Genomic DNA, 127,692 nt, shown 5'->3' with positions numbered 1-127,692 from the left:
AGCTCCTGCAATAACCTGCTTGTCTCCCCCTGGAACTTCTATTATTTGAATAACAACACATCCACTTCCAGCATCCAGATCTCCTAATGCTTTTTAGATTTTCCATCGTTCATTTTTCCCTGATGCCTTCTGTGAATGTTCTTTAATCCAGTCTTCTAGCTCTAATTTGGGATTGGGGCTGGCTTCCTACAGCTTCCCCAAAAGCAGAGCCTGAGATCAAGGTGCTTGTCTTATGAAGTGATATCAGGAAGGTGAAGTGGTGCAGTAAGTAGAATGGGATAGGGAAAAGGTCAGTGTAATCTGGGTTAATTGAGCTGGTTCCTACTGTGGGCAACTGCGGCTCAATCACCCTGGAGACCCTCTGAGAAACCGTGTGGAACATGCCTCAGAATTTTCCCACTGAAGGGATGACTAGCTGGGGCATTTCTCTACTAGCTTCCATCCCCTACCGATTCTGCTTGTTAAGTGATTGCTTCTGGGGTGTCAGCTTTCCCATACTTCCTAGCTGCTCCTGCACAGGGTGTGATGTCCTCCTGATGCAAAAAAGGGAAGCAGTTGTAGCATGCCTTCAAGTGGGTGTAGAAGCTTCAGGCACAGACCTGTCCATCACAGCAGCACTGAACTCAGGTGACCAAGAGGATGAGGTGAGGGACTGCAAGCGTTTGCCCAACCCCAGTGGCCAGGTCGGCGAGTCTACAAGGTTGCTTCTCCTCAAGGAGACCCTGACCACAGGGAAACTTTTTTTTTATTTTAATTGCAGTGTAGTTAACATACAATGTTATATTCGTTTTAGGTGTACAATATAATGATTCAGCAATTCCATAAACTATTCAGTGCACGTCACAACAAGGGTACCCTGAGTCCCCTTCCCCTAGTTCACCTATCTCCCCCTCCTCCTCTCTAGTAACCTTCAGTTTGTTCTCCATAGTTAAGAGTCTGGGTTTTTTTGCTGGTGTTGTTGCTCTTGTTTTGGCTTGGCTCTTCCCGCCCCTCCCCCCACTTGTTTGTTTATTTTGTTTCTTACATTCCATATATGAGTGAAATCCTATGGTATTTGTCTCTCTGTGACTGACTGATTTCATTTATCGTGGTACTCTCTAGCTCCATCCATTTCATTACAAATGACAAGATTTCATCCTTTTCTATGGCTGAATAATATCCATGGTGCGTATATGTCACATCTTCTCTTTTTTCCTTGAATTCTAGTGTAGTTAAAGTGTTATATTAGCTTCAGGTGTACAATAGAGCGATTCAAAACTTCCATATATTACTCAGTGTCCATCAAGATAATACTTCTAATCCCTTCCATCTATTTCACCCATCCCCCCACCCACCTTTCCTCTGGGAACCATCAGTTTGTTCTCTATAGTTAAGAGTCTGTTTTTGGGGGCGCCTGGGTGACTCAGTCATTAGCATCTGCCTTCGGCTCAGGGCGTGATCCCAGGGTCCTGGGATCGAGCCCTGCATCTGGCTCCCTAATCTGCTGGGAGCCTGCTTCTTCCTCTCCCACTCCCCCTGCATGTGTTCCCTCTCTCACTGGCTGTCTCTCTCTCTGTCGAATAAATAAATAAAATCTTTAAAAAAAGAAAGTGTCTGTTTTTGGTTTGTTTCTGTTTTTTCCCCTTTGTTCACTGTTTTGTTTCTTAAATTCCACGTAAGAGTAAAATCATATGGTATTTGTCTTTCTCTGACTCATTTCACTTAGTGTTGTACACTCTAGGTCCATCCATGTTATTGCAAATGGCAAGATTTCATTCTCTTTCATGGCTGAATAATATTCCATTATTCTTTATCCATTCATCTGTCCATGGACACTTGGGCTGCCTCCACAGTTTGGATATTGTAAACAATGCTACAATAAACATAGGGGTGCAAAAATCCCTTCAGATTAGTGTTTTTGTATTTTGGAGGTAAATACCCAGTAGTGCTATTTTTAATATTCTGAGGAGCCTCCATACTATTTTCCAGACTGGCTGCATCAGGTTGCATTCCCACCAAGAGTGCATGAAGGTTCCTTTTCTCCACATCCTTGCCAACACCTGTTTCTTTTTTTTAATTTAAATTCAATTAGCTACCATATAGCACATCATTGTTATATGCAACTGATGAATTACTGAACTCAACACTTGTTTCTTGAACTTTTGATTTTAGCCTTCTGACAGGAGTAGGGTGAGATCTCATTGTAGTTTTGATTTGCGTTTCCCTGATGGTGAGTGAGGTTGGGCATCTTTTCATGTGTCTGTGGGCCATCTGGATGTCTTCTGACCATTTTTAAATTGGATTATTTGGTTTTGGGATGTTGAGTTGTATCAATTCTTTATATATTTTAGATACTCACCCTTTATCAGATATGTCATTTGCAAATATCTTCTTCCATTCAGTAGGTTGTCTTTTAGTTCTGTTGGTTCTTTCCTTTGCAGAAGCTTTTTGTTTTGATGTAGTTCCAATAGTTTGTTTTTGCTTTTCTTTCCCTTGCTTCAGGAGACATATCTAGAAAGATGTTGTTCTGTCCGATGTCAGAGAAATTACTGCCTGTGCTCTCTTCTAGGATTTTTATGGCTTCAGGTCTTACATTTAGGTCCTTAATCCATTCTGAGTTTATTTTTGTGTCTGGTGCAAGACAGGGGTCCAGTTTCCTTCTTTAGCATGTGGCTGTCCAGTTTTCCCACCACCATTTGTAGAAGAGAATTTTTACCAGGGAGCCTCTTTATGCTTCAGCATCAGGTATCATCCCTCTTCAGCCGCAAGAGTGTGGAGAGAAGAGGGTCCCGCCAGGGTCCCTCTCCTGCTCTTTGCTCCGGTGTGGCACCTTGATGCTTGCAACTGATTCCTGTCATGTTGCCCTACAACCTCTCTTCTTCTCATCGGCAGTGATGTGCCCAGGGCAATGAGGTGAAGAGAAGACAGCACAAAATGAAAGTCTTTCCCCCACCAGAGGGTCCTGCTAGACCACTCTTTCTCTTCAAACCAACCTGTGGTCAGTTCTGAAGGTTCCGCCCCTTTAACAGTTCTCCATGTGTCCTCCTCTCCATTCTCCTGGCTATTTTGTTCCACGGCATAGAGATCCGGACCTCATTTGTGGACACACCCCTAGTGTGGAGTGAACCTGGGGTTGTTTTCTTCCCCTTGGTAGCCCCTCAGGCCATCTCCATGCAGAAGCACGTGGGGTGGCCTCTGCTAGTAGGTGTCTACATGAGGCATTTCAACCTTCATAAAAGGATGTCACTTTTATCCCCACCTTCAATATCTGGTTTTAAAGCAAATGTGTCTGCACTTAACTGCCAAGAAAGACTATTTGTACACCAGAAACATCAAGCAATTATAACCTAGGACTCACTACCAGTCAATAAATTTAAAAATCTCTACTGAGGGGCACCTGGGTGGCTTAGTTGGTTGTGTTTGCCTTTGGCTCATGAGGGTCCTGGGATTGAGTCCTGCATCAGGCTCCCACCTCTGCAGGGAGCCTGCTTCTCCCTCACCCTCTGCCTGCTGCTCCCCCTGCTTGTGCTCTCTCTCCTTCTGCCACATAAATAAATAAATAAAATCTTTAAAAAATAAAATAAAAATCTCTACTGAAAAAAATGAAACGTAGACTATTTTACAGAATATATCATATTTTTTACCCTTGACTCAAGCCAAGCCATCAGATCTGCATACTTGGATTGCGTCATCTTCATCTCTTCTTTCACATTAACTGCGTTAGACATACTCTTTTACGTAGCTGTGTGATTCCCCTGGACACTATTGTAGACGATTATTAGAGACAACATTAGGTCTCTCGTTTCTGTATTTACCCTTAGGATGCTATTAAGGACACTGATCATCACATTGCAAACTTCTTATTGATGACAATCCACCAGAGAATTTTCTCTTGGTTCTGCTCACTCAAGAGGTTCTTGTTACTTGTGAACAACAAATTCGCTACCAACACACTGTTTTAACTTAACGTATGAATTGTGAACTCGTGTTTCCCTCTTTGCAATGGTTAGTAGAAAGCTCAAAGTCAAACTCTCAATGCAGGTCAAGCAAATGTACAGAACTTTTCTAAATAAATTTGTGAACTACCTTATCTTTTTTTTTTTTTTTGCCCTTGTTTTTATCTTCACATTGACTTTGCTTTTATTTACTGCATTTATTTGGTTTTCATCTTTTATGTATTTTTGGAATCCACCTGAAGTTATTTTGAAAATAAGATGGGTTTGATTAGCAATAAGAATAATAAAAACAGCTATGGAGTTTGAGGTCTAAGTGCCTGGAGCTCTGAAGAGAGTTTTGGCTGGTTCACCACTTCAAGGATCACCAGCATCCAGGAGCGGGTATGGTCACGGTCGTGGAGGAGAGGCCCTGCACGAGGCTGAGTGGTGAGAAAGAAGCCAAGGAGTCCTGGGGACATCTCTGATGACACATGGAGGAAGAAAACTCAGCAAAGGAGAGGAAAGTGAAGCCTGAAGCAAGGCTGAGGGAAAGCCCAAGAGACAATGGTCCACACAGCAGAAAAATATAGGTTCTTCTCTTTTAAAATATTAAATAAACCCATCATATTTCTATTTTACCTTCTTCTCATAAAAGTAACATGAAGTATTTCACTGGTTTTTTTTTTAAGATTTTTATTTATTTATTTGAGAGAGGGGGGCAGAGAGAGACCATGAGCAGGGGGAAGGGCAGAGGGAGAAGCAGACTCCCCACTGAGCAGGGAGCCCAATGCGGGGCTCAATCCCAGGACCTGGAGATCATGACCTGAGCTGAAGGCAGATGCTTAGCAGACTGAGCCACCCAGGCGCCCTTATTTCACTGTGGAAAATATTAATTGAGCATAGCTTACCCAGCATGATAATCTTCTATGATTTTTCTTTTTTTAAAAAAAATATTTTATTTATTTACTACAGAGGGAGAGAGAGCTAGAGTGTGTGCATGTGTGCTTAACCAGGGAGAGGGGCAGAGGAGGAGAGAGAGGGAGAGAGAATCTCAAGAATCCCACTGAATGTGGAGCCCAAGGTCGGCTTGATCTCATGACCCTGAGATCATGACCTGAGCCCAAACCAAGAGCTGGATGCTTAACAGACTGAGCCACCCAGGTGCCCCTTCTATGATTTGTTTTTTTCTTAATCAGCATAAGGCTAGCTATGGAGAGACAAACCTTTTTGTTTCTACCTAAAGTTCACTCCCCATGTTCCCAGTGGCCTTGACAGACACCTGCCAGCCTGGTCTACTGCCAGGTTAAGAAGCCTTCCAATACTTTCAGGCTGAGAGCATGCCGACCACAGGTGGATCTCCCAGGGAGCAGAAGAGCAGGGCCCAGGAAGCAATGGTGGTAGAAAGTGACATCAGCATCGCAGAGAGGCAGAAATGGATTTCTGCAGAGACACCTGGACTCATAATTTAGGCTGCTGTCATTTCCTACCCACTTGGCAATCAGCACCGAAGATGCTTATGAGCTTTCTTTTGTGCTGCCAGGAGAAAAGAATGGCTCACTGTGCCAATGGGCAATGATTTCATATTGCTCTGGAAAGAGTAGAGACCGCAGCTGGAGTAGGAGCTTTAGAGGTGGATTCAAAGTGTCTCATCCCCCCCAGCATCCAGGAAGAGACTTCAAAGAACCTGCGGAAACATTAATTGAGCAACTTCTTAGAGAAATCAGCCTCAGTGAATCACAACTCGTCGGTCTTCCTATCTAAATGTTTTGCAGTATATATACACATACTTGAGGTTGTTGGCGTGGGAACTGTGTATCAGATGTTCATGAGTGGGGGTGCCTGGGCGGCACAGTTGGTTGAGTGCCTGACTCTTGGTTTTGGCTGGGATCGTGACCTCAGGGTCATAGGATTCAGCCCACGTGAGGCTCCATACTTGGCTTAGGTGTCTTTCTCCCTCTCCCTCTGCCCCGCCCCTCCCCCTGCTCACGCTCTCTGTCAAATAAATAAAATATTTTTTTAAAGGATTGAACTTTACAAGGCATATTCAAAGACATGACCCATTTTGATCCTCACAGTCACACTATCAGCCAGATAGCCACACTATCTCAGAAGAAACTGAGGCTCAGAAGAATTGAGTGTCCAGGATTCAGGCAGCTGGTTGGTGACAGAGCTGGGGCCCAAAATGAGGTCCAACTATGTAAGTCCTGAGCTTTATTATAGAACTTTTTTTCTCAGAGAGAGATCCAGAACCCTGGAACAATATGTTAGTTGCTTAAGTACCATTCTACATGCCATGAGCCTTAGTCCTTCCCTTCAGGAACAATCTATATAGTTCACCAGTTCAGAACAGCCTTCCTCCTCTCCCAGCATGTTGCTTTTATCTTGCTGTTCCCACTTTTCTCTAATTGGTTTTTATTATCTCCCTTACGAAATTAAAAACATCTTGCAGTCCCTTTGAACCCCTTCCATGACTCAGGAGAGCTCTGTGGCTTGGCACATAGGGTGGAGACAGGGAAGAGTCAGGCAGAAACAATGCCACCACCAAAAAGTGCCCAAGACCCCATTAATTGGAGTTATTCTCTAGACCCGATGGGGACAAACAGATGGTTGCATTTGTGTTATATTTGCTCCCTTAACTTCTCTACAATGTTGATGGTATGGAAATAACCCAGGAAGACCTGAAAACCGGGGGCTTTGGCTGTGTGACTTAGCAGTAATAAGATCTGTGGGGTTTCTCCTTCATTGATAAAAGCAGCCAATGAGACGAAATGCGGGGACTAATAGTCATCTCTTTGACAAAAACTTTACCACTGCTTTTGACTCACGAGTAGGGATGACCCTAAATTTCTGGATATCACAGATGGAAACATGGAGAAAATCATATGAACCAAGAGTATATTCTTGTAGGGAGAATCTTTCAGCCTGAATCTGAAGAATAATGTCGTTTCCTTCTTCATTAGCTCCCTCAGATAGGAGAATAAGCTCATCGTTGGATTCCCAGTGCTTAGAGCAGTGTTTGAATATAGCATGTGCTCAATAAATATCAGCCAAATTAATGAGCAAATGAAATTAATTTTTCCAAGAAAGCCAAGATTTTTAATCTCATAATTCAGAACCCTAACCAGTATTCTAAAATTTTGTACATACCACCCTTCAACCACAGTTTTACCAGGACCTAAGGTTTCTTTAGTGTATCCCATTCTTCCTAAAATTTGAGGCGGTGTTAGCAGAAAGATAATAATTTGAAACATAAGGAAAAGCCTGAAGAAGCCATCATCAGCGATATGAACAGACAGTGCAGAGAAAGAGTGAAAATTACCCTGAACCGTGCAAGAATATGTTCAACATCACTCACAGTAAGATAAACGTAAATTAAAACTCACAGAAATATTTCCAACCTGTAAGATCTGCAAGAATCCAAAATTTGGACCATACGCTCTGTTGGTGGGTCTGTGGTGAAACCTGCACCTGGATACATTGTTGGTGGGTGTGAAAAGAGCCCAACAGTCCTGATGCAAGGGAAATTGGCAATATTTAGCAACATTATATATATAATATATATGTTATATATATATTATATATAATTATATAAGAAATATATATTATATATATATTATATATATAGTGATATACAAGGATCTAGGTTCAAGACACTATCCTGAAGACACACTAACAGAAATACGACAGGATGTATGCCCAAGGTGCGGTTAGTGCACTGTCTGTAATAATAAGACTAACAACCTGAATCAATAGGAAAACAGTTAAATAAAAAGTGCTTCAGCTGCACGATGAAATATAATACAGTGTAAAAAGGAATGAGGAGTATGGACGTCCTACAATGCAGTGATCTCTAGGGTATGTTGTTACGTGGAAAGGGCATCGTGAAGAAGAACAGTACAGTGTGCTACCGTTTATTTTAGAAAAGGAAGATTTGCATGTATCTGTAGGCTGATACAGATACAGACATACATCTATACACATGCAGGGATTTGCTCATGCAATAAAAACCACTAAAGGAATAGTACTAAATTTAAACATGGTTATATAGAGGGGTAGAGGGAGGAACTTCTTTAAATAGTATGAAGATTTGTCTTTAGAAGCATTAATATTTCACAAAATTATGAAACAAAATTAAATAAAAACCCCTAAGAAGCAAAAATAAAATACAAGTGATAATATCTGCATATCCAGTTAATAGCATAGTTGCACAGAGATGAACTATTTTGCGTGACTTTAAAATAGTGATTTGACCATATATTCCCACTGGGATCACCCAAAGGACAAAAATAACAGCAAAAACAAAAACAAAACCTTAAACTGTTCTCAATAATTATAGTGTTGCTGGTAGATTTAGTGCTGCTATTTTGAGTTTGTTGTACTGGAAAAGTAAAGAAAACCAATTATTTGTTTTCATTAAGAAGCAGGTATTTCTGGTGTGGTTGAAAGGCCATAGAGATACAGGATTAGTGAGGTAAGTAAAAGCCTGGGGACCTGCACTTTGTTTGGAGTATACAATGAAATCATGATGTATTTGATCTTAAAAATACAGATTCTCGGGGCGCCTGGGTGGCTCAGTTGTTAAGCATCTGCCTTCGGCTCAGGGCGTGATCCCGGCGTTCTGGGATCGAGCCCCATATCAGGCTCCTCCGCTGGGAGCCTGCTTCTTCCTCTCCCACTCTCCCTGCTTGTGTTCCCTCTCTCCCTGGCTGTCTCTCTCTCTGTCAAATGAATAAATAAAATCTTAAAAAAAAAAAAATACAGATTCTCCAGTTATCTGCTGAAAAGGCCCAGACACAGTTTCTGACTATATTCAGCGGTCCCCAAGACCAACTCCAGGTTCACTGATTCTCTAAAATAATTTACAGAACTCAGTAAAGCTGTTATATTCACAGTTACAGTTTATTCAACAAAAGATTATAGAGTGAAATCAGCCACGGAAAAAGGCACATAGGGTAGAGACCCGGAGAGACCAGAAACAAGCTTGCATGTGTCCCTTCCCGGTGAAATCATACACACAGCACTTGATTTTCCCAGCAATGATGTGTACCAGCATGCACAAATATTGCAACCACAGAATCTTACTCAGGTCTTGTTAGGATTTACATTAGGGCTTCAGTTGTGTAGGCATGACCCTCCTGAGATCAACTGACACTACGTGGCCCAAGGACCCCCACCCCCATAAATCATATTGTTAGCGTAGACTACCTGGTGTGGCCCAGGGTCCTAGATAAACACTCTTATCAGGTGGGATAGCCCAGAGGCTTAGAGGTTATCTCCCAGGAGCTGGTCAAGGGCCAAACCTTCCTTTGAAATGTGCAGGGTTTAGATAATCCAGGCCTGCTGAGTTAATCTTTAGGGCACACTGACCTAGTAGGAGTGAGGCACTGCTAGTATTCAGATTGTGGTTTTTAAATACTACTTCTCACAAAAGAAAACAGGGCTCTTTGGAGCTTAATTCAGGTCTGGGGCAGGAAATAATGTACAAGGCAAGCCTAGAACATATTGTCATACCAGAGAGTAAGGAAGTTATCAAGGACCATTGGAATTGTGTCAGTAGGATTCAGAGATCATTTTTTCATTGGCCGAAGAGGATGATTTGAGCAACAATAAAGATAATTACTATAGTATATTAAAACACATAAAAATACGTGTATCTATTATTCATAATGGTATTAAAATAACAACTCATTGATCACTTTTGGAAGATGCTAGGAGCAGCACAAATCATTAATTTGAAAACAGGTAAATGAAACGTTTGCTCTCTCTTTTCTAAATGATCAGGGAAACCGGATAGCTGATGTGGGGTGAATATGGAAGGGCTTCTCTTTGTGGAAGTATTTAGCTAAAAAGATGGGGCGAGGAATGATAGAATGCCACTGTCTTTCCAACACTACTAAACTACTGGATTTGGGCAATGATCGTCACCCCTAAAAAAAAAAAAGACAGAAAGAAAACAAGAGACTGTTCCTTCTATTAGAAGTACAAGTACCTCCAGTAAAGCAAGTTTGAGAAAAACAGAAGAACCAAAATGTGACCAAGCATCTATCAGTTTATAGGTGACACAGGAGACAAAGGAACACGTTAAAGGACACTCAGGAACGCAGCCATGCAATCAGCAAAACCCAGACTATGGGAAAATGCAATACAATTGTGAGAAATTAGTACTATGGAGCTGGTTTTTTCAACCCCAGATTTGCAGAATATAAAGGAAGAACCTGTAGAGTAAAAGATGCACCAACAAATCAGAATATCCTAGTAGATACCTAGCGAATCAGAATATCCTAGTAGATACCTAGCGAATCAGAATATCCTAGTAGATACCTGGCGAATCAGAATATCCTAGTAGATATCTGGTGAATTAGAATATCCTAATAGATATCTAGCAAATTAGAATATCCTTATTTGTAGCCTGATTCAAACTAAAAAAGTGGAAAATGAAAGAAAAACATTTATAATACAGTTGGGAAAATGTGAACACTGATTATATGATGATATTAAGAAATTAACTGATTTTAGGTGTGATAAAATTGTGTTCTTTTTAAAGGACTCCTTATCTTTCAGAGTTACACAATGGAATCTTTACAAATTAAAATGATATGATGTTTGGGATTTGCTTCAAACTAATCTGTTGGGAGGTACAGGGAATGGGTGGAAATACAGATGAAACAAAATTGGTCGTACTTGTATTGATAATTGTTCAACCAGGTGAAAGGTACATTATATATTCTACTTTTACATGTTTGAACATTTCTATAATAAAAAACAAAAGCTCTGTATCAATTAATAAGATGGCCCCATTATTTTGACTGAAAAAAAGAGGAATAACAGGCAACCTCATTCATTCATTCATTCATTCAACAAATGATTGATCATCAGCTTTTGCCAGACAACGTAAAAACAGCAACGAACAGAAGAGAGAGAAAAATTCCCTGTCTCCATGGAGCTTACATTCTAATGATGGGAAAAGGCCATCGTCAATAAAATGAGTGAGTGAAACAAAGTATATCAGATGCTTCTAACTGCAATGGTGAACTATAAATCGGGCTAGGGAGCAGAGAATGTGGGGGAACAGCTATTTTGAAGAAGTTGACTCCATGAAGATGCGTTTTCTTTCTTGTTTTTAAGTTCTAATTTTAATTCCAGTTAACTACAGTGTTAAAATTAGTTTCAGGTGTACAGTATAGTGATTTAACAATTCTACACATCACCACTGCTCATCACAAGTGCACTCCTTAATCCCCATCACCTATGTAACCCATCCCCCTACACACCTCTCCTCCGGTAACCCTCTATTTGTTCTCTATGAGTCTGCTTCTTGATTTGTCTCTCTTTTTTCCCCTTTGCTCATTTGTTTTGCTTCTTAAATTTCACATATGAGTGAAATCATATGGTATTGTCTTTCTCTGACTTATTTTGCTTAGCATTATACTCCCTAGCTCTACTCACGTCATTGCAAATGGCAAGATTTCATTCTTTTTCACAGCTGAATAATATTCCATTTACTTATATACCACTGCTTTGTCCATTCATCAACTGATGGACACTTGGCTGTTTCCATATCTTGGCTACTGTAGATAATGCTGCTGTAAACATCAGGGGGCATGTATCCCTTTGAATTCGTGTTTTTGTATTCTTTGGGTAAATATCCCATACCAGTAGTGCATCTCCTGGATTGAAGGGTAGCTCTATTTTTAACTTGAGGAACCTCCATACTGTCTACCACAGTGGCTGCACCAGCTTGCGTTGCCACCAACAGTGCATGAAGGTTCCTTTTTCTCCACATCCTCGCCAACACCTGTTGTTTCTTGTTTGTTGATTTTAGCTGTTCTGACAGGTGTGAGGTGATATCTCATTGTGGTTTTGATTTGCATTTCCCTGAAGATGAGTGACGTTGAGCATCTTTTCTTGTGTCTGTTGGCCATCTGGATGTCGTCTCTGGAGAAATGTCTGTTCATGTCTTCTGCCAATTTTAATCAGATAATTTGGGGTTTTTTGGTGTTGAGTTGTAACTGTTTTTTATATATTTTGGATACTAACCCTTTATTGGATATGTCATTTGCAAATATCTTCTCCCACTCAGTAGGCTGCCTTGTAGTGCTGTTGGTTGTTTTCTTTGCTGTGCAGAAGATTTTTATTTTGATGAAGTCCCAATAGTTTATTTTTGCCTTTGTTTCCCTTGCCTCAGGAGAAATATCTAGAAAAAAGTTGCAGGGTGCCTGGATGGCTCAGTCAGTTAAGCATCTGCCTTCAGCTCAGGTCATGATCCCAGGGTCCTGGGATCGAGTCCTGCGTCGGGCTCCCTGCTCAGCAGGGAGCTTGCTTCTGCCGCACTCCCTCTCTCTTTGTCAAATAAATAAATAAAATCTTAAAAAAAAAAATAGAAAAAACTTGCTAAGGCTGATGTCAAAGAGGTTACTGCTTGTGTTCTTTTCTAAGATTTTTATGGTTTCAGGTCTCACATTTAGGCCTTTAATCCATTTTGAGTTTATTTTTGTGTGTGGCTGTAGAGAGTTCTCGTCACGGAAGGATGTTGTACTTCATCAAATGCTTTTTCTATGTCTCCTGAAATGATCATATGGTTCTTATCCTTTCTCTTACTGATGTGATGTATCATGTAGATTGATTTGTGAATATGGAACCACCCTTGCAACCCAGGAATAAATCCCACTTGATCATGATAAATAATTTTTTAAATGTATTGTTGGATTCAGTTTGCTAGTATTTTGTTGAGGATTTTTGCATCTATATTTATGTTCTGCACAAAAGATTCACAATAGCCATGTTTTGGTTTCAAAAAGAAAGAAAACTTTATTATTACTATTATAGAAACCTAATAGAGACCGAAGACGAAAGGAATCTACACATAGATGAAGGTAAGAGCAGGCAATAAATGAGAATAAGGCAAAGTTACATCGGACCCAGTACTTACAACATCCAACCTCATCAGCCGGGAAAGCCCAGTGGGAACAGCCAAGCTGGAGTCCTGATTGAGAGGCCTGGGCAGAGTGTCCTCCCCTCAGGTGAGACTTCCAACTGACCATCCCCATAAGGGCCATATTTATAGGGCAAATAACAAAGTTTGAGATTAAACATTTGTTCTCCTACATGCAGTTTGGAGAGAGCTGCGTTTCTATATTTTCAAGGAGCCTGGGCTGCGTGTGTCTGCCTCTTCTCCCTGATTCCTTTCTGGGGAGACAGCCCAGCCTGGAGCAGGAGTGGATGTGAGACAAGATTTGTAGCTCTTGGTGTCCAGAACAGAAGGGCAAGATCTGACCTGGAGGCCAGACAATATATTTTAAACAATAAGGCTTCTAAGGTTATTCACACAGCAGGAGTCTCACAAACAAATTCCTTAGCCTGTCTGTGTATGTGCAGGTCTAGGTGGTCAGTTTGCAGGACAAATCATGAAAATACTTATCTATACAGAGCAGTTGTCATGGATATTGGCCTGTAGTTCTCTTTTTTTATGATGTCTTTATCTGGTTTTGGTGTACGATAATGCTGGCCTCATAGAACGAATTTGGAAGTTTTCCTTTTCTGTTTTTTGGAATAGTTTGAGAAGAATAGGTGTTAACTCTTCTTTAAATGTTTGGTAGTACTCGCCTTGAAGCCATCTGGTCCTGGACTTTTGTTTGTTGGGAGGGTTTTTTTTTTTTTTTAATTACTGATATAATTTCTTCGCCAGTTATCGGTCTGTTCAAATTTTCTATTTCTTCTTGGTTCAGCTTCCGTAGTTTGTGAGTTTCTAGGAATTTCTCCATTTTAGAAGATGGCATTTGAGCAAACACGTAAAGAAGGTAAGGGAAGAGCTGCATGGCTATCTATAGGAAGAGCATTCCAGGCAGATAACCCAGCATACAGGCCCTACGGCGGGAGTGTGCCTGGAGTGCGAACCGAACAGCAAGAGAATAGTGTGGTTGCCACAGAGTGAGCAAAGGAAGGGGTGGGAAGCAAAGTCAAAGAGGTGGTTCAGGGTCTTGGTAGTTACAGAAAGAACTCTGTTACGTGAATTGAGAAGGAAATCGCCATTAACGGTTGACTGGTCTGTTTTGAAGTAGTTTATTCAAGTACGTATTAATTTCTTAGGACTGCCATACAAGTTACTGCAAACTGGATGGCTTAAACCAACAGAAATTTTATTCTCTCAACGTGCTGGAGTCTAGAAGTCCAAAACCAGGGTGTCAGTAGGGTTTATTCTTCCTGGAGGCTGAGCCCTGAGGAAATATAAAATCTGGAGGAAGGGAGATAATACAGCTAAGACTGATGAACAATTAGTAAGCAGGAACGAACCAAGAGAATGTGGTGTCCTAGAAACCAAGTGAAGGACCTGTTTCAACTGTATCTAAGAAATGCTGCTGGTAGGTTAATTAAGACTGAGATCGAGCATTCAACTTAGCAATATGAAAGTCACTGGTGACCTTGATAAGAATAATTATGGCTGAATGACAGGGGCAGATGCCCTACTGAGTTCAGGAGACAATGGGAGGAGAGGAAAGGAAGAAAAGACAATTCTTTTGAGAAGCTTTGCTCTAAGAGAGCCGATAATGGAGCAATACAGAGAACTACAAGGATTACTTATTTTTATTTATTTATTTTTAAATTTTATTTCTTTTTTTAGAGAGAGAAAGTGGGAGGAGGGGGAGAGGGAGAGGGAGAATCCCAAGCAGGCTCCACGCTGGATGCGGGGATTGATCTCATGACTCTGAGCCAAAATCAAGAGTCAGATGCTCAACTGACTGAGCCACCCAGGCGCCCCAATTGTTTTTATTTTTAATGGGAGAAATAATAACAAGTTTTTAAAGTAATGGGAATTATCAAATAGAGAAGGAAGCATGAAGGATGCCAGAGAAAAAAAGAATTGCAGGCACAATGCTCTGAGTGAGAGGGATGAGATTTAGATCGAAGGAGTGGTGTTGACCTTAAGGAGAAGTGTGAGCAAATAATCCCTTCCAGCAGGCTGGGGTGGCTAGGACACAGATAGAGGACAGATGCCAGTGGCTGCGTATATGTCATGGTGGGAGCTTGTATAAGTTCTCTTCTGAATGCTACTTCTTTCTCAGTAAAGTGCAAAGCTAGGAGTGAGGATGGGGTAGGAGGTGTTGGAGTTTTGACGAAAGAAGGTATGAAAGAGCCATCCAGAAGAGTGGGAGAGTGAGGGACTAGGGTAATACAGTAGCATTAAGGGTGCCCTTGAGGTGATTATCATAAATCTATAGTGAGATGACACAGCCTGGTAATGCGTCTTTCTCTAGTTATTATCAGATGCGCAGGTGACAGAGTGGGCAGAGTTGGGTTTAGCAAGGAGTGGATTGTACCAAAGAAAGGAAAAGATCAGCAAAGGAGATAAGATTGTATGCAAGGGGGTGACACTTGATTGTGCATTTTAACATGGTAAAAAGCAAAATGAAGACTGTGTGTGGTAAGAGATGGGGAAATGGTGATTGAATCAACATATTACAGGTTCCACATGCAACAGAAGAATTGTTGAACTTGGGGTGCCAGAAGATATGAGCTAAAAAAACCAAGGTGGTGAGTAGAGCACAGAATTTGAAATGAATGTATTCTGGGGTTGTGTTACTGGTAATTATAAGGATCAGGATATGAGTAGGAGAGTGGATAATTGAAGTGGGGTGCAGGACAACTTCACCGAGGAGAGGATGTCAAAGAACTGAGACATCAGGATTTGAAAAGATCATCTCCATGGAGACTGAAATCACCAAGAACCATGGTTGGCAGAGTAGGTGACAACAGCAAGGAGGGGTAGGTGACTATCCACAGGACACGCCAACCTGGAAGTTCTTAGGGAGAGGTGAGGGAAAATGAGGAGCCAGGGGCACCTGTCTCCCCTCCGGGCCCAGGGGTATGAGGAAGGTGGGAAAGAGCCAACCTGAAGTGGAGAGAACAGAGAAACATGAAGAAGAAGGGAATGTTCTGACAAGAGGTGGTGTATAATGGAGGATGCACCCACAACCCCCCTTGAGCTCCGGAGGTCCCAGTAGAAGGGTTTATGACATGGGGAGGGCTGGGAGATGGGACCAGAAAAGAAATGTGCAGAGTTGTATGGGGATCCTCAGGATGACCTGAGTCTGGTGTTTGGGAGCATGGGGTGGGCGTGGTTGATGTAAACAGAAATAAATGAGATTGGTTTCAATAGTCTCAAGACAGGAGGTAGTGAAGCCACTCACAGTGGTTGGGTGCGAGGGAGTGGTAGGGTCTTGGGCCATGGTAACATTCCTGCCAACCAGAGATGAGAGGCGGGGGAGAGGACATCTTATCAGAGCATCGAGACATCCCCGAGGCTTGTGGGGGGTGACGGCAGGGTTGTCTTACCTAGAATTTGCTTGGTGCCAGGAATATTCTAAATGTATTAACTGTTTTAATCCTCATAACAACCCTAAAAGGTAAGTGTTACTATCACCACTTTTAGATGAGAAGCAGAGAGGTTAAGCAATTTGCCCAAGGCCGTACAGCGAGTCAGTGGTGGAGCCCAAATCTGCATGGAGACTGTCGGCCTCGGGGGCCATGCTCTTGACCGCTAACTCTACCAATAGTTGACGTTCACTGGGTACCATGTGTGCCCACTTGTCCGTGAACTCTCTGAGAGCAGGGACCGCCGTTCACCTTTTTCTCTCCGGCGCTGGTATAATGCCGGGTATTAAGAAGCTGTTTAATAAATGTTTGACTAGTAAATAAATGGCTGCATGAGTGGAATGAATAAATAGATAAATAAAATAAGCAAACTTGACCTCGCAGAAGGGTAGGGATTGGGTTAAAAATGAATGAATCATTCCTTTGCCATACCAAATAATTACAGATGTACAACCAGATACTTGTTGCAAAACTATAAGTAAAATAGGACAATGAGTACATGAGTAGAACAGAAAGTCTGGAATTAGACCTAAATATACGTAGGAATTTATTAAATGAAAAATCGGCATTTTGAAATTATTGTGAGAACATGGATTTAAAAAACGATCTGGGGAAACTGGTTAACCATCTAGAAAAAATGCAGTCTGAATCCATGTCACACTGTCACCAGGATACAATTTAGATGGATCAAAAATTAAAATATAAAAAAATGAAATTCTAGAAGTCTGAGAAGCGAGTATATATAAATATATATTTAAAATATTTATTTTAGAGAGAGAGAGAGAGCACAAGCAGGAGGGGCAGGGGGAGAGGGAGAATCTCAAGCAGACCCCACGCTGAGTGTGGAGCCCAACACGGGGCTCAGTCTCATGACCCTGAGATCATGACCTGAGCCGAAACCAAGAGTCAGATGCTTAACCAACTGTACCATCAGGTGCCCCAGCAAAGATATATTTGTATCTCAATGTGTGGAAGACATTTATTAATGCAATATAAAGCTCCAAAACATAAAAGATCGATGAATCTGATCAACATAAAAATAAAAATTTCAGTATGGCAAAAGCCGCAATTAATCAGGATAATAGAAGCACAAAAAGATGGGCTAAAATATTTGCAGCTCATACCCTAAAGGGCTTCCAAAAATTAAGGTTAAAAACAATTCAAAAGCATAGCGGACAAAGAATAGGAATGCTTAGTTAATAAAAAAAGGAAACATAAAATTGTTTTTAAGCATATAAAATATTCTCAGCCTCATAATAAGAGAAATGCGATTTAAATTAGACTGCATTACCATGTTCACCTCTCACACTGGCAAACAGCCCAGGTTGATAGCACACTGTGCGGTGAGAGTGTGGGGAAACCTGCACACGCGCAGAACTATGTATGTACAAGGCTATTCATTGCAGCTTTTGTAACAGTAAGAGATAAGAAGCCATTGATGGACGGGGATATGCCACACCCACACAACAGTGTCTTGCTACACGCGCTTATAAATACAAGCGCCTGTTAAAAAGCAGGAGGAAACTCTATAGGATGATGTGGAATGAGCTCCAAGATACATCGAGTAGAAAGAAATAAGGTGCAGAAGAGTGCTCCCCTATTATTTTTTTCTGAGAGGATAAAGAATATACAAATGTACACATGTTTGGTATGGTTTGATAGGTGTAAAACACGGACGAAGGATATCCAAGAAACTGGCAATATTGGTTGCCTCGGGGGAAAAAATGGAGTACGCGGGGAGCAGTGGTGTCATGCATGTCATGCATAGAGGTTACTGCGTACCCTTTGTACCTTTTGAATTTGTACATAAAGTACCTATTCCAAATGATCGTAGTGATATTAAAAAGAATGTCTTTTTGTCCTCAAGTTGGGGAGACAAAATATACCTACACTGCTTTACTACAAGATGAAAAGTGTTCCGTGTCCTGAGAGAGGCGGAGATGAAATTATGTTCCGTTGGCTAGAAAGAGCTGGTAGAAATTTAGCAGGAGTGTGCTTGTATTTTATTTAAATATATCCAAGTGGAACTGGAATGAGTACGCTTAATTCTAAGTTTAGGTCGCGGTCAGCGGCACTTTGGTCCCCAATAAGTCCTTTTCTGGTTAAAAGCAGGTGCCTGAGAACTTGAAGAATTCCACAAGAGCTCAGATAGCATGTGGTAAAAGCCAAGGGCCTGATATTACTAAAGGCTTTTTAAGCGCTCATCACCCTCCTTTGTGACCTGTTCTGGCGGTAAAATAATCATGTTTAACACCATTGTGTGCCCGTGGGAGACAGAAGATGTATGTTATTTTTTTTTTAAAGATTATTTATTTATTTATTCGACAGAGATAGAGACAGCCAGCGAGAGAGGGAACACAAGCAGGGGGAGTGGGAGAGGAAGAAGCAGGCTCCCAGCGGAGGAGCCTGATGTGGGGCTCGATCCCGGAACGCCGGGATCACGCCCTGGGCCGAAGGCAGACGCTTAACTGCTGTGCCACCCAGGCGCCCCAGAAGGTGTATGTTATTTTGAGCAAATTTTAGTAAAAATGGTAGATGCTCTTTGGACTCTGCTAGCAGATTTGCCTCTCAGCTCCCGGGAAGCCAAATTTATTTAAATTGCCATCCTTGTCTGTCATCTCAAACGAGAAATGGACTTTTTAGGTTCCTCAAACTGAGATGTGGTGGGTGAATAAATTCCCAAGGTGGCATCCAGCCGGGGCTGATAGAAAGGTGTGGGTTTGTTTTTCTCTTTAAAGCCAAGGAAAGAGACAAAGTCTCAGCGTAGCCGCTGATTCAGGCACCTAATTTACTAATGCATCACATTGAGCACTTCTGCCTTTATCTTCTTTTCCTTTCCTTATTTATTTTTTAAGGTTTTGTTTATTTGGCGCAGAGAGAGCGAGAGCACGCAAGCAGAGGGGGGCAGCAGGCAGAGAGAGAGGGAGAAGCAGACTCCCTGCTGAGCAGGGAGCCGGACAAGCCGGGCAAGCCGGGTCTCCCTCCCAGGACCCTGGAATCACGACCTGAAGGACCTTGGGATCACAACGAGCTAAGGCAGACGCTTAACCCACCGAGCCACCCAGGCGCCCCATGTCTTTATCTTCTGAAGTAGAAGTTTCAGGTGACTCATGAACTCTGGCCCTTTCCATATCAACTAGCAGAAACCGTCTTAAAGATTAAAAAATTGTTAATTTGAGAGAAAGAAACTCTATCTCACTATTGCTTGAGCCACCAAAAAGCCTCTATTAAGATTTGCTTTGTATTGTCCCTTTAAATGAAATATTTGACACATGTATTTCTCTGCTTTCTCACTCTCATTCCCCAGAGGCAACCACTATCCTGACTCCGCGCTTATAATTTCCAGCCTGTGGATTGTCTTTTCACAGTCTCTGTAGTCTGTTCTTGTTTTAACGAACACAAATTCTTTGAGGTAGTCACACGTATCAATAGTTTTTTATAGTGAACTCTGTTATGTCTTCAAAAAATCCTTATGACCTCAAAGTCAGATATTCCACGTCTTCTAAAATTAAAAATTTTTCATATTTAAATCCTTAGACCAAGTGGAATTGCTTTTTTTTTTTTTAAGATTTTATTTATTTGACAGAGATAGAGACAGCCAGTGAGAGGGGGAACACAAGCAGGGAGAGTGGGAGAGGAAGAAGCAGGCTCATAGCAGAGGAGCCTGATGTGGGGCTCGATCCCATAACGCCGGGATCACGCCCTGAGCCAAAGGCAGACGCTTAACCGCTGTGCCACCCAGGCGCCCCTGCTTTTTTGAAAAAAGTAGGGAAGGGGTCTAATTTCAGTTGTTTTCCCTTCATGCATTTATCAATTGTTTCTAAATAGACAAGCGTCTAAGTGGACCATTTTCTAAATAGTCCCATTGGTCTGAAATGTCCCTCCTGTCCTATATCAGTTCCATAAATGCATGGGTCTTTTGACTCTGTTCCATTCATTGTCTATCCTTACTGCAATATCTCCATCTTAATTATCATTATAATAAGCTCTATAATAAATCGAAGGCCAGGCCGACTTGCTCCTTACCACATTCTTCTACAGGAGTGTCCTGGCTTTTTCCTCTATTCTTCCCAGAATTGGCTTACTAAATCCCACAGAAACAAGGCTGGGATTTTAAAATTGCATTCCATCTATAGATGAGTCCAGGCAGAATTGAAATCTTGATTTTTTTTTTTTTTTTTGCTAGAAAACCAATCTATAGAGAGAAAACCTATCTATAGAAAGACTCAATATTAAAGAAATCTGTGTAGGCCTTTATTAATGTTTTCCACTAAAGTTGTATAATTTTCTACATATGGGTCTTATATGTCGTTTTGTCAGATTTATTCCTTTGGTACCTCACAGGTTTTTTGCTGTTATCAAATGCTGTCTTCTCTTTTTAAAAATATTTTTCCAAACTGTTGCTGATGTGTAGAAATGCATTTTATTTTTAATATTGATCTTATAGCCAGCCAAACTTACTATTTCTACCCATTATCTGTAGATCTTTTGAGCTTTTATGTAGACAACTGTATCTGTGATTATGACAACTTATTCTTTTCCAAATCTTCTATTTTCCTTCTTACATTGTGTGTGATAGAAACTCCAGTACAATGTTGAATAGAAGCAAAACGGAGGGCATTTTGTCTTATTCCTGATTTTAAAGGAGCTGCTTTTAAAGCTTCTCCATTAACAACATTTGATGTAGAATTTTTGTAGATGCTTTTCATCAGGCTAAGGAAGTTCCAATCCTATTTCTAGTTTGCTTGGAATTTTTGTCATGAATATGTGTTGAATTTAGTAAAATGCTTTTTTCTCCATCCATTCTAATAACATGCTTTTCTCCCTTGAATCTATTAATGTAATAATTGACATTTATAGATTTTTCTTTTTTTTTTTAAAGATTTTATTTATTTATGTGACAGACAGCCAGCGAGAGAGGGAACACAGCAGGGGAGTGGGAGAGGAAGAAGCAGGCTCCCAGCGGAGGAGCCTGATGTGGGACTCGATCCCAGAACGCCAGGATCACGCCCTGAGCTGAAGGCAGACGTTTAACAACTGCACTACCCAGGTGCCCCATTATAGATTTTCTAATGCTAAATCACTTCTCTCCTGAATAAGCCCAGATTGGATACAGACTTTTTTTTTTTTAATATTGGACAGATCTATTCCTCGAAAATTAGGAATCTCCAGTTAAACCATGTGGCTCTGACATTTTATTTTTTTATTATTTTAAAATTGTTTAATTTTTTAATTTAAATCCAATTAATTAACATATAGTGTATTATTAGTTTCAGAGATGGAGTTCAGTGATTCATCTGTTGCATATAACACCCAGTGCTCATTACATCAAGTACCCTCCTTAATGCCCATCACCCAGTTACCACATCCCCCCACCCACCCCCCCTCCAGCAACCCTGTTTCCTATAGTTCAGAGTGTCTTATGGTTTTGTCTTCCTTTCTGATTTCATCTTTTTTTTCCCTCCCTTCCCCTATGATCATGTTTTGTTTCTTAAATTCCACAGATGAGTAAAATCATGACATTTGTCTTTCTTGGACTTGTTTCGCTTAGCATAATACCCTCTACTTCCATCCATGTCACCACAAATGGTAGGATTTCATTTTTTTGATGGCTAATATTCCATTGTATATCTATATACCACATCTTCTTTATCCATTCATCTGTTAATGGACATCTGGGCTCATTTCAGTTTGAGTATTACGGACATTGCTGCTATAAACATTGGGGTGCAAGTGCCCCTTGTGATCACTATGTTTGTAGCCTTTGGGTAAATACCTAGTAGTGCAATTGCTGAGACATAGGGTAGGCTCTATTTTCAACTTCTTGAGGAATCTCCATACTGTTTTCCAAAGCGGCTGCACCAGTTTTCATTCCCACCAACAGTGCAAGAGGGTTCCCCTTTCTCTGCATCCTTGACAATACCTGTTATTTCCTGTGCTGTTGATTTTAGCCATTCTGCCTCATGTGAGGAGATATCTCATTGTAGTTTTGATTTATATTTCCCTGATGAGTGACGTTGAACATCTTTTCATGTGTCTGTTGGCCGTCTGTAGGTCTTCTTTGGAAAAATGTCTATTCATGTATTCTGCTTAATTTTTAACTGGATTATCTTTTTAAGTATTGAAAAAGGATGGTCTCTTCAACAAATGGTGTTGGGAAACTGGACAGCAACAGGCAAAAGAAACAGGACCACTCTCTTACACCACACACAAAAATAAATTCAAAATGGATTAAAGAGCGAAATGTGAAACAGGGAACAATTAAAATCCCATAAGAGAGCACAAGCAGTAATTTCTCCGACATGAGCTGTGGGAATTTTTCTAGATAGATCTCCTGAGGCAAGGGAAACAAAGGCAAAAAAACAAAACAAAAACAAAAAACTACTGGGACTTGATCAAAATAAAACGCTTCTGCACAGCGAAGGAAACAGTCAACAAAACTAGAAGGCAACCTACCAAATGGGAGAAGATAATGGCAATTATTCATTCTAACATTTACTGAACATCTTTGTACAGAAGTATGGGCACCTCAAAGTTGGCAACTGAGGAAAAGATAGCTCATGAACCCAAACAGCAACAATTAAAAGCTAAGTGTTGTCAGATAACAAAGAAAACACTCCTGAAGATAGAGCAGAAATCACTTTCAACCAGTATAGTTAGGAGTATCCCCCTCACTCGTAAAGTCTTCTTGAAGGGTAGTTAATACCTCAGATTTGCTGCCAAAAGAATTTTCAGGGGGAAAAAAGGAGACAGGAGTTTGAATTTTACTAATATGGTTTGGGGGGTTGATTTGCTCTCAAGAGAAAGAACAGCTATTCTCCTATAGTAAATTCTTGGGACCTATTGTTTGGTTTATCTGACACATATACATCAAAAGTATAACATGACCTATAAAATTTTTAAAATATGTTTTAGATTAAATTCAGATGGGGGCGCCTGGGTGGCACAGCGGTTAAGCGTCTGCCTTCGGCTCAGGGCGTGATCCTGGCGTTATGGGATCGAGCCCCACATCAGGCTCCTCCGCTATGAGCCTGCTTCTTCCTCTCCCACTCCCCCTGCTTGTGTTCCCTCTCTTGCTGGCTGTCTCTATCTCTGCCGAATAAATAAAAAAATCTTTAAAAAAAAAAATTCAGATGGCACAGGACTTAGGCACCTAAATCCATGGATCTGAATTTTAATTTTAGGCCTTCCCTTCACTTCCTCAGCCAATCCAATTATTGTCATGCTGATTTTTTTCCCCCAGAGAGGAAGAGAGGGGAGGGTAGGAGGGAGGGGCAGAGAGAGAATCTTTTTTTTTTTTTTTTAAGATTTTATTTATTTATTTGACAGAGATAGAGACAGCCAGCGAGAGAGGGAACACAAGCAGGGGGAGTGGGAGAGGAAGAAGCAGGCTCCCAGTGGAGCAGGGAGCACCTTGCGGGGCTCGATCCTAGCACCCTGGGATCATGACCTGAGCCGAAGGTAGACACTTAACAACTGAGCCACCCAGGCGCCGAGAGAGAGAGAGAGAGAGAGAGAGAGAGAGAGAGAGAGAGAGAGAGAGAGAGAGAGAGAGAGTCTTAAGCAGGCTCCATACCCACACGTGAGCCTAAGGTAGGGCTTTGATCTCACAACCCTGAGATCATGACCGAAGCCAAATCAAGAGTCGGGCACAGTTGAGTGAGCCACACAGGTCGTCCTTCTGTCATGTTGATTTTGAAAAAAGAGATGTATTCAAAGCTCAGATGTACGATTTTTTTTTAATCCGCTAGTAGAAAATGTAATATAAACTTACATTGTGTGAGTTGTTTCTTATTCAAAGATCTGATACCAAAAATAGATGGAAAGGAGGTTGCAGCGCCATATATGAGAAACATTCTTTGGAGTCAGTTAACAGTTTCTCCTGAATACGCCCTCAATCTCTGAGCTTGCATTTGTGTCCGTGTGTGTAAAATGGAGGTGATCTCCTTTCTCAGAGTGGTTGTAAGGACTGCACAAGAGGATACAGATGTCCATAAAGTAGGTACTCAAAAAAGTTCCAACATTTCATAGTGGGAAGAAAGAGATTAACACTATTTAAAAAGCCTTTCCTAACAGATACTCAATACCTTTATTGTAGAGGGAAAGATTATCAAAATACTCTCAAAAGGACAACTCTGAAATGCCAGTTCTGTTCTTAAAGGACTCAAAACTTTAATGGTGTTCACATCATACAATCAGGAAGTAGAACCACCCCTCAAAAAAGAAAAAAAAGCAAAAATGCCAAGATCTTCTCCAACTACTTTTTTACTATGAAACAGAATTTTCTTACAAATTAAGTAGTTTTTACAGTGGTGACATTTTCATTGATGTGATCTGTTTTAATGACTGTAGTCAGAAGGGAAGTTGGGCCTGTTATTTTTCCAGAAATTGAAAAAAATACCATCATTAAGATAAGGAAGAGAAAGATTTGTATCTATCTTTCTGGGACATGTAAGGTGAGAGTGCAGTCTCACAGTTGGAGAATTTGTGGATATTGCTGGAGGAATTGGAGATGCTCTCTAGCAAGCGGGTAATCCCTCTTCCCCGAACACTGCTGTTTTGGCCAGAAATTCTCACCCCAGATGGTTGGTCACCTAAGGATACTGGAAATACAAGAAGAGAAATGCAGCAATTTTATGGTTTTATTATATAGAGATCCCTTGATGGACTCTTATCCTACTGTAGACCTTTCATGAATAGGACAGAGATTCTTAGGAAAGGAAAACAGACCCTCAGAGCAAAGGCAAAAGGCTGAACAAGAATAGTTTTTGGTTTTAGCCCCAGAAACCTTAATTGAAGTTCTTCAGGCGCCACTTGAAATTTCATGTCCCTAGCTTTTAAATTTTCCTATCTGCCCAAAGACATCACAAAACTATAAAACTATAGCTGCTACAAGCTAACAGGCTTTATTTTCAATGCCTTGAACAAAAGTCTGGAGGCTAAGTTAAATTGTATTAAAGTGATACAAAAATGTACATATCCAAATGGTTTAAGGTGCTAATAATGCCAAATCAAACTCTCAATTCAACCAGGTCCTATATCTTAAAGCTAATTTAGAGCACCTGTTTAAGTACCATACCATACCCTACGCTTGCTGAGGTGCGTTCTTAGGAAACAGAAGATGCTTACCGGTGGGTGTGTTTGGTCTTTGTTCCTGATTAGAAGGGTTGAAATGAGAAAATCCCGGACTCTCAACCCTTAGCTTCTGTAAGTAACAAAGAAAAATACAAGGGAAAAGAAGTTTTATTTCTTATCAATTATTGGATCATCTACTTTGCTTTCAAATTATTCTTTATAAAATATCAACTAACACCCATTTTCCCAATGTCTAATTAACTTTTGAAGAGTAATGCTGTACAGGGAAGCAGAAAGTAGTGTCTGGAGGGGAATTACAGGGTCAAGAGAGGGTTATTTTTAAAGATGAGATTATAGCATGTTTCCTGGTAAGAAGGATTCGGAACTGAGAGAAACCCTGATGACGCAAGAAAGAGAAGTAAATTGTTGGAGCCATCTTTGAGCAGGTTAGAGAGTAAGATCTAAAACACAAAGACTGGTCTTAGCAGGAGCACAGACAATTCATGCATTAAGACAGGAGTCAAAACAGAGTACATGGTAGATGCAGTGGGAGGAATACGTAGAAAATCTCTTCTGACTGCTTCTATTTTCTCAGAGAATAGGAGGCAAGGGCATCAGGTATGTCAAACAAGGATTGAGTCTGAAGTGAAAGGAGGTGAGACGTAACCCCAGGAAACTGGGAGACATGGACAACTGACGGTGTTCTACTAAGGACTCACTTGAAGTTGGTAGTGATATTTCATAAGACCAGTCAGTACAGGTAGTTTCTTTTCAGCCCCATTTAGCTTCATGAGTATAGAACAGAGTAGGTGGAGAGTTATAGTTAATCCGGGTTAATGTCTGTCAACCAACTACTGACTGTATCAATTATTTATTCTATTTTGGGGGTTCCCTTTTTATTGTTTTATCAATTATTTTTAAATACCAACATTTTACTTATTACCTCCTACGTTCCAAGGCAGAGTTCTTGGCATTTTTATATACCGTTGCATTCAATCCTACAACTACTAGCCCTTATTACTGTTCTGTTTTACAGATAAAGAATCAGCACAGAAAGTTCAAATAACTTGCATACAGTCACACAGACTATATGAAGAAGGCCTGAAATCCAATTCAGGAATTCTAACTCCAGAGTCTATACTCTTGGCTGCTATGTTGTTAGTATTATATAGAGGCCTACTAATAAATAAATTTCATGGAGGGAAGAAAGGTAGGGAAATTAGATAGCTTTTGACCAAATCCTGAATCAGGTCTTATACATTCTTGAATATTTTAAATATTTATATTATCTACATTCAGATTTTAATTTTTGAGATGAATTTTGGATATGATTTGTATAAAGACTAATTGCTAATGCTAATTTTCTCAAAACTTCACTAAATATATAAAAAAAAATACCAGTAAGGAAAAAGATTAATGCAACTGGGTCCAACTGGATTAAGAACTGTTCGACATTCCAGGGGTGCCTGGGTGCCTTCAGTCAGTAAAGCAGCCAGTGGACTCTTGATTTCAGCTCAGATCAAGATCTCAGAATCCTGGGATGGAGGCCGGCCCACCCTGGTCTGGCTCTGCGCTCAGCAGGGATCCTGCTCCGTTTCTTCCTGCCCCTCCCCCTGCGTGCTCTCTCAAATAAATAAATCTTTTTTAAGAAGTGTTTGACATTCCATAAAGGATTTAAAACAATGTCTTAGAAAAGAGAACCGAAGTCCTGATCTTTAGCTATTGTTGACCAGGACCGCACTGAGTAGCACATATAAAGTCATCAGTAGCTCCTAAAAGTCAGTTCTTTACCTGGTAACGCCCCGCATCCAGTACAACCATTTTGGGTGTCACGCTATTGCTGGCCTCATAATCTTGAAGTGGTACATGAGTCTCTGTGAGCTGGATTCCAAAGAGAGTAGCCAGAGAATTACTGATGCAGTATCTTTAAAAGGAAATAAGAAAAGCTCATTATCAGAATCTGATCTAATTTATTCTAAAATGATTCATATTTTTAAAATGTCTAATATAAAGAAAAAGCATGTAAGATATACTGTTCTAAATTGGGGAAAAAAGAAATTTAGAGATTTGGAGAAGAAATGGGAATGGGTAGCGATACGTATCATAAACTGGTCATTACTGGTAAGCAATATTCTGATTAGCAGATAAAATTTCAGGTTCATTATAAGGGAACAGGATTAAGAGTAAAGATTACCAGAATTCTCAAATGTTTAAGGCTGGCAAAGGGCAGCAACAGAAATTAGGCTACCACTTTAAAAAAACTTATTTATCCTCAGAACCAACTGTAACCAGCCACGGAAAGGGACCACCACAGCACCCAAAGATCTGAGGCTCCAGATGCTTTCACTACAAAATGAGAAAAGTGTCTATATTTTTGGAGTACTTTAACAAGGAAATGCTGTTGTTAATGATATTAGGGAATTTCACATCCTACAAGGAAAATTTTCAGTAAGTGCTTCTGAAAGTTCACCCAAATTACTCAGGTGGTAACTATACCAACAAGTATTACATGGACAGAATAATAAAAGTAACATGAAGTTTAAAAAAACACCAACCCCCTCCTCAAAAAAACCAACCCTTTGTCTTAGAAGAGAATTATGGAAATGGAGGTGAAAAGTGTTTAACCCCATTTGCAAAAGCAACAGCAAACAAAATGGCAAAGAACCCAGTGCAGAATACAGCATCACGAAGAAATGTCTTTCTCCAACTTACGCAATTTTCTTGCAAACAGCTAAAGCACAGAAGAGAATATCGTTTTCTTCATGCCACTTGCACCTGTACAAAAAAAGGACTTTAATATCTTTAATGGCAGCGCACTGCTTAAAGATTTTTATATGCCAGCTAACTTACCTAGTTAAAATCATTTAAGAAAAACTGACGCTATTACTCAAAGATGAAGGTTTCTCATTTAACCAATGAAAAATAGATTTTTAAAAAAGACTTAAAATGTTATCTCCTCTGATGCAAATTCATGATGCTATGCAAACCATACATAACTGTAACACATAAATTCTACCTTGAAATAAAACGAGTGTTACAGAGACGCATTAATGACTATGGTTAACATGCAGTTGTTCCACAACTGTTTACTAAGTGCGTACTTCTTTACCAGGTATTGTTCTAGGCACTAGGGATACAGTATTGAATGAAACATGGGCTCATGGGCGTGGAGCCTAGTTTAAAAAAAAAAAGAAGAAGAAAAAGAGTGAAACACAGAAACTCTTACCCACACAAAACTTACTTTCTAGTAAGGAAGACAGATCAAAAAAGATGTAGACATAATACACAGTAAATTAGATAAAGACAAGTTCTAAGGAGGAAAAAAATACAAAGACAAAAAAGATGATATGAAACATTAGAGAGGTGACATCTTAAATAAGGCAGCCAGGAGAGGGACCACCAAGAAGCTGATGTTTGAGTGGGGACCTCAGAAGGTGAAGGACTGAGAGGGACTGACGAGCCACATATTTTTACAACGGAAGCCACTATAAACCTGTATCTTCTCACGGAGCATAGCCTATTCAGACTCAACAGTACTACCTGCATAATTCAAAGTTTGCCTGAACCTAGCAGTGATCGTTTAAAAATTACAATCATGCTAAACAATAAGTGTAAAATATCAGTTATCTACACTTAAAGTTATTTAACTGAATGGAAGACTACCTAAATGTTAGATTAAGAATTTCTCCCGCCGCCTTTCTAAAAAGTGATTCAGTAAATAGGATTCATAAAACTTTCAACCTAAGCCTATGAAACTATTTCAACCTATTACTAAGTGCGTACTTCTTTACCTAGTTTAAAAAAAAAAGAAGGAGGTTAGGTTGAAACTAAGCCTATGTTCTTACATATGCACACAGAATCAAGTAACAAATTTCCAGTTAGTTTGGCTCCTCTTCCAAAATTAAACCTCAAGTTCAGTACCTCATATACACATTTCCATCACAAAACATATTTGAAATAAAAGCAACAATTGAAAAACCAACAATGCATTCCAGGATTAAAAACATACTCAAGAACAAACCTATGGAAATCTGATCCCAGGGAAAAATGCCTCCAAACCTACAGTTACACTGTTAAAAATAACATGGTTTTCATCTGTTTTTGTTTTTATTTTAATTCCAGTTAGTTAACATACAGTGTAATATTAGTTTTGGGTGTACAACTTAGTGATTAAAAACTTACATACATCACCTCGCACTCATCACAAGTGCACTCCTTAATCCCACCACCTATTTAAGCCATCTCTCCATCCCCCTCCCCCTGGTAACCATCAGTTTGTTCTCTATAGTTGAGTCTGTTTCTTGGTTTGCCTCTTCCCCCCCCCCACCATCATTTGTTTCTTAAATTCCACATATGATGAAATCATATGGTATTGGTCTTTCTCTGAGATTTCTTCTTGGTTCTCTTCCCCAAAATCATCCCACAAATCCCCCTAAAATAGGAGTGTATTTTCTAGTAAAAGAAGATTCACTCTAAAAATCTGTCGAAAATCAGAACTGCTTCGTTCACTTTGTTAAGCTATTAATATTCACTTTGCAGCCTCAAATCTAGGCCTAGTTTTGACACATCTTAGATGGGCTTCTTTTATGAAATTCCACCCTAAAGTCATAAGGTCACAAGTGAGTCGGCTCTTTTGGGTAAATCTGTCCAACACTATCTCATTCACTCAAATGATGTGTGGCATAAAGGCCTTGACACTCCTCTTTTCTTATCTCAAAAAGTCTCGATAATCTCCTTTCCTCCTATTTCAGCATTAAGATTCCTCCTTCGTTTCAAGGATAACCCAGCCTTTACCTTGCTCAGGAATCATGACCACCTGACAGCTACAGACACCCTACACTATAGTCAAATGGAGTCACTAGTTTCTCTTCAACAGTTTCTGTGCTTTCAGTCCTTTGAGTCACTGTTCAGGCCATTCTCTTCTCTTGGAGGGTCCTTCTTTCAACCTAAATCTCTGCTCACAGAAATTCTATTCATCTTTCCAAGAGAACCATTTACCCCATTAAGTATTTCATATATTTTTAGCCCTTACCCTGAAGTGCTTTCTCCCTGATGTATCATATCCTTTGAAACACCTAGGAGTTATCAGAAATTATCATATACAACTCCAGTGTCTTTACTGCTCTTGTCAGACAGGAGGCACTGAGGGCTAGGACATGCTACTCTTTCCCATATTTCCCACAAAAACTCGTCTCAGGCCTTATGTACCAGTGCTGCCCAAATACTGGTTAAAAATTAAAAACTCGGGGCGCCTGGGTGGCACAGCGGTTAAGCGTCTGCCTTCGGCTCAGGGTGTGATCCCAGCGTTATGGGATCGAGCCCCACATCAGGCTCCTCCGCTGGGAGCCTGCTTCTTCCTCTCCCACTCCCCCTGCTTGTGTTCCCTCTCTTGCTGGCTGTCTCTATCCTGTCGAATAAATAAATAAAATCTTTTAAAAAAAAATTAAAAACTCAATAAATTGGGCCAAGAAAAAACAATTCTAAAGTGACATCAAAATATAAAACTGCACCCCTTAAAACTACTATTGCTGGGGCTTCTGGTTTAAAATGCATAAATTTATCTCCTCTTGCTCCCAGCACTCTACCAAATGACAGTCAAAGAATAAAGATGGTAGCAGCCCACGATAAAGGGACAACAGAAAGAGGCCTCCACGGAAGAGAGTTTAACAAATGTGTAGGCTACAGAAAGCAAACGAAGCCATGGTAACTAAGGAGGCTAGACAAAGGAAGTCACAGCCTTCGGTCCTCACAGAGCTGGCTGCACAAGGGGAGATCTGCCCACCGGCAGTCAAAAGAGGCACTGAACAGACGCACTCGTCCCTGGCCAGAGAACAGAAGTAAGACAGGAAGCTGAACTTCTGAACAAAGAATGGTCAAGTTCCCTGGCCCTGTACAAAGAAGTAAACTGTTCTTAGGAGAACCAGGCAGCAAGAATGGATGTTGGTACCTTAAGGCAAAGCCCTCAATATTGTGGCATTTAGGATTCTGTCTCAGCTTGACATCTAGCTCCCTCATCTGCTTCCCCTGTAGTAAAGCCCAGCTAGTTGATAATGCCCACCGAACACAGAGCACTTAGTCAGCTTTGCAACCCGATTTCTAAACATGAACATAACCAAGGACAATCAGACATTCAAAGAAAGGATGCAACACAAGACAGGAGCACCACAACTCACAACCTCAAAGAATGAGACAATCCAGAGAACAAAAGCAAACAAACATCCCTGCCCCACCACCAAGTACCCCAATGAGACCTGTGGAATTATTGCATCTATGATCCTAGTTTTCTTCCTCATATCTTCAACCCAAATCAGCACAGATGATGGCAATGCCAATCTGTAACATGATAGTAACTGCAGGTTGAGGGGTACTGAGACCTCCAAAAGTCAGCCTCTGCCAGTTTTAAAATGTCAGAGCTTGTCTGGGCTCTGTGCTGGGTCCTCTTCTTTTCATGCCCTCTGCCAAAGTGACCTCATCAATATGCTGTAAGACCCACTAAAGCAGAAGACTGGTCTCTCTTCATTGTATTTTCAGTGCCCAGAATGGTGCCTGGCACACAGTGAAGTGAATGCTGGCATTATCCAAACCTTTTCACTGAGTTCTGGGCCAGGACCACCAGCTGCCTGCTTGTTATTTCTAGATCTTACCTCACCAGGGCCTCAAAACATTCTAAACTTGCTCCTCTCTCTCTTCCCTGTCTACAAACCTAAGCATGGTCTTTATTCCTTTTCAGTCTTCCTTCTTGTATCCAGTCCATCAGCAAGGTCTACTGGTTTTTATACCCAGATGAAATCTACTTATTCCTCTCCATTTCTACTGTCACCCCCCTCCAAGCCATTTCTTGCCTAGAGAAATAGTCTAATAGTTATAGACTGTACTTCCTTTTTTGCCCCTTTTCAATATATCCATTAAAAACTCAGGAGAGCTTTTAGAAATCTAATCAAATTCTGTTAATTTCCTGCTAATCAAATTCTGTTAAATCTAATCAAATTCTGTTAAATCTAATCAAATTCTGTTAATTTCCCTTCCTATACCCCCTAAATACAGAGAACTGATGGTTGCCAAAGGGGAAGCGGGGGGATTGGGGAAAAAATTCCTTCCTGTAGCTAAGAAGGTCTATGGGGCTTATGGTCCTTGCTTATTTCTTCAACCTCACCTTGTGTATTCACCACTTTGCTCACTACCTTCCAGTCATACTGACAACGATTTCTAGTAAACACCAAGCTTTCACCTCCAGGCTTTAGCACCTCTCTGCTCAGGATGCTCTTCCATTTTTCACACAGCTGCATCGGTCTCTTGCTTCAGATCTCAGTTTTAATGTTACATCCTCAAAAAAAAGTCTTGACTATTCTAGAAAGTAGTCCTTGTACACACTCTTCTCTGCTAAAAGAGGAAGAGTATCCTATTGATTTCCTTCTTAGCACTGGTCACAAATTAAAATTACCATTTTGTTATTTACTATAAGTTTCGCTTTCCCATTAAAATGTTCGCTTCAGGGCACCTGGGGGCTCAGTTGGTTAAACGACTGCCTTCGGCTCAGGTCATGATCCTGGAGTCCCAGGATCAGAGTCCTGCGTCAGGCTCCCTGCTCATTGGGGAGTCTGCTTCTCCCTCTGACCTTACCCCTCTTGTGCACTCTAATAAAATCTAAAAAAAAAATTTTTTTAATGTTAGCTTCATGAAGGCAGAGACCACATTAATCTTGTTCACCACTGTACCTTCAGCACAGTGCCTGGGACAGAGGAGATGCTCGATAAATACTGGCTGATTAAATAAAAGCTGTCTTGTTTCATCCATAGGTCACACACAGTGAATTAATTCAAAGACAATTATGACAAGAAGCAACAAGGAGAATGGCAGATCTATAAAAGTTATAAATATGATGACCAGGATAGTCATCAATAGCCTGTTTAAGATTCTGATACTCACTTTGTCTGTTACCAATTTCACCAATACCTACCCATTTCACCTACCCATTTCTCCTAAAGCTAGAGACAAAAATTTACTACAAACTTTAATGTAAATGCAGAAGTTTAAGAGAAGTGTTTGAAATGAGCCCCATCTGCTTATATTAACAGATTCCAACAATAGTTTCTGTTGGCTACTAAACCCAATCTCCCTCCTAAAGTGCTATATATTGGAATCTTACATTAGGAAGCTCAGAAAAAGGCAGATCCATCCTTATCCAAGCGGTTTATTACCGAGGTGCTTACAGTACTACGTAACAGTTTCATCATGAGCAAAACCCACGGTGCAGCCCGCAGTGTCTTACACCAAAGCGACTCTTGCTGCGGCCTGTACTTGTTCAACTGAGCTCAACACTATTTCTTCAATTTTAAAACATGGGTTTTTTTTTTCACATTTTAGCTGAAGTTGGAATGCATCTTACAATTGAAGGTATTTTACAATTGCTATTGGTCAGCCTAGAATTAGTTGCATTGCCTGACCATGTACAAATCTGCTTGTTTTTGATGATAAACAACTGTAACTCATTTTAGTCAATAAACCATTTGAAGATTATTTGAGAAAGTATTGGTTTGTCTCTGAACACTTTCTGCTGACATCATCTGGTAAGATCAAGAAAGAACCAGCATCAAAACTCACAGAAAAGGTGTTTGTCAGTGGCAAAAAAGTATTTTAATAGACTGGCATATAAATACACGTAACTGTTATGTAGGTATCATTCTAATTCATTTCATTCACTTTCTTTGTAGAATAGTCTATTCTGTACCTTTTTTCTCCTAGTAACCATACATTTTATCCTTCCCCTAAAATTATTTTTCATTTTTTTTATTTGCAGTATAGCTGACACACAATGTTACATTAGTTTCAGGTGTACAACACAGTGATCCCACAAGTCTATACATTACACTATGATAACAAGAGTAGCTACCATCCGTCATCATACAACAATATTACCATACCATTGACTATATTCCCTATGCTATAATTTTTTTTTAAAGATTTTATTTATTTATCTGAATGGGGGGAGCACATGCATGCACAAGCAGGGTTGGAGAAGCAGACTCCGCTGAGCAGGGAGCCCGATGCGGGGCTTGATCCCAAGACCCTGGGATCATGACCTGAGCCGAAGGCAGACATTTAACCGACTGAGCCACCCAGGCTCCCCTATACTTTTCTTTTTTTTTTTTTAATAATAATTTTTTATTATGTTATGTTAGTCATCATACAGTACATCCCTAGCTTTTGATGTAAAGTTCCATGATTCATTACTTGCGTATAACACCCAGTGCACCATGCAATACGTGCTCCCCTATACTTTTCATCCCCAAAACTTATTCATTCCATAATTGGAAGCCTGTACTTCCTACTCCCCTTCAGCCATTCTGTCCATCCCCCACCCACCCCTCTGGCAACCATCGGTTTGTTCTCTGTATTTATGAGCCTATTTCTACTTTTGCTTTGTTTTTTAGATTTCACCCATAAGTGGAATCCTATGGCATTTGTCTTTGTCTCAGTTAGTTCACTTAGCATAACACCCTCTAGGTCCATCCATGTTTTGTAAATGGCAATATCTCATTCTTTTTTATGGCTGAGTAATATTCTTGTGTGTGTGTGTGTGTGTGTGTGTACACATATAACATCTTTTTTTTATCCATTCATCTACAGGTGGGCATTTGGGTTGCTTCCATGTCTTGGCTATTGTAAATAATGCAATAAACATAGGGATGTATATATCTTTTCTAATTAAGTGTTTTCATTTTCTTTGGACTAATACCCAGTAATGGAATTACTGGATCATATGGTATTTCTATTTTTTATTTTTTGAGGAACCTCTATACTGTTTTCCACAGTGGCTGTACTAATTTACATTCCCACCAAAAATAAACAAGGTAAAAAAAAACCTCTTGATTTCCAATGGAGTAACTTCTCAAGTTCACACCCGAGCCTTTATATGGCTTTATAGGGGTGTGGAGTGCACAAAACACTGGGGAGAGACAGAAGGGAAATAGCCTACGATTAAATTATAATGATTCTACAATGAGAAGATCTGTAAATATTCAGAATCTTGATAGATCACAGCACTGACCACAGCAAAGAAACTTAAAAGTGCCTTTAAGGCTCTAGGAGGCTGTCTGGAAGGGAGGGAGAGAGAAGAGTCATTTAAAAACTGTGTGGAGGGGGGGAAAAAGCAAAGGGGAAGGGGAAAAATTTAGGATTTTTCAGGACAAAAGAAAACAAAGAAAAATGGGAAGCCCCACAACCACACCCCTGCCACCCTGAAAGTACTCAAAGAAACCAGTTTGCTACACTGACAGAAGAGGGAGCCACTTGAACTACGAATCCCAAACCTCCCCAAATCACCAGCCCTGTCCAAGAAATACAAAGGAACATACCTCCATTTACTGAAACTCCCACAAGAAAACTGAAAATGAGACTCCAAACACTCTAGCTGATAAAGCCTCCCCCCTCACCTTCTTCCCCTCCCCGCTAAAAAACCACGAAGGGAAAACTAACATAACACTCTTGTGTTGAATTAAATAGCCTCAAACAAGAATTTTAAGATATGAAAACATGCCCTGAATGAGAAATTTCAAAAGAACAGGAAAAAAAAAAAAAAAGAGTTGATGAAACTCTGGAAATAAAAATTATATCAGAAAAGAACTAAATTACATACACATGCTGGACTCCCTTCGGAAGAGAAATTAAATAGAACAGAACTAATATCAAACTCCCATCAAAGACAAATCTCCAGAAATAAAACCTGATTCTGCACACTGAAAGGGTTCACCGAACAGCTGAGAAAACGGACCTGCAATAATACACTCAGAGAAATGTCCTAATAAAACTATTAGACTTAAAAGAGGAAAAAACATTCTTAAATTCTCCAGGCAAAAAAAGATCAAATAACTTAAAAGACCAAGAGAATTAAATGAGCAAACTTCTCAGAAGCAGCACACAAAGACATACAACAGTACAGCTGTATTTTCTAGAAACTCAAGGAAATGAAAGTCAAATAAAAAGTTTTCAATAGGCAAGAACACGGGGACTACTGGTTCCCAAGAGCCCTAATCAATCTACCAGATCAAGATTCAATTTTTGTTCTGTAAAGTCCACAAATACCATAGTAACTAGCTTAAAACTACAGAAGATATAGTGAAACACAGAAATGCAATAGTAACAGGAAAATTTTAATACACCATTCTCAACACATGACAGATCAAGCAGACAGAACTCAAGCAATTAAGACTTTTTTTTTTTAATAACTGGAAGTGTGTACCTCTTAATCTTCTTCACCTACTTAGCCTATCTCCTCACCCACCTTCCCTCTGGCAGCTACCAGTTTGTCCTCTATAGTTAAGAGTCTGTTTGGCTTTTTGTTTGTCTCTTTTGGTTTTTAGTGTCCACATAAATGTGAAATCATGGTATTTGTCTTTCTCTGACCTATTTCACTCAGTATAATATAGACATAAGAAAGACAATCATCATACGGTTTCATTCATATGTGGAACATAAGGAATAGCACGGAGGACCATAGGGGAAGGGAGGGAAGAGAATGAGAAGAAATTAAAGAGGGAGACAAACCATGAGAAACTCTGGACTCTGGGAAATAAACTGAGGGTTACAGAAGGGAGGGGTGTGGGGGCATGGGGTAACGTGTGGTGATGAGCACTGGGTCTCATATCCAACTGATGAAACTTATTCTCAGGTAGTTCAGAAAAAGAAACAGTGTATATACATCTTGAGAAAAAGTTATAAGAATATGTATTAATAATTAGGGAATTTGAGAGAATGTTATATAGAACATTACTGTACTATTCTTGCAACATTTCTATAAACATGAAATTATTTCAAAATAAAAAATACTTTCAATTTATTTCACTTACATATTTCTTATATGTAAGTCTAAGAATTCCATGTAATAAAACATGTTTAATAATATTCTTTCATCAGCACAAAAATTCTAAGTGATAAAGCACCATGTCAGTGATTTGGTAGTGTGTTTTGTTTTTAGTTGTAGACAAAATGACAATGTATCAGACAATCAATGGAATCTTACTATTCAAGGAAATGATTCTGAAGTTTCATAGGAAAATACTGCCTGTGATGAAAAAGGAAAAACTAATCCTGCCATATTTCCCCAGTTCAAAAAGTCAAAATCACTATTACAAAATCACCATAAATACCTTGTGTTGCTAGAATAATCCCACATGGCCACATCTAGGAGGCTCCGAACCCAGGTTTTAGAGGGCTCCTTAAGAAATTTTTGCTGGTAGATCCCCACTACAAGATCTTCTACAGTGAGAAGTTCTAGATTTTGCCTGATTTCTTCCATTGGTAAATAGAAAAAGACAAACAATTACTGAATTTAGGCACACAGAACTATATACCAAACTGGAAATACAGATGCTATTGTGCACTTCAACAGTGACCTAGTTTTACTTACCTGATGCCTTTGCCATATGCCTCAAGCACCAGTTGACTCTGGCTCTGTCATCAGACTGGAGAAGGGAAAAAATTTACTTGTATTTTCTCCTACACTGAGTTAATTTTAATCAATTGCTGTCCTTTCAAACTGAGGAGGTGGGGGTGGCAGGAAGGGAAAGACTAAAGAGTTTGTGACAACTAAATGAGAACCATAAAAAAGAGCAACATGTATTTTAAAAGACTACTGCTTTTAATAACCAGTTACATTTATAAAGCAACGGTAACAGACTCTGTGAAAAGCAAAGGGAATCTAGGGTAGGCACATGAAGAAACCAATGTTCAGAAAAAGATAAGGTAATCTGTTTATGGTTACACTTAAATAGTAAGGTTAAAACCAGTTCTTCAACTCCTAGCTAAAAGAATTTAGACAAAATGAAGACTAGAGCTCTCAAAAGATTACAAAAGAGGATCAAGAGATTGCTACAAAAACAGTTCTGAATAAACAGTAATCTCACTTAGAAGGACAGGTGTACAGATTAGAACACACTTTTTTCAGAGTAAAAAGATACTGAGAAGATATTTCAGCAGGAGAAACTAAAAACATGAGATCAAAATAGAAATACATTCAGCTTTTGCAGTCTTCAGAATCCCTCTAATACCACAGAAATCATTCTACCTAATCACATTCAAAACAATTCAGAATGAACATGTTTTAGCTCACACAGCTAACATACAAGCACATTTACTTTCTTTGGGTACCTTTCATGGATGTTTCAGTATCTAAGTGGATGCCTTAAAAAAAAAATTCTTACAATGAATTACCTTGCAGTAGATAGGTGGCCAGTTTCCTGGGTTTGGGTGAATAAACCTATAAAGGTTTTTTAACACAGTTGCTTGGTTATGCCCAGATTCAAAGTTTGAAATAGGAATCTTGTGACTAGAATCACCTGAAGGGAATAAAAAGGAGGAAGGAGTTCAAAATTTGACCAAGACAAATATTACGAAGTAGGTAAGGAAGTAGGGGTACAGGAAGACAGCACTGGTAACTCATAGTTAAGCACTTGTACCAAGCCTAGTTATGGTTAGGTACTTTCTATAATTTATCCCATAATCTTAGAAGATAGGGGATACACACATATTAGAGAAGACACAACCAACAATCACAGAAGTTAGCGCAGTAGGTTAATAGTTGGCAAGCAATGGAGCCAGGACTCAAATCTATGTTTTCGCCATTCCCATCTTCCTTTCATAAATGTTTTATATATAAGGCTGGAGAACTTAATAGCAATAACTGCTTCGTAAAAAGTTGTATGATTAAGATTTCCACTTCCAGTTTAAAAAAAAATGGACAAAGTAATTCAGACCAATTTCCCACAGAAATCTCATACATCTGAGGATATCAAAAGCACATACCGTAGCAAGAAATTATTAGATCCAGATGAAAGAGAATACAGAAATCCAGAAAGGCTCTCCAGAGAGTCTAGCTTTGGGGGCAACTTTGTCCCTGCAGTTATTTGCCAATTCCAGAAGAGGAAACTGAATAGCTGAGAAGTGTGCTTTTGACAGCTTTTGGGACCTGGTTTGCTAGGCCCGCAGTTATCTAGCAAAAGCAAACCTAAATCCTCTCTGGATGATGGGAACATCGTTATAAGACTCAAATTACTTTAAAATCATTTTTTCAGTGTGGCAGGGAAAAGGGCAGACGGGAAGGTGGGAGAGGAGAAGCCTGAGAAACTAAGGTAAGCTGGAGCCTCTGGAGTAATGGAGGGGGAATTTCCAGTTGCAGTGCTGAGAAGCGAGCAGCTGAAGAAGCAGCTTGCAGACCTCCCAACAAAGCCTACAAAGATCTCCAAGTCTGGATTTGCCATGGTAGTCAAACGACAGAGAAAGCCTCAGCCATAACCATCAAACTTGAATCAAATAAGCCTAAAAAAACTGTTTTAACTCTTGCTCCAAAAACCTTTTCAGCAGCAGCTTTTTTTTTTTTTTTAAGATTTTATTTATTTATTTGACAGAGATAGCCAGCCAGCGAGAGAGGGAACACAAGCAGGGGGAGTGGGAGAGGAAGAAGCAGGCTCATAGCGGAGGAGCCTGATGTGGGGCTCGATCCCATAACGCCGGAATCACGCCCTGAGCCGAGGGCAGATGCTTAACAACTGAGCCACCCAGGCGCCCCTCAGCAGCAGCTTTTTTTTTTTTAAAAAGATTTTATTTATTTATGTGACAGAGAGACAGCCAGTGAGAGAGGGAACACAGCAGGGGAGTGGGAGAGGAAGAAGCAGGCTCCCAGCGGAGGAGCCTGATGTGGGGCTCGATCCCAGAACGCCGGGATCACGCCCTGAGCCGAAGGCAGCCGCCTAACGACTCAGCAGCAGCTTTTAACGAAGAGGAAAACAGTGAACCAGAGGAAATGCCTCCAGAAGCAAAGATGAGAATGAAGAATATTGGAAGGGATATACCTACATCAGCAGGACTAACTCCTTCAATAAAGGAAAGCATGGTTTTTCTGATAACCAGAAGCTATGGGAGCAAAATATAAAATCTTGTCTTGGAAATGTCCATGACCAAGACAAAGGATATGTTTTGAAACTGGAGTGTGGAGTGGGTGTTAAGTTAAAAGGAATAGTTTCCTTTTGTAAAGAATGGTAAAAGAATATCCTTGGAACCACCTCCCCCCCCTTTTTTTTAAGATTGGGTGGTGATACACTAATAAATAAGAGTTTGAAATTAGAGTTAATTTATGTTTTGTATTCAGATTTCAAGGCATTTGTTAATTTTGTAGTATCATGTGATTAGTTTCTAAAAGGTTACAGGTAATAAAAAAAATCAGAAATGGTACTTTTCTAAGAATTGCATATTTTTTAAGACACAACTATTAGCACATTAAAAGGGAGGCAAAAAGTTATTGTGTATTTAAACTGCAAGCAATTACTCTTAACTCCCTTATTATAACCTACACTGGCTCCCAGGAATAGCCTTATATAGAGGGAGTACTGTATTGGGAGGAAAATGTTACTGGAGTATATTAAATTAAAATACAGTTTTCCTAATGGGCATTTGTTTTGTTTCAAGTCATCATAAATGAGGTATTGCACTGCTATCAGTTGGTACAGATGCTTAGCTCTTGAAAAATTTTTTTAAAAATTTTATGTAGACTGTTGCATATTTGAAATAGCCCACTTCACCTTAATGGGTCTTGTCTACCTTCATTACTCTTCAAAGACCGTTTGCTACCAAAGTAAATCAGTATCTTGAATGTGCTTCCCTTGGTTTTTGTTATTAACTAGTTCCTGTAAGCATTTCCACCAGATCCAAGGCAAATCACAAAGAAGCTCTTTTCAAATACAAACCACCACCAAAAATTTAAATGTACGTATAATAAATATTTGGCTGGGGTTTTTTTTTAAGGTAGAACCAAAAAAGCAACACTGTATGAAGATAAAAAGGAGAATGATGTACTTTCTGTAACTCTGTTAAAGCTTAAGTTATTAACTTGTGAAAGGGAATTTGATTTGGACTTAATACAAGAATTCTTATTTTAGCCCAGTAATAGGATTTGAAGTGTATACGTATTAATCAATGGCCTCTCAAAAAGTACAGTTTAGGTACTGAAGGACCAAACTAAAATGCATCTTTAAACATACCTTATGGAATCTTTGACCACATATATGTTGTTAGATCTATGTATTGTAGGGTTTTAAAAAACTTTTTGTACATGAAATTTTTTCATGTGATAAACACATCTTTAAAAGCATAGTCACAGATAAAAGAAACATACAGTATAATGATTTCCTTGAAAACTCCTGCAGTGTTTAATCTGGAGGCAGCTTCAGACTATCTTATTGGTGATAGCTACTGGCTGAGCTCTTTTAATAGGTAATAGAGAAGCAACCTGTATATATTCTTAATACTTTATTTGCATTTAAGTTTAGAGTAAGCCCCAAATAAAACAATGGAAATGTATATAAAACTATCAGTTCTTACATGATTTAATTATATCAAGATATATGAATTTAACTTGCTTTAATGTAAGCAGACTTTCCGCTTTTATCCATTTTACTGTTTACGTTAAAATAACAACCCTCTCCTACATGTTCTTTTCTTGACTCAAATGAAATATTAACCTAAGGTCAAGATGGGAGAGAAATGACTGAGATCAAGGTCTTTACTAAAATACCAGTAAATTTGGGGCACCTGTATGGCTCAGCTGGTTAAGTGTCCAACTCTTGATTTCTTTGGTCATGATCTTGGGGTCCTGAGATTAAGTCATGCTGGGCTCCATGCTCAGCAGGGAGTCTGTTCAAGATTCTCTCCCTCTCTCCTCCCTCCTCTAAAATAAATCTTAAAGGCCAATAAATTTGTCATACTAAAGAAAAAAAATCATTTTTTTCAGTCTATATGAATAACCAGGTGCATGAAGAAAGAAGAATGAAAACCAAACCAAATTTGGTAGGAAGAGATCCAAAGGTACTCCAGCAGCTGAAGTTATTCAGCACAGATTTTAAATAATCATGCTTATATCTGAGGAGGTCAAATTATGAATTTTAGCATATAGTTAAAAAAAAGGATACAGAAGAGTTCAATTTCTGATAATTACAGACTAGAGAAAAGCTGAACAAATCAAACACCTGCTTGAAAGCACTGCAGAGACAAAACTGCAGTAAGGAATTAGGGGTCCAAGACCCTGGAGAGGGAAAAATGCTGGAGAGCTTGATTCTGGCATTTGGGTTCACTGGTAATTTGGGCATTTACCAAATCTCGAAGAGGAGATTTAAAGTCTGAGAAAATGAGCAGTTTTCAATAGACCAGACTTGTAAGAATTAAAAATATTACTCCACGGGCACCTGGCTGGCAACATGGGTGGAGCATGTGACTCTTGGTCTCTGGGTTGTGGGTTCAAGTTCCATGTTGGGTGTAGAGATTACTTAAAAATAAAATCTTAAAAAAAATCTTACTCCAGTATTACTTGAATATTTTTAAATTACATACTTAATATATACAATTGTCTTCTGGCTTCCATTGTCTATGCTATGGAGTCAATTACAAATTTCACAGATGGTCCTTTAGTGGTCATCTGCCTTTCCCCCTTTTTTAGAGATCAACTAGAAATAGATGGGACTCTTAAAATATGTGAACCCAATTCTGTATTATCTCAATCCCTAAAACTGAATTAAGGTACTCTGAGTAGGCTAGTGACAGCAGCTTTCTGCCGGAATCAATCATAATTTTTTTTTTTTTTTTGGAGAGGAATAACAAGTTTTCCTATCTACTGTCCTCACTCAAAAATAATCAGACATATGAAGAGATCTGATACCTTGACTGAACATCAAGAGAACCAACAGATCCAGAAAGAAGACCTCTATAATAAGGTTATCAGTCCTAAGACTTAAAATGTTCAGGAAAATAAAAAATATCGATAATTTCAGCAAAACCATAAAAAAAGAACCAAAGGTAAATTAAAAAAACTAAAGACACATTCTCTAATCCATGTTAGAATGGCAAATAAGCTTGGTAACAAAAAAGATTAATCTCAGTCTTTAACATGATTGCACAAATCCTAAAACAAAGTATTAGCAAACCAAATTCAGTGACTATATTGGGTTTAGTGCTGGAATGGAATGTTGGTTTAGCATTATCAAGTTACCAGATGAACAAAAGACACAAATCACGTGAGACACAGAAAAACCATTCATTATAATGTGCAACTGGTATCTCTAACCAAACTGGAATAGAAAGGAACTTCTTTACCCTGATCAAGAGTGCATACAAAAAATGAGAGAAGAAAAAAGAAACAAAAAGCAAACAGCATATTCACTGGTGAAACATTAGAAACTAGAGTCCCTAGCCAGCACCCTAAGACAAATTTTTAAAGTTTTAAATAAAAAATTTGTATAAATTAGAAAAAAGTCATTTCACAGATATGACTACATAAGGAATGTACTAAAAACTCAATTATAGTTTAGCAATGGCTGGACAAAACTAAAATACAAAAGTAAATAAAATATAATTTTAAGAGATCTCACTTATAAATAACAAAATGTATAAGTCATAAATTAAACGATATTAAAATCATTGTGAAGAAAATTTAAAGTATTGTAAGGCATTACAGATCTAAAAAATAAGAGTAGACCCCTGCTCACAGATAGAATTACGTGAAGCTGTCAGTCTTCTCCAAAATGATCTGGAGATTTAAGGTAATCCCAATCTAAATTTCAACAAAGCTTTCTGTAAAGCATGATACTCTGACTTTAAATTGTATAGAAGAGCAAAGGGTCAAAAATAACGATGATGTTCCAAAATAAAGTCAAGGAACTTGTCTAAGTATTAAAATACTGTGCTCCACGGTATGGATACCAAAAACCAAGCAGAGCAACAGAACAAAATAAAAGATACCAAAAAGACCCAGGCATCAACGGAAATGTGGCACTGCACACTAAGGACCAAACTGATTATTGAATAAATGATGCTGAGGCAACTGATTATCTACATGGGAAAAAAGATGAAAAAGATCCCTATTTCACACCATATAGAAGTCAATGCCAGGTGGATTAAGAACTTGGATATGAAAAACAAAACTTAATAAAAACTATCCTTTATGGCCTTCAGGTAAAAGAGGATGCTTAAAGAAGACACTAAAACCCCTCAAAACATAAGGGAAAAGACTGATACATTTACTAAATTAAAAATAAACACTTTCATTCATTAAAAGACACCATAATGACAATAAAAAATACAAGGCACAAACTGAAAATAGGTATCCGCAATTAAATCAATAAGCAGATACATAATAAAATTCCACAAACAAACATGAAGGACAACCCAACAGAAAAATTAGGAAAAGGTAATACTGAGTTAAAAAAATACAGGTACAGAAAGAAGCACACAATGTTAATTATATAAAAGTTCAAAAAAGCAAAATTAAATACATAATTTAAATAAATATGTATTCACAGGATGCCCGGGTGGCTCAGTTGGTTAAGCGTCCAACTCTTGGTTTCAGCTCAGGTCATGATCGCAGGGTAGTGAGTTTGAGCCCCACGTCGGGCTGTGCACTGGGCACAGAGCCTGCTTAAGATTCTCTCTTTCTCGGGGATGTACTGTATGGTGACTAACATAATATAATAAAAAATCATTATTAAAAAAAAAAAAAAAGATTCTCTCTTTCTCTCTCTGCTCCTCCCCTCCATCCCCCCAACTCCCACTCATGCGCACTCTTTCAAAAAAACCAAAACTATGTATTCACAATAAAACTATTCAGGAAAAGAAAGGAAATGACTAGCACAAAATTTCAAATAGTGTCTCTCTTATAAAGAGGGAGGGGGATGCAATTAAGGAGAGATATAATGACCTCCAATGATAGCACACTGCCCTTATTTCTTCAGCTGACTGGGGAATGCCCTGCTGTTCATTAATATTCTTTATAACTTAAGTCAATGTTACATTCTTGGCGTATGAAGATTTTAAAAGCTGATAGACCTTTTGTACAGGAAGCTGAAAGCAGTTTTTAAAGCTTTGCTTGTTTTAAAGCAGAACTTCTCAAGGAAATTAAGCAGTAAGATGGACAGAATCAGAGCTCCCGTGGTTAAAGTGGGGGAGAATGAGAAGGACCAAAGACCTCCTATCCCCACAAACTCATACAGAACCTGAAGGACCCTTCCAAGAAAAACATGGCAGTGAAGTGGGGAAATCAATAGATTCCTTATCAACACCTCTTCAAAACCTGAACTTCTTTGATTCTGATGTGCTAAACCACGGTGCCCATCCATGAAGTGCTCCCTTGAGTTCACTTACGCGTATTTCATAAAAGGCCAGGTAGCACAGGAGCACTTGAAAGATCTGCATGCACATTCCTTAGCTTCTACTCACTCTGCATCCACATGTAAACTTGCTCCAGTGTACTCGTCTATGAACCATGATCTTTTCCTAAGCATCAGGTTGATTACACCAGCATCAGCATTTTTAGTGATGTTAACATAGCCATCACTCTAATACAGTCATTTATTTATCTTTTTTAACTGGCATACCTCCCAGGGTTATCAAATTGGCAATTTAAAACCTGTCTAAATTGGCGCGCTCCAAAGCAGCTCACCGATGAGCTTTCCTGAATGGTGTTAAATTAGTTTGAAAAATAAATTAAGAAAACATTCCTAGAGTCTTTAATAGGTTTCTGTTAATCTGGTTAACTTGAAAATGTTGTAAAAATACGCCTTAAAAACTTTTTTTAAAATCAAGTATTTATCAGAACCAAAACAATCAACAGTAAGTCCAGTGGCACTCTCACAAATTAAGAGTCTGGCAAATAGCAAGGATTCCAACGCACTCGATAGATGAACCAACCAGAAACAGCTTAAGTAAAAATGAAGTTAATTCACCAGCTAAGTTTCTATTTTTGTCTTTCCACCAGCTATTTCGTGAATAACCTCAGATGATGTAACACGTGGGGGAGATTAGCCAGGTTCACACTTCAAAATCTACAACAGAATTTTTCTTCTGTATTATGTTTTTCATTCAAAGCTATAAAGGGACCAACTAAAAAAAATTTGCCCTTACCTTGTTCCACATTCTACTGCCCTGATCCCAGGCAAACAAAAAAAGGTCTAGTACGTATTTTTTATTAAGACCAGAAAAAACTCAAAGGACATAACCAAAAGGGACTCTAAAATATTCTCTTTATAAAGAACAGCATTATAAATATAACAAAATACCTGCTTGTTATGGCAGATTTGAAAAACTTATTTCTAACTTCAAACACTTCTATTAGGCTAGTTGTTTACATTTTTAAGTAAAAAACAAAACAATGATACTTTTGAATATAAATTAAAAATAAAACTATTATCATGATTTTCATTATAACCAGAGAAAACTGGTTAAAACCTAGTTCGTAGAAGAGTTTAGCTCAGAGCTTAGGTAATACAGTCATACCCTTCGGTATCCCACAAGTCTATTTAATGTTTTTAAGGATCACATACGCCATCTACCATTTCTATGACGATTCTCCAACAATAAGGTGATTCCTCCCCCGATTTATGTTTTCTGTGTCCATGTAAAGCAGTAAGTCTTTACCAGTTAGATACACATTCAATGCCTATTATTCTACCCCATTCCCTTATACTTACTTGCAGCCTGACAATGAAAGCGAAATCCTCGTGGAATTTCACCTGTAATACAAAATATTTTGTTGAGAGAAGCTCTCTGGTTTTACTATAGCCATAAGCCATAGGATGACCAAGTCATAACACAGGTAGGTAATGGCTGTTGCTATGTGAAAATACAAAAAAATTAAACCTTCATAGAGGTTGTTTTTTTTTTTTAACCAAAGGAATGACATTAAAGAATATTGGTATATTGTCTAAACTACTTTAAAAAGGAAGTTACTCCTTACAGAAAAGAAATAGTAGGTACAGAAAACTTGCTTAGGGAGTCTTAGTGAGGGGTCCATGAGGCCCTTAATATAGGGCCTCATGTACACATATCTCACCAAAAAAGAAGAAAAGTCTCCAAATTCAATCTTTTTGATGTTTTACAACCATATGAAGAAAAGCAGTTATTTAATTTATCCTAAGCAACAGCTCTCACAAGTGTGAGTAGGATGATTAGTTTCTCTGTCATCAAAACATGAGAAAAAGCGCTGGCTTATTCTAATGAATTTTAAAGCGACTGACAAAACTAAAGATGAAGTTCTTCTTTCCCCAACCTCTACCCCTACACTCTTCTCCTTATATATATCTCCTACTTGCCTTTAAAGGTACACTGGTCCTTTAACTACCCTCCTGGGAACCTAACTGAATCCTATGTCTTCATTACTACTTGGTTTGCTGGAGTGGAATAGCCAGAAGAGATACTGAGAACATCTGAGAGACTACTAAGAATTAGGATATTTCCATACCTTCGCCTGTATTCCTTAGAACAGTCAACAATAGGTATTATTCTCACTTTACAGATAAGCTAATAAGTTCAGGAAGGTTAATAACTTTGCTCAAAGTTACAAAATAACAGCAGGTTAAAATCTAGTGATCTCCGAGGTGAAGGATGGGTTAAAGAAAAAAAAGAACAAAGGCTCTTTTAGAAAATTCCAAGATGTAAGGCCACAGGGAAGCGAATAGGCTACACATATTTCAGGCATACTATCCACCCAACTCTAATGCTTTCTTGAGGCTAAAAGCTTAAACTAAAAACACTCTGTGTAAACACCTAGTTCTTAACAATTTTTCAACCAATTATGATGAAGTCTCATTACACTTTAAGAATTATACACCAGCCCTTAAGAAAACAAATACTGTTAAATAAAGTCAAGATTAAATGCATACTGTTTAAGATCTAGCATCTAGGGGCGCCTGGGTGGCGCAGCGGTTAAGCGTCTGCCTTCGGCTCAGGGCGTGATCCTGGCGTTATAGGATCGAGCCCCACATCAGGCTCTTCCACTATGAGCCTGCTTCTTCCTCTCCCACTCCCCCTGCTTGTGTTCCCTCTCTCGCTGGCTGTCTCTATCTCTGTCGAATAAATAAATAAAATCTTTAAAAAAAAAAAAAAAAGATCTAGCATCTACTCACTCTGACTACTTACCGGGATTTATAAAACTGTGGAAATCTGCCATAATACCTCCTTGGAGAGAATATTTAACACAGCCTATTTCACAAGGGAGGAAGCGCTGTTCACAATGAGGAGGTAGCTCACCATGGCTAAAAATGTTCAAAAAATAAAAAATGCCTCCAAGGAGAGCTAAAAAATAAATAAATAAAAAGAAGAAAAAGGTAAGACAACACAAACAGTTGAGGGTTTACTCCTCTACAAAAGCAAAAGTTTTAGAACCATTTTCCTTGTGTTCCTATAATCCTAAGAGCTGGAAAAGAGAAAACTAATCATCTGTACCAGGTAAACGAATCAAAATTTTTATAATTACACTTATCAAGAATTACAGTGGTAACCACTCTGCATGAAGCAACAAAATTATTCAAACTTGCAGCCAGCTCTACATAACTAGCTAAACATAAGCCCTGAATTTTAGGAATGACTTAAGAAAAGCTGTGACCCATATTCAACAAATACAAGAGGTTTGGAAAATAAAGCCAAGTAGAATCAGCACAGAAAAACTCTGATATAAACTATGGACAATTTAGGTCACTCTTCACTTTTTAGCAATATACACAAGAACACCGATAAATTCTCTAAAGGAAGAAAGAAATATGAGAATGTGTGAAGGGCCTTATTTAACAGGATTGGCCACATTTAAGACTGTTAAAAGTTTATTAATCTTCAACAAATTCAGAACACAAAACAGCCAGAAGGAATAACAAGGACTCTCATTAGCTAAGTTCTTTTGTAGGCTAGCTCAATAATTCAACGTCTTTATAATTTAAATGTATTTAAGAGTCTAGCTAAAAACACTTACATCTAAGAAATATATTTAGTAACATATAAAGTGGTTATTAACCAAGAGACCAGGTTTCTGTATAAAACAAAACAAAATCTCTCCACTGTTATTTCAACAAATGCAAATCACCCCAGCTTTTACAACGTTAGCACCACCATTATTTCAACACTTGTAGTCAATTATTCTGAAATGCAGGATCAAAATGAACAGAACACAATTACTGATCAATATATCATAGTGTTTTGAGCACCCACATTTATCTGAGCGTTCTGCTTTTAGGATTACTCTACCTTGATCACTTTTTAGAGACAAATTTGACATATCCGGGGGTGAAACATTCTGCCTTGGTACAAGCATGCCTGGCTGCTTCAGTGGAGTAGAAACAGGTTTCTAAAGAGGAAGAAAATAATTGATCACATACTCACACTCTTAGGGGGTACTTTACACAAATACTTAAATTTAACAAAAGAACTGAAAAACAGTTCACAGATTACTTCAGTAACCTCTGTAGGCCAATGAGCCCGATGAGTAAATAAGCACGTATTTGTCAGGGACACCAACATCCAAAGGCAGACAAGGGCAAAATCTATAAATATTTCTGAATCAAAAGGTGAGTGGTAAACAACCAAGTCAACTATCGCTGAGAACGATGTGCCCACCACTGATAATCTACATGAATCCCACCGAGTTACATAATACACGCCAGCCCGGTGGCCAAAAGAACATCATTCGACAAAGCACTCCAATTTGTTTTTCACTTAAAGTAAAAAGCCAATCATGCTGACTTCAAGACTCCATGAGGGACGTATACGACACGGCTTACATTTTGTTTAAAAAATATATATATCAAGGATCCCCTGTATAACTAAGAACCAATTCAACCAATTAGAGCTTCTATTCAAACATACATTTACAAAATAAAAATCTCTCAAACCTAAAGCAAGCAAAGCTCTCTTGAATTTCAATCCAATGCTGACAGTTTGAAGAATGGACTTTTACTATGTAAGAATGGAAAGCACATAGAGGGAGGGGAAAGAGTCCACAATTACACTGAATTTTCCTGATACAAATCAACAAGAAAATTTTTATTTAGTACTTTATCATTCTACTACACATAAATTTACCCAAATCAGCTTTATTCAACTGTTACCTATAAGGCACACTAACATTCACCAGCATGTGCAAGTTTTGTTATTTCAATATTTTAAACACAACGGCTTGCCTGGTTCCGGGTGTCATTGAAAAAGAGAGAATGGTCCAAGCTACTTTTAAACATAAAAAAAAAGGAGGGGCCTTTAATCATAAAGGGGTTGAAAGGAACCCTTAGAGATCATCTAGTACAAACCTTAAAACCCAACACTCTCATCACTGATCATGGTTTATTGGTTGCAGGTTTCCTAATAAGGATTCCCCCAGCCTTTCACCACCAAATAATGACGACATGTGCTCTAGTTAGAGAAACTGCTGGCTTTTTAACAGGCATTCTGACACCAGGAAAAAAAAAATGAAAAATTCTTCTTTGCACTAGACTGAATCACCCACTAGTCCCCCCCTTGGCATTCACCCACTCACTCATCCAGCACTTAGTGAACATGCCCATGTTCCCGACAGGTAGCTGCTCTTCCCAGGCTAACTTTACCTGCTTCTCTGGAGGCCCAGCTTCCTTTACCTGGGCTGCTCTCCACTCTCGAGCCATTTCTGCATATTTCTCCTTTTCTTCCTCCCTCAAAAGCTGGGAGACATTAAAGGGGGTTGAGAAAGGAGAGAAACAACAATAAGGACCGAGTGCCCTTAGGCCCCAAAAGCAGAAGCCTAAACATTGTAAGTGGTTTGGTTTGCCCTAGGGCGGGAACGCGTGGGCTTCCTTTCCCCCCAGCAGGGGGCACGGGGTCCCTGGTCTCCTTGAGGCCTCTTTCCTTGTCGTCTCGCCCTTGCACTTGCCCAACTGCCTGGTCCGCCCCCTGGGCCCCCTTGCCCCCCCAACACCCTCCCGTCTTACCGCCCAGTCAGCAGAGCAGTAGGGGATGGCATCAGCTACGCGAGCCACAGGAAGGCCTCGCCTCCGTAGGTCGGGGATCTTCTCCTGCACAAAGAAATAGTACGCATTACGGCTGGTCCTGCGGTTTGGCATGGCGAGCGAGGCCAGGATTCGACGACCAGAGCCAGAGACACCACAAGCCGCCGGCGCCCTCGCCGGGCTCCCGCCCTTAGTAACCGCGGCAAGCGCCTGCGCGCGAAGGCCTGCAGCACGCAACCAATCAGGGCGCAGTGCGCAGCCGCATTGACCTCGCTGGGAGGAAAAACAGTCTGAGATGGACTCGTGGGGCGGTGGGGGTGGGGTGGACGGAGGGGAGCTTGGTCACAGGCTCAAAGCATTCTGATTGGCTGGGATGAGGCGTTGGTGGGGGAGCGGTCACGTGGGCGGTTTGGCGCAATTCCTGTACATTATTGCGTAATTTGTGTCAAAGCCGGTAGAGAAAAAGAGGATGAGTGGTTGAAGTTCCTTCATGTTTTACAACTGTGAAAGGCCAACTCTGTGCCAAGCACTATGGAAGGTGTTGGGTGGTGCAGTGAGGAGCGCGAAAAACACGATCTTTTCCCTCGAGAAGTTTACAATCCAGTGGGGGTTGTTTGAGGGGAAGATGACAAAACAAGCGCTTCAACCAATATCGGGTTTTTTTGTTACTGCATTTTTGTTTTTCCCCCATTCTTGAGTTACATTGGTTACAGTTGCAAAGAATATGTTTTTTTTTTAAAGCAAAATTTAATGTGTTAGGAAGAAAGTGTACAATAAGAAGCTAGATTTAAAATAATGCCCTTGAATAAAATTTTATAGATTTTCTCATAAAGGTTGTGCCATTTTTTTGTTAGTTTTATTCTTGGCATATATTTGGAACTACTATGAAAGCTTTTGTTTCCATTGCATCCTCTTTGTTTTTTATTCTTTATTTAAATTCAATTTAGTTAACATATACTGTATTAATAGAATTTAGTGATTCATCAGTTGTGTATAACACCCAATGCTCATTACATCAAGTGACTTCCTTAATGCCTATCACCCAATTATCCCTTGTCCCCACCCACCTCCCCTCCAGCACCCTCAGTTTGTTTCCTAGAGTTCAGCTTCTCTTATGGTTTGCCTCCCTTTCTATTTTTAACCTTATTTTATTTTTCCTTTCCTTCCCCTATGTTCATCTGTTTTGTTTCTTAAATTCCACATGAGTGAAATCGTATAGTATTTGTCTTTCTCCGACTGATTTATTTCACTTGGCATAATACCCTCTAATTCCAGCCACATCGTTGCAAACGGCAAGATTTCATTCTTTTTAGTGGCTAAGTAATATTCCATTGTATATAAATACACCACATCTTTATCCATTCATCTATTGATGGACGTCTGGGATCTTTCCATGGTTTGGCTATTGTGGACATTGCTGCTATAAATATTGGGGTGCATGTGTCCCTTCAAATGACTATGACTGAAGGGGGTCAACTAGGAAATGAAAGAAGAATTTAAAAAGTACATAGAAGCAAATGAAAATGAAAACACAACAGTTCAGAATGTTTGGGATGGTCCTAAGAGAGAAGTATATTACAATACAGGCCTTTCTCAAGAAACAGGAAAAGTCCTAAATATACAACTTAATATTACATCTAAAGGAGGTGGGAAAAGAGAAAGAAATAAAGCCTAAATCCAGGAGAAGAGAAATAATAAAGATAGAGCAGAAATAAATGATACCAAAATAGGAAGGAAAAAAAAAAAAAGAACAGACCAACATAACTAGGAGCTGGTTCTTTGAAGGAATTAATAAGATCAATAAACCCCTAGGCAAACTTATCAAAAAGAATAGAGAAAGGACCCAAATTAATAAAATCATGAATGAAAGAGGAGAAATCACGACCAACACCAAGGAAATACAAATGATTTTAAGAACATATAAGCAACTATATGCCAACAAATTAGACAATCTGGAAGAAATGGATGCATTCCTGGAGACTTATATAAACACCAAAACTAAAACAGGAAGACATAGAAAACCTGAACAGACCCATAACCAGCAAAGAAATTGAAGCAGTAGTAGAAAATCTCCCAACAAACAGGAGGCCAGGGCCAGATGGCTTCCCAGGGGAATTGTACCACTCATTTAAATAAGAAATAATACCTAGTCTTCTGAAGCTGTTTCAAATAATAGAAATGGAAGGAAAACTTACTAACTCATCTTATGAGGTCAGCATTACCTTGATCCCAAACCAAACAAAGACCCTACCAAAAAGGAGATTTACAGAGCATGGATGCAAAAATTCTCAACAAGATACTAGCCAATAGGATCCAATGATACATTAAAAGGATTATTCACCACAACCAAGTGGGATGTATTCCTGGGCTGCAAGGGTGGTTCAACATCTGCAAATCAATGTGATACACTACATTAATGAAAGAAAGAACAAGAACCATAATATCCTCTCAATAGATGCAGGAAAAACCATTTGACAAAATACAGCATCCTTTCTTGATTAGAAGTCTCCACAGTGTAGGGACAGAGGGAACATACCTTAATATCATAAAAACCATATACGAAAAGCCCACAGCGAATATGATTCTCAATGGGGAAAAACAGAGCTTTTCCCTCAAGGTCAGGAATACAACAGGGATGTCCATTCTCACCACTGTTGTTCAACATAGTGCTAGAAGTCCTAGCCCCAGCAATAAGACAACAAAGAAATAAAAGGCATCCAAATCGGCAAGAAGTAGTTACAATAGGGGCGCCTGAGTGGCACAGCGGTTGGGCGTCTGCCTTCGGCTCAGGGCGTGATCCCGGCATTCTGGGTTCGAGCCCCACATCAGGCTTCTCCGCTATGAGCCTGCTCCTTCCTCTCCCACTCCCCCTGCTTGTGTTCCCTCTCTCGCTGGCTGTCTCTATCTCTGTTAAATAAATAAATGAAATCTTTAAAAAAAAAAAAGTAGTTACAATAACTCTTAAATGTCCTTTTCTGTTCAGTCCATCATCTGTGTCATTTCTGGGTCTGGTTCTACTGGTTGATTTTTCTCCTTATTGCTTCTTTGCAAGCTTGGTAATTGTTGATTTGATGACAATTGTAAATTTTATCTTTTTGAATGCTGCCTATTTTTGTCTTCTTATAAATATTCCTGTGCTTTTTCTGGGACAGAGTTATGTTATTTGGAAACAGTTGGAGTATAGATTTTCCTCCTTTTGAGGCTTACTTTTATGCTTTGTTATTTGGTATGAGAGCAACCTTTAGGGCTAATTTCCTCCTCTGCTGATATAATACTCTTCTTAGTACTCTGCCTGACAACCCATGAATTTGGAAGTTTTTCCGTTTTGGCTGATGGAAACATAAACTATTTCTAGCCCTGTGTGAATTTCAAGGATAGTTCCTTCTAATCCTTTCAGGTTGTTCTTTCTCTGGCACTGTGTAGTTTCCTCCCACACACATACAAATCAGTATTCAGCTGGAGCTTCAAGGGAGATCCTTAGCAGATTTCCAGAGCTCTTTCTTTGTACTGTTCTCTCTTTTCTGGTACTCTGCCCTGCAAACTCTAGTCACTGTGGCCTACCTAGACACCAACTCCATCTCCTCAACCCAGGGACACCCCAGGGCTCTGCCTAGGTTACCCCTCTTGCTGCATTCTGGATACTCTCTCCAGACAGCAACCTGGGGCAATCACACGGCTCACCTTGTTTGTTCCGTTCTTTCAGGGATTACTCACCTCTGCCCCTTGATGTCCAGTGTCTGAAAACATTGTTTTATATATTTGATCAAATTTTTAGTTGTTTAGGATGTTGGATAAAGTCGTTCCCTGTTATTCTACCTTGGCCAAGATTGCTTTACCTTATTTTGACATATTAAATCAATATGTAGATTTAACTGCTAAATTTTTAGATATGTAATCAGGACAAATCTCTCTGAGGAGACACCATTTAATACGAGAATAATGCTAAAGAATAGAGCTAATCATGTGAAGAATCAAAAAAAGAGCATTCTAGATGGAGGGAACAGCATATGTAATGGTTTCAGACGATAAATAGTTTGGTGTATCATCAGAGTACGCAAAAGATTGGTCAGTGTTACAGTAGTGTGGCAACTCAGGTGGAGAAGGTACATGCCGAGGTTGGAGTGATCAGCAGGAATTTGGACATGGCAGTGTCAAGAGTTCAAGTATTACTAAGTATGTGGGTGGTCATTGAAAGATTTTTTTAAAAAGTGTCATGACATGATTTCCACCCCAAGAAGATCAGTCTTGTTGCTATTTGGAGAATAGGTTCAAAGCAGCAAGAATGGGCATGGCGTGAATAGGTAGGAGGTCCCTTCAGAAGTCCATGTGAGAGTTGATGGTGACCTAGAACAGGAAAGAAACAGAAGACATGAAGGGGAGAGGATGGCTTCATATCGTACTTCGGGGGAAAAAAAAACTAACTGATGGGTTGGATGTAGAAGCGAGAGAAGGGGAGGAATTCTAGGGTTTTGGCTTGAGTAACCCAGTGGCAAGTCGTGTCTATTCTAAAATAGCAAGGACTGGGGAAGGGAGGACAGTGCTGGTACCAAAGAGGGTCCAATGTTCCTCATAATTTCTATTACTTGCTCCTCTTCTTCTTTGATACAACTGATTATTTTTTTCAATCTTATTTAAGTAAAATCCTATGTAAATGGATCAGTTTTTCCCTCTTTCAACCAGATTGATCTTCTTATTCAGAAATTCTGGAGGGTGTTAGGTTTTGGTTGGGGTGTGTATGGCAGGGGGATCAAGAATTTAGTTACTGATATGTTAATTTTGAAATGCCTCTTACACATTCAAGTGGAGATGTCAAGTAGGCAGTTGGCTGTCTGCATCTGGTGTTCTGGGCTAGAGACAGAATCTGGAAGCAATTTGGACATAAAGGTGGTATTTAAATTCATAGAAATGGATTAGATCACCTAGGCTGAGAGTGAAGAGAGGAAAAAAGTTTCTAGGATGGAGCCCGGAAGAACACCAGCATTTAGAAGTCAGAACAGGAAAACCCAGCAAAGATGACTAAAAAAGAATGTCTGAAGAAGCAAGGAGAAAACCAGGGGAACCAAGACAAGAGAGTATTTACAAGAGGAAGTGTTTCATTTATTCAATATATATATATGGAAAGTCTGCGGAGTACCAAGCTCAGTTTTAGGGCCAAGAACACATTCAGCATTACAAAGCTTATAACATAGTGAGGAATAGACAATAAAGAAATAAACAATTACATATATAATAAGATGTCTGAACATATTATTGGACAATAAGTCCAATGAAGAAAAATAACGCAGGATAAGGGAATAGGGACTGATTGAAGCTGCAATTTAGGGGGTTCAGAAAAGGCCTTATTTGAGGAAATGAAATTTAAGCAAACAGTGGAAGGAAGTGCGGAAGCAAACCATGAAGATGTCAGGCAAAGGGCATTCCAAGCAGAGCGAGTAGCAAGTGACAAAACCCCAAGGTGGGCACACGTCAAGTATGAGTGAGACACAGCAAAGCAAGTCTGGCTGCAGTGAAGTAAGCAAGTAGGAACATAGAGAGGGTATTGGAGACGGAGTTGGGGCCGCACATTGCAGGGCTTACAAGGCCATCGTAAGAACTTTAGATTTCACCTAAATGGGTAGAAACCCATTGGAGACTTGGAGGACATCTACTTTTTTTTTTTTTAATATGAAGTATGAAGTGATTGTCAACCTGGTGAGTGTTAAGAGACCATCAAGAACACATGGCATTTTAGGATAATATTTTTCCTAATGTTAGATTTTTTTTTTCTGATGCTAGTTTAAGTTAAGGCCCTGACATTGTTCAGTAAGCATCCTGTGCCGATAATAATAGTAATAGTAGTTGATGATCACTAAAAGCTACCGTGTCAGACTCTCTGCTAAGCACTGCATACGGGCCATTTCATTTCTCCTGCTCACAACAATCTTCTGAAACAGGTTCTAGGATCATCCCCATTTTGCAGAACAGGAAATTGAGGCTGAGAGTAGTAAAGTGACATCCCCAGCCCGCGCAGCCCATGAGTGCCTCTGACCTCTACGAGATTTCCTGCTTCTTTACTGCTCTTCTTCCGAGCTATTGGTTATGGATACGCAAGGATGTTTATTACAGAATGCTTTGCCGAAGCAAAAAAAGGGATTTCCAAGTTCCTCACCATCTCTCGATGTTGCCCATATGCACAACCATGCTCTTGAGTAACTCAGCCTGAAGCTTAGTTGATCCCTCTGCTTGCTCAGTTAGATCGTGCGGATTCCACTTTGTGTCTCCCTGCGATGTCTCTCCCACTTCCTATTTGCTTCCCGTTTCTGCTAACCTATAGCCTGGTTTCTGTGCTCATTCCTTTTTGGGCTCTTGTAATGAGCTCTTCCCATCAATCCATCCTACACCCTGTGGCTGAAACACAAGTCTAATCTTGTTCTTCTCTGAGAAATCCTTGTGTGGTCCATAGCCTGTGGAATTAAGTTCAAACCTGGTGGGGCGCCTGGGTGGCATAGCGGTTGGGCGTCTGCCTTCGTCACAGGGCGTGATCCCGGCGTTGTGGGATCGAGCCCCACATCAGGCTCCTCTGCTGTGAGCCTGCTTCTTCCTTTCCCACTCCCCCTGCTTGTGTTCCCTCTCTCGCTGGCTGTCTCTATCTCTGTTGAATAAATAAAAAAAAAAAAAAAAAAAAAAAACCTGGCAACGTGGCTCCCCTTGGTCTGACTTCAGTCTCCCTTTTTGGCCCTATTGCTGACTCTGCCCTGTGTGAAACCATGGTCCAGGCAGCAGACCCCACTCTGCTCTGTGCCTGTTGCTTGTGTCTGCACTCCCTCCTGCTTTACTCCTGCTTTTAGAAATTCTGCCCAGATCGTGTTTAAGACTTAGCTCGGAGATGACCTTTTCTTGAGGAGATCTCCGACCAGCATTCCTAGTGAGTAACTGACCCCTCTCTCTTTGTTCTACACCATACCTGGCATTTATTCTAATATAGGTCCTGTCGCACCATCACAGTTAAAGACTGTATGTCTGACTCTTCCCCACCCCAACACACACACATTGCTACATCTCAACTGTAAACTCTTCGACACAAGGGGCTGTGACTCATTCATTTTTAAATTCCTTTCATCTTTAATCTCTAGACAGCATAGTATCTAGAATATAGTAAGCGCTCAATAAATGTGTATGGACTAAATGAATGAATTCAGGGAAGAGAGAAGAAAAGATGAGGAAAAGGGAAAAAGACCCTAAAAAGTTTGTAAATAATTAGACAAAAATCCACATCGATCATCTCTGTGTCTAAGGCACTCACTCAGAATTGGGGTGGGAGTATGAAATTAACAATTCTAGGAGAGAGCCTTCTGCACAACGCCAACACAAAGGTCAAGGCTGCTGTTTTTTAACACCAGCTTTTGAGAGCCCACAAATGACCTGTCTTTTGTTTGAGCTGTTTCTTTTTTATGCTCAGTGTTCCAGCTCTCTCATTCCAGCTCCCTTCCCTGCCTGTTTTCTGGGGGTGAGGGCATCAGAGGACATACTCGTTCTCACTCACTTCCCTCTCTTAGGTCCCATCTTTGACCTGTGCTGGGGAGGAAGGCCTCTAGGAGAATGTGTAGGGCTAAGAAGCAATCCTCTGGCTTAATCATCAATGCCTAGTGCCCAAAGCCTTGATAAAATACAGGAAGACAGGCCCTCTTTCATCTTTCCCCTTTGGGCTAAAGGATACTGCTCCATCACTAAGCCTGCTCTACTGCTGATTTTGGGGGCTGTTGATGTCGTTCAGGTCTCCAAAGGACACTAACATTGAAACAAAAAGAAACAAAAGGGAGCCCCTGGGTGGCGCAGTTGGTTGAGTCCAACTCTTGGTTTTGGCCCAGGTGGGGATCTTGGGGTCCTGGGATCGGCCCTAAGTTGGGCTCTGAGGTCAGCACGGAGTTTGCTTAAAAAGACTCTCTTTCCCTCTCCCTCTGCCTCTCCCTCCCACCCCTGCATGCTCGCTCTATCTCTCAAATAAGTAAATAAATCTTAAAAAAGGAGTGCCTGGGTAGCGCAGTCATTAAGCGGCTGCCTTCGGCTCAGGGTGTGATCCCGGCGTTCTGGGATAGAGTCCCACATCGGGCTCCTCCGCTGGGAGCCCGCTTCTTCCTCTCCCACTCCCCTGCTGTGTTCCCTTTCTCACTGGCTGTCTCTCTGTCAAAATAAATAAATAAAATCTTAAAAAAAAAAAAAAAAAAGAAAAAGAAACAAAAGCAAAACCCGGAGATAGGGCTCCTGAAAGAGAAGCAAGCTTACTTCATCTTTGGCTCTGTAACTCACAAAGAAATTATAGTTGAACTATCAGTCAGTAAGGGCTCCCAGGGCTTCAATTGCTCATAATTAACTTGATTAACTGCTTAGGATTGAGACGGAATGAGAGCAAGGTGTACATTTGGGGGCTTTGTATCTGCCTAAAGATACAGGCCTGACAAAACACCTGTCACTTCTTCGTGCCTCTCTCCTTCCTCCAGGGATGTCCCAGAAACTGAGTAAATTGTGGCACAGTCTAGCAACTTTTTCTACGTTGTAGAAATATTAGAGGATCTAGAAAATTATGCAAAAGATATAAATGCAAGACAATCCTACCCAGAGATAACCATTCTTAGTCTTCTGTTGTTTCCATTGACTCTTTTAACTGCATTTCCCATATTTGGGACCATGCTGTAATACAATTTTATGTTCTGCTCTTTTTTTCTCTACATTGTCCTTGGAAGCTGTCCTCTGCAGGGAAATTGTCATTAGAAAGCTAACTCAGGCGGAGGCTGCCCAGTGTTGGTGAGGTCTGGCCTCAGGATGGGGCAGGCAGACACCGTCTCATTCAGCACGCTGCACCACTGTAGTTTGCTTTGAAGCTTGAGACAGCAGGCTTTTGGGTTAAATCTGCTTCAAGTACATGGAATCTTCAGCACATTTTCCCGATCTTTTACTTATTATATACTTACCACTGTTCTTGGCAGTAAAGCTTTTTAAATTTTTTGGCACCCTGCACTCTACATTTGCATTTCCTTTCTTTAAAGCATTTTCTTAATGAAACAATTTATTCCTCAATATGAAAGGGCTTCCAGATTGAAAATGTTTCTGGTTTCCAGTATAGGGCACCTAGAATCTCCAATCTTTTTATTTCAGTTCCTTGCTTCAACTTAGATTTCTTAAAACTTATAATTCATTGAAGGTGGTTTTGAAGCTGTGGTTGATGGGGAAGAAAACAAACCCAAAAGGTAGCACAAGGGAAGGAAAGCTGAACAAAACTTAGATAAGAAACATGGTATCAATTTTAAAGTCACACTTCATAGAGTCTTCCTGGAAGTCAAGATCAGAGAGGAGAAGTAGAAACGTGATGTTATCTGTGGGCTTTAAAAAGACTTTTGTTAAGCAGAATTCACGTAGACGCATGCCTGTGTGCCTGCAAGGAACTCGTGTTTTAAAGAGGATTCAAGCTGCATTATATTTATAACTATGGGGTTGCTACCAGCTACCAGCATGTCTCCTTGCGGTGGTTCACTTCTCTTCACGTCCTAATTCTGTTCTGGAGTGTGCTGCTTTGACAAAGCAGTCAGCTATTCCACTCCCCCGAATCCCCAGGACACAGGATTCTTGCTATAGCTTCCTTCAAGTCCTGCTCTGGTCCCATCAGCGCCTATGTTCTGACATGTTTGTCTCTGGTAGCAGCAGAGAGCTTCAAGTATTGGGGATTCAGACCCTGCCATGGCTGTGAAAAGCTAATCTCTGCTGGGAGTCCTGTCCTCTCTGGCCAGGAGAAACGAGTAACTGGAGCATCTGCAGATCTGAATCTGAGGCTCATTTCCAAACATCGACTCAACAGCTCCCCAGGGAAACAATGAAAGTAATGAGGTGGTACCTTTGAAACCCTAGAGGGCTGCACAAGGGCTCAAGGAAGGCAGTTAAGACGCAGTGTTTTGGGCCCCACCCAGAGTTTCTGATCTTAGTTTTCACAAGAGCCAGGGAATCTGCATTTTAAGCAAACACTTTAATGCGATTCTGATGCTGCGAGTTCAAACACCACACTTGGACGAACACCAGGATTCTGATGTCGCCCCTCTACCATCAACAATACGGTAAAATAATACCATCTTTCTGCCTTTTTTCTCCTGCTGTCCCTTAGGCTGAATGTTTTGAATCCTTAGGTGTACCCTCAAAGTTTCTCTTAACCTTCCATCAGCTTGGTAATAACGGTGCATTTGGGATGGGCACACACTGTGATTGAATCCGGTTTGGCACCTTCTTAGGGATGGCTGGGAGCCCCAGGCACTCAGGAAGATGCAGGCTAGACCAACTCTTCCTCTCCAGCTGGAAGGTGGATATGCAGAGTGACACACAGAAAACAAATCCCCAGGTTGGCGGACAAGGCCCCTGTGTTCCATGACTCACTCTAGCACGAGCTCCTCCCCGAGTCTCCTGAGACCCTGTTGACACGCGCATGGGCTCATGCTTAGAGCATGCATTCGAAGCTCACTTCTTCAGTGGGCACTCACTTCCCACTTCCCGTGCCCACGCGGGTTCTCTTTGCTCAGTCCGTCTCCCGTTTCCAGTTTCTTAACTCTTAAAAGTTGTCCCAGTTTTGCATTAAATAGTATTGTTCTGTACGCTTACACACCAAACAGTGTTCAAACTTTTGGGCATTGTGTGCCCCTGCCCATGCACACACAGTCACACGCACGCATACAGTCGACGGCAGAGCATAACACAAATACATGGTCATATCAACTCTCTGGTCTAGGTGTCCCGTTAATGGCACAAAGGGCATGTGCGTTGGAGTCAAAAGACCTCAGTTCAAATTCTACCTCTGCTATCGACTAGCTGCCTAATCTTAGAGAAGTTAATTACACTCTTTGGGCCTAAGCTTCTTCATTAGGGTTAACCGAGAAAGCTTGTAAAACACCTTGAACTGTGCTGACAACCTAATAGGGAATGTTAGGTCCCTCCTTTGCTCTTATTTTCTATCTTTATTTTATTTTTCTTCTTTAGGAAAGGAAATAGTCCTCCAGATCTCTCTCATGTAACGTATCAGTCAGAGTTCTTAATTACAAGTATCAGAAATCATCTCTGGCCAAAACATACAGAGAGGGAATTTATGAAAGGATATTGGGTGGCTCACACAGATGCCAGGAAGGCTGAAAAGCCAGGTGCAGAAAATGGGCTGGAACCCAGAGCGATGTGCACGTGCAAGACCACAGCCAAAATCGCACCTGGTGAGATCTGGTGGCCTGACCTCGGTCACAGCTGCTTCAGAAGACTGGGGGTGAAACCTGGTTCTCTGCTGTGTCCGCTCCTTTTATCACTTGCTACAGATTCAAAAAGCTCTGAGCGTGAGGGTCCCTGGCCAGGCCTGTGGCCTGGGCCCGTACCCCAGCTGGGGTGGCTGGGGAAGTGGCTCTAGACTTTCTGGCTTCCACGGTTGGAGTTTCTAAAAACCAATGATGGAGGCAGGCTGAGTCTGAGGACCCAGAGGGGGTCCCACAGGACCAGCTAAGAAGGTCCTTGGCTTTGTGCAGGACAGGATAGAAATCAAACCTGAGCTGACAGGAAGTGAGAAGACAGTTTACTGAAGACAGAGCGTAGATACTGACAGAGCATCTGAGGGACTCGGAAAGAAAAAGGAGAATGAGTCTTGTCTTTGCTCGGGGTCTGAGTATTTTTTTGAGGATTCTGGTCTGGTGCACATGTCTTCTCATATATCCAGGAACCATTCAAAACAAGGGCGAGTGCTCAGGTGTCCTCCATAAGTTACTTATGCCCTAGAGCCAGGGGTCTTGGCATCAAGATGTCTGGAGTTAGTGGTCTACATGATGACCTCACCCAGTCACTCCTTAGATGTAATCTATTGTGCAGAAAGACTCCAAAGAAATCATTAACTCCTTGACCTGTATAAGCAGGACATACATTACCTGCACTATAAGACACGTGTAAGGTCCTTGCAAGAATAAAGGCAGGAAAAGGAGCAAAAACACAGTCCTTCATGGGTCCTTTTAGTTTCCCTGTCTCAATAAGAAGGGAATTCAGATGTCAAGCAGTCCTAAAAGATCAGTGGCCAGAGTCCTTTCTCACCATTTCTGATGTTCACATCTCATCCGTGTCTCACATGTAAATTCATTCTAAAGTGTGTAGTCTTTCTCTCCAGGAACTCTCCTCAAGCCTAGAACTACTCTGTTTTCTGAGGCAATTTTACACCTTTCTGCCTTGTCTCCTTTCTTTTCTCTGTCCGGAATTCCCTATCCTGCCCCCTTTCCACCACCAATCCCTGAACAGTCCAAATCTTCCCCGTTCTGCAAACGCCAATGAAGATGTTGCCATTCCTTTCTTGAGGTGCTGCCCCCTCCCCCAAATTGCTCCTTGCATTGTGTTCTGAGGGAACTTTTGCTATGTCTCCATTATCACCTTTGCTCCATTTTACTACCAACATGTGTTTAAGGGCGTAACCTTCCTCCCTCTCCTGGACCCAAGATGAAGCATAACGACAGGAAGTCCTAGCTTTATTTACATTGTAGCCTTGGTTCTTAGGACCTAGTAGATGCTTAATACAAGCTTATTAAGCAAAGCATAAGTTTCTTCTCCCTTGTCTCTCGACATAGACATTCAGACTCCTTTCCTACATACATGTGACAGATCCGCTTAAAAAATGGAAATAATCCCTGTGTGCACCCTGCGAACTGTAAAGTATTGGACAAACGCCTTTGATCTAAGCCGAAAGGCCGATTCACGATTAAGAGTTGGACACATGGAAATGCCATCACTGTTTATTTCATTCTAGTTTTACATATTTTCTGTTGAAGAGCTATATGCCCTTCTTATGCCTCACAGCGTTCTCACAGGAGAAGGGTGCAGCGCGGGTCTCCCTCCTAACTTCCCGGATGCCGCAGACCCTCTGGTGTCCTTGCATTGCCCAGAAGGGAAGCAGACGGAGGGACGCGGGCACAGCAGCCGCAAACACCTTTGCCCGGAGGACCCGCTAGGCGCAGTCCCGTGACAAGTTATGCCAAGTCCCCACGGGTTCCCCCCCTCTTGCGTCGGTCCCTCTCCCGCTTGAGGTTGGCCACAGCCACCTGCGTCCCCTGACGGACGTCCCCCGAGCCCCCACTCCGCAGGGTCCCGGACGCCTGCCTCCCCCGGGCGGAGCGACGCCGACGGCCCCCAGCTCCTCGTAGCCCGCCCGGCCGCCTCCCCCGCACCCTCTCCCCCGGTGTACTTTGTCACTCGGCGCGACCTCGGGGCCTGCACGTGACCCAGAAACTTCGGAAGCCCCGGGGCGGCGGGCGGCGGGCGGCAGGCGGGAGGAGGCGGCGGCGGCCGAGCTCCCCCGCGCGGCGGGCTCTGCGGCCGGGAGGCGCTCGCCCCGCGCCGCGCTCGCTGCCTGGCCGTGCGGGAGCGCCGCCGGGAGCAGCGCCGAGCCGGAGCCCGCGGCAGCGCTGCGTTCGGCAGGGGCGGCGCGGCGGGCCCGGCGGCGGCGGCGCCCGAGGACGCCGGGCCGCTCGCGCGGCCGCAGCCCCGCCGCTGCCGCTGCCGCCCGCTTACCCCGAGCCTGACGCCGCGGCCGTTCCCCGCTTCGCCCTCTCCTTCATCTGAATGGGAAGTTGGGGAACATGGACGGGGTCGTGCTGGCGTGGATCGCTCTCTTCTGGCTAACAGGTAGAGGCCGATAACTTTACGCATATTCCCTTGGGGCCGCTGTTCCCACCCCACCCCACCCCCATTTCCCCCTGGCTGGGCTGAAAGCTGCTTAGCAGGTCGGCGGTAAGTGGGGGAAGGGGCCGTGTGTGTGTGTGTGTGTGTGTGTGTGTGTGTGTGTGTGTGTGCTAGAATGATGGAGGAGGCGGGGGAGAACCCCACTACAAGTGAGACGGATGGAGATGAAGGTGTTTGACTCCTCAGGAGCTTGTTCTGTCGTTTGGGCATTTCCTCTTCCACACAACGGTTCTTCTCGGTCTTACCCTGAGTTGGTGATGCTGTGGGCCCTGGGAAGAGCTTGGTTAGAAAAAAAAAAAAAAAAGAAAGCTCAGAGGAGACATTAATTAAGAAAACTGGTTTTCTGGAGGTGAGGGGTGGAGGAGTGTCTCCCTAATTCCTTCGCTAGAGAAGCCAGGAGACCCAGCGGCGTTATCTCTGTGGCTCCGGGGGGTGCATTGGGGCGGGATGAGGAGGAAGATGGGGATGGAGGCTCGATTGGTTGTGGAGTTTAGGGCCCTGCTCTCTCGCGCTTGGTACCATTTGAGGAGTGGTCCCATAGCGGAGAAGAACCTTCCTCCCGAAATAAACAAGCTCCCCTCCTCCAATAAAGAGAAATTGCAGAGATAGCAGAGATCAGAAGGTAGAGCTTCTCCCCAGCATTAAAGTCACTTCCGCTAGCTGGATACTCCGTGTTTCCCCCTCCCTTTGGGTGAACTTTCTCCCCACCCGCCTGAGGTCTGGAAAGGCTCACACGAGGGTCCTGCGAGCTTGAGGGGCCAGTGGCCAGGCAGGGTGGCTAGCCCTGAGAGATTCACAAAGTAGCCCAGCTTGGGTGCTGGTGAGGATGGGTAAGAAGGAAGGTTCGGGTAGTTGGGAAGGGGCTGAGACAAAGATTCCAAGCAAGGTGGAGACAGAGTGATGGAGGAAAGGAACAAGGGATCAGAAAGGTTTCAGGGACAGGGTGAGAGCAGTGCAGGGCAGGAGAGAAAACAGAAAATGGCACCCCCCAAAATGAAGTTCTGTCCCCTCTGGGGGCATCAATCAGAAGGTTTGGAAAAATCAAGTCAGTAAGAAGTTTAAAATATCTGAGGCAGTCCTTGAAAGAGAGTAAAATGTATTTAAGAAGAAAAGCAAAAACTATATTTCCCTTAGCTTCAGAATAAGATTATCGATTGCCTCAGTTGTCCCCCCCCCCCATTCCAAATGAAGGACACCTAACACTGGCTGTGCTCCATGCTGGCTTTAGCTTTAGGGAATGGGGGTGGGCAGGGCTCGTCTGCAGAGTTAGCCTCTTCTCTTGGCTGCTCTGAGTTCATCCGTCCCACATTATTCAAATATGAATCATCTCTAATTTCAGGGTTTGGCTGATCCACGGCTCCCCACTCCCCTGGCCTCCCAGTGCCTTCCACTTCCACCCTCACTGATTCTGAATGTCCTTGCTTTGCCTCTACTTCTGTGTTATCATGCTAGAAGGGAACTTAGGCCTGAAGCCCGTATCACCACCTCCCTGAGGTCAACTAGGCATCCCGGGGCGGGAGGGCTGTACGTCAGAGATGCTCTTCCAGACACCCCAGGGTGTGCCCAAGAAAAGCACTTGAGGGATTTGCAGGGAGTGGGAGCAGGAGGGGAACCTATAGCCCTGCTAGATGGCCAACAGCTGTTGATGAGATGAAGTCACATCACTGGAAGGGGCCGCAGGCCATCTGGGCCAGCCCTCTCAGTTTATAGAAATGGAGACCCAGAGAGATAATAGGCACAGAGCAAATGTGTCATGGAGCAGGGACTCGAACCCAGTTCTCCGAACCCCAGGCCAGTCCCATGCGCACTCTTCGAAGCTGCCTCTCTGGGTTTTTTGGTTGTTTCGTGTGTATTTTGAGGGGAGTTGCTGCTTTGTCCGTGCCTTCTCTTGCCTGGTGGCAGGCAACAGGTTAGTTCCGAGGGCCATCTCAGCTGTCAGATGGCTGGGCTTCGCGCTCTGCACGTGAGGCTGGCTCTCAAGATCCCACCAAGCGCTGCAGGCATCCCCTGAGCCCAGCGTCTGCTTCCCCCCTCAGCCCGTCAACCTGTCAGTAGTGCTGCCGGACAAGCTGCCTCCCTCTCAGCCTCAGCAAAGTAGAGGAGCTAACAATGGCGGCTGGGGGGTGGGGGAGAGGAGCAGTCAAGGATGAGAGGGATTCAGACTCATCGTTCCCAGCAAAACCATGAGAGGAAAGGTAAGAAATTTCAGTCCAGCCCAATCAATGAATTCTCTCTTGAGGGGGTGGTACAAAGGGAGGGAGAAAGAGGACAGATTAAAAATGAGTCAGAGAGTGGGGGGGGGGAGGACGACACATTCATTCTCCCTCTCCCTCCCTTTCTCCTCCCCCACTTTCTCTCTGTCTCCTCCCTCCCCCCTCCCCTGTTTGTCTCTTTTAATGCAGGCTGAGCAATTTCTAATCAACACTTTAGTTTTTTCCCTCAGTCTCAGGCAGCTCCTTCCTTGTCTTTCGTTGCTGAAATTCTGCTGTATGCTTAGCCTCATGATTTCTTATTGTCATCGCAACGCTGCTTCCTGTAATAAATTGTTGTTGTTTTGAGCAAACGCAGTGCTTCTCAGCTGCTATTTTAGCAACAGGTGCCATCCAGCCGTGGGACCTGAAGGAGGGTTCACTCGGTCTTTGTTCCTGAACGCGGATGGCGTTTCCTCCTTTCCTGGCAGCACAGGCTGTGAGAAAGGCTGGCGCCGTGTCCACCCCGTGAACACACACTCGCGGGTGGGGAGCAGGCGATGCATTTTCCTGGAGACTCTTGGGTCTTTCTGTGCTGAAGATGCCTTGCTTTCTTAGCACGTCCTTTGGTACACCTTTTGGTTTTATTCATTCCTTTATTCATCCAGTCTACAGGCACATATTCAATTCCTGTGCTTCCTAAGTGTTAAGATAGGTGCTGAGGCTAGAGAGAGAGAGAAGACACCGTCTTCCCCCTCCAAGAGTTGTCAGTCTAGTCAGTGGCTCCAGTGATTTTGATTCAGAAGCAGAAGGTCTTCCGATGAGACACGGCCCTGCCTTCCAGCGCTCGCAGCCTGGTGGCAGGACACGGGGATGGAGTAGCCGTGGCCAAGCAGTCACGGAGACCTGCACCAAGTGCTGGGAGCTGCTTCACGCTGGCTCCTAACTCAGCCTCCAGGAGGAAGAAGGTATCCAGGGGTGGTTGTTACCTGGTCTGGTTTGCATTCAGGTAGATGCCTGGTGACCACGTGCCCGAGACGTTTGGATACGGAGAGTTAAAGCTTTAATATTTGCCCCGGAGAAGGAAGAACCGCTTATAGAGATGGCTGACACCTCAACTTCCATTGTCTCCTTGCCTGTCCTCCATACCTTTCAATTTCTCTTGCCTCTCTGTTCTTTCCCCTGCAGAAGACACCTTGCTCTTACCAGAGCATCTTCTTTCAACACTTCATCACAGCTCTCCCCACTCCCCTCCTTCTCTCAGCCAGATGCTTCTCTCTGGACCAGAAGAGGGGGCTTGTTTCAGTATCACTCTTTAGAGTTTAGACTCACATGATTCTGCTGGTTGGCTAGTTTCTACAGACTTGGAATTACTAATAGGGGCAGTCTTAGTGCAATACTACACCAGTAGTCTTACGGCAAGTACTTAGTGCTCAGTACATGTTCGTAGTGTTCGTACCAGGACTGGATTGGTGGAAGGAAACCTGACCTGGGAGTTAAGGATTGGATTCTAGTCCTACCTGCTCCATAGATTGACTATATATCCATGGGATCTGGGTCTCATAATCTGTTGAATGAGATGACTTGTAAAGTCACTCTCAGTTCTAAGACTCTATGGTTTTGAGTCTTTTCTCCATTTAATTTTGAAGAGTTGGAAGCCACAACTAAAGAGTGACAGGTCCAGTCTTCTTTTTATAATTCACCCAGTGAAAAGCCTGTTTCTTCAGCCTTTCCCTGATCATTAATGATTGGAGTGAAAGACACCAGCTGGGGAGGGAGAGCTCTTGTTAGGATTTTTGGAGAAAAAGATGGAATAGCATTCAGGGCTTGGTGGATAGGAGATGGTTCACTCTGAACGCTTAAATTGTGGTCATATTGGGGACTGGTAAAGGAAGGCAAGCACTTTGGACCAGGTGGGATGAATCCCATTATAGCCAACATGGCCCCCGGATGTCCCTTCTAGTCTCAACTTTTTGTTCCAGGACCCACTCACCTTTTCACTCCTTCCAGCATTTTAGCTTTTATGCCTCCTTTTTCCCCAATCAAGAATATAAAGAAAGGTATGATGTGGTTGTTGTTCTTGCTTATTTATACGCTGTAACGCTTTTCCATATGTCAAAGGACTTTCATATACATTATGGCTTTTGATCAGTTTAAGCAAGAATGGCTGATATTACGTACTTCTACATAAGAAGACAAAGGCTCAGATAGACTAAATAACTTGTCCAAGGCCATGGTATCTTATTGATTAAAAGAATAAGAAATAGTGTCACTGACTTAATAGGACTTGGTTGTGTCAAGTGCCAGAATCTAAGGGAAACATTCTTTTCTGCTTACGGTGGGTCAAAGTAGAACTCTTGATTTAGGTGAACATACATGGTGTCTATTATAGGGCACTGGGTGGTGAGGTTCAGAATTCATAGAACTCAGGGAAATATTGCAGGGAAAAGTGAGAAAGGATGGCATTTAGGTTTTCCAATTAAATTCTAAGATCTAAAGGAAAGGCATCCATGAGAAGTGAGGCACAGGAGAGCAGAAGATGTGACCCAGTGACAGCAGAGACTGCTGGCATCTCAGAGCCCATCTGGGACTAGGGGCTGGTGCTCTGCACCCAGGAGCCACACAGGATGTCGCTGTGGCATATGTCTGCTTAACATTTTGGTCTTCGAGATAGCTTCTGGCTCTCTGAAAATGAAAGAAGGCATTTTGGATGACTAGTGTTCTTTATGGGCCAAGAAACAAAGAAGAACTCAGAAGAGCATGCTGCTTCCCCTCTTCTCCTGCAGTGTCTGCAGTCCTGCAGGAAGAGATGCCTGCATTAGGAGGAGAACCCTCGCGTTCCGCTGGGATCCTGCATCATCACTCCTCCCATGCCCTTGGCTCACCGGGAGGCAGACTCAGAGGCAGTGCAGGGAGAGGGATTAGGTTCAAACTGACCTGGGTTTGAATCCTAGCTTCATAGTTTACCTTATTTTCTTTGGCTTTAAAAATGGGAAATTAATTTACCTTACAGGTTTGTTGTGATCATTAAAGTGGAATTGTGTAAAACTCCTAGCACAATGTTTGGTACACAGTAGGCCCTCAATCCTAATTATGAACCCCAGATCGGTATATTGGTCAGCATTTTGAGATAGCAACGAGCAACCTCCAAATCCCAATAGCTCACAAGAGCAAACGTTTAGTTTTTGCTCATATTACATGGGAGCTGAAGTCAGCTGCAAGTCAGCTGTGAATTGGCTAGAATTGGTAGACTTGGCTCAGTTCCAAATGCTTTCTTATTCTGAGACCCAGGACAAAGGATCGGCCACTGTCTGGGCATGCTTTTGTTGTGGCGGAGGGCTCAAGAGGGTAGGGGGAGGGCCTAGAGTGACCAGAGCCAAGCATGCACATGCTTTTAAGCTTCTGCTTGGACATGTCTTATGGCATGGCATGCCGAAAAGCCCAGGGTTTTTGGAGTGGTAAGTGCACTCTGCCTACAGGGAACAAGGCAAGAGTCTGGAGGGAAAACTAATTGGGAGCAAATAATATGATGTATCGACTGGGTTAAATCATTCAGCAAATGTGTCAAGTACCTGCTATGCAGCAGAGTCTTTAAAAGGCTGCAGGGGAGAGTTTGCTGTGAATGACGTAGACAGAGAGCTAGATAGGAAATTCTCAGGCAAATGCGACGTCATTCTCCCAGGTGCTGTGACTGCGGTAAGAGCAAGAAGAAACTTCTAGAGGAAGTGATAGCTGAGCAAGTTTGGAGGGATACGTAGGAATTACTAGGGGGAAAAGTGGGATGGAAGAAGGGCGATTTACAGAGGAAACAGCATGTGCAAAAGCCGAGAATCAGGGAGGACGTGATTTCTGAAAATTACAAATATTTTAGTATGGTTGGGGAATTAGCACCGCAGGAGGAATGAAAGAGAGTGGTCCTCTCTGAAAGGGGGCCAGTTGTCCCTTGTGCTGCTGACATGGCTAGAAGGAGTCTTTAAAAGGGTCGGAGCAAAGGAGTGCCATGAACAGATGTGCATTTTGGAAATATCATTTGGACCACAGTGCAGAGAAGGTGTTAGATGTGGGCAAACTTGCAGCAGAGACCACCTGGGAATCTCCTGTGGAAAGAGAGACAAGGCATACCGAGAGCCCGAAGTCACAGGGTGCAGTGGGGATGGGAGAGGTGGACGGAGTGACTAGAGATGGAATAGTGATGGCCCGGTTGGATGTGCAGGTTAAAGGGGCAGGAGTGTCAAAGATCTCTTCGGGTTTGTGGCTTGGGATCACTGGGGATGGCATTCGTGGGCATGAACTAATACAGGAGAGAAACATGTAAGGGAGGGAGATAAAGGCTTAATATTTTGCATTTTTACCAAAGCACAGTCTAAGTCGCTGTAACAAAGAGACTCTAAAATATAGTAACTTACACAAAATAATTTCTTTCTCCTGTAACAATCCAGAACTCCTGGAGGTGAGTCTACCATTCCCAACATGCGGCTGCCAAGACTGCTCCCGTGACAGCCCTTCTCAGCCAGTTGGAGCAAGGAAAGCAGAGGGTCAGGGCACGCAGCTTGGGACGCATCTTTAGGAAGGTGGCCCAGAAGTTGTACCTGTCACTTCCCCTCACGTACCTTCATTCTGAATATATGGTCACAACTAGCTATAGAGAAGCTCGGAAATGTAGTATTTGGTTGGGTTGGCTAGATGGATTAAAACTTGAGAAGTTCCTTTACTAATAGAAGGGGACAGTTAGTGTCTCCTCCTATAGGGTGACAAGTTGGAGGTGTCTGTGTAACATCCACATGGAGAATGAGGTTATGTATTTGGGTCTGGAGCTCAGGTGAGAGATCTAAACCGGAAGCATAGATATCCAGGTGGTAAAGGTGGAGCAGAACTTCTTATAGGAGTTTGCTCTGTCCAAAGAGCTGGTCCATTCCAGAAAGCTGACCCACCTAATGAACCAGGACAGTTTCCAAAGTACTTCTGCCTTGCAGGAGAGGGACTAACCTCTTTTAGTGCAGCTTTGGTCCCATTGGAACAGCAGGTAGGCCAGCTAGACATTACTCATGAGCTCATTTCAGTTCTCTGGAAGACAAGGCAAATCAGACAGAAAAGAGATATGCTTCTGCCTTTTATCTGCACAGTGGTGGCTGAGAATGGGAAAGCATGGCTCAGTTGGACACACAGGACATATGCTTAATGAATGGCAAACTCAGTATGCATGAGTACCGGAGTTATGGGCAGCAAATAATAACTAGGCCATGAGCAAAGCCTACTTGGGCAAGGGCAGCACTGGCGTTTACCATAGCCCCATGGAAGAGGGGAGCTATTGCTGTCTTTGGGGACTATTGGGGGGAAAACTTACAAGAATGCTGTCATATTTTTTTCTAAATCTCCAAATGGTACATCCGGTCACCCTAACTGTAAAATGGGTCGAGCAATCAGGTGTCATGATAGCAAATAGGAGAAGCTGATCCTGGCCAATTTAGGCAGGAAAGGAATTTGCTGGAAGGCAGTTGATTAACTTATAGAACCAATGGGAAAGCTGGATAATCAGGCTTAGATAGTAGGCAAATACCAAGGGGAATGTCTATTATTCTTTGTGAAGTCTTTTTATTTTATTTTTTAGCCCAGGTATATCAGGAAGATGAATAGTTTCTATTTTTTTAGGGGGGGAAAGAAAGATCCAATCTGCACTTTTTTTTACCTTTAAACCTTGAGCCTGCAGGGCGACATTTCTCCAGATACTTGGCTCCCATCCCGACAATGCTACTGGAGGACGGACAGGCTTTATTTCCTCATCTGGACTATGGACCAAACCCAGAGGACATGTGTGGCTATTTCATATCCATCTCCTACACTTAGAAAACCTGCCCATCCGTTGTCCCTAAGCAGTGTCTTAAGAAACTGGGACAATATGTTAAAAGTGAGAAGACAAAAGATAAATGTCTTAAAGAAGACCTAATTTGAAGGCAGGAGAAGGAAGATTGTATCGTCATACTGAAAGAAGAGAAACCTTAGGAGTCTGAAGGCCAAGATATGCTGGGAAACATGCAATTCTGAGGTCAAAATCCCACTTCTGGGACTTCAAGACTTAAAAGATGGATGAGCAGTATACAAAATTTTTAAAGATGCCTATCTTTACAATGATGATTTTCCATAACCTTCCGCAGTCATCTGTTTCTATATAATGGGGCTATGTGGGGTGCCAGGGTGGCTCAGTCAGTTAAGTGTCTGCCTTCGGCTCAGGTCATGATCTCAGGGTCCTGGGATCGAGTCCCACGTCGGGCTCCCTCCTCAGCGGGGAGTCTGCTTCTCCTTTTGCCATTGCCCCTCCCCCTTGCTTGTGTGTGCTCTCTCTCTCTAATAAATAAATAATCTCTTAAATAAGATAAAATAAAATAAAATAAGATAGGGCCGTACTTCCTCTCAAAAGATGCTGGCAGGCAGGAATAGCTTACCAATTAACTAGTGGGGAAAAGGAACTTGCTTTGGGAAAAAAATGAGATTGCTAAAATAAGAACAGCTTTGCTTTAGATACCGGTTTTGTTATTCTTGCAAGAACACAGTCCGTTGTGTATAGAATCCTTTTCTTTACATGAGGATTGGGGCAGGACCTTATTTTGCCGCATGAAGGGAGACACTGTCTGCACTTGGAGGTGATCTTCCCTAGCCTAGTGACTAGCTGGGTTGGGGGCTGCTCTCTGAGCTGTCATTCATCACTCCACTTTTAGGCAGCTTTTCTAGGTATTCGTCAGTTATCGGGGGTAACCTGCTAAGAAAGGTCATTCAGACTCACTCCTTCATTTATTCATTTATTCTTTCATTCTTTGATTCTTTCCACATTGTGTGAGCTTCACCCATTTTCTGTGGCTTGGCTCTATCCTGGGGATCAGAGTCAACCAAATCCTGGTCCCTGCCCTCAGGGGCCTTGGAGTTAGAAATAAAGTTTATATTGAATTTCTCAAGATCCGGGACTGGTCTTTCCAATCGATTTTCCCAGAACTTAACATAGTGTTTTAAAATATGTTTTCGATTGAATTTGAATTCAGTAGTCAAGGGCAGTTTCTCTGTGCATCAACGGCACAGCAAACACTCCAGGAATGGTCTGGGGGTCTGAGAATGAGGGTTCCCTCTGCAAATGCACAAGAGCACGTAATCTCCAGCCGTCACTTCTGACCGTCAGTATGGTGTCCTCCAGGAATGGTCTGGGGGTCTGAGAATGAGGGTTCCCTCTGCAAATGCACAAGAGCACGTAATCTCCAGCCGTCACTTCTGACCGTCAGTATGGTGTCCTCCAGGAATGGTCTGGGGGTCTGAGAATGAGGGTTCCCTCTGCAAATGCACAAGAGCACGTAATCTCCAGCCGTCACTTCTGACCGTCAGTATGGTGTCTGGTGCAGCTTGCAGTCAGAAATCCTCATTTTGACAGGTGCCTTCTATACAGGACGGTCCCTTGCCTTCACTCCTTTTTCTGTCTTTCGCTCTCTTCCCTAACCGTTCTTCTCCGGTGTTCCGCACGACTTGCCTTCGTTTGTAGGATGAAACACAGGTTTCTTTCCTCACCCTTGTAAATCTCTTTGTAAGAGCACTGACACAGAAGTCCCTTACAGTGTCACCAGGGCCTGGGCTCAGAGTGCCAGCCTTGCAGGACCCACACCCAGTGCCTCTCTCTCTGGCTGCCAGGTCTTCCTTCAGTTACATGCTCCGTGTTTCCCTGGGGGAAAGGAAGAGCAGATTGATAGTTAAAGAATGAAAACTAGGGGGCGCCTGGGTGGCACAGCGGTTAAGCGTCTGCCTTCGGCTCAGGGCGTGATCCCGGCGTTATGGGATCGAGCCCCACATCAGGCTCCTCTGCTATGAGCCTGCTTCTTCCTCTCCCACTCCCCCTGCTTGTGTTCCCTCTCTCGCTGGCTGTCTCTCTCTGTCACATAAATAAATAAAATCTTTAAAAAAAAAAAAAAAGAATGAAAACTATTTTCGTATATCTGGAGTGTGCTTGGGGCCAAATCACAGGGATGACCGTATATGCCATGTCTAGGCATTCAGGTCTTGTCCTGGAAGGAATGGGGAATCAACGGAGGCCTTAAAGCACGGGATGGACATGATTAGGTTTTTGTTTTGTTTTGTTTTGTTTTAAAGATTTTATTTATTTATTTGACAGAGATAGAGACAGCCAGCGAGAGAGGGAACACAAGCAGGGGGAGTGGGAGAGGAAGAAGCAGGCTCCCAGCAGAGGAGCCTGATGTGGGGCTCGATCCCATAACGCCGGGATCACGCCCTGAGCCGAAGGCAGACGCTTAACCGCTGTGCCACCCAGGCGCCCCTGTTTTGTTTTTTTTAAACAACTCTAGATGAAAAGTGTGGAGAGTATATTGGGCCGGAAGTACAGAGGCCACTTAGGAGGCTATAATAAAACCGAGAAGGAATGAAGGCCTATGTAAAGTGATGGTTAAGAGCTTTGCAGCCAGTCAGCCTGGGTTCATAGCTGACTGTCACTTGCTAACCCTGAGATCATAGGGAAGATACATACATTCCCTGGGATTCAAGTTCTTAATCTGTGAAATGAGTATGATAGTAATACCGACTTTATAGAATTTTTGAAAAAATTCATGACGATACTACATGAATAATGCTTAACGCAATTTCTGACACATAGTGAGCATTTCCTAATTAATACCTAGTAGAAGGAATAGAAACCTAATTTAAGGAGGTGGCAGTGGAAATAAAGAAGGGTCAAATTTGAGAGATGTTGAGATTTAGTGACCAACCAAATGTATTCGGGGACAGAGAGGAAATCATCAAAGCACCAATTTCTATCTGAGGTGATAGGATGGGGGTATACTGGCAAAGGAGCTGGGGGAGAGGAAGGATTGCTTTATAAGCAAGGAGTGGGAAAAGAGATCATGAATGGGGTTAGACGTTGAAATTGAAGTATCCGTTAAAACATGCAGATGAGGCTTCAGAGAGTTAAGGGTCTGAGACACAATGATAGTTGGAACCGTGGGAATGGATAAGATTCCTTAGATCAATACACAGATGAACACCACAAAGAGGCTGAACGTTTTTGTTTACCTGGCATACAAAAATATTCTTACTAGCCTCTATAGACTGCAGCATAAGAAGTACTAGGTTTTGGCGTCTGACAAGTGGTGAAATCGGAAAAACTCTGTAGGAGGTAGGACCAAAGCTCAGGACACTAACCTTACCCCAGGGCAGATCTCTTGGAAGTGGGAACCAGAGGTTGGGTGTTCCAGGCCAGATCTCAGCGTGCGTGCGGGCTTGTCCATCTTAGTTTTCACCCCAATTATGTACCATCTCTGAGGGGCCTGATCTGGAGGTAGGAATGGAGGTCCCATGAAGAGGTATTTTTGAAGTTAGCCACATCAGTTTCAGATGTGGTTCAGTCGTGTGTAAGGGATATAGGAAACAATACCAAATCCTCTGGCGAAGGGGCTGGTATCATGGCCCAAGCAAACAGGCTGGAGCTCAGAGGAAGCCCTCAGTTCCACTTGGGCAAATGGTTTGAAAATCAGGAGGAAAGAGTCCACGATAAACATAGGTTAAGCGAAAGAGATGCTGCTTAGGGGTGTAAGGAATCAAAGCCCTCACCTGGAATTCAGGGTTAGGGCCAGAAGAGCAATTCTAGATCCCACCCCCCAATGGGAATGGGGGTCCTAAGAGTCATGGCCAGGGCAGGCACAAGAACTGGGTGGCATTCATCCTACAGTTTGAAGTTTAGAGAGCTAAAGCAGAGACTGGCATTTTCAGCTTTCTCTCTAACTCTAGACCTTCCTTAAAGGTCAAATGAACTGGCCTTTCCTTGAAATTTCTGGTCCTGTCCTCTCCAGTTGTCCAGATTTATCCCTAGCTTAGAGTCCCAGGATTCCCATTACACCTGCACACGTATGCACGTGGTTGCCCTTCATTTTCTGATTTCCAGGAGGTGCGTGTGTGTCTGCGCCGTGATGTGCCTGCCCAGGCACCATCACTGTTGAACTCCTAATTATACCTGTTCTGGCATTCCTGTTCAGCTTTGCCCATTCTGCACTATACACACTCAGCATCTCCCAGCACCTTCATAGCTTCACAGAAGTCAACAGACTCTTCTTGACAGCAGCAGCAATCGCTACATTTGCTGAGTGTTTACTATATACCATATCATCCTAAGTGCTTCGTTTAAAATTTCATTTGACCCTCAGTCAGTTCCATCAGGTAGTTACGATTATTATGTACCAGGGAGGACATATTTACCAGTGAGGAAACTGAAATTCATGAGTTGGGAAATTTGCCTGAGCTCCTGCAGCTAGGAAGTGGTAGAGCTTGGATTCTAATTTAGGACTCTCTCCAAAATCCATACCTTTAACTCTCATGTTATAAAAAGGCAGATGTTTCTGACACTGTATTCCTTAATTCTTTGGGACATGGATTTATCTTGTATGTCATGGAATAAGCTGAGAACCAACTAACCTCTGTGAATAACTAGGAGAGTCCAAAGGCGCCTGGGTGGCTCAGTCAGTTAAGTGTCCAACTCTTGATTTCGGCCCAGGTCATTAGCTCAGGGTTGTGAGATCCAGCCCCACATCGGGTTCCATGCTGGGTGTGGAGCCTGCTTGAGGTTCTCTCTCTCCCTCTCCCTTTGCTGCTCCCCCCCCTTAAAAAATATTAAGGGAGTCCAGTGACTTGCTCAAGTGACTCATCTCATTAACAGAGAACAGACGTGAGAAGGAGGTTATTCTTAGTAATCACCTAATGAACAAAACCCCACACTTAACTCTCTGTTAAAAAAAAAAAAAAAAAAAAAACCCCAACGAAACAAAACGAACAGAAAACCCTACAACACTTTTATTTAGCACTTGCCTCCTTTGCTGATTTTATTTATCCTACAAAGTCCAGGAGATGTGATTTCCCACGTGTAGCTTGAATAGGTAGCAGAGAAGAAAGGTGGTGTGGTCCAGGACAAAGCGTTGTACTGGGAGCAATGCCTGTGATTGGTTATCCAGCCCCAACCATTGCTAATTAAAGTCCCTTCACCTCTGTCCCACTTTTGTTACCTGGCAAATTGGAGCGTGAATAAGGATTTGGAGAAGAATTGCAAAGTTAAGAATTAAGGCAATAGAATTTAAGGAGAAACTGTAAAGAAATTTCTTTTCCCAATCCAGCTCTGTGAGCTAAGGAGTAGTGGAATGAGCCGCATCAATATTTGGGGGTGGGGGGGTGGAAACTATGGAGCCTAGAAGTTGAGATTCTTCCGTGAGCTTCCAGAGAGGAATTATTTACCCCTCGTTGGGGCTGATCTACACATTCTGGCTGTAATCAAACCTATTGGTGGTGAACATCCATGGAGATTCAGGAGCCTCAGTGTGGGAGGTGAGAGAAAAGGCAGGAAGCGGGAGGGAGGATTAGTGTTTGAGATCTACCAGTACTGGTCCTGGTCACAGTGCTCACCTCTAGAGGCTTCTCCCTGCCGGTTGTTTGTTAACAACCCTGTGAGTAAGGATTATGAGGCTCATTTTGTAAGGGAGGGCTGCTTAAGAGGCTTCGGTAAGGCCTCATTGCTAGTGGATGGCCAGATGGGATTCAAAGCCCCTATCTATTTGATCCCAATGCTATTTTACTATACCATGCTATCGATGACACATTTAACTGGTTTTCTCTACAAAATCCTAGAAATTTCCATAGTAAGAGCCATTCATTTGTGCATGCATTCCTTCATTTATTCTGTCGTACTTGGTAGGTTCAAAACACTAAGATTTGGTAAATCTCAAATACTCGCACTTCCTCATTCCACAGAATGCAGAAACTGTTTTCTCCCCAGAAGAATTAGAACCTAGTTTTTCATAATGGAGAGACACTGGTCTGGAAATCAGAAGACATGAGCACAAATGTGGTATTTTGTCCTTGTCGAGGGGGTTTCCATAGGAGACATTCATAAATAAATGTGTGTTTGCACCATGAGAGTGAGTGTGCTTGCAGGATGTCATTTTGAACACTGGCAGTCATAAAGGATGGAAGGCGCCCCGTGGAAACTAGTCTTTCCTTGTGTGTCTCAAGTCCACTGTAATTCTAAGGTGAAACTTTCTGTCTCAAGCTTGCTGAAGCTGACTCGGCAGCCTCCTGGATTTAATTCAGAACCTTTTTATCATGCTTTTCTATTCATATTCCTTTTTTCTGCCTCTCATCATCATTCTGTTTCTGCTTCTAATGTCAGATTAAGCTAGAAACTCTTGACTCTCCCATTCAACTGAGAAAGTTAAGTTCTCTTTGCTTGGAATTTCTAGATCTCGACTTAATAGAGACCTTTCGCCTCTCAAACAGCCCCCTGGTCTGCCATTCACTGAAATTTCCCTCTTTCTTGGCCGCAGGTTGGATCTTTTCATCACTTCAACTTCTCATCTACTTTCTGGCTTTTTTTTTTTTTCTCACTTTTTTTTTTTTTATTACCCTTCAAAGCTTTTGAACTTAGTCTAGTGCTTTTGATCTGAAAATCTCCATTTCTCTTAAAGCTTTCGTTTTCCCTTCATCTCTGTCCCCTTTGCTTGGTTATCAGCTGGAAGGGAAGTCACTTTCTCCTGAAGTCATACTTTCCAGCTCCACGGTCTTTATTTATCAAATATTTGTTGAGTACTTATGGGCTTCACAAGCTGGGACAGCAAGATAAGTCATGTTTCTTACAAGTTTGTTAGGGGTGACAAGCATGAAAATAAATATTTGCAAAGTAATTATAAGAAATGTCTAGAAGATGCTGGGGTTCTGATGGCACAAAGGAGGAAGAGACTAACGAATTGAGGGTCCGAGAAGGCCTACAGAAAGCCTTTAACCTGAGCTTTGAAAGGTGGAAAAGAGTTTCCCGAGGAAAGAAGCATTCCAGAAACTAGGAGTACCATGTGCAAAGATCTAGAGGTGTGAGATAGCAAGTCCCACTTGGGGAACCTGTTACTTGCTTGGTTATCCTTGGTGCTCAAATAGAAATGCCACCAGAAGTGAAGCTGAGGAGGTAAGAGGGATTAGGTGATGGAGCACCTTCCTCGCCTTTCCAGGAACTTTGGGTTCTATCCTGAAGGCTATGGAGGTTGAGGGAAGGGTTTTGAGAAGGAGAGCCATAGCAGTTAGATCTAGAAAGATCATCTGAATTATATAGCAAGGAGAATGAATGGCATATGGGCAACTGTAAGTGGGGAGACCAGACAAGAGATTATTGTAATATAAGCAAGAAATGAAGAGGCACCAACAAAAGCAACGGTAATGAGGTCAAAGAGAAGGGAAGAAAGATTAACGATGTTAAGAGATCAAGTAGAAGGGTGCCTGAGTGGCTCAGTCAGTTAAGTGTTTGATTTTGGCTCAGGCCATGATCTCAGGGGATTGAGCCCCAGGTCAGGCTCCCTGTTCAGCGGGGAGTCTGCTTCTCCCTCTACCTCTGCCCCTTCCCCTGCTTGTACTCATGCTCTCTCTTTCTCTCTCTCAAATAAATAAAAACTTTAAAAAAAAGAGATGGAGAGAGATCAAGTGGATATGGCTTAGTGACTGGATATTGGGAGTGAAGGCAGGTTTCTGGACAACACAACCAGGTGGATATTGATGCCATTAACTGTGACGGAGAAAGAGGGAAGGGACAGGTTAGGGAGGTGAAGTGGAAAGATGTGACTGTGTGGTGTGAGGTGGGATCCAGAATGTGGATACCATTTGCATATATTCATTCTGTTTTGCAGCCATGGCAGATGGCCTTCAAGTCACAGTGCTTGACAAGAAGAAGGTGGCCATGCTCTTTCAGCCCACTGTGCTTCGCTGCCACTTCTCCACATCCTCCCATCAGCCTGCAGTCGTGCAATGGAAGTTCAAGTCCTACTGCCAGGATCGCATGGGGGAATCCTTGGGCATGTCCTCTCCCCGGGCCCAGTCTCTCAGCAAAAGAAATCTGGAATGGGACCCCTACTTGGATTGTTTAGACAGCAGGAGGACTGTTCGAGTGGTAGCTTCAAAACAGGGCTCGACTGTCACCCTGGGAGAGTTCTACAGGGGCAGAGAGATCACGATTGTGCATGGTAATGATACCGCTGCTTTGAATCCAGGAATAGGAGGGAGATTAGTTCCTCTGCCCCAAACACAAGGGGATGTCAGCCTCTCCGCCTTGCAACCCCTCAAGATTTTGATTTTATGGGAAATGGAAGCATCCAGAAGCCTAGCACGGGACAGTGCCCCCATGGGACAGTGAGGGGAGAAAGGGTGAAGGGTATAATATCTAGAACAGACACTGAGATGAGCTTTGGAAATGGTCTTTCTCAAACCTGACCTCTAGTCTGAGGAGCTTGTTATCAGAACTGAATTGAAATAGGTTCTAGTCGAAGAATGTTCTCAAATATGCCTTAACATCAGCCTCTATGGCCCTTTCCCAAACTCAGAAAGCAGACTTCCCTAAGAAGTTCCTCTGCTGGGAGAAAGGATGTAAGCACACACACTGCAGAGCCAGATGGAGGCCTTGGCCCAAGCCCCAGGTGGTTCTGTATCAGTTCTACCCTTTCTTCTGCTCCCTAAGTCATTGGGCAAGAAAAGGGCCCACAAGTCTGACCTGATCTATTTGATCACTTGAATTTTGAGGAACTCCTGTGAAGCCAGCTCATTTCCAGGAGTCCAGAGTAATTCTGGAATGTGTCTGGCTTTCAAGGGCTTCTGCAGACCTGGTTAGTTGAAAGCAGTCTTCTATTCCCAGAACTGGACTAGAACTAGACCAGTTTCTGGGGATGCCCTAAGTCTTTCACCTTAGGGATGCTAGTGTTTGCTATTGGTTTTTTGTTTGTTTGTGTATTTGTTTGTTTAAAATAAAGCAAACCTCTTGTCAACCACCATCTAGGTGGAGAAGTAGAACATGGCAGACATTCCTTCCAGAAGGGCCCCCTTTCACCCTCCCTTGTCCAGTGTTTTCCTTTCAGGGGGAAGTTTTAGGAACGGGCACTTCTCTTTATGATAACAGATGCAGATCTTCAAATCGGAAAACTCATGTGGGGAGACAGCGGACTCTATTACTGTATTATCACCACCCCTGATGACCTGGAAGGCAAAAACGAGGACTTGGCGGAACTGCTGGTATTGGGTAAGTGAAAACCATCAGCAGCATTGATATCTTAGACTGCTTGCACTGTTCCCTCTCCTCACTTCCCTGCGTGTTCCAGCAGCTTGCGTACACAGACTTTATTTCTTGTGCACAAACTGGCTTTAGAATATGCTCTTCATGAGCGGCAGCCATATTTGTTGTGTCTTGTTTCTTGGAGGCCCCTTCTGGCACTGTTCTGAGTGTCGCTTCTGCTTTCTCAGGGTTGGTTTTTTCCCCTCCTTTCCACTTGTGTACCTTTAACCCTGATTTCTCTCTGTTCTAATGCTTTACTTATCTTTTTGTGTGCTAAGCGTTGAAGGAAATGCCAGAGTAGAGACAACTGAGAGATAAGAATCCATGGGTGAGTGGGGATCTCCCAAGATGTCAGGAATCTTTTCCCATTCAGTTACTACACTTAAGACAGTCATGAGGAAGGGCGGCTGTAAACTGGAGAGTTTAATGATAAAACATGCCTGATGGAAAGAGCTATTGGAGAGCCTACTAGGGCTTAATTGGGAGGCAACTGCCTTGAAACCTGAAAGCGTCTGAGTCATTCTCAAAACAAATATATCTAATCCTTATTAATATTAATTTCTTCATAAAGGAAAATACATTATTTTTGGCTACTTGTCCTCTTTAGTGGAGGAATGGAGTGTCAGTGGAAATGACCTCCTTGTATGAAACTGAAAATTGAGCACATACTTCATGTTCTATAAATGTTGGTTGAACAAGAAAATTAGGATAAAATATACAGAAATTAAGAAAACTAATTGTAGGAGAAAAGGTAAACACTTGAGGCCATTTTTTAGATGAAATGACATTTTTTGTAGTTTCCAAGAAGCCAGGTGATAACAATTTGGAGGAATGTTTAACGTGCTTTCTTTTAAAGGCAAATAAGGTTGAAGGTTAATTTTTACCCCATGTGGTAAACTCAGGGCCCAGGGAGAAAATGGAATTTGCTATATAGGATTTTTAGTTTTCTCTATTGTGACTGTGTGCCTTTGGCAAATCAACTGTTCTGCTGCCTAACTTTTATGATTTATACAATGGATTAAGGTAATTATTTATTAATGATTAACCCTTTAGTTAATCATAATTAACCCTTATTAGAGGGTTGACTTAATTCAAATACATATACCTTGGGTCTAATACATAAACCATAGCTCCTGTGATTGTAAAAGAATGGGAAGTATGACAGATATACAAAAGGAGGTAAAAAAGTGAAAACGCTTATATTGACATTGTGAAAGAATGCAGGGAAATCAGATTGGGGATCTGCTGCGACTCTGTAAATCAGAAGGGAATAAAAAAGATAAATTTCTGCCCAATCACACAACTCTAACGGCCAAGTTTGAAGGAACAAGTGGCTCATTGAGCCTGCAATCAGCTAATTGTGGACACAATTATTTGGCCAGTGCAGCCATTTGCAGAGAAGTAATTGCCTGTGAAGGAAAAGGAGGCCAGGTAAAAACCACTTTAAATAATTTGTCCCCAATTCTGCAAATGTGGGAAAATGAGTAGAGTGGAAGCCTTGTCATCTGAGGATGTGCTGAGGTATGGGAAGGGCATTCCCCTGGGTCAAAACATATAGTCACTTGGGGGAAGATAGTGTCCTGAGGACACTGAGAGGTGGGTAAAAGAAAGGCTCAGATGAAAATGGTCACCGAGGATGGGAGAAAAGATGAAGAGCAGAAATCAGTGTCACTCCAGAAAGAACGGTAAGAATGGTAAAGGAAGACTGGGGAGGCTGCAGGTCAACCCATCACAGTAGAAGAAGCGTACCTGTGAGATAGGCAGATCCATGCTAGAGTTCTTCGGGAGGAGAAACACGTCATTCTGCCGTGTTCCACATTAATTAGAAACGTCCAGAGTACGATATATCTGCCATGTAAACTTTTTAGGACAACACGAATTGTGTTATTTATTTAAAGAAGTTAGTTTGAAATCGACGAGAATTTTCTGGACACAGGAAGTACTGTTATTTACTTCCCAGATGCAAAATTCTGAGTCTTCTTTGTCTTGACACCCTTTATAGAATGTTTCAAAATATGGTCACAGTTTTTAAAATTCTAATGCTTTGGTTGTTACATCCTACAGGCCTAATTGTTAGGTATTCCTTTTATGTGAGACCAAGAGAGAAATCTGATGTCTGAGGTTAACGTCAAGGAGATGAAGACCTCAGGGGGCATATAACTGGGTGCACAGTTTGCTAATTGCAACCTCCATGAGTCACTGATTCAGTCATTGAATTTTACATTAGGAAATGTTGGAGGAGCTGGGAAGGTTTGATCTCGTTGAAGGAGGGCTTGGGAAAGGGAGCACGGGAAGTATCTCCAGTTGAAATTGTATAGAAGAGGGACTGAAAACTTACTGTGCCTGTGTGACTGGGTGGAACTGGAACCAAGAGCAGCGGTTACAAGGAGCAGAAGTCCATCTCAGTATGAAGAAATAACTGTTAACAACGGGGGACGTCTAAAGATGGAATAAGTATTCTCAGGAGTAGTGACTTCTTTGTCCCAGGAAGGTGGGAAGATCTTAAGTGTTGTTATAAATGAGACATTTATGTATAGGAAAAGGTGTTTAGGTTACTTTTGAGCTTCATTTCAATTTTAAAATTTTGAGATTGAAAAGTAGACGAACATGAGGGATGTGACCACCTTGAAAAGGTACTACCAGGACCTCAGTGCTCATGACAGAGATAGAAGGGGTTACAGGTTGGTCACAAGAATGTATAGGGTGTGTGCTCACTCACAAGGAAGCCAGAGAGAATAGACTGCGATCTTTTGCTGTATGTCAGGGTTAAAAGGACTAATCCCACAAGAATGAAAAGAAACTATTGTTGGTGCCTGGAAGGAGCTGAGCATCGCTGTTCTTGGAGATGATCACAAAGTGGGGAGCAGAAAACTGGTTGGAAACTGAGGGCTTCAGGGGGGCGGGGGGTGGGGGAATGGGATAGGCCGGTGATGGGTAGTAAGGAGGGCACATGTTGCATGGTGCACTGGGTGTTATACGCAAGTAATGAATCATGGAACTTTGCATCAAAAACCAGGGATGTACTGTCTGGTGACATAATATAATAAAAAAATATTATTATTAAAAAGAAAAAGAAAACTGGTTGGAATTTCAGATGGCCAATTAGTGAGGAAAGGCGAGTGAAAGAGCTACATTAGAGGCAAAGTTAAGAATTTATTTTTTTTCATCATATTCACAAAGGTGAAGATGGAAAAAGTTGACAGAACAAGATTGTGAAGTAACTTATATGTCAGACTAAGACTTTGGGGAACCAGTAAAGAAATACCAACAGAGGAATGAAGTGAGATCTCAGGGTCAAAACAATAATTAGCAGCAGAGTAGACAATGCAAAAGGGATGCTAGAACAGAGGGATGGGCTGTGGGGCTGCTGCCGCAGTGTGGGTGGAAGCCTAGGAGATTCTGAACCAGAGTAGTGGATTGAGAAGTGACAACACAGAAACATTCCTGAGATGGAAGTGATGGATCTTGGTGACTAATAAAAAAAAAAAAAAAGAAATGAGAGAGAGGGATGAGTCCAAAGGACTCCATGATTTCTAGCTACCTGGGTAGCCAGCTGTTCCATCGACTAAGAGAGGATGCAGGTTGGAAAACAGGTTGGGGAGGCAGGAGAATGACTTTGGTCCTTGACATGTTGAATATGGGAGGCCTGTGGGACCCCAAGGTAGGGATGTCCTGCCGACAACTAGAAATGTAGGTCTGGAACCCAGTGGAGAAGCGAGGATCAGAGATAATAGATTCGAGAATCCTGAGTGATAGAGTCATGAGAGAATGGATGAGTCACCCAGGAAGGTTATATAAAGTGGAAAGGGCCAAGGACAGAACCTATCAGTCTTCTAGTTTACTTCATGTGAGTGATGACACTGGTACTGCATATGTACGTGTCCTGATTTCTCCCACAACGCTGGAGGCTTCTCCGTAGCACTGGACCGTGTGCTCTTCAGAGTAAAGGACTAATGCTCATTTGTCTTTATATCTGTAATGCCTAGCAGAGTGTCTAGTATAAAGAGGCTGGTGTGAATGTTTTTTGAGATGATAAATGGGTAGAGTCTGTAACAAATGTTTTATGCCTCTTAAATGTTAGTCAGTGCTAAGTATGTATTTGTTGACTTATAAATGTCAGTACAATAAATGTCTACAGTCTCAAGGGAGATAACATGGTTTAATCTCATGATCATTAATTCTTTATCTGGCCATTTAAATGATTACTGGTGATAGGTCCATCAAGGTCTGTGGTTGGAAGCAACAGAATTGGACATGGCTAACTTCAGCAGGAAAATAATTTGTTGGAAGGGTATCATAATTGAAAGGAAGGATGGAAAATCGGTCTCTTTTTGAAAAGGATAGTGTGCTAGGGTAACACTTGCTAGCTTCTGTAAAAATGCCCCCCAAGTCTCAGTGACTTTCTACAGTAGAAACCTATTACTTCCTCTTGTCCTAGTCAGATATGGTTAGGAGGCTCACCTGGGTAGCTCCCTTCCAGGTGGTGGAGTAAGGGGTCTAAGTTTCTCCATTGTTTGGCTCAGCTGTGCTGCAGACATTTGCTCCCAGCCGCTCAGAAAGAGAGAGTGAGAAAGATCATGTGGGACTTTTTAGGGGCCAGGTCTGGCAGTGACATGGGTCACTTCTGCTGTTATTTTGTATTTCCCCAGGAAAAAAGTAAAAAGGTTTTGATGAACTGCTGTGCCAGAGATGCTCTAGGGCCTACGTAGCAAGAACGAATAGACAATGTCTTTAGGACTCCATAGCCAGAAAAAAAATCAATTTAACTGTTTTGTTTTTTTTTTAATTTCATTTTTCCACTCAAGAATCAGTCTCAGGCGAAAGAGCCCAATTGGCCTAGTTTGGACAGGTGTCCACTGCTTAGCCTTGGGAGATCAAGGGCTCTTGGTGGCTAGTCCACCAAGATATGGAGAAGAATCATTTCCCCAAAGGAAATTGGGGCACTCTTACAAAAAGAGGAAGAACGGATGTGAGATTAAAAAAAAAAGCAATATATGTCCACCAAAGTGATACCATTACTATGTCTGCTATTCATGTTAATGTATACTGATAATAATTCGTAGTTCAGTTTTTGTAGTTCAAGTTTTTTCTGTAAGAACCATGTAAGGTAGGAGAGCAGGCATTATTTTCCTCATCTTCCCAATGAAGAAATTACTGTTCAGGTTTTATAACAATTATCCCTGTAAAGAAACAGTGATGATGATTCAATCCAAATGTCTTGATTCCTAGCCTCATCTCTTTCCGTGATACCACGTGACCGGTCTATATTAAGAAACTATAGAATGCTCCTCTGCATAAGCCTTATTTATTTATTTACTTATTTATTTATTTAGAGTGTGAGCACAGGTGGAGAGGGGGTGGGGAAAGAGGGGCAGAGGGAAAGGGAGAGAGAGAATCTTTTTTTTTTTTTTTTTAAGATTTTATTTATTTATTTGACAGAGAGAGAGACAGCCAGCGAGAGAGGGAACACAGGCAGGGGGAGTGGGAGAGGAAGAAGCAGGCTCCCAGTGGAGGAGCCTGATGTGGGGCTCGATCCCAGGACTCTGGGATCACGCCCTGAGCCGAAGGCAGATGCTTAGCGACTGAGCCACCCAGGCGCCCCAGGGAGAGAGAGAGAGAATCTTAAGCAGGCTCCTTGTGCAGCCCAGAAACTGATGTGGGCCTTGATCTCACCACCCTGAGATCATGACCTGAGTCGAAATCAAGAGTCGGAGGGTTGACCTACTGAGCCACCTAGGTGCCCCATAAGCCATGTTTTAAAAATCGTGATTGCTGCTTGAGGTCATGGGTGATAGTTTTTACTTGTCTCAGATTTGCTTTAGTATTTCACTTTATTTCTTAGGCAAACTGCCTATAACCGTTGACCTAGGCCCTTACTTCAAAGGCATAGTTGTTTTTGCCTGGATTGCATACCTCCCCCACGGAGCATCACCCCACCCTCCCTTTCCCAGACATCTGAACCATCTACAAATCACTGTGGATGCTTCTTTCAGAGGTTTCAGAAATATCTGAAGACAAGTGATTCAGAGAAATGGGAGGACAACTGCTGATTCAACATTAAACACAAAAACCATACTGAACATTCTTTAATCTCTTTTTGATGATTCAGAAGGTAAAGTCATACCAAAGTTAGAAATACACTTGGTGTTTTGGGTGCTTTGAGAGGACAGTGACAGACACCTTAGAAACATTTAGACACTTGGGATCGTAGAGCCATACCATCAGACAGAAGAAGGGAGTGCCCAGAAATCTGCCACCCTGAGATTAGATGTTGGTCTAAGATCTGTGGCAAGGACAGGATGTTTATAACCTGGACCCGTGCCACTGTTTGGATAGGAGGAAAGTTCCCTTGGGTAGCTCCAGCTGGCAGGAAAAGGACTTCACCATTCAGGAAGGCTCAAGCAGAGAAGTTATTATTTTAAAATCTAAAAGCAGCTCGCCTTGTTCTTACTTCTTTCCATGCTCAATATGAGGGCCTGACCCCTTCTTTCTGATGTCCCATATGGTAGCTTGTTTTTTTAAGGGCCTTCAAGTAGAAAAATGAGGGAAAGGACCCAAGTGGAAATATGGCTGGGAGAACACTCCTGATTCTGGACTGAGAATAGAATAAGAGGACACGACCCAGGAGATGTTTAGATTAAAGCTAAGGAAGGCTTTCCTAATGGTAAATAACAATTTTTAAAAATTATGGTTGGTGGGAGAAATTATAGAAACTTCCTCTCTGATGAGCTTTCAACATGGAACAGGTTCTCTTGTCTAAGATATTAGGATAAACAAGATAGCTTTGTGTCCTTTCTATGATTTTGACTTTATTTAGAAGACCCTCAGATTGCAGAATTAATTCTGTATACGGGGTGATGCCTGAAATACTGCTATCTTGTTTTGCTTTAATATTGTTTGTTTTAGCAAAAATGATGCATGTGTCTTGTAAACATTTCAAGCAGAACAGAAATGTACAAAAGAAGAAAATATCTCCTAATATCTCGCCATCCAGAGCCAATGACTGTATTCTACAGAACTCTTCGATTGCAAGGGCTAGACATTTAACCTGGCTGAGGAAAATTTTTTGGCTTAGGTAACTGATAAGTCCAGGTTCAAGCATGTCTGAGTCCCACTGTTCAGATTCTATTTTAAAGAAACCCTGTCTCTTCTGTGTTAGCTGAATTCTCAGGCAGGCTCCCCATTTGGAGCAAAGATAGCCCCCAACAGTTCTAGACTTCCATGGTCTTTAATGCAATCCCTCTCAGGACGATAAAGTGCCTTTCTCCATAGTTTCAGCAAAAGTCCTGTTGTTGGGGGGTAGGCTGTGCTTTGGGAAAGGAGCATAAGTATACCAACAGCCCCAACTGAACCGTATGAATTGAAGGGAAAAAGGAAAAGGAGTAGCTTCTTAAAGGGAAATTGGGCAGTTGTTTCCAAATGAAGAAGGCAGGCAAAAACAAACACTGTTAATATTTTGTGGAATTCATCCATTTGTGTTTCTTTATAGGCCGAATGCGATGCTATTCCAGGAAGCCAGAAATAGGTTTGCTCCCAGCAGGTCCTTGTGAGTAGGCGCGAAGTTGGGATTGATTCTTCCCTGTGACGGCAACGCCACAGAGATACCTTTGTTTTCCTGTCATGCTTCTATTTCCCCTTCGATCTCCTCCTGCTATTTACCCAGAAGTACTGAGGAAAGGGGTGGAGGAGCAGACATACATGAATTTTTAGAAAATCAAGGGATTCTCAACACTGTGCCTGAAATTGTTATTGTGGTCTAAAATACACCTTTCAGCCTGTTAGTATTAAGAAGCCATTAAGGCCACAATCAGAAATCAGGGAATTCTTGGGAGGGGATATCTCAGAACTTGCCATTGACTTTAGGGATTTTTGACAGGTGCGTGTTTCTGAGGCCAAGAAGAGCTCTACTAGCACTCCCTCCTTGTCAATGCTGCTTCAGTCCGAATCCCATTGCACTCCCACCCCGTGACATTAGTTCTGGCTGTTAAGAAAGGCTACTGTGGCCAAGGCTCCTCCTCCTCCTTCTCTCCATCTTTGCCGACCCCAGCCCGGTGCTGCTAACCAAGGAGATTTGCCGATTAAAAGGGCTTCAGCTCCAAGAGTTCCCATGGCAACAGGCTCCTTGGAGGTCTTTGTTGCTTGCTAAAACTTTGATCTCTCAGAGTGGCTGCTGCTGTTTCTCTCCAAGATTTACAAACAGAAGAAGAGGGAAAAAGAATTGGGGGAGAAGAAAGAAAAAGTTTACTCCTGGCAGAAAGGAGAGAAGGAATTAATTACAGAGCCACACTCTAGCCGTATATCTGGGGTTTACTCCTTTGGAACATCTTTGGATTTGGGCTGTGCCCATATTTTCATTTGTAGACTCAATTATACCTCAGATATCTTGGCCCCAAGTGAAAGACCTTAACTAGACTCGATTCCACTTAGAGGAGGGCGGGAACCATCCTTTCTGTCTTCAGTAGACACCTGTGCCTTCAGAGTTCCAGAAAAGCCAAGATAACCATGCTGGCTCCCATGCAAGGAGAGAGAGAGCTAATTAGGAGTGAGCTCTTTAGGCTTCAGCCACATCGCCTTCTCTCCCAGTCCTCTCTCCTTGTCCTGGCCTGCTCTGCCCTGAGCTTATCTAGATGACTCTGTTGGAGGAATTAGAAAGTTAGCCAGGCATCAACTAGAATGTGATTCTGGGTAATGACTGTCAGTGACAACTATTCTTCTACGTGAGCAGTGGAGTGGGGCTGTGGTTGCCCTAAAGACCTGGGGTCATGCCTTTTAGTCTTTGCAAGAAGTCTCCTGTGGCCTTCAGACCTCTTCACTGCATAATTGCAACCTCGCTCTTCGATGGGCACCATGACAGAGTCAGTTTTGCTTCAAGTATGATTTACATTTCAATTATGATTTACATTTAACTCGTCTTTTTTGCATACTATGTCCCTAGTACAGTGAAGATACAAAATAAAGAAATGACACTATTTTGTCCTATAAAAATTACTGTTTTTATAAAGATAAATATTATATTTGAGGCAACCGATTAAGACTGTATTTGATATTTAATATCTAGGCTATTGGTTCTCAAGAGGGGGCTATTTTGTCCCCCTCCCCCAGGAGACATTTGGCGATGTCTAGAAACATTTTTGGTTGTCACAACTTGTGGGGTGCTATAGGGGCCCAGGAGGCTGCTGAACATTGTACAAAGCACAGGAGAGACCTCCTACACCCAACAAAGAATTATCTGGCCCCAAATGTCAATAGTGCCAGTGTTGCAAAACCCTGATCTTGACCAAAAGTCCATCTGGGTACTGGACAGGGTCCTTTGTGAAGAGCATGGGCTTTGGGGTCAGATATCCCTGGACTCAGTGCAGCAATATAACCTAGGGTAAGTCCATGTTGATGAGCCTGGGTTTCAGAATCTGTAAAAGTGGGGGAGGGGTAATGAAAGTTACAAGGAAGACCTCTTTTGAGGAACTCCTACCAGTTCCCATCCCCCACATTTCATTGTTAGTGTGTCATCCTTAATCTGAGGGAACCCTCTCTAGGGAATTCTGGGTTCTGGGACTCCTGCTAGAGAGCCGATTTCCCTTTAGCCTGTTCCATAGGCAGAGGCTTTAATGAGCCATCTGTGAATTGGCAATCCTATTACTAATAGATTCACGTTTTCTGAATGACATCTGTGTGGTGCCTTGCCAGTGGTGATCCTAATCAGCCCTGTGGGGACTCTTCCTGTTAGTGGATTTCAGGACATTCTGTCCCAGCATGCTATGTTTTGGTTACTATATTTTGGTTGCTGTTGGAAGTCCCCATTTCTCAGTGGATGGCCCTTAGTTAATTACAGGGTGTTTTGGGCGGAAATACAAGGATTAAGTCACACAGGCCATTTGGTGAAGTCTGGAGGGGCTTGGGGAACGCCTGACTTGGATCAGGATCTGGATGGCCCTGGAAAGGCTTTAGATAGGGTGACTTTCTAATTTACTGTCGAAACCAGGATACTTGAGAGTGAAAAGGGAAAACTTTTACTAATTTATGTCAAGACAACAGGCGTAAACTTGTACTGTCCAGTCAAACTGGTATGATGGTCACCCCATAAACATGACCACCTTGAAGGTTCTCCTTTGGTTTGAAGAGAACAGCACATCCAGAGAAGCTGGGGGCAAGTTAGTGTCAGCTCATTCCTTCACCTGCTGAACTCTTGCTGCTAGCTGGTAATGTATTCATGGAGACCCCGGATGTGCACGTCTACATTCATTTAGGAGAAACAAGCAGAGGGGCCCAGCAAAGAGATGGCGGTTTGCCTTAATGATCGGTCACTGAAAATTTTGCACTAAGATGCCTGGAGGGTAAAGGATGTCCCTTTAGCTCTTCGAGACCCTGGGTTCTTAAGAGAACAAACGAGGTCTTGAAGGCGCTCTTCGCCTTCCCTAATCCCCAGCCACGCAGTCCCGCGCTGCGCCAAGCTCTCCCCTCCACCCCTGCTCCTTCTCAGCCTTTATCCCGCCTCACTATTTTTGCTTCACTTGTTGCTCATCGCTGTGGGAGGAAACTCGGCCTTCAATTAGCGCGCATTCCTGAAGCCTGCGGTTGCCGTGGTTACCCGGGCGCGAGCTGGAGCAGCTGGGTCAGCCCGCCAGCTTCATTGTAGTCTCTGGGCCTGGGCGCGGGAGGCGGGGGACGGGCCCGCAGAGGGGAGGCACCGGGGGCCGCGGGAGAGTGGGTGTCACCGAGAAAATCGGCTCAGCCCTGGGAAGAAAGAATTGCAGGCCCTTGAAAGCCGGTCAGGAAGCAGTCATTGCATTTTTCTCCAAAGCCAGGGGCAGCCATTCAAGGGCACGTTAGCATTTCACACGCGGGCGGTGCCTCGACTTGGGTCTGGGAAAGTGCCGCCTGGTGTACGCCCCTCGCAACTGAGAGGGGGTGGCCAGCGAGGAAAGGGCAGGGACTCTGACAGTCCAAGACCTACAAGCATTGTGTCCCTCGGTGGGTTAAGTGGCCATTCTTGGTATCTTTGTGTGTAAGCTGCCCGTGCCAGTCTGTTGGACGGAGCCCGGTGAGCTCAGGAAATCACGCTGTGTTCCAAGAAAGTCCATTTCCTCCTTCCATTAAATCCCACCTTCCTCCATGTCGTTTTGGAGTCAAATCAGGCTGTCTTCTGCATTTCATCTCAGGCCAAGTTGTACATGTTCTATGACTAATAATACTTGGCTTCTAGTCCCTCTCGGGGGGCAGGGAGTTGGTTCACTATAGCACTTTGCAAAGGCAGAGTACTTTGCAATCATTTCTGTTATTGTTGATTAGTTTGTAGCAGCATGGTGAATCTTTTAATTAGCTCATACTGTGTGTTATGATGTATTCAGTAATCATTTTCTGGTCACAACTTTAAAAGCTGCTGAAAATTTCAACCATCTCTACATTTTGTACATCCAAAAATTATACTTTAATTATATAAGTAGAGCAATAATGCCACAAACATAAATTTCAGAGTTGCTCTCTGCAAATATTAGAAAACTAGAAAGCTGTTGCTGCACGTTTGTAAATTAAGGGTAAGCAAAGCTTGAGGGGGAATGAGATATTGGGAAAAAAAATACTGGAATGGGGATGAGTAGACCCAGGTTCTACTCCTGGTTCGGTTATTAGCTATGTGACTGGAGTAAGATCCTTAATCTCTCTGAGCCTCCGATTCCTGAAAACATGGAGTGGGTTATGGGTTAGATGACCTCTGAGATTCTTTCTAGCTATAAAATCTACTTCTGAAATTCTATGTGAATTGAAGAAGTCAGTGCTGGGGCACCTGGGTGGCTCAGTTGGTTAAGCGTCCAACTCTTTTTTTTTTTTTTTTTAAGATTTTATTTATTTATTTGACAGAGATAGAGACAGCCAGCGAGAGAGGGAACACAAGCAGGGTGAGTGGGAGAGGAAGAAGCAGGCTCATAGCGGAGGAGCCCGATGTGGGGCTCGATTCCACAACGCCGGGATCACGCCCTGAGCCGAAGGCAGACGCTCAACCGCTGTGCCACCCAGGCGCCCCTAGCGTCCAACTCTTGATCTCAGCTCAGGTCTTGATCTCACATGAGTTCAAGCCCTGTGTTAGGCTCCGTGCTGGGTATGGAGCCTACTTAAAAAAAAAAAAAAGAAGTCAGTGCCTTAGGCCAAGCTTATAATCACTGCCAAAAAGCCTGAAAATTAATAGTTAATTGCAGATGGTCCAATACTAGTCATTTTGTGGAGAGAATTCACTGTCAGAATTATGCACTATAATTTAAAGTGACCCAAAATGTAAAAGATATAAAAAGAAAAAAGTACATGCATGAATGCTTAAATACACTTTATAAATATATGTAAAAGAAAGGGAAGCTATATCCACATTTGTGATGGATAATCATAAATTATATTTATTGAATGCATGGTTGCTATGGGAATATAGAATAAAAACAGGGATGTGTGTGCACTTGGGAAATTTCCAGTCTATTTGGGATTCCAAATAGCCATAGAAACAACTTTACACTTGAGGGGGCCAGAGAAAACCATCTGCTCTCCTAAAAGACTTAGGAGAGAAACATTTTGGACGGTTAGGAGCTGAGAGACCAGGGGGTGGGTACAGCACAGCCCTGAAAATGGATCTAGGGCATGTTAGGAAAGCTTGGAAGTGGGATGAAGCCCAGATGTGCTTTAAACAGAAGGGAGAAGAGGGGAATTGCAAGGAACTGGGGAAGAAAAGCATTCTGAACGTCTGATCGTCCTAACCAGAAAGGCCATTAGTATGAATATTGGCAAACCTGAGGAGGACTCCGAGGTAATACATTCCAAGAAATGAATGAAGAGAACAATGCTGTCAGCAGTGGTGACATCATAAGAATGAAGGAAGTATTGTTTTTTCTCCTTTTTGTGAGTTCCCATGCTTTAAATAATTTAGTGTCTGTTGTCAGCAAGTAAGTGAATAGAAGTTCTAGGATCTGAAAACAAGTTTGTCCTAAGTCTAAAACTTCGGTCCCTTCCATTGCACTTTGAAGGTTCACACTAGTAATCAGAGCTTAGATTTACGTTTTAAGAGTAGAGACAAAAGCAACTTTCTGGGCTAAATTTTGGATGCATATTGTATCTCTGTGTAATGACTGCCTTAAAAACACCATAGCCTCCGGGCACGTGGGTGGCTCAGTCATTAAGCATCTGCCTTTGGCTCAGGGCATGATCCCGGGGTCCTGGGATCAAGCCCCGCATCGAGCCCCACATCGGGCTCCCTGCTCCACTGGAAGCCTACTTCTTCCTCTCCCACTCCCCCTGCTTGTGTTCCCTCTCTCGCTGGCTGTCTCCCTCTCTGTTAAATAAATAAATAAAATCTTAAAACAAGACACCATAGCCTGGTAGTTTGCGACTTGTGGGTAGTGGGGCTGGGGGGGTGTTTCAGTCTCCCCAGATAGCAAGATGGCATTTGGGGTGCTGGAAGGACTAGAGGTTGCTCCTGGCGTTGAGTCCTGAGTCCAGGGGTGCTAAACACTCTCCAGTACATAGAATAGTACTGAATGAATGAATGAATGAATGTTTCCTTCATGTTCTTATTAAGAGCCTTTTTCCATCTGGGATAAAAGGTACTTTCACAAACAATGAACCAGAATCCAACCAGAAGCTCAGCATACCGGCCAGTGGTGATTTGCTACTGGAAACATTTCAAGGTCCAGTTGGCTGAGGTGGGCTGCTGGGGATGCTGAGCTCGGCACACAGTCCCTGCCCTGGAGGGGTTTCCATCCTGCTAGGGGAGGCACACGGAAAGGAGTCATTGCAGCGGAGAGATAAGCATCCCCAGGAAGGTGTGTACGGGGTCCTCAGGAGCCTGGAGGAGGTCCCACGCTCTCAGGGCAGAGTCCTTCCAGGGCTCTTGCCAGAATGGATTTCAGAGTGTGTGCGGTAAGGATTTGAACAAAGCAGGAGATTGAGAGGTGTATTAGCTGGTTTTGTTAGTAAAGGGGGTAAGTAAATCCTGCCTTGAGGAGCCTGGTCTACCAAGAAAAGAGCATTTGCACCTTGGGGAAGCGTCACTAGGACGTGGTGTGTTGTGAAATGTGCAAAGTTAAGGCCACAAGGAGAAGAGAAGTGGGAAACCAGGCAAGGACTGTGTCATGACTAGGCGGAACATGGTGTCAAACACGAAAAAAAAAAAAAAGCTGATGATCATTGGATTTGGCAGGAGGAAAGTCCTTTGACCTTAGTAAGTTTGTGAAACAGAAACGGGTAACTACAACTCGTTCTTAGACCGACATTGTTGGACAAGCCGCGCGGGCTAGACAGTGAGCCTCTCAAGCATAGGGTTCATGTCGTCTTCCTCTGTGTCTCCACCTGGCACAGTCCACCCTTCTTTGTTGACTGAATGATGAATGAATGAATTGGAGACATTCCAGAAGTGAGCTGGTTTTCAGGAATATGTACAAAGAGTTCAGTTGGGGATAACTTCGGTGTGTCAGTGGTGGGAAACAGCTGAAATAGGGAATTATATAGGTAAGATACAAGGTTGTTTTATTCACAATGCCTGTTTCTGCCCTGACCATTCAACCCAAAGGATGGAATGTTTTTGTCTGCAAAGTTTGTGGTGGTAATTGTACGAAGCGGGTACTTGTGTGTGTATGTATGTACAAACTACTAGTACGCCTAATTTGTTTGGTCTATTCATGTGGAAATTTCTTAAAAGTAATGGATTCTGCAAGGTTTGGGGAAAACTGAGTGCTTACATAAAAACGGTATTTTCTACAGATAGTTTGCGCTGTGTTTTGGAAAGCATAGATGTGGCCTTCTATTTGCAGGGTCTGTTTTCTATCCTTTCCTCAGACATGAAAGTGACTTGTAATTGCCCCTCTTAAACTGAATCCTGGAAGAATAGCAGTGATTCACAAGTGTTGGTAAAGTGCTCCTGAAATCTGGAAAGTATTTACTGGAATTGTTTGGCCTTTCTAAGATCAGACCTTCATTGGATGTGATAGAATAGGAAGACAAGATAGAGCATTTCTAGCTGGCAACAGCATTCCTTAGGAATTGTTAGTCAAGAAGCTGGAAGCAGAATCATTTTCAGAAATATCTGATTCCAGCATAAATCTGCTTTTAAAAATGCCTTTAGTCCCAGTAAAATATAATTTGTGGTATAAAAGCCAGAGAGATCTGCACTCTCTCTGCTGTTGACATGATATAGTCATATTGTCTGCTGTCCCCAAACTCCTGCTATGTCCTGAATTCTGAAGACATTAAATTTCACCCACTGTATGGCAAGATGCTGTCACCCACCCTGGGGCTAGCACTGCACAGGTGCATTACGGGAAAACGTCATCTTTCCCTGAAGCATCAGCTGCTTACTGTTACTTTTGGGAGAATGAGAAGCTCGATATACGTCTTTCTGTTGGAGACAAGCTTTGTGAATCTCCTGTCCATATTTTTGATGCCACCCTATCCTTAATTTTTAAATTACATACGTAAAAATATAATCTAGAAATGAAAATGCCTTCATTGTTCTTCTATGATGCCCATTCCAGCCCCCCAGAAATAAGAAGGGCGAACAATTTGGTATGTAATACTCTTGCTTTCAGATTAGAATTTGAACATGGGTTCCTAGAGCTCATACTCATTGATGTTCTGTGTGTAGAAACCATGTCAGAAGACCAACAAGGTAACCTAAACAGCCTGTGGGGGGAAAGCCAGCTTTTGTGTTTTACGTGCTCATAAATATATTGGTCTGTATATACCTGTCCGTGGTTGCAAGTGTGTGATCTCTGGGCTCTAGACAGCCCCCAAAATATATTTTGTATGGCTTGTCGAGTGTTTTAAAAAATCTGTGACTCAGTTGCCAACATTTGAAAATGAGGATATTTCACACAAAAGTGTGTGGTCTGGCTAATTTTTGAAAAACAGGAAGACCCGGAAGACACATTCGTGTGGGGCAGCAATTGGCTAAAGGTGAGTAGTAGCAGCCCCTGTAGACACATGATCTGCCATTTGCTTCACCCCAAAATGCTCCCTGTTGTATTACATTTGGCTAGCTGCAATTACTTGCATTACCTGCTGTCCCTCTAAACATACAGAGCTGAGTTTGCAACTCTAATCTTGAAGTATCAGATTTGAGAGCCAAAAAATATTATTGATAGGGTGGTCATATAATTCCTCGTCCAAAATAGGACACCTTGAGAGTAAAAAGTAGTGCTATTAATATTTACACCAGGACAACAGGCACACACCAGGACATATAGTCTCCCTCTTTACAGATCACTTTATTCAATCATTTCATTTGATTAATGAGAAAATTGAGACCTAGAAAGAGGATTGCCTATGGTAGCCCCCAAGTAAACTAATGGTACCCTGACTCCCAGTCCACTGCTTTCTCTAGTATAATGCCATCTATATAATAGGTACGAGCTCCATATATTCCTTGAATATATGGATTTCCTTCTTTCTTTCTTTCTTTCTTTCTTTCTTTCTTTCTTTCTTTCTTTCTTTCTTTCTTTCTTTTTTTAAGATTTTATTTATTTATTTGTCAAAAAGAGCGAGAGCCTGATGTGGGGCTCGATTCCAGGACCCTGGGATCATGACCTGAGCTGAAGGCAGACGCTCAACCATCTGAGCCACCCAGGCACCAAATATTTGGATTTTTTATAGTTAACAGTTATCACATGGTTAATTCCCTGTGAGGGTGTACAAATCTGTAGTTTATATCATCAATAATATTCTATTACGACTGTAGTTAATTATGGGCTATTGTACATCTAGAGATGTTTAAAACATTGGTAGGCTTGGGAGCTCAAGAGTAGACACAAGAATCATTTTACTAGATACAATAAGAGATACATTCAGAAGTGCTAATTGTCTGGATTTTTTTTTAGTCACCATTAAGTAAGTATCTGATAACTAGTTTGCTAAAACACTGCATACTGACTTCTTGATCATTGGCTATTGCCTGGTATTTAATATTAATTACATCTTTAAGAGATGGCCAACATCCCAAATTCCCCAATCCTTAACCAGTTGTTTCCTTCTTGAGTTTCCAAGAGATATTTGTACCCAGAACACTCCAGATGAGACCAATGCATGCGCTGAATCACTTCCTCAGACTCTGGTCCCGAATCTCTGTCTGGCATTCCATCCTAGGAACTGGATTAGACCACATGTGAGTCTCAGAGGCTCCTCATAGCATTTCCTGAAGGCTTAGGCCAAAGGCTAGCCAGAGAATTCTCCTTCAGGATGCCTTTTTCCAATGTTCCACTTGGCTCCTGTATGTTCTTCCAAGAGACCTCGCAAACAGCGGACCATCCTTAGCATGTTAGCTGCACAAGATAGAAGACAGAAAGAAAGTTGCCCTTCTTGCCAAAACCTAAAACAGAGCTAGCCTAAGTCACTCATTCTATCCTTCCTTGACCTTGGAATGTATTGTGGTCCCAATTAATTTTTCAAATGAGGGACCATTGACTCACGCAGGACATAGGAGCAGGGCACCTTTTACCACAGTGGCCTCGTATAGGTAGGGAGAGCCAAGAAAAAGTAAATGTCCTGGAGGAGATGCTTTTTCTTTGACTTTTCCCAGAGCTTCTTTTCTATGGAGTGCTTTGATAGAGGAAGGGACCAGTGACCAATCATGACCAATCTTTTAGATTCAAAATATAAACCACACCCATGGGTAACTTGTTCTCTAACGCACCTCAACCAACAAACTTAAGTTGTTTTCTAAATGAGCCAAATCCATGAAGCAGACTCCTCAAACTGTGGATTCAGTAGGGACACATGGCTACTGAGCCTTTGAAGTTCAATATTCTGGCTACATTGGTATGAGTAAAAAATAGTATTAAATTTCTTTCTTTTCTTTTTTTCATTCTTTAATGTGTTTACTAGAAAAGCTAAAATTATATGTAGCTCACGTTGTTTCTATTGGACAGAGCCGTTCTAGGGGTGTATGTTAGGCACATAAGTGAAGTAAGACTCGGTTGCATGCTTAGGTGGAACCACCGCGGCTTTTTGCCATCAGAAGTCTGAAAGGAGGGCAACTTGCTAGATGCTTCACAATGCAGCTTGTTTACTAGCAAGGCCTCGTGTGGCAGAAACATCTGGTACAGATGCAGAAGTCAGAGCAGGGCCTTTACATTTATCATGACACGAGAACATGGCGAAAGCATTGAGTGCTTCTTTCTCTAAACCAGGCTAGCTGTTAAAAGGACTAACCGCCTCCCCCACATCTTGCACAGTCTTGGTTCCTGCACAGCTCTTTGCCTTCCAGAGCCCCGAGGGGCCCCTGTTCTGACACCAGCCCTTAAGCTCGTCTGCTGTATCATGCAGAAGGCACTTGGGTTCATACGACGCCAGCTGTGGGTCCCATATGGAAAAGCCATACCATATACATATGTATAGAGTATTTCTGAAACCAGAAGGAGTGTAGAAGAGCGTGCAAGTCATCTAACTTTATCTTTTCCTTGCCTTTGAAAATTTTAATCATTGAAACATCTTTAGGCTATCAATAGACTCACGTAGTGAGGCAGTTCTGGGGTAAAACCGAATACATACTTTTGTTTTGATATGGACATAGGACTGTGTATGGATGTATGAAAATGTAGGTTGTGCGTTTGGATACAGATGGATTTGACTTTCCAATAAAATGTGTGGAGAAGAATGTAGACATGAGTGGAGATGGTGTATGTCAGTCTGCTCAAGCGGGGCTTTTCATCTTTGAAGCAGAGATTTCCTCCTGCTATAAATAGTTGGAGAGAAAGTTCTGTTTCTGCTTCCATCTGGTTTAGGTGCAAAGTTCACTTCGATGGCTGCCAAAGATTGGTGGAGAAGGTTTTTGTCTTGACTGAGCTCAGCCTCTGTGACCTGCCTCTCCCACCACAAAGAGCCTGGGTCCACGGCCCTGTGTAGAGATGGTCCCAACTGAAGCCAACCTTCAAGCTGCATTTTCCTCTGGAGTAACCTCTTTCCTTCTTCTTTTCCTTCCACCTCTTCTAGGCAGGACAGGGCTGCTTGCTGATCTCTTGCCCAGTTTTGCTGTGGAGATTATGCCAGGTATTCCATCATTTAACTCTTTATTTGCTTAATTCGCTGTCACTCCATCTGTCTTGCTTCTGCATTAGTCGCTAATTGCTCCTGTAATTTATTTGCACGTTTGTCTGTATGTTTCTGTGGTCTTTTCCAGGATGAACTAAGGAAAAGACTTCAGACTGTATTTCTTCCGTTACTAGGCCCTAAAAGAATAATGATCATTAGAATAGGCTGCAGTGGGGACCCAGCACTTCAGTGTCAGGCCTTGCAGGCTCTTTGGCAATCTCCATAACCATTCAGTATCTCAACTGTAACTAGACAACTATAAGGATCCCCCAAAGAGTTATTACTTACCTACATTTCCTTATTCCCTAAATTATATGTTACCCATTCATTAGTGTACAATCTTGTTGCTCTGAATTGCCTTTTATAACTTTACCAAAACATTTTTTCAAGCCTTATGAAAGTAATGCACCATCCTCCCTTGAAAGGTTGACATTTACAGATCTACATTGTTTTGTATGCAATTCAGGGGCTTCTTGGGCCCCCTAAGCCCCTGAGATCCATAGACCACATGGCAAGGAAACCCCAAATGCACACCTCTGTCGTTTTATGTAGCTTAAGTTGAATGCACCAGCCCAGACAAGCGAACATCAGTTTGGTGCAGCCCCAGAGTCTGTAATGGAAGGAGGTTCAGAGAGAAACAAGAATGAACTATGGGAAAGAACATATGCAAACTCAGGGAGTAGGAAAGACTATGACTCAGTCTTGGTTTAGAGGGCTTCTGCCAAAGGGTTAAGAGCTGCATAAGAGTTGGGAGCAACACAGAGGTACGAAATATTCTTGGCCATTGGTTTTGACTTTATTCAGGTTTTAAAACATCCAAAGTCTTTACAGTTGAGTTTCACTGATTATTCTTCCATGAATTCTCCTGTTTTGCCATTAGCTGGCCAACCCAAATATGGACATTCTTCATATTGTTGTTGATCCCAAGGACACAAATAGATACCTCTTTGTGATTCCCCCTTATCCGGAGTTCTGTCAGTCTGTACCCATTTGTCCATCACACACACAAACAATGTTACAAAGCATTGCTTCAAACTAGATGTTATATCCCCCAGTCCCAAGAAAGAGTTACTGTAGTTTTCATATCTGGTCCTTGTCCCTTGACTATCCCTCCCTTTTGACTCCCAAGAATCCTTTCATGAATAGCATTCTTTTGCTTCTCCGAGGTAACCTGCCGGTCTTTATCCTTGACTGCCTGACCTTACTTGTAGACACTGAGCCACACCACCCTTCTGTTCCTCAGGGCTCATATCTGTCTCGGGCCACATAATGTTATTGTGTTGTAGCTGAGGACCGGGACAAAGCCCTCAGCTCTCTATTGTCCTCATCAGGAATGCTCTCCAGACCGTTCTCACCAGGCGCAAGACATTCTCATTTCCTCAGTGAAGAGATGGTGGCCTGGTAAATTTGAATGTATTTCAGATGGACGAGTGAGGAGGGACATTGAGGAAACATAAATTGTTTTCTTCCTGAGGAAATTATGTTCTAAACAAAGGTCAGATAATTTTAGCATTAACACAAAACCCTTTATATAACAAAAATATATTCTCAAGCTCCAACTGAATGTCCATTTAATTAAAGGAATATTTAATAACCAAAATTTAAGAAAAACAGTATGTACTTAAAGTGCATCGTAAAGAAATTTTTGGTAGGTGGCCTTCAAACAAAACGAATCACTTTAATCTTTGGACTTTTAAATGAAATCCTGGCTCACTCCAGCCTGTCCCAGGCCTCCAGGGGGAAGCTGGGTCCTCTAGCCAAGTCCTGAAAGCATGACATAAAGTCACTCGACGGTCACAGTCATTTTTATGTAAGCCAAATGGAATTTGTTTCCTTTCTCGAATCTTTTGGATGAGCAAATGAACTAGAATTTGTGTCCGGCCTCTGGTGGAGGTGTGAAAATAGCAGAAGTTGACGAACAGCCAGCAGAGTCGTCAGAGCCCTGCACCATTTTAGCCATGGCTCTGCTGGCTGGCCTGAGCGCGATCAAACCAAGCCACTCCTGGGGCATGAGGACAACATATTCTGTCCCTGAGTCTTTGTCTCTAGTTTCCTCTAGCCATGGTTTGTTCCACAGATAGAAGCAAAGGGCTTTGACCTCAGCCTTGATGCTGAGTGCGGGAAAGGTGTTCCGGGGGTGGTTGGCAGGGAAAGTAGACGAACACATAAGAGACCCGGACCACCTAAATATGTTCTGATTTAGACCATGTGACACAGAGAACTCCTCCTCAGGACTTATATTTTTATAGGTAAGAATAACTTGACCACAAAAGGAACATATTCACCGAACCTGCCACTTCACAGCTCAGCAAGCGAGATTCCTCCTCTCCTCAGCTGGGAGCCTTTCTGCTCTTGTCCCATACTTGTTCTGACACTACAGTTGATATGATAAACCCTTTTGCCAGGAGGGGGCCCTGAAACTCCGCCACCACTTTGTGCTGGTCTTTACATGTGCTCAGTATGACCCCAGGTAACCTTGTTCCCTCTTCTGCATACCCCCGCCATGTCAAGTCTACACTTCTCACTCCCAGAGTTCCTCCTGAGTTGGGGAGCTCTGTGCCCTGTCATGAGATGCTTACTTCCCCAGGTCCCCCCCACCCCACCCACTCCTCTGACAGGAGACAGCGATGAGGTGGGCCACCTCAAGTGTGGGTTTCTCTGTGCGTCCTTCCAGAGTGGGTGTTTGTTGGCCTGGTGATGCTGGGAGTCTTCCTCTTCTTCGTCCTGGTGGGGATCTGCTGGTGCCAGTGCTGCCCGCACAGCTGCTGCTGCTACATCCGCTGCCCGTGTTGTCCAGATTCCTGCTGCTGCCCGCAGGCCTGTGAGTACGGTGACCAGTGGGGAGACGCCGAGCGACCAGAAGAGATGTCACCTCTCCATCAGACAGCTGTGTGCCCTGACTTTCTTCTCCACCTCCTTCCCTTCCACCTTAAAAGTTGGTTGTTCCAGGCTCACTCCTCTGCCAGGAGCCCCTGGCTCCCCGAGATGACCATCCTTGTTTGCCTTCTCACGTGCATGCACTTCTCCATACTTTTTATCCACACCAATCACCCCTGCCTTTGCATTTCTCATTGGCACTCCTGATGAGAGGAAGGGCAGGTTCCAGATGGTCAGGTTGGGGGTAAGGATTTTGCCCTCTCTTCAGGCATTCAGGCTAGAGGAACCCTTCTCTGGTCATGCCTCTCATATGCAGAGAACTCCGCTTTTGACAAGCAGAGTGTGCAAACTACAGCCTTTGCCCACCATCCAGCCACGGATGATTTTTATTTATTTCCGTGACAAAATGGTCCGCCAAGGGGCTCGTCCTCATTTGGGGACTCACAATTGTACCTTAATGGCCGAGCCCGTGCAGCCACTAAGTTGGGCACCCCTGCCAGAAACCAGGTACATCCTGAAGGAGGAAGATACACATGGATCTGTAGTGTCCTTAGGAATAAAGCAGTTTCCAGGAGGAGTCAGGTGATTTGCTCTGCCTCTGAGATCACAGAGCAGAGCCATGTGCCAGCTCATTGCCTGTCCTGCCTCTCTAGAAGAGGTTTAGAATCCTGGAGGTGGCCCAGAGTGGCCTGGTGCTGGGCTTCCTCCAGAGGGACCGAGGCAGCCCACAGACAGTGTGGTTAAGAGTGGGCTGCTGCTGTCACTGGGGAGGTTGCCACGACAGCGCCTAGTACTGCTTAATTACTCGGTTGCCAGGTACTAAACACCGTAATTCCTTATGTCACTGCCTTTTGGTGGAGCTGGAGGAGTCCAAGGGAGTGGGGGAGAGTGGTTCCGATGCATCAGTTCAGGCCTAGGAGAACACACATGCATGCGTGCCTGCATGCACACGTGCATACATGCGCGCACATGCATTCACACGCGTGAGCACGCGTGCGCGCACACGCACAGGCACACATCCAGGAGCTCCCTTAAGCACATCTTCAGGCAGTTTTGGTGTGAGGGTTGTGGAGGGTGGGACGATAATATAATCTCTTTTGCTCTTCATCTCCCTCCACAGTGTATGAAGCAGGGAAAGCAGCAAAGGCCGGGTACCCTCCCTCTGTCTCCGGTGTCCCCGGCCCCTACTCCATCCCCTCTGTCCCCTTGGGAGGAGCCCCCTCATCTGGCGTGCTGATGGACAAGCCGCATCCGCCTCCCCTGGCACCAAGTGACTCCACTGGAGGAAGCCACAGTGGTAAATGTAGTTCCAGACCGCCCTGCCCCATGCTCCTCTCTGGCTTCCACTCCGGTTCCTTACTGATAGGAACCATCCGCGCAGTGACTCTTCTTTGGAAAATGATGATCTCCATTCCAGAAATGGGATCCCTCCAGCTGTATCTGATATCACCTGGAGTGCATGTCAGGCTCTCCAAGGACTACAGGATGTAGCTGTCCCTGCTCTCTTCCCCGGCTCCTCAGTAACTAAAGTGATAAGGAAAAGAGGCAAGGTACCCCTTGAATGTTGATCATCCAGTTCATAAATAGTTATCTCATCCCTATCTAGTGTTCAGGACTGTAATGGGCACTGTGAGGAACACTAAGAAGTATAGGACATGGTTTGCGTACGAAGCAGTATGGCCCAGCCAGGGAGAGAGAATGGATTTTTATTAGGCCCATTAGATCTGCAAAGAGTATGGTGCTGGGAGTTCAAAGGAGAAAGAGCTAGAGCGGTTACAGAGGGTTCAGGGAACAGGTGGATTTGAGCTGGGCCTAGAGGAACACAAAGGAATAGGAGAACAGAGAGGGAGGTGCGGAGCACCCCCCAGGAGGGACACATGGTGGGAGCCTGGAGCTGGAAGAACAGGGTGGGTGTTTGACAGTCTCCAGCTTGGCCAACTGGAAGAAAGTGGAGGGCTTTGGTGGAGCCTCATCCAGATTAGGAAAGGCCCTGAAACCCATCCAGAAGCTCCCAGGGCTTGGTGCGGTAAGTGAGTGGGAACCACAGCAGGAAGGTTCCTGAGTTCTTGGAGAGCTGACATGCTGATAAGGCGAGTGGTAGCGGAAGAGAGTGGGATCAGAGATCCCGAGCTGAGAGGTGATTGAAGCCATTCACGGTCTATGAGAGCATCTGGGCCATGATAGAGGCCGTGGGAATTGAAACGAGTAGGTAAATCCAAGAGATACTTCAAAATAGGACTTTAGGGAATGAAGGAGAGGGGGGGCTTCAGGATGAGCCCAAGTTGTCTAGCAATGCACATGATAGACAGAATAATTGGTAAGGAGAGCTTATTTGGATGGAAATTTTTCATGTTGTTTTAGGGCACAATGAATGCATGGTTATTGGCAAGGGCAGAGGGGTAGAGGGGGTGGAGGGGCATTCAAGTGTAGCTTTCCTGGAGGCATTTGAATGAGATGACAGAGTATAAAGGTTAGACGTGTGTGCAGTATCTTTAGGAGGTGATTTTAAAATTCCTAGGTGTGGATGAGCCAGTAGGGTTGGTAAAACAGACATCTCTCCCCTGGAGGGTATCTGGACTTCTTTCAGTGGGAGCAGGAAAGAGCGTCTTGCCACTGAATGAACTGTCAGTGCTTGACCGTGGAAGGAGTGGATATCCTCCGTGAGTAATGGGTATTTGTGGTTTTTTTCTCCCTGAAACTATTAGTAGAATTCTGACGTCTGAGCCTGGGAATGAGTCACAGACTGAGAAGTAAAAGTTAATGATCAAGGACACACACGGAATTAGAGAGAGAAAGACAATACAGTTCATTTCCCCAAGGATGGAGTGGGCCTGGGGATGTTAATGGAACTTGTCTCATATTTCATTTGCAGCTTTCCCTTTTTCCAGTCTTTTTATCCTTCCTTCCCACCAGAACCCATTACTTTTTTTTTTTAAGACGGATTCTCATAATGAAATTATTCTTATTCATAGGATGACAAATACTTCCTCTCTCCTGATTTCAACCTTTTTCTAGTTCCTGCTTGTTGCAGTTCAATCATTTTGGCCCCATCCTGCCCTACTAACCAACAGCAATTAGAAGTGGCTTGGGGGCACCTGGTGGCTCAGTCGGTTGAGCATCTAACTCTTGATTTCGGCTCAGGTCATGATCTCATGGTGGTGAGATCGAGCCCCACGTTGGGCTCCATGCTCAGTGGCAGAAGTCTGCTTGAGATTCTCTCTCTCCCTCTGCTTCTGCCCCTCCCCCCTGCATGCTGTCTCTGTCTTTCTCTCTCTCAAAATAAATAAATAAATCTTAAAAAAAAAAAAAAAAAGAAGCGGCTTGAAAAATAGGAACATTTATTATTTCACATAGCAAGAAATCCCAAGGAAAGATGGCTCCAGGGTTGGAAATTGATCAATTCAGGTGGCGCCACTGAAGGACTTCATTCTTTACGTCTTTTGTTTGTCCTTCTGGGCCGGTTCCCCTCATGACCCTATGAGGACTGCCATAGTTCCGGGTACTAAATACGTGCAGAGATAGAAAACATATGCTTCTTCCTTGTGCTGCTTTTCTCAAGAGTGAGGAAAACTCTTCCAGAAGCCCCCTCCCCCCAACAGACTTCTCCTTGCAGTTTTATTGACAAGGACTGTGTCTTGTGCCCATTTCTATCCTAGATTGGCTTGAGCTAATCAAGACTCATGTCTTAGGCCAGAACACTATTCATCTTGGAAATGAACAAAATCAGGGTTCTATCAGCAAGGAGAAAGGGAAGGGTGCACAGCTGACGTCGGCCACAGCGAGTGTGGCCCAGGGTGTCATCATCTGGCTCATTGAGTCAGGATGGAATTCTTCATAATCCCCCCAGTGGATACATTTCTGTACTCATGGTCCCATGGCCAGACTCACTGATGGCATTTGGCTCTTTGTCCTTTAAGAAAAAGGTGGTTTAAGCCAATGTTTCATGTAGCTTATTTTTGAAAGAATGTTAGAGGTATTAAGAAATGCTGATTTAAAAGATGTAAAGTTCACCTATTTTATACTTGTATGCTACTTTAATTTTAGGGATTTTAGAGTAATCATCTAGCAACATTTGTACACAATACCCTTTCGAACCCTCTGGGTAGTTGAAAAGGCAAGGTTACCAAATGGGAGAGATGAGAGGCACCCTGATGCCTTCCCCTGTTCTTCGTTTGAGATCTCTGTTCCAACAGAAGAAGACTGTCCCCTCCTGTCCTGCTCTGGATGCAGCCTGTTCATCTTTGTTGAGTATCCATGCTCCACCCAATCGGAAGATTGGCTCTCATCGCCACCAGCCTTTCCTTCTCTAGTGACTCCTTCCTGGCAGCATTCAAACCATGCTTAAATCTCTCCCATTAAAGTATAACAATTTGCAAAACCCTCATAGTCCTCTGATGTTACTTCCCTGTGCATTTTCTCCTCTTCATAGCCAAACTCCTTCAATGTTTTGAATATTTCATGTCTCCATTTCCTCTGCTTTTCACCGGCTTCTCAACTAACTTCCATCTTGCCGTCGCTTTCACTACTCCAAAAACCAGTGCTTGTGAAGATTGCCCTGTTGCTTAATCTAATGGGTACTTCTCACTTCTTACATCCCTTGACTTCTCAAAAGCATTTACCACCTATGCCCCCCTCACCTTTCTTTGCCTTCCTCAACACTTTATTTAGTCATTTTCCCTACCTCTTTTGCTGTTTGCTGGCAATCCTTCCTCTGTACACACCCCAGATGTTGGTGTTCCTGCTTTGTCCAAGGTCTTCTCCCTGGGATATCTTATCTACTCCCATGGCTCAGTCTTCTTCTCCACACTCATCACTCCCAGTCATTATCTCCAACCCCTCCTCTGCTCCTCAGTCCCATATATCAAATTGCCTTCTGGACATCTCACAGGCATTTCAAACTTAAACTCTAGGAAATTGAATTAATCCACTGTTTTTCGACTTCAAACGAACTCCTATATTTCTTATCTCAGTGGATGGCACTGTTGTCCACTCAGCAGCCCAAACCAGAAGCAGGGACCTCATCCTTATCTCTTCCTCACTTCCCACATCTGGTTCATCACCAAGGCCTTCAGATTATATCTCAAAATAACCGGTTTGCTTCCCTCCATCTCTATTGTACTATCCTAGTCCTTGCTACCATCATCTCCATCCTTGATTAATGCAACTATCTCCTTCCTCGGCTTTCCACAGCTCCTCTTGCCTTGCTCTAATTCATTTTCACATCTACCTGGCCCCCACTCATCCTTCTTACAAAAGAATTGAGTAGGCAAGTAGGGTTTTGAAATGTCATTTTCAAAACTAATAAGGATGTGTGTCTATATATATGCCTACTGTATGTATACAGAGAATATGCAAATTTTAAGCATCACTTCTCCCACAACTGAGCTGCTGTCACCCTGGGGGTGGAATCTGGCAGCTGTTCTATCATCCATAAACAGCCTTACTTAGCTCATTAAGATAGGACAGGAAAAACAAGGCTATATATCCATGGGTATCTGCCTTAGAGACTTCTTTTGCAAGTTTTATAAGATAGATTTGGCTGTAAAGGAGAAATTAGCTGAAAAATAGTTAATTTTCAGTGAACTGGATCAAAAGTATCAGCCCAACTACTTTCACAACAATTTTTTAAGTGATAGCTTGGCATCAAAATGAATGTCCCAGTATTCCCTCCACACTAAAGCCAAGTTTGCCAAGGCTGATAAGTTAGAGGAGCTGAAGTAGGAAAAGCTACACCAACCAAAGGACTTCAACCAGACAGAACTTGAAAAAGATAAATCACCCATCCACCCTAAACTGAAACATCTCTGGGAGAAAAAAGTCATTTTCCAAAAAGTGCTGGACTTCGGCCAGTAGTCTAGGACATGTCGTATTAAAATATCACCATACATAAGAGTTCTCTGATCTTCAGACAAATTATGGATTAAAAAAAAAAACACCAAAAAACACAGCACCTTTTACTGGGAGAGTTGCCTAGCTTTTTAGTTATGAAACCAAAGGATGATACCTCTAAAGTCTAAATATCAGTACTTTGCCTCTGTCCTTCTTGGCAAATTAGAGGGATTTAGATTTCTGAAGACATTAGCTGGTGTGACTGAGAAGTCAAGGCTGAAAATATCTATTCTGGCGTAGCTCTGGATAATGCCAGTATTGAAAGGTGAACCTACCGTCTTCATTCGAGGCTGTAAATAGTTACTGTAACTTTTCAGGGACATGATAACCTGTGCGTGCATAATCAAATCTGCCTCATAACGAGGACTATAATTTGTTATAATGACACAGAAAACAATCTAAGCTCTAGTCCAAGTTGCAGTGAACCAAGTTGCTCCTAGTGGCCGCCATGTCTCACCACCAGGAGACAGCTGGTACATTGTTCCAGAAAGCAACAACCCCCCACCTCCACTCTATCTCAGTATGACTGAATGCTTACCTTAATAGTGCTTCACGTATTAAAAACACCTAGATAATGCCATAGCTCAGGTAGAGTAGGCCCCTTCCCTAATGCCTATAAAATGCTAGTTTTCTCCTTTAAAAAATAACCATCAGCAATACCAACAAAACTTGCCTAAGCCTTGCTGCTCCCTCAAGCTACCATTCAAGTCCTCCCCTTCCTGGTCAAAACCCTCCAATAAATCAACCATGTGGCTGCTTCTGTCTTACTTTTAATCCCTTGTGATGTAGTTTCTATTCCTGATTTCTATTCATTCATTCATTCATTCATTCGTTCGTTCATCCATTCATCCATTCATACAAACACACATGTTTTGAGAGTCTACAGTGTGCCAGGCTCTGTGCTAAGTGCTGGGGATGCAGAAATAAACAGAGAGAACTGGTCCTTATCCTCAGGAAGTTTACAGTCTAGAGAGGGAAACTCTACTAAAAATACTATTTCCAAAGAAATCATTAACTTCATAACCATCCCCAGATTGGCACCAGTTCAGCTCAAACAAACATTTATTAAGTGCCTACCAAGCAGTGTCCTGGGCTTTACACTGATCTAGAATAAGGATTCTTTTCCTTCAAGAATCTTTGGGAAGGGGGCACCTAGGTGGCGCAGTCGTCAAGTGTCTGCCTTCTGCTCAGGGCGTGATCCCGGCGTTCTGGGATTGAGCCCTGCATCAGGCTCCTCTGCTGGGAGCCTGCTTCTTCCTCTCCCACTCCCCCTACTTGTGTTCCCTCTCTCGCTGGCTGTCTCTCTGTCAACTTAATAAATAAAATCTTAAAAAAAAAAAAGAATCTTTTGGGAAGATTAGACATTTATAGAAATAATTTGGAACAAATGAGAATATATTGAGGGTCATAATGAAAGTTCAAAGTAAATGATTTATAAGAAAGAAATGAGATGGAGAGAGAGAGGAGAAACAGAACTTTCTAGCTCTGAGAATCAGAGAAAGCTTTTTGGATGTGGTGCCATTTGAGCTGCCCTAATAATTACAAAGGACTCATACTGATTTGGTCTTTGTTGTCTTCTTTAAAAAAATTTTTTTTCTTTATTTATCTTCTCTTCTTTATGAAGAGAAAGGTAGGGAAGTAGTAGTTGCATTTTATAGATGCGAAAACTGGGTCCCTGATAGGTCATCATCTATTTGAGGTCCCTCAACAAACCAACAACAGGCCCAGAAACGCCTGGTTCCCTAGTTCCTAGCCCTGTGTCTCACCCATCAGACATAACTGCCTCAGCACAGACATCGCAGTTCCGTGGGATAATTGCATTTTAATTGAACTGTCTGTACAACTCTGTAAACGCCTCTGCAGAGACGGGAGGGCGTGTAGCTTGATAAATAAAATCATCCGACTAATAATTGCTTCGGCATAAGGATTATGGATCTAACCTCCAGGAGAAGGTGCCACTTAAAAGCGTGTGCCAAGATTCATTAATTTTTTAAAGTAATTCCACAATTTGAGGTGAATATGAGTGGCCCAAAATGTTCTCCTATAGAAAACCAGTGCACCTGCAAATGGGTGTGGGGGGCGTGCTTTCAGTCTTCAGTGCCAGGGCTGTGATCAGAGTGCCGTGCTAGACTGTATTTCCATCTTCCATGTGCATCATTTGTGTGCGGGACTTTGTTCACAGCCAGGGTGACATGACCAGAAAGCAGAAAGCAGGGTCTCCTCTGAGGCACACGTGGTCGGTCATGTGGCTTCTTCATGGTATTTGCCCTACTTTGGGAAGAGTGAATGCTGGGAGTTGGGTTACTTGCTTCCATCCCGTTGTATAGTGCTGACTGGCCAGAAGATAGGGCTGATAGGACCGTGCCTCCGATCGTACCACCCGTGGCACACCTACGAGCATTTCCTGCTCTGGGCTTTCTTGTCTTCCTCTTCTGTCCCTCCTTACCACGTCTGCTTCTGGGCTCCAGAGTGGCTTCAGTCCGATTACGTTGTTCTAGCCCCAGTGCTGCCAGTTATTCTTGAGCAAGTGTATGAAACCTCTCTGAGCCAAAGTTTTCTCAACCATAAATCAAGGCTAAGAGTAACTTCACTAGGGGTTGTGAGGAACGAATGTCCACGTAAAGCATTTAACACAGTACCTGGCACATGTAGAGCGCACGATGAGTCTTGTCTCTTACCATGTGGTTCTGTCCCCGTTCCATTGCGTCCTTGTCTCTCTCTTGTTTCTCCTGTTTGTGAAGATTAAACTTGCCTGTGTCTGATCACCCTTGGGGCTGGTATTGGACTTGACTGATACTAAGTGATGTGGGGCTTAAACAGCCTTTGTTCCTGACAGTATGAGTGATGGGAACGTAGGAGATGGTATTATATCTCTCAAGCTTTAGTTTTGTTTTTTATTAAGCCCCCCAAATAACACCTGCTTGTAACCACGGAGCAGCAGGTTGAATTAATCATGTCTAGAATATGGTATTCCCTCTCCTGAAAGGAAAATGTCAAAGAAATAAAATGGAACCATGATTAGCCACCCAGGTATTTCGCACCTTGTTTGCACTAACGCATCTGATAATCTATCATACTGGCTCCTATGCACCCCCTGCTATGGAATTTTTGCATCATCTCCCGTGAAACTAGAGGCTTTCAGGCCACCTTCGTCAAGGTCCCTGATGTTTGGGTGTCTGTTTTATTTACGTGCTCTCCCACGGAGTGAAGATGCGACCCTCCGATGGTATAGAGGGATGTGTCCTCAGTCTAGAAAATTGTCCTTTTTTTAAGTGTGAGTATGCTTCCCTGAGCTTTAAGTGGAGCTGTAGGAGGTCAGAAAGTAGGAAGCAGAACTTCACAAATGACCCAAAATGTACTGTAATAGAACGTTGTTGTTCGCCTGCTGTTCCTGCATTCCAGGAGCACCCTCCGATAAAAGGCATCTCAGGTATGGTTCCATCAGTATAAATATAGACGATGATCTCTGGCGATTTCAAAAAGCATTGTTATAAGCAGGAACTACGTGTTGTACTTGGTAAAATAAATGGAGGCCCCTTCCTGCTTTCTTCAGCTGCCCTTCCTGTCCTTTTCTCAACAGTTCGCAAAGGTTACCGGATTCAAGCCGACAAAGAGAGAGACTCCATGAAGGTCCTGTACTACGTCGAGAAAGAACTGGCTCAGTTTGATCCAGCCAGAAGGATGAGAGGCAGATGTGAGCATCTTAGTTCTATGTGATCTGTGCATCAGGCAGGATTTTGTGGCTCAAGGGGGTTTGGGGGTTACCAGACTTGGGCAGCCCTGAGCTCTCAGGGCTTAGAACTAGCAGGGGTGTTGGTGAGGTCCTGAAGACAGTAGCCCCGAGTACACGGAAGGGAGAAAAAGGGCTCCTGGTGTGAAAGAGAGCAGTTGCGTACCACCTTGGTTTGTGCTGTTCCTGTCCCTGGGGCCGTGAGCATTGCTGGGGCCAATGCAATCCTGGGGTTGGAAATGTTTTATTCAAAGGGTCTTTCCCTACTACTCTCTTTAAAATATATGCAAAGTCATGGCTAAAGATGTGAGTTTTTTCCCAACATGGAAACCCCTACCGTTGAACCACAGTCCGGCTGCCGACTGGCTACATGGAGGCCTCAGAGAAGTGGAAGAACAAGTCTGCCAAGTGAATCTACAAAAGAGAGGCCTATGTTCCTCTGATAGCCCCAATGGCAGAGATGGGGGGCTGGCAAAGGGGCTGCCCCTCTTGTCAAAAGAACCTTGAAATTACTGAGTTCATAGATGGCAGGGCCACCCAACCTCAACTCACAGCCCTTGGACACGCTGCGGCTGACACAGCTGATTACTGGGGGTGGGTTCCAAACGACCATCGATGATGAGAGGCAGCGCAGGGCAGGGCTGGCACGGACGGGCTCATTATTGGAGGGTGCTGGCAGGCACGGCAGTGAGGTCACTCCATCTCTCTCTTTGAACCCTCCTCGCCTTGGAAGCGAGGAGAGACTTGAGGGAATTGTTGGGGAAACAGTCCCAGACTAGAGGCACTTTATTCAGATTAAGGACAACATATTCCTCCCCGTTTGCAATGCTAAATTCATCCTGTCTGAGCTGCATCCATTGCTGCTTCCTCCCACCACACTGACTATAAAAAGACCATCTCCAGATTGGAATGTCAGGAATGCAGATGTCACCGCATGACAAGCTAGTTGTAATGTGTTGCCATGGAGCCCTGGAAGGGGACAGAGAGAGCCATCAAGGAGAAGGAGCCTGGGGAGGAAAGCTATGAATCTCTCAGCTCAGAGAAAGAGTTAAACATTGAGGTTGAAACTAAAGGATGGATCCTGATTTAGGGGATGTCTCCTGTCTACCTGGATTAAAATGGTCTCCAGGGACTGGCTGGTCATAAGGTAATGGAATCTGAGCATCCAAGGGGACCTTAGCGATGGCTGAGGTCAATCGTCAGTGTACAAATGAGGCAAAAGAGACCCAGAGGGTTGAAGTGACCGGACCAGGATTGGAACCCAGGGCTCTGATTCCCAGTCCTGTGCTCTTCACACAAGAAGTTTTTGAGCAAACTGGATGGTTCCATGGTAGTAGCTGTTTCTGTTCAGAGATCACAGCCTTCTACCTCCTAGGACTTGAGTGTGTTGGAGCAGAAGAGACTGAGGTGGCTGAATCCATCCCCCCCATTTTACAGAGGAGGAAAGGAAGCAGAGAGGGAAAGCACCTGGTGTTGGTACTTCAGGGCCAGAGCAGGGACTGGAACCAGGGTCTCCTGGAGCTTGCAGGTTGACGTTACAGTAATTACGTAGAGATGAAGTAGGAATAGAGTCTGCTTGACTTTGAGTGGCTCTCTTTCTGAAGAGCAGAGTAAACCCTGGCGTGGGTGGTGGCCAAGGGACAGTCTTGAAGATCTCGTTGTAAGATGGATCTCATGGTTTCAGGTTGTGATAAGATTCTGTGAGAACTGGGAATTTCAGGTCCCTGAATTTGCTAGCCAGGAAGATCCTCACTTTCCTTGCCCCTTGTAAGTAGGGGCTTGCTCTTGGGAGATTTTCAGTCCAGAATCCCAGTGCAGTGATCTTGCAGACGACAGCTCCCAGGGCAAATATGTTCCACCTCCTGTTTTTGGAAATAGTTCGTACTGGAACAGAGCCAGGCCAGTTCACTGATACGTCTAAGACGGCTTTCACCCTGCAATGGCGGGGTTGAATAATTGTGACAGTGTTACAGCTTGCAAGGCCTAAAATACTCAATATCTGGCCCTTTACAGGAGAAGGTGGCCCATCCTGTCCTAGAGCTACATTATTAGGTGTTCATGAAGCGGAGATGTCGATGTTTGTGTTCTATGTGGCCGAACCGTGACAGCAGCGTACGACCCAGACAGTCCATCACTATGGATGGTGAAAACTGAGCCCTCATTATGTGGAGAAATGGAAAAGATCCATTATTCCCTGAAGTTTAAGGAAAGTTCTGGGCCAACGATGGGATTTTTCAATAGTTTCACTTGATGCATTTTAAAGTTCTCTTCTGTACTGTTCCCAGGAGATGAGAATTCACTGGGATCATGAGAAAAGGAAGGTTCTAGATTTTATTAATCAGGAGTATCTGCATTATGTTCCTTTCAAATGGGTACTAACTAGTCCATTCTCCTTAGGAGGAGGAAAAGGCTTAACAATTAGGTTATGATTGAAAACCAACTGATTGCATGACCAAAATGAATGGCATTCGCAGTAAGCCCAGACCGGATATAACAGGACAAGGAGGCTGTGTTTATGCAGCAAGGGGAGGGAGGGCAGGCCCTTCCTTTCCTTTGTGGGTGGCAGTGCTCATCCAAGAACTCTTGGGGATAGGGAAGAGAAGTAGGGGGGAACCTGATCTGTGCTGCCCACATCCTATCTTGGCTTACCTTTGACTCAACAGCCAAGCCTTACACCTTGTAAATGTTGATTTTGATAATATTTTGAAGTCCTAACCAAAGAATTTTAGAAAACAAACGGATTTAGTTGCATTACAAATAGATTCACTAGATGTGTTTTTTAAGTAAAATGATATTCAATCCATTTCAAAGTTCTGTAAACAAATGGTTGGGTTTTAGGGTTTTTTGTTTTTTGTTTTTTTTCTTTCTAGACTCAGATTCTCGTTCACAAGTGCTTTTGCAAAATGCTACTTAGGCCACGTTAGGAAATGAGAAAACTGTGACCATTCCCCACCCCCTTCTTTGTAGGAAGAGTACAAGTGGAGGCCAAGAGGCCATAAGTGCAGCCCACCTCTCTTTTCTTCCCATAACTCTACACAGCTGTCCTACCCACCCAGGGCCGCATACACCTGGGATATTCTTTAGGGAGGCAAAGAAGTCTTTGTAGGCCCTGGAAACGGACTTGGTACAAATTGGGAAGGGTAGTCCACGTTCCTGGATGAGCATCCAGAAGGGAGATGATTGGGTACTAGGTGTGCAATCCCCTTGACCCTGTGGACCGTGCTCTATGGTGAAGCACACAACTGAAGGAGGCTGGAATGGGGTTCCTCTAAAGCACGGGGCTGTACTGGTTCTGACGGCCCATCTTGGGACTCGGCCAACAGTAAGGCAGATTTTGTGAACTGTGGCTTCTCTCTCTTTTTGGCCCTTTTGGCTCAACATGCCTGGGATTATCATAGCTTTCAAAGAATTATACAAGAAGAAGAAAAACATTGGAACAAGGATGCTGATGCCCCAGGAGGAAACCAGCTGCAAAGAGCCCAACTTCTGGGAAACGTGCGTTAGGTGGACAATAACAATTGTTTTCCTTTTCTAAGAACAAAGCATGTAGGAAATCTTCCTCTCTATAAGCAAGTGGGCTTCTGGAGGGAGCCAGTTTCCGCTGAACTAAGAACACAAACACCCTTAGTTCAGGTCTACAACCAAACCTGAACAGGACTGAAGCCTTCGGGAGGGAGCTTCCCCAGAACCTTGGTCTCAGCCCCTAACAGAGTTCCCACCCTAATGTGTAGAAAGTTCTGACATGCCTGGTTTTGTCCCTGCAGATAACAACACCATCTCTGAACTCAGCTCCCTGCATGAGGAGGACAGCAATTTCCGCCAGGCCTACCACCAGATGAGAAGCAAGCAGTTCCCTGTGTCGGGGGACTTGGAGAGCAATCCTGACTACTGGTCAGGTGTCATGGGAGGCAGCAGTGGGGCGAGCCGGGGGCCCTCAGCCATGGAGTACAACAAGGAAGATCGGGAGAGCTATAGGTACAGGTGAACGTGGCCGAGCCAGGGCTGCCGCTCAGGGTCTGAGGGCAAAGGGGCTGGAACTGGAAGGCAGAGTGGCTCTGAGGCTGTGCTTTTCTCATAGCATCTCTGTCTCCCAGTCTAGGGTGTCCTCTGCCACACCTCTCCTGGGACTGTTGAACATCCCCTTCTCATATTTTTTAGGCAAGGGAACACTTGTGACACCATGTGTAGTGATAGTCATTCAAGTCCCTTTGAAATGGGTACTCTATGCTCCTTAATGAATGTGATTAACATTTCCTTGCCCTTCTCATAACAGTTTATGCTATAACCTTTAAAAATTCCCATCATCATCTCCCTCATTTTTAAAAAGATTTATTTATTTATTTATTAGAGAGAGAGCGAGAGAGAGCAAGTTGGGGGGAAGGGGCAGAGGAAAAGACTCTTCAGGCAGACTCCCAGAATCAGCTTGTTCTCACAACCCATGAGATCTTGACCTGAGCCAAAACAAGAGGCAGATGCTTCACCAATTGAGCCACTCCGGGGCCCCTCCATCATTTTTGATCATTGTTATGGGAAAGGTTAAATGCCAAACATGTTATACTGTTGTATTTGATTCTCATAACTCTGAAAGGTAGGTACTGTTAATGTCCCCATTTTAAGCTGGGGAAACTGAAATGTACCGAGGTTACCTGGAGTCACCTGGTCAGTGGTGGGGGAGGCCGAGGTGTGCACCCTGTTTTGTATAGCTGCTTCCCACTGAATAGCAGTCACCACCCACCTGACCTTTATCTTGAAGGACAATAGACGTTGTCTTTCAGTTAGACTTACCAAATGCAGGTAATTTGCAGAGCTAACTTGGCCGTGGGCTCTCAGGGAGGAAAAGCCTTCTCTGTATATCACCAAATATCACAGGGTATCTATCCTCGGTATCGCAAGCCACACCACCCACGCTGGCTTCGAGGGTGTGAGAAGTGAGACGTGCACTTGTCAACCAGAAGTCGCATAATAATGATCAGAAGGCCCCACCGTGTGCTTCAGCACCATATAAATCACCAAGTATTTTTAGCCACACAACTCCATTTTTGATGCTTAGCACAAATTCAGATCGGCACGGTAGCCCTCACTTTACTGTTTGCAAGTCCCAGGCGCCAGGGGTGTCCAAGGCTGTTGGGCCAGCCAGGAGCACGTGGGCGCCCTTGCGTCCCCCCAAGGCTCCCTGCCTGCCCTCCCCCCCACACACACACACACAACCTCGGGCCTGGCAGAGGCGCCGACCTTGGGTACGGGCCGGGCCCCGCTAACCGCCACCCTCCTTGCCCTCTGCCCGCAGCCAGCAGCGCTCCAAGTCCGAGATGCTGTCCCGGAAGAACTTCGCCGCCGGCATGCCCGCCGTCTCCATGGACGAACTGGCCGCTTTCGCCGACTCCTATGGTGCGCGCTCCCGCCGGGCCGATGGCGACAGCCACGAGGCGCGGGGCGGGGGCCGCTTCGAGCGCTCGGATGCGCGCGCGCTCGCGGGCTTCTACCAGGACGGCTCGCCGGACGAGTACTACGGCCCGCGGAGCCGCAGCCGGGAGCCCCTGGGCGACGCGGGCCGCGCCTGGGCCGCCAGCCCCCCGCGCCGGCGGCCCGACGACGCGCCCCTGCCGCGCCTGGTGAGCCGGACGCCGGGCACCGCCCCCAAGTACGAGCACGGGCCCCGAGCAGGCGGCCTGGAGCGCCAGGCGCGGCCCGAAGGCGCCAGCCGCGGGGGCAGCCTGGAGACGCCGTCGCGCCTGAGCGCGCAGCTCGGCCGCCGCAGCGCCTCCTACTACGCCTGGTCGCCGCCCTCTACGTACAAGGCGGCCTCGCCGCCGGACGACGACGACGACGAGGACGACGACGACTCTGCGGACGACGACGCGCTGCCGCCCTACAGCGAGCGCGAGCTGAGCCGGGGCCCGTCCTACCGCGGCCGCGACCTGCCCTACCACAGCAACTCGGAGAAGAAGCGCAAGAAGGAGCCCGCCAAGAAAACCGTGAGGCCCAGCCTGGTGCCTCTCGCGGTGGGGGCCCGTCGGGGGGTGGCAGGGGCGGGAGCGGCGGGGAGGGAGGGCGCAGCGGATGCTGGGCTCCTGTGTGCCGGCCGCGCCCTGCCCGGCACCAGGTGGAGTCGCTAAGCCTGGGGCCCCAGGAGACTCGCTAAACGCAGAAATAGCAGGTGCGTAGATGGAGAGTCTGGGATCCTTAAGACCAGCTTCGAGAAGCCTCAGGGATTCGAGGCATCATTACCGCCATATGCGTTTAGGTGGACGTCTGAGATCTGTTTGCGGAATGTTCTCTGCATGCCTATAGGCGCATTCCTCCCCATCTCCCACCTCTTCTGGGGAGGGTTTATAGCTTGCAGAAAATTCCCGAAGCGTTCACATCCCAGAGAAGGTTAGTGGCTCCAGCTATTTTTGAAGGACAGCTCACTTCTTTCCTCCTTTGACATTTTGTTGAATGTAAGCTATAAACGGTGCTCTGTGTATGTGAGGGAAAACCTTTGGTCCCTGCCCAGTTAATTGTCTCTTTTGAATTGGCCTTACGGAGGTTTTATTGCTTTCTCTATAAATGCCAGGAGCAGCCCAGTCCATCCCTCAGCCCCCAGATTCGAGCTCTGGACCTCAGAGAAATGCTGGGGGACCAGTCACAGATGTCCGCTCCCCGCTGCCGAAGTGTCTCTGCCCCCTGTGCTCTGCAGGCCACTCTGCAAGCCCAAGTGCTTATGCGCCCTCCTCAGTTACCCTGCCTCTTCCACCATTTTGTTTTTCACAATTCAAGGCGGACGTTTTCTTTAGCGTGTAATATGGGGAGAGAATATGAGTGGAAAAAAGTTTTGACAGGATTATTAACCCCTCCAAAACAATTAAGTATCTTTTGTTGTTCTCCAAAGAGAACAGTGAGACGACCCATGAGGTACCATGAGCAGGGAGTGAACTTTCAGGTGACGTCGGGTTTGTGGTGTGTCCTCCACACCGGCTGTTGTGGAGCTGTGAACATTGTAGTTGGCCCTGGAGGGTTGGGAAGTCATTCTGTGGCCATAGAACTAAGTTCTATCAGACATATGTTGGCTTCAGCACCAACGTAGGCTTAGGAGCCATAAGCACAAGCCTATTGAGATGCCCTGAGTCAGGGTGGGCAAGAGTATGAACAGTTTGTGGACTCTGCCCAGGGAACCATCGGTTATGTTGTGTTGGGTTTCTTTAACCATCATGTGATTTAACGTTGTGCTCTTTCTGCACTTTTCCAGAGTGACTTTCCAACCAGGATGTCCCTTGTGGTCTGATGTTTGTTTGGAAGACACCTCTCTGGGCGACTAGAAATCAGAAGCAGACTACTGGGACAAGACACAAATCCAAGAGCCAGCAGGCCCCAGGACCTTCCCTGGCCACCACCTTGGAAGATTTGCTGATCTCTGCTTTGGCAAGGGATGGGGGGCAGCCTTTAAGGGAGGCTGATTCCAAACCTCAGCACACATCTAACTAGTCTGGGAAACTTCAGAAGATGACTGCGTGTGAGAACGTTCCCACACATGGAGTGTCTCACCCCCTGAGTTCATATCCTGCCTGATGTTCTTCCTTAGCTGAACCAGGATTCCTTTTCCAATTCTGAAAGGGAATTAGCTCTTGACTGCTAATCTCTAGAAAATGCCTCTGCCTACAGTATGTTCTTCTGTGCCTCCTGTGTTGTGCTTAGAGACAGGAAAACTTGTTACTACTATTAGAAGAAGGCCTTGGACCGACAACAGAAGATAGCTTTAGGCAAAATATACCTTTTATCCCCATCTCCTCCCAGTCACCAGTCAATGACTGTTGTGACACTAAAATCAGAGGGCTTTTGGTGAGCTCAGTGACAGTGACCTGCTGGACTATCACAGAAACAATTTCAATTTGCTGTTTTGAATGACAGTTCTTGAGTGGCTGGGACAAGACAAAAGAGAGTACACCTTTGCGAAAAGCTATGTCAGCAGTATTTCTTTTTCCATTCCGAGAACTTCAACTGCTTTTCCTCTTTCTGCTGTGCACAGTGACATCTGAGTCTTGGACATTAAGGGCTCTCCTCCTCCTCCCTTCTCCTGGACTTTCCACAGGTTGGTGCCACCCACAGAGCCCCACTTCCCTCTGCACTCTGATTAAAATGTCATCAGGTGCCTTTTGATAAATGCTGAAAATACACACATGAAAGAAAAAAGGAAGGAAAAAAAAGGAGAAAGCAGCATTTTATTTTATTTACATTTTATTTATGTAAAATAGAGAAGAATGAAAAAGAATTTAAGAGGAAAGAATAGGTGATCTCATCGTATTTCGAATGTGGGCCATTTCCCCCACAAACTCCGCTCAGTCTTCTCTGGTTTTTTACTTCATTTGCTGTGAGTCGTTTCTGCCATCCCAGCTCTGTTACTCCAGGACACCAGAGACACGTGGAGCACGCACCTCTTCCCTCACCAGGCTGCTGTTCTGGATGCTGTGGGAAATGAGTGATACTGTTCTCTCAGGAAGGAGCACTTCCTGTTCCCACCCTTGCCTGAGTGATAGGTTTTGCCCAAATCCCAAAGCTAGCTATCTCCAGATTTTGTAATTTGTACAGATTGCAAAAAATGGCCACAATTTCCTCCCTTCTCATCAAGAAATGCAGTCTGTTTCGCCACCCCTCGAATCTGGGATTGGCCATGTGATTTGATTTGGCCAGTGGCCCAAAACAAACGTAACACAAGCAGAGACTTGAAAAATTCTTGTGCATGGGGCCTGTCTTCTCTTGCTGTTCTTGGGAACCTTGAATTGCCCCCTGGGTGAACAAGCCTGGGCTATCGTGCTGCATGACGAGAAACAAAGGCCCAGTAGCCCTTCCATCCCGTCTGACAGCCTAGCAAGTCTCAGGAGATTGCAAACACGTGTGTGAGCAGCCAAGCCGGACAGAAGGACCGCCTCGCTGAGCCCAGCCCAAATTCATTCCTACTCAAGGCCTGAGAAGTTGGTGCAGCCTTTAAATGTTCGTTTCTCTTCAAGGACAAACGGACTGTTTCTCCTTGTCTGGATGTTCACCCCTTAGTCCCCAACTCCATCTAACCTTAGGTGTCTCACAATCTCCATTTTCTTTGGCAAACATTTGCCAAAGCTTTTCACCCTGTACCATTATGGTGGGACCCATGGTTCCAGCAAAAGTCACTGGAGGACAGTGATGCTTGGCCTCCCAGCAGTGGTCAATTTTCTACCCTTGAGTCCATGGGCAACCTATGAAGGTTTCTTCTTCAACATCTTCTTGGTCTTCTCCAGAGCATCCTGACCGGAGCTGGGCCCTCGTCCCAGAGCACCATTCTGCTGGTATCCATTTACTTCGTGGCATTTCCAAAACAGTCCTACATGTGCGATGAAATATAGAAGTGGCTGGTGAGGGTCAGAAGGATGAGTTGCTACCGTTGCTTGGATGAGACTTGGCCTATCAAAGAACTTTGCCATGGCTTTGGCCTGTCCGAGAGGAACCAGGGACAGTTCAGCCCAGTGCTGGCACTTCCAAGGGCAGGAAGGCACAAGCCATACCCCTGGTGCTGAATTTTAGACTCACTGGTGTCCCTGGCCTCTGAGAGCCTAGGTCTAGTCTGTTTGGGCCCCAATTCAGATGGAAAGGATGATTAAACATCATCATTTCTTAGTCACCAGCTTTGGATTTCAACTTGCTCAGGCAATTCTGGAGAATATTGGGTAGCTGTAGAAGCTATTATCTCATCATACTGAGCACTGTGTCAGGCTTCTCTCCACCAAAGAGCCCCATAGCACCAGCTGCAGAGACCAGACATAATTGCTTTCGTTAGCCGAGGGCATGTAGGATTTTGGAGAAAGTTAGGGGAGTCATGGGAAAGAATTATTAAAATTGGAAACCTGCAATTCCAAAGACAACAAAACTATAGACAGACAATACAATAAAAAAAACATGAAGACAGCAGGCTCCTGAAATAACCTGGGGAGATGGGACCAGGTTGTCCCCTGTAGGGCTGCATAAATCACTGAAACTTCCAGAGAGAGAGAACACTGTTGTTTTGGGGGATGTGGTTAGAGACAAGACTGGCTAGACAAGTAAAGGCAAAGCTGGCCATCCTCGGCACCCCGGCTTTTCCCAGTGGGTCCTTTTGTTTCTTCCCTGGATAGTGTTTCCCACATGGGAGAACTTACACATACTAGCTTCCTTCCTAGGTTTTATTGGGGTACAAATAAGTCTCGTGTAAGACATGATCTCTGTCCATTGGGACACTGCAATAGAATAGGGGAAAGAAGACATGCCCAAGAAAGAAGTAGGAGACTGTACGCATACAATGTGAAATATTGCTATGGATAAATTACAACAAACCCAGAGAATTAAAGTTTTTAAATTTAAATGGGTATATTTTGATATTTAAATGTTGTGTGTGTTTGTCCATCCATTGTATTCAAAGATAAGCTCCGTGTTCTGAAAAGCCAGTATTAAAAAATCTGATTGGAAGAGGTGAATTAGGGTGGGGAGGGGTACAAGGCAGAGGGCCCAGCAGAATGATGCTGGAGCTCTTCTGTGCCTGTGAGTCACAGCTGAGTCAGGGATGTGTTGGATAAGGGGGTATGGATGCAGGGAGCAAGAGGTATCCCCTAGAACAGCTTCTTCAGCCCGTGCGTAGATTCGCTAGGAAGCTGGGGACATTCGCCCTGGGCCCGATGCGACGTGTTGGCTGTTCCCGCCCAAGCGTGCTCATAGGCGAGATCTGTGTCTGCTCGGCCGGGGACTCAGTTCTGCAGCCGGGAGTGTTGCTGGCGCCAATGCAGAGAAAGTCTGGCAGAGAGAACGGGCCTCTCATCTCCTTTCACGTGATCCTCACGCTGCACCTGGCACAGGCCTGGGGGCGGGAAGGGGCTGCCACTCTAGCCCGAGGCACTCCATGCTGGAAACAGCCACATCCGCGAAGTATTTCTAACTGCTCTGACAGACATCGCCATCGGCAGTCTTTGAGAGAGGCTAAAGTCGCAGATACCGTTGCAGTCCAGCCCCCCTTTTCTTTATAGATGGAGAAATAAACCATCATTGCCATTGGTGAAATTACAAATCTAATCAGGCCTTGAGATCCCAAGCCTGTAAGTCTTTTCTGCAGGATCAGTGTTTCCCCAAATTGCCTAAGCATACAAATTATGGGATTGCTGTTAAAAAATATCTTGTGGGGCCCCATCTTGGAGATTGATTGGGTGGGTCTGGAGTGAGTATGTGTTTTTTTAACGTGTATTTCAGAAGAGTCCTGTGATCGGATGTGTTTGGGAAATGCTGGGCTAGATCATACCTGTGATGTACGCCGAACAGTTGGTCCTGAAGCTTCCTTGGGCTTTGAGGATGTCTTCAGACGTCCTCTTCCCTTGGGGATGGCAGCGCTGGAGCACCCAGCAGTCTGGCTGTGACGGTGGTGACTGGCTCGCCGGGGTCCAGAGGTAGGAGAGCTGTGTGAGGCAGAGAGAAAGGAAAACTAGGAACACTCCTTGAGAGCTGGTTCTAGATGTTTCTAATCCTAGAATAATGATCTATTGTGACAATCTCAGAGCTGACAACAGGAATTACAGGTAATTTTCTCATTCCCTTGATGTCATTCTGAGCAAAACTTAGATCATGAATAGAAAGAAAAGACACCATCAGGGAAATTGCGAATCATTTTTTGAAGCATTCAGATTATCCGCCTAGCTGGCCAACTCCCAGTTCCACCTTCAGACCCAGAGTGGGCTGGGAAAGAATAATAAAATCTACGCTATATACCCTTCCAACATCAGATTTAGATGCTGCCAGGATCTTGCTAGAGTTTAAAAGTGATTTATAGGATGCAGAGATCCAAATTCACCAAAATAGAGCCCCAGGTACTTAAAGTCCTGGAGGAAAAAAGTGCCTAGTTTTTTTTTTTCTCGCTAGGATCCTACCTCCTAGTCACCTGGGAAGCTGATCCATGGAGCTTTAAGTAAGGGGCTTTTCCTATCAGAGTGGAACAGAGAGAATGTTGAGCTGCTTCAAGCAGCATCCTGAGTTTTGGCGCTGCCCGAGGGTGATAAGTTTAATACTAAGAGTATTTGTGTTATTTTTATGGTGTATTACTGTTTGCAGAGCACTTTCACAGGCATTATAGCCTTCGGTCCTCCCAACACCCTCCTGCGACAGACGCAAGGTGGGTGTCGTGGCCTCCTCATCAAACAGAAGGTAAAGCTGAGGTCGAGAAAAGCTAAGTGATTTGCCTATAGTCCAAAGGCCCTCTGTGTGTCCAGGGTTCTTCGCAGATAATTCATGCAACACCCACAGGACGGGTACCTGGCTGATTGCAGCTTGTGCAAAGAGCCCTGGACCCCGTGCTCACCCACATGCCACCGGTGGGACGAGGCTGCAAAGCTGGGCAGTCAGGGCTGCTTCATGCTGCCCGCTCCTCAAATGTGGCTCTGCATGGGAGCCAGCCTCCCTCGAGGGGCGGCTCCTTTTTCACTAGCTGTGCTGCGAGGGGAAAAGGCTTTGACAAAAATATGCTTCACAGTCCTTCTTGAAGAGGAATTTCTGAGCCAAACTACAAATTCAGCTAGACTCAGAATTCCAGGGTTTAGGGGCAACCCGCTTGGAAGTGAACTATCTGGCGTCTTTCCTGCACTTGGGGGACTTTAGAGAAGGGCTAGATGCAGAAGGAAGTGGCACAGCTGTGTAGTTAGAATTTCGTTGGAGCTTCTTGCTGGGGCTGAACCCAAGCACACGTGGCCCGACCCATCTCTTCTGGGAAAGCAGAAAGATACAAATAACTTCGCTCTTACCTTGGCTTTAAGGAAAAGCCACTTTATTGACAAAGGTATGAGACATTATCCAACGGGAATTCTCCTTTTGGGAATATACAAGAGGGGACTAGAAGGAACAATAAGACCAAGGGGTCAGAAATCTGTTTCGTGAGAGTCACCTGCCCAGTTACTCTGTGCCTTGTCTGTGGCATCGAAACGAAAATGTTCTATCACTCTTGCCCATGATTTTTTTTTTCAGTGTCAAACATAGAAAGTGAATTTGCTTGTAATGTTTTAATCTAAATAAAGTATTTCACCTACATTTGTTATCAAGAACTCATAATTAATACAACTGTTTTTAATCATGATCTGACATTAAATGACCTCAGGGGGAAAAAAATCACATGATCCTGATTGTTTTGAGTACTGTAATAGAGGGTTAAACACCGTGGATTGTAGGGGAGGCAAGTGCTAAAAGAGCATAAGTGTGTTTTCACAGTTTCATGAGCTGTGGCCTGGATCGATCTTGTTGCCACTCTCACTGCTCTCCACAGACTAAGATTCAGGAGAATATGAGGAGTAGGAAAGATGGTGGTCATTGTGATGGTACCTAGCTCATTTTCAAGTAGGGCACAAGTATTTGCTTGCTAGAAATGGCACTTGGGGAAGGGAGGAAGGAAGCTATTTGTGGGAGGATAGTTTAAATTCTGAAGAGATCTGAAAAATTCTACAGCGTCATAATTCAGAGAAGGTCACTTAAAACCTTTGTTGGCAAAAGAAGGGATGAGTACCTCAGGGACCTCTTAATCCTTTCTTATTAGCCAGGCCCTATCGAGGGAGTCTTAGATTTTAGAGTCCTGGTTGAATAGAAAGCCTGTCCACTTGCTTGAAGCATCGGGACTCAAGTCTCTTAGCAGTTAACTTAAAAATGTTCACATGTAGATTTAACTTAAAGATAGTCTCCAGAACAGTTTAACTCTGATTACCTCCTCTGGACTTTCTGCTGTTTTGTCCATTGTTTTAATTTTATCTTACTTTTTCAGCTTTATAAATTATTGTGTTTAGAAAAATAAAATATCCATTTATAAAGTGTTTAGAATCACCTACATGTTTTTTTCTACACATCTTTTCTTTCTGCATTTCAGATCTTCTCTTGAAATCTTTTCCCTTTTTTCTGAAGGAAATTTTCTCTAGTGGTGGTCTTTTGGTAGGATACTCTATCCATTTTTGTTTATCTAAAACAAAGTTTTTATATCATTCTTGTTCTTGAAAGATAATTTCACTGAGTAGACAAT

The 127,692-nt window shown here is 43.2% G+C and overlaps 2 protein-coding genes and 1 pseudogene across 3 annotated transcripts; 2 read left to right on the top strand and 1 right to left on the bottom strand.

The window, feature by feature from the left end:
- Window positions 1-24,689: 24,689 nt before the first annotated feature.
- On the bottom strand, window positions 24,690-51,247 carry MAEL (maelstrom spermatogenic transposon silencer). 2 transcript variants are annotated; one of them, XM_040634590.1, is made up of 12 exons: window positions 51,116-51,247; window positions 50,756-50,848; window positions 49,407-49,506; window positions 48,309-48,464; window positions 46,862-46,903; window positions 38,568-38,692; window positions 37,765-37,819; window positions 37,505-37,646; window positions 28,071-28,133; window positions 27,150-27,282; window positions 25,413-25,488; window positions 24,690-24,877 (listed from the first exon to the last, which is right to left on the bottom strand). In XM_040634590.1, the coding sequence occupies exons 1-12, from the start codon at window positions 51,245-51,247 to the stop codon at window positions 24,690-24,692; spliced, it is 1,305 nt and encodes a 434-aa protein (XP_040490524.1). The 2 variants fall into 2 exon arrangements, with proteins under 2 accessions (XP_040490524.1, XP_040490525.1); XM_040634591.1 differs by lacking the exon at window positions 50,756-50,848.
- Window positions 38,824-40,447, top strand: LOC121103706 (annotated as a pseudogene).
- A 13,454-nt stretch (window positions 51,248-64,701) lies between the features above and the next one.
- ILDR2 (immunoglobulin like domain containing receptor 2) lies at window positions 64,702-126,719 on the top strand. Its single transcript, XM_040636158.1, has 10 exons — window positions 64,702-64,783; window positions 80,718-81,050; window positions 81,977-82,096; window positions 101,081-101,137; window positions 103,854-104,000; window positions 105,177-105,353; window positions 113,526-113,639; window positions 117,440-117,656; window positions 118,963-119,650; window positions 120,904-126,719. The coding sequence occupies exons 1-10, from the start codon at window positions 64,738-64,740 to the stop codon at window positions 120,937-120,939; spliced, it is 1,935 nt and encodes a 644-aa protein (XP_040492092.1). The 5' UTR covers window positions 64,702-64,737; the 3' UTR covers window positions 120,940-126,719.
- Window positions 126,720-127,692: the final 973 nt, after the last annotated feature.

Source organism: Ursus maritimus, unplaced genomic scaffold (genome assembly GCF_017311325.1).
Source record: "Ursus maritimus isolate PB19 unplaced genomic scaffold, ASM1731132v1 scaffold_2, whole genome shotgun sequence".
Classification (NCBI taxonomy): domain Eukaryota; kingdom Metazoa; phylum Chordata; class Mammalia; order Carnivora; family Ursidae; genus Ursus; species Ursus maritimus.
This window is presented reverse-complemented; position numbering and strand designations above follow the sequence as displayed.

Excerpts from the sequence above, each read along its gene's own strand:
- MAEL (XM_040634590.1), bottom strand. The coding sequence starts at position 51,247 with ATGCCAAACCGCAGGACCAGCCGTAATGCGTACTATTTCTTTGTGCAG. Across the intron at positions 49,507-50,755 it reads CTGGGCCTCCAGAGAAGCAG|AAACCTGTTTCTACTCCACT; the intron begins GTAAAGTTAGCC and ends CTTCCTCTTTAG. Across the intron at positions 38,693-46,861 it reads CTTTCATTGTCAGGCTGCAA|GTGATTCTAGTCACAAGATT; the intron begins GTAAGTATAAGG and ends TATTCCCTTCAG.
- ILDR2 (XM_040636158.1), top strand. The coding sequence starts at position 64,738 with ATGGACGGGGTCGTGCTGGCGTGGATCGCTCTCTTCTGGCTAACAG. Across the intron at positions 81,051-81,976 it reads AGAGATCACGATTGTGCATG|ATGCAGATCTTCAAATCGGA; the intron begins GTAATGATACCG and ends TTATGATAACAG. Across the intron at positions 119,651-120,903 it reads AGGAGCCCGCCAAGAAAACC|AGTGACTTTCCAACCAGGAT; the intron begins GTGAGGCCCAGC and ends GCACTTTTCCAG.